At 42.1% G+C, this 144,179-nt stretch overlaps 3 protein-coding genes and 1 long non-coding RNA gene across 4 annotated transcripts in view; 1 reads left to right on the top strand and 3 right to left on the bottom strand.

Annotated features, from left to right (window-relative positions):
• Positions 1-26,857: 26,857 nt before the first annotated feature.
• LOC122644641 lies at positions 26,858-82,389 on the bottom strand. Its single transcript, XM_043838021.1, has 4 exons — positions 82,118-82,389; positions 29,926-30,105; positions 27,516-27,782; positions 26,858-27,482 (listed from the first exon to the last, which is right to left on the bottom strand). The coding sequence occupies exons 1-4, from the start codon at positions 82,367-82,369 to the stop codon at positions 27,105-27,107; spliced, it is 1,077 nt and encodes a 358-aa protein (XP_043693956.1). The 5' UTR covers positions 82,370-82,389; the 3' UTR covers positions 26,858-27,104.
• A 6,512-nt stretch (positions 82,390-88,901) lies between these two features.
• Positions 88,902-89,484, bottom strand: LOC122646144. Its single transcript, XM_043839636.1, has 2 exons — positions 89,182-89,484; positions 88,902-88,976 (listed from the first exon to the last, which is right to left on the bottom strand). Exons 1-2 carry the CDS (start codon positions 89,482-89,484, stop codon positions 88,902-88,904), a joined length of 378 nt encoding a protein of 125 aa, XP_043695571.1.
• A 12,156-nt stretch (positions 89,485-101,640) lies between these two features.
• On the bottom strand, positions 101,641-103,116 carry LOC122646142 (vegetative cell wall protein gp1-like). The gene has a single exon (XM_043839635.1). It carries the CDS (start codon positions 103,114-103,116, stop codon positions 101,722-101,724), a length of 1,395 nt encoding a protein of 464 aa, XP_043695570.1. The 3' UTR covers positions 101,641-101,721.
• Positions 103,117-135,711: 32,595 nt separating this feature from the next.
• The window catches only part of LOC122646582, a 21,493-nt gene continuing 13,025 nt past the window's right edge, over positions 135,712-144,179 (top strand). The window contains exon 1 of the long non-coding RNA XR_006330654.1: positions 135,712-135,722. This is a non-coding gene — a long non-coding RNA (uncharacterized LOC122646582). The remainder of the gene's footprint in view (positions 135,723-144,179) is intronic.

The following is a 144,179-nucleotide window of genomic DNA, read 5'->3' as shown; positions in this document are numbered from 1 at the left end:
TCGAAAGAAGAAGAAAGAATACTTCAGAGAAGTGTCGCAGGGAAAGGGGAAGAAGAAGACGATCAAGTTCCTTTGATGATGATGAATAGTTGATTCTGTTACCTGAATCCTTTCTTCTTCAGAGAAGTATCACAGGGAAAGGAGAAAAGAAGACGAAGAAGAATATCTAAAAAAAAAGGGAATCAGGTAACAGAATCGAGTAACAGAAGTGTCACCAGGAAAAAAAAATCGAAAGAAGAAAAAAATTAAACATCGCAGCAAGGATTCGAGGTGACTGTCCGTCACCGGAGCAAGGATTGTGGTCGTGATTCATCATCATCGAAGGAACTGGCGCTGGAGTCTCTGAGCAGGAGCCGGCATCGCTGGAGCAGGAGGTCGAGGGTTTTATTTTCTCCTCTGACTCTCTCTCGATTTTGTTTGGTCTAGGTGATTCTATGTAACGCAATGTACAAAATTTATGTACACAAACAAGCCTATGAAAATTTAAGAAATGGAATAAAATTCTACATAATTTTTATTTTATTTTGTTTCTAAATGATTCGGTGTATCGCAGTGTATGAAAATCATATACACAAAACCCATAGAAAATATAGGAAATAGAATAAAACACAAAAGAAAATAATAAATAACGCCTTGACAGTAGGCGACTGCTCGCCTTGACCCTTGAAAACTGCTGGGATGCCTAGGCGACACCTTGACAACTATGGTTGTAGCACTGTTCACTATTCAATTAGTGGGTAAAAGTAGATTTAACTTTTATTCATAAAGTGAGGGCTCAAAAGTGATACACGGCACATAATTTCTTGTAGCAGTTTTATGGGGATTAATTTGGTTTTACATTGTCTAACCTTGACAACTATGGTTGTAGCACTGTTCACCATTTAGTTAGTGGGTAAGTAAATTTAACTTTCATTCATAAAACTCAAGAGTGGAATATGGCACATAATTTCTTATAGCGGTTTTGTGGTGGATTAATTTGGTTTTACATTCTCTAACCAGCTAGTTTAATCAAGAAACCATACCATTGAAGCTTGTTGGCTCATACTTAATTTCAGTGAAAAGGCTAATAGCAGAATCTTCAATGAGGACTTTCAAGGAACAAAGACCAAGTATAATACTCCACAACAACCTCCCAAGTGTCAATCATGCTATTAATTTGAAGGCTGAACTTATTCCCATCTAATGTCTAGTATTTTAGTTTAGGTTTAAGGTAACTCATTTAACTATAACTGGTGTCCGCTTATGGAGCATCCCCCTTACCATCTGGCACTTTCAATGTTTGTGATAGGCTAGAATCTTCCATATTAACTCAATCCAAAATTTAAAGAGCTTGCAAAAAAAATCCCATGAACTTGGAAAAGGGAAAAAAATGTTTTCAGTGCATGCCTAATGGTTTTAAATTTTCAGCTATAACCAGATTAAAGAAGTTGCTGAAAAAATTCCCAGAAACTATTAGAAGGGACAAAAATGTTTCCTGCACATGCCTATTGATTTAGATCATGTTTACTTGCATTTTCTTGGATTTGGAACTTCCAAAGAACTGTCCCAGCTCTTTGCCTCCCTTTATTCATGAGATAATAAAAAATTTCTTTGGGTAGCAATTCATCCGTGCTCAACACAGCTAATTGCTTTGTTGTTTTGTTGCATTGTTTTGCATAACAAAACACTTTAACATGCAGAAATCCCAAGGTAGCTGCAGATGGAGATGGGGAGTGTGCAAACTCAGTGTTTCTCAGGAATCCAGCCACATGTCAAAGTCAGACACATGTCCAACATCGAAAGCAGATCTAGTGACAAGACTTCAGACAACATACAACCTAAAAGTGCAAAATTGTTGTGTTGCTCAATAGAAGGTACTCTATAAATGATATGGAGTTTTAATCAATGTGAAAGACGACATTAGCACATGTGGGATAAGCACTCAATGTGGAAACATTGCACTGTCATCGCAGAAGATGAAATTTATGGATAGAACTACACTAAAAATTATTATTCACAGTTAAACCACCCTTGTTATCTAAAGAATATTTTTGGCCTCATTTTCTCAAATAATTACAAAGTTCTGAAAATTCCTCGTCAGCAAGCATGCAAAACAAATTTTAGCTGAGTCTGTGGAAGCATACTTGAAGAAGATGATAATCCCCAAAAATTCCTAAAGATGAGCAGCCTCCAGGTTATCAACAATAGAACTGAAGAGTTTAAAAACCTCCTAAAATGTAGCCTGCTTCATTTTATAACCAAATCCAGTCTTATACGACAGCATATACAATATTTCAACCAATAAACGCACCAGGTTAACCACCAACTATAACAAGAATACACATGAAAGGTACATAAAGATAAAAGAGAAAAGGAATAGGATATAATTATGTTCCTCCCTCCTCGACAATACATTAGCAAACCAAACAATGCAAGATACCCACTTTAGAAACAGAAGATAGAATTAATCTAAGATCCAATCTCCAACAGAAACCAATCCCTATAGTACATCAATGAACCCAAAATATATCAGCCTCTAAAGGTAGAAACAATTGAACTGATACTCTAATGAAGCAGTGAACCAATAAGCTTCCCTAGTGTCAAGGATCAAGAACTCAGGTTTTGACCAGGTTTCGACCTGGCAGAAACTGAGTTTTGGTCGAAACCTGGTACTTTCTCCCATACATGGGGAAACCTTGGTTGGAGGGGTTTTTGGTCGAAAATACTAAGTTGGAGGGGTTTCTGTCGAAACCAAGTCGAGATATGCCTTTCTCGGTATAGATGAGGTATTATCTAGGCCTGGTTCAAGGTGGTTCAACCATGTTTCGACCGAAACATTGTCGAAACTGTCGAAACCACCGATACATGGTCGAAAGCCTGCACTTTTAAAAATCCACCTCCAACTCGTCTCGGAAACCTGCAAAACCGAGATATCTCGGTGGTTTCGATATGTTTCGACCGAGTTCTTGATCCATGCCTAGTGTACTGATGAAACTACATTAAGAAATGCCCATATGTTAATGGTTAGATTGACAGCAAGGAATAGCTGAATAAAAAGCAATGTGCAAACTTCTGCACTCACTAAACAACAGGAAGAATCTCAGAACACAAATCAGAATTGATCCTCATTTGCTAAAGCATCAACTGCACTTTTGTTCCCAAAGCTCAATAATAAAAGGAAGAATTCAAGTTTATCAATAATCTAAAGCTTAAAACACATATCAAGCATGGATCTACGATTTCTGCACTACCCTACTCTTAGAGCTCAAAACTCAGTAGCAACCGAAGAAGGAATTCAACGTTGAGCTCAATGCAACAGGATAAAGAATTCCACTTTAAGGCCATTAAAAACAGAAGAAAGGGCTCAACTTGCCAACTAAGAAAAGGAAAAAAAAAACTGAAGATGTACATCAATACAAACAACAAAGTCCACACTCAAGCACAACAGGGGCATAAATAGAAAATCAGGAACTTCCATGCCGCAAATTCTCAGATCACTGCACTTCCATGAGCAAATACAAGAATAACTAAAGAATCGACTAAACAATCCATTTCCACGGGAGAATCGATCATGACTCAAACATAAAAGCATATATAAACCCTACCTAATACAGGCATACAGCTGGATCAAATAAACATATTTCATATGAAACCAAAAACAACAAAAATAGTAGCAAAAACACAATTCAGAGAGAGGAGGCTACGCAAATCATTCAAAAGCTAATCCAAGATCTAACCTTTCTGCAACACAACGTCGGATGCTCGATCAGTCAGTCAGCAACTCATCCACAACAACTTTCACCAATGTCTCCGATTCAGTTGATGCAAGGCGGGATTCGATTCGCCTGTAGATAAAAAAGAAAACCACCAGGACAGACTTTAGTGAGTCCATAAAGGCGAAGCGTTCCCGACCTGCACCAAGCGAATTAGAGACAGTAGTAACAGAATCCAAACAAGCACTCCACGAACCGAATCGCTCTCTCCACAAAATCAAAATCCTATTAAGATATCGAAGATCTAAGCTTCGATTTGCTCAGATCGAAAGCGGGACTTCAACAGAAAGGGAGAGAGATGGCTCTGCTTGGGTGTTTGCGTTTCTCATAAGCCAAAACCCTATCTAATGCTCCACCTCCGTCCACACCTTTCGGGCTTTGGCTTCAGGTTTGAGAGAGAGAGAAAGAGAGAGAAATGAGAGAAAATCGTGAAAGTTACATAACATCAGCAGATACTCTCATCCTTCAGGCTCTGGCGCACCCGAGCAGCGAATATTTATTTATAGTGAGTTCATATGCACCAGATGCTGACACGTTGCTTACCCACTTTGCGACTGTGAATGTGATCCAAATTCCAAACTGGATTTGTAAAGCGGCGGTGTGTATTCAAAGTTATGGCTATTTTCGGGTGGGACTTTTTGCCTTTTTTTCCCCATGAGATTTCGGGTGGGAATTTGGGAGGTGCTCCACTTCGAAAAAAGTCGTCCGTACTCCGCAACCATTTCTATTGATTAGGAAAAAATATAAGTGTCACCATCTTTCGTGACCTTGGATTTAGGCCTCAATTGGATTCAATTGGATTAGGGAAAAAGATCACTACACCCCTGCCTTTCCATGAGGGTGGGGCAATCATTTCACACCTAACTGTGTTTGGGCATAGATACACACCACACCACACGACCGGGTGGTGTTTCTTTTCTTGTTGGATTATTAGACTTGGTTTTTTTTTTTTTTTTTTTTTTTTTTTGGTGAAGAAAATAATCTATTACTGATCGAACATAATTTTTACAAGATCATCTAAACATTCAGAAGATACGGCCTGAGTCCTCGCAAAACGAGAAAGTCTATCAGCAGGTTCAATATAATACCTAGGTTGTTTTAAAATTATTACAGACCCAAGGGATGTAATAAGGTGGGAAGTATCATAAAGCCAAGTTAAGATATGGTATGGCCAAGGATTGTCTGCAGGATTTGTAAGCCACTTTTTGATCTCCTTTGAATCAGTCCACACAGTTATCTGTTGACATTCCAGTGAAAATGCCTTTTGGAGCCCTGCTTGGATTCCTCGCAACTCTGCTTCTTGTGCGAACCCTACGAATCCATAATTCATAGAAGAAGCAAACAATTCTTGGTTATGAATAATAAGATAACCCCAACCACCTTGATGGACTATAACTCCCATCCGAAATAATGATACAATTCTCCTCTTTCCGGATCCCCAACTCCAAATAAAACGACAGTGAACAATGGGGGGACAAGGAGGTATTGACTTGTGTATCATATGGAATAGCAGGAACTTCGGGGTTGAAGGATTGTGAAAGATTCAAATCATTTATCCATCTATAAACATTATGCAAAACAAAATGGGGATTTGGCCTATGGAAAATTACTCGGTTCCTTAGGCCCCAAATAAAATATGTAGTAATGCAAGCAATGCTCAAGATGTAATGTGCTTGAGATTTGGATGGACCTCCACCAGTTAAAATAGTATGAAAAATGTCCAAAAAGGATTCCCCAGTGAGATATTCAGTTCGAATACCTAAAGGGGTTGCAGCCCAAATCCTCTTAGTGAAGTCACAGGAAAGGAAAAGGTGTCAGGGTGTTTCAGGTTGAGAACGACAAAAAGGACAAAGAGGACACCACCCACTGCATGACTATAGCCAAAACAATTTAGATTTAGTTGGGATACCATCGTGGAGCAGTCTCTGTAAAAAAATTTGAAATTTTGGTGGGATTTTCAGTTTCCAAATTACCTTCCAGAGTGGATCAATAGATATCGGGAGAGTGGGGTGTGTGGGTTAAAATGGATGCAATCTTCTTTGTACTAAGTTTCCTAGTCTTAGACATGGGAGAAAAGAGGTGATCATTGAAAGGATGAACAGATATAGGTAAAGAGAGGATTATGTTAACGATAGATTAAGGAAAAAGAGAATTGAGTAAAGGTAAATTCCATGATCTGTTAAGTAAAAGATCACTGACATTAGTAAACAGAGGGTTCCTCTCCACCACCTGATTGAGAGAAGTAAACAAGGAGGAAGGAAGCCATGGGTCATCCCAAATATTAATATAGGTACCATCACCAATTTGCCATCGGACCAAACCCCTAAGAGTAGGGAGTACAGTTCGGATACTGGTCCAAGTCCAGGAGCCAGATCCTAACCGTGCAATTGGGTTGAGAAGAGATGAATTTGGGAAATATTTTCCTTTTAGTACCTTGGCCCAAAGAGATTGGGGTTCAGTAAGTAATCGCCAGCCCAATTTTAAAATAAGTGCCCGATTATGGTCCCAATGGGTACGAACACCCAGTCCCCCCCCCCCGATTTTTATGCTGACAAATGGAGTTCCAAGATATTAGGGAGAGTCTATTACTTGGTGCTAATTTTCCCCCCCAAAAAGCTGAGCTGATTGAGTCTAACTTTGCACAAACAGTTTTTGGGAAGAGAAAACAAGACATATAGTAGGTAGGAATTGAATGAAGAACGGATTTTATGAGTGTAACCCTGCCTGCTTGGGAAAGAAAATTGGTTTTCCAATAAGCTAACTTATTTGTAACACGGTTTATAATAGGGGTTAAGCATCGGTGCTTGGACCTTGCATGGAATAAGGCTGTACCAAGGTATTTGGAGTCCTCCCCCATTACCTTCATATCCAAAGCCTTGCAAATCTCAGTTTGTAAACCTTTGGGTGTATTTTTACTAAAGAAAATACTACTCTGCGCCAAATTCAACTGTTGTCCAGAGAGGGATTCAAAAAGATTTAAGATGGCCTTGAGAGTATGCACATCTTCTAAGCTAGCACGACAGAACAAGAGGGTGTCATCTGCAAAGAAGAAATGGGTAATTTCGGGACCAACTCGAGAGATTTTGATGCCTCAAAAAAGGTTCATTTCCCTATATGTGTGTAACAGACGAGAAAGGCATTCCATGGTGATAAACCCAAGATTATACGAACCAATCAGAGGCTGCCACATGTCACGGTCCAAGAGGTGACCCGTTCCAAAACCAGAGAAGAACCAACTTGGACATAAACCACAAGGAAGATCATAGGCGCGACCCCCACGGGCGCAGCCTCACCCACAGGCACGGCCTCCTCTCCCTGGGCGCGACGTCCACCATGGGCGCGGCCTCCATTACGGGCACGACCTTCACCATGGGCGCGACCTCTCCACCATAGGCGCGGCCTCCCCACTGGCGCGGCCTCCATTAAGGGCGTGACCTCCACCATGGGCGCGACCTCCTCTCCACGGGCAAGACCTCATAGGCGTGACCTCCATAAACATGACCAACATGGATGTCGAGGCACCTAGCCAGTGATCCAGTCATCACTATAGACTTACGCCACCTCCTAGGCCGCTGCCTAGAAGTCACGTCACCCAGACGGACTCAAACACCCAAAGTGCTATCACCACAAGTAGGTGTCTATCTATCAAGGATCCCAACACCGCCAGGACACTCCCTCCCGTAGGGAGACGGCCAACCAAGGAAGAGCCCTGCTACTGAGGGTCTCTATCCACTACATGGATCACTCGCCATCAAACTGGGACTCTCTACACCGCCATGCTCAACTATAAAAAGGGAGGTACTCTATCCCATAAACGGATCTTGAATACTATTATTCATCTGTTTGCTCAGGAGATCTGACTTTGGCATCGGAGAGTCCTAGGCCGGAACCATACCGGTTCTCCTTTGTCATCCCCTGGTTCTTTTGCAGGTTACGGCACTCGAAAGGACCCTTGAACGATTTTCTGACGCAACAGATTGGCGCCGTCTGTGGGAACGACGCTAGCCATACTATCTACTAGCTTGTTTCCATAATTGTTCATCATGGCACCACGGGGTAAGAAGACTGCTCCCTCCACCAATAATGCCCCAAGGAACGGATCACCTCCTCCAGAGAGCTCTCGTCACAAAGCCAATGACCATGACCATGTCTCTCTGGAGAGGAAGATCCCAGACGACGATCAAGTTACGATTGTCGAACCCAACAACGAAGTGGTGGTGGAGGTAGTACCCGACCCTAATGCACCAGCGACTGTGGGTCAGATAAAAGACCTACAACGACAGATCCTCGACGACCAACAACTCTTTCGCGATTACTTGAGGCAGCGTGCAATATCACACCATCGTAGGATGGACCCTCGACAGGAACAGAGCCCTAGGAGATCGCCTCCCAGGGGTGATAGGTTAGGGAGGCACACCAGGCAGCGGGGGCAGCCTTCCCAGCTTCCCAGGCGAACAGCAGACCCTCCAGCGCCGTCGGACCGGGGGAGAACACCATCACACCGATCCGTGGTACCCAACCCAGAAGGGTCCATTCGGAGGTCGTTGTTTGATGGTCGACTAGGAGGAAGTTATGCACCAGAGCCGAGCCGGACCTACCGCGAAGAGAGCCCCTCGCGTTCACGACAGGATTCATCGCGACGTGACCCTTAACCCTCTCACCAACAGTAGAGACGGGAGGGGACTTCCAAGAGAGGACGCGACCGAGGTCGTGACAAATGACCAGTTAGATGTGAGGGACAAGCACGGGATGAAGAGCTTAAAAAAAGACTCTGAGAGTTGGATGAAAAGCTAGAAGGGTTGCAGAAGCAGACCAAGGGTGAGACACACTCGGTCCCTGGATAGCACCCATTCTCCGAGGAGATCATGTCAGCCTCACTCCCATTCAGGTTCAGGCTACCCACCTTTGAACTCTACAGTGGTACCACCGACCCTAATGATCATATCAATTATTTCAATGGGATGATGACCCTATATGGTGGATCAGACGTGGTATCCTATCGAGCCTTCCCTGCATCCCTCAAGGGTGCAATGACCTTATGGTTTTCCAGACTTCGACCACGATCGATTGGGTCATTTGCAGAGCTATGTGAACAGTTCGTGACCCACTTCCAGAACAGCGTTAAGCCAAAGAAGACCACGGTCAATTTACTGAATGTGATACAAAACCCTGGGGAGTGCCTCAGGGAGTATGTTAGTAGGTTCACCAAGGAGTCCTTAGAAGTCAGAGACCTAGACGACCAGACCCAGCATGCTGCCTTGGCTGGGGGCATCTGAGACATGGAGTTGATCAAGGACCTGGCATGTCATAAGACCAGGGCTATGAAGGAGCTCCTAGAGTGATGCAATGAGTTCGCCAACATGGCCGAGATAGTACAAGCTCGAAAGAAGGCAATCGAAGCCAAGCCATAGGACAACAAGAGGTCAGCACTAGATGACCGTAAAGATAATAAGAGGTCGAGGACCGAGCGTCGATAGGAGAAGGGCGATCGCCCATCAGGAAAAAGTGACCGTCGCCCAGAGAGGAGTGAGAGAGCAAGCAGTCCAGAGTTCACACCGCTGAACACCATCAGATCCCAAATCCTTATGCAGATCCAGGATCGTGACCTAATTCGATGGCCAGGACCAATGCTAGCAGGACCTGAGAAGCGTAATCCTAACAAATACTGTCTCTTCCACAAGGACTATGGGCATGACACAGAAGACTGTTACCAACTGAAGAGGGAGATAGAAGGCCTTGTGAGAGCAGGGAGTTTGAACAAATACGTGAAGGGGAGACATGATGGTCGTTCGGGCCAAGGAGACAGAGGTCGTGATTGAGAAAGAGAAGAACCAAGAAGGGAAGAAAGGATGGCAGACCGAGATAGAGAGAGAGAGAGACCGCACTGACGAAAGAAGAGATGTGCCAGAACCCAGCGGCACCAGGGAGCCCCCATCCTCACCATACTTGGAGGACCAGGGCAAGAGTCAACTAGGAAGGCCAAAGCTCATGCCAGGTTCATGGGAGTAGCAGAGAAGCCAAGCAAGATGGCAAAGACAGAGACGGTGATCTCCTTCTCAGATGAGGATTTGGAAGGTGTGAGCTTTCCACATGAGGATGCCCTGGTTGTACAAGTGGAGATAGCCAACCGACCTATACATAGGGTGCTGATAGATACAGGGGCATCCGTGGATGTGCTCTCACTAGAACCCTACCACAAGTTTGGATTCAGAGACGATTAACTTAAGCCAGAGCCCACCTACCTCCATGGATTCTCGGGCACCACAACCACCATCAGAGGCATTATAGAGCTACCCGTCACCTTTGGGGAGCACCCTCGACAGGTGACCATCATGGTAAACTTCATGGTCATCAGGTCCGTGGTATCATTCAATGGCCTCTTAGGGCAACCTTCCCTGATAGCCCTTAGAGGTGTCGTATCTCCACTCCACCTGAAGATGAAGTTCCCCACTGACAACAGAGTGGGGGAAGTTCGAGGCGATCAGAAGAAGGCCAGAGAATGCTATGCCACCTTCATGAAGAAGAACAATGGCAACACACGGGGGATGACACTATGCATGGAGAACCTGGTCAGTGACCAGAGAGATGAACTAACAGGGAAGAGAGGAAGGTCGGTGGAGGACCTTGTCCTATGGCCATTCAGCAAGGATGACCCTTCCAAGGTCGTGCAGGTTGGCTCATTGTTGAGCGATGAACAGAAAGAAGAACTGGGACACCTCCTCAAAGCCAACATAGATGTCTTCGCATAGTCGACCAACGACATGCTAGGCATACCCAGATCCATAGCAGAGCACAGGCTGCATGTAGACCCAACCAGGAAGCCCATCCAACAGAACGATGAAACTTCGCCCTCGACCGACAGACAGCTATCAAGGAAGAGGTAGAAAAATTGAGCCGAGCAGGGTTCATCAGGGAAGAGAAGTTCCCTACCTGGCTCGCGAACGTGGTTATGGTACCCAAACCTAATGGGAAGTGGAGAATGTGCGTCGACTATACTGACCTGAATAAAGCATGCCCAAAGGACGAGTACCCACTACCCAGGATTGATCTGCTAATCGACGCCACCGCTGGACATGAGATGCTGAGTTTCATGGATGCATACTCTGGTTACAACCAGATCCTCATGCATGAGGATGATGAGTCTTACACCGCATTCTGAACGGACAAGGAGAACTACTGCTACCGTGTCATGCCGTTCGGGCTGAAGAATGCAGGGGCCACCTACCAAAGGATGGTCAATAACATGTTCGAGGAACAGATCGGGCGTAGCATGGAGGTGTACGTAGACGACATGCTCATAAAAAGCGTCCAAGCCCATCAACACCTATTCGACCTGGAAGAGGCATTCGTGGTACTGAGAAGGAACCAATTGAGATTAAACCCTGCAAAGTGCACCTACGGAGTAACGTCAGGAAAGTTCCTGGGGTTCATGGTCTCAGTACACAGAATCGAAGCCAACCCATCCAAGAGATGGCACCACCTCGGGCGGTCAGGGAAGTACAGAGGCTGAATGGAAGGATCGCCGCCCTCTCAAGGTTCGTGTCACGGTCAGGAGACAAGTGTTAGCCGTTCTTCAAGACATTGAAAAACCTTCGAAGTCCAAAAGACTTTGCATGGACAGAAGACTGTCAAAAAGCATTCGAGGAGCTGAAGGAATACCTGCAGAATCCATCGCTGCTGGGGCGACCAAAACCCAATGAAGAGCTACAGATCTTCCTGGCTGCGAACCCAATCGCGGTGAGTACGGTACTGTTGAAGGAAGAGGGTAAGATACAAAGACCCATCTATTATGTCAGTCATGTACTGATTGACGTAGAAATCAGGTACACAAGGATCGAGAAGGTAGCCTACGCTCTAGTAATCACAGCTAGGAAGCTACGGTCATACTTCCAAGCCCATACTGTCATATTCCTCATCTACCTACCACTGAAGAAGGTACTACACAAACCAGACGTCTCTAGACGGTTGGTTGCCTGGGCAGTAGAGTTGAGTGAACACGACATTAGGTTCCAGCCTAGGACGGCCATCAAAGGCCAAGCCTTGGCAGACTTCGTTGCTGAATGCACTCTACCTGAGATCGAGCCAGATGCAGAGGGACCAGATGAGCATAACCGAGAATCATGGGAGATGTACGTGGATGGTTCGAGTAATGCCACAGGAAGCGAGGCTGGCTTCATACTCACCAGCCCCGAAGGATTTCGAATCTAGTATGCTCTCCGTTTCACCTTCCCAGCATCCAACAACGAAGCAGAGTACGAGGCACTACTGGCTGGACTCCGGGTGGCCAAAGCCATTCAAGTCATACACCTATCTATCCGGAGTGACTCTCAGCTAGTGGTAAATCAGGTGAATGGAGAGTATGAGGTGAAGGTCGAGCGAATGGCATCGTATCTAGCACGTGCTCGGGAATTGATCGGGGGTTCGTGAAATTTGAGATGGTTCGAGTTCCCAGGATCGAGAACACCACTGTCGACGCCCTGTCCAGGTTAGCCAACGTTGAGCTCCGCAACCTGGCTAGTGCCGTCTACGTCAAAATACTACATGAGCCAACATACCAGGAAAAGCAAGTCAATGTGATTGAAGAGGGACCTAGTTGGATGGATCCTATACTAAACTACCTACAGAATGACGTCTTACCAGAAAACAAGGTCGAAGTAAGGAGGATAAGGATGAGAGCTACAAAGTACACCGTCCTGGACGGAGTACTGTACAAGAGGGGGGCTACAACACCACTACTTCGGTGCCTAGGACCCAAGGGAGCCTAATATGCCCTAGCAGAGGTACATGAGGGGATCTGTGGAAGCCACATGGGAGGACGAAATCTAGTCTATAAAATCCTCCGACAGGGACTTTACTGCCCGAGAATGCAAGAAGAAGCAATACAGTATGTCAAGGCTTACGAGCAATGTCAATTATTCTCCCCAGTGCCCCATCTACCCGCCACCAGGCGGACGTCCATCCTCAACCCCATTCCCTTTGCCATATAGGGGGTGGACATCTTAGGCAACTTCACACCAGCATCCAGCAACCGCAAGTACTTGGTGGTAGCCATAGACTACTTCACCAAGTGGGTAGAAGCCAAGCCCTTGGCTAAGATCACAGAGAATGAAATGGAGAAGTTCGTTCGTGACGATGTCATCTACAGATTCTAAGTTCTAAGGATACTAATCTTGAACAATGGGAAGCAATTTAACAACCCCAAGTTCAGAGCCTTCTGCCAAAGTTACAACATGGACTATCGACCTGTGTCCGTAGCCTACCCACAGGCCAATGGTCAGGTGGAGGTGACAAACAGAACACTGCTAGATGGAGTCAAGAAAAGGCTAGAAGGAGCCAAAGGGAAGTGGGTCGAGGAAAGACTAAGTATCCTGTGGGCATACCGAACCACAGTGAGGACCCCCATAGAGGAAAGCCCATTCCGCCTAGCGTATGGCACAGAGACACTAACACCAGTAGAAGTCCTTGCCATGTCCCACAGAGTACTGCACTTTAATGAGAGAACCTACACCGATGGACTGCGAGCAAACCTAGACTTCCTGGATGAGGTACGTGAGAAAGCATTAATGAAGAATGTGGCCTACCAACAACGAACAACCAAGTACTACAACGCCAGGGTGCGAGAACGATTATTCCATCAGGGGGGCCTAGTCCTAAGAAGGGCAAATGCATCACAGCCAAAGAAGGAAGGGAAGCTATTAGGAAACTGGGAAGGACCTTACATAGTTTCCAAGCAGATACGTTCAGGCACATACCGCTTGAAAACTCTGGGGGGCAAGAAGGTAGACCGTACCTGGAACTCAGAACACTTAAAGAAATACTACCAGTAGAAGTAACAACATCAGCAGCACCGATAGCACTAGCAATAAAGTAGTAGCAGTAGTGGTAGTGGTAACAGTAGTGGTAGCAGTAGCAGTAGCAGTAGCAGTAGATGGCATTGTAGCTTTCAAGGATAATTTGAAAATTTTTATTTGAAGTAAATAGTTGATTTTGGGAATACTCGTCTCCTTCTACTACTCAATCGAATCACTGCTACCACACCAAGGCCTGTTGGCCACCAAGGTCCGTTGACCACCAAGGCACAATACCACCAAGACCCATTGGCCACTAAGGTCCGTTGACCACCAAGGCGCAATACCACTAAGGCCCGTTGGCCACCAAGGTCCATTGACCACCAAGGCGTAATGCCACCAAGGCCCGTTGGCCACCAAGGTCCGTTGACCACCAAGGCGTAATGCCACCAAGGCCTATTGGCCACTGAGGTCCGTAGACCACCAAGGCGTAATGCCACAAAGGCTCGTTGGCCACCAAGGTCCGTTTACCACCAAGGCATAGTGCCATCAAGGCCCGTTGGCCACTGAGGTCTGTAGACCACTAAGGCACAATGTCGCCAACGTTTGTAGACCACCAAGGCGTAATGCCACCAAGGTCCATGGATCGCCAGGGTCCGGGAACCATTAAAGCAACAGGTCAACAAGTTTAAACAACTACTGAAGACGGTAGACAAGAAGATAAGAAGTTAACTACTCACAACAAGAGAAGAAGGTCACAATAATCACATGGTTCAGAATTCACAAGTTCAACAGGGCATATACGTAAAAAGTCAAGAAACCTTCGCTGGGGGGTCACATCCTCCTCTGGTGGAGAAGCCATCTCTACCTCAGGAGGAGGTGCCACACCCTCCTCCATAGGAGCAATACCCTCATCAGGCTGAGCGACGCCCTCAATGGACACCACAGTGTTTCCCTCCGCCGGGACATCAGTGGTCACAGCAGCAATTGAGGTCAGCACCGCAACACCTGCAAATTGTGAGAAGTCATACCCAGGAGTCTCCTCGAGAACATAGGCGGCCAAGTCCTGGATCCCCGCATCGTATATCCCCTGCTTCTCCTTGTAGAACCAATCCACGAGCTCCGAAGACTGCTTGTACTCCGCTACAGCTTGCTTGCCAGACTTGGCTAACTCCACCTCATGACCCTGCCTCACCTCTCGAAGCTCCTCCTTCAGGGCACGGATCTGGGATGAACTCTCAGCCTCCATAGTCACGCTCTGGGAAGACATAGCCCTGAGCTCCTCAGCCATCCTCCTCACTTGAACGGCGGCCTCCTCTCGAGCAACTCGGTGCTCCTGAAGCTCCCTCTCCATACTGCTCAGCTTACGAGCCTGCTGGATCTCCTAGAATGCCTTCTGCTTAAGATGGAGTACCGCCTCAGTGGTGCGATGCTGAACTTGTGACCAACAAGAACAACAGAAGCCCATCGCATAAGGACACCGAAATAAAAAGGGAAGAGGTCTGACTCACAGAAGCCATGTCCTGATAAAGAGCGTACACCAGGACCAAGTCACTCATCCCCTGCAGGCCCAAACGCTCTGTTGGAAGCCTCCCCCGGTCCAACCACTCCTGGGGTACACCCATACTAGTTAAGATCGCACCCTCCTGAAGCTCCCAAGGAAGAACCAAAGTAGAAGGAGTCGACGAGCTGATAGTAGATGGAGGCAGCGGATCAGCAGAAATAGCAGCAGAAGGAGAAACCACCCCCTGCGCCACAGCAAAAGGGGGAGTAGAAGGCCTCGAGTCCCCTGCAGCAGACCTCGATCTCGGAAGGATAACTCGCGGACCACTCCTCGTGCTACTGGGTGGATCAGGACCCCCTTTCTGCTTGACACTGCAGTGGAAGGTCTAGAGGTCGCAGGAGCACTCCCACCAGAAGATGAACCGCCCTGAGCGGCTCTATGCCGCACATTGGCATGGAAGACGTTGATGTCCGGCTGAAGGTCCACTACATAGCAACATTCAACAATAGATAAAGTCAACAACCAATACACTAAGAGAAGAATACAAGCATAAAGATCAAGTGCAGGAGACAGTAGTCTTACCAGGACTCAGCTTCCAAAGAAATAGGAAGGCCTCAGAGTCCAGCTCCTGGATGTTGAATGGATCACGTCCCAGACACCGCCTGAGGGAATCGCCCTCAGAATCACTCAACTCAAGGCTGTGATTGACCCTCTTGAGGTCGATAACCTCCCAGGTAGTCCGTAGTGAGCATCGGGGGACCGTAGCAAAAAAGAAGCGATCCCTCCAATACTTCATTGAACTAGTGATCCCCTCAAGGAGCTCCAAAGTGGCATAGGGTCCCTTGAGGACACGACGAGAGAAGTGATAACATCCACCATCCCCCTTCTTTAACAGGTAAAAATATGAGAACAGGGGAACAGTAGCAGCACGCCCCATACGGGCGAAGTATACATAAAAGCCCAAAATAACCCTCCAGGAATTGGACAATACTTGCCCAGGGGTGAGGTGCCAGTGCTCTAACACTAACTCGACAAAATGAGGAATAGGAAAGCGAAGGCCCTGGGAGAAGAAAATGCGGTAGAGACAGATCTCATCCGCTCGGTGAGAGAAGGCATAATCATTGGGTCCGAGAACACGAAGCACAACATCCGAAGGAATATGGTACTCCTGACGAAGGGAGACCAGATCTAAAGAGGTCAGGATACTGGTAACATGACCCGACCTACTAGCAGGACCCGCGGCTATAGGCGCCGCTCCCGAAGACCTAAGACCTCTACCAAAGCTAGAGACGCTAGAAGGTCCTACTTCCCCATCACTAGCACTAGGGGAAGGCACTGAAGATGGAGTACCCATAGGGGAAGGTGACCCCGAGGAAGGCTCCTCTAAGGATCCAACCACGACCGTGGCAGGATCAGAGTCACTAGAAGACGACATGAACAACACTAGGGTAGATTACTTACTCAGAGAGTGATCTCCCCCAAAGGCAAGTGGCCGATGCAAGAAGGAAGAAGACAAGCTGCAACAGTTAGCCAACAAATCCATGAGAGAGCAAAAAAAAAAAAAAAAAAAAAAAAAATTTACCTCAAATGGATGGGCAGATGCGACCTCAAGCAGGCGTAGCCTCAAGCAGGTGTGGCCTCGAACGGATGCGGCTTCAAAATGACCCAGGCGTGCCCTCCAACATAATGTGACCCTGGGCGCGGCCTCTGATGCGGACACGGGCGCGACCTCTAGCGCTGGTATGGATGGGCACGGCCTTTGGTGTCGCAGGCGCGACCTTTAGCACGGGCACGGATGGGCGCGACCTCTTGTGTAGACACGGGTGTGGCCTCGGGCACGACCAAAACCCGAACCGGGTTGGGAAAGCTCAGACTCGGATGAGGCAAAACCTTGAACAAATGAATGCAACCACACGAGGAGCGTGACACCAAGCAAGGCACCAAGCAAGCACCAAGGCCAAGGACCAAATGAGAAAGAAGCCAACAAAAAGTCACCCTATTCTATGTTGCTTAAAGACAAACACATGATGGACACCAAAAAGACAAAGGTCAAATGAATGCAAGGAAGAGACAAGATTTCAAAACAAAAAAGTGGAAGGCAAAAAGCAAGAGAGAGAGGAGGAGAAAAAGTGAAAAGTGAAAAAGGAGAAGTGAAGAAGAGAGACATATACCTACAAAAAATAAAACAAAAAGAAGAAGGAAAAGTGTAGGAGGAGAGGTTTGAACCTACAACCTCTCCCACCTCACCAGAAGATTTATGGGCACGCCCCCCAAGAGAAGCATATTCGCGAAAAACCCCTCACTACATGAAAGCATTACTCTCTTGAACACTCTGTTCCAAGAGAGTGGGGGGCAAATGATAAACCCAAGATTATACGAACTAATCAGAGGCTGCCACGTGTCACGGTCCAAGAGGTGACCCATTCCAGAACCAGAGAAGAACCAACTCGGACATAAACCACAAGGAAGATCACAGGCACGACCCCCATGGGCGTGGCCTCACCCGCAGGCGCAACCTCCACCATGGGCGCGGCCTCCCCAAAGGTACGGCCTCCATTACCGGCCCGACCTCCACCATGGGTGCGACCTCCTCTCCACGGGCGCGACCTCCCCAGACATGGCCTACGAGGACGTCAAGGCACCTAGCCAGTGATCCAGTCATCACTATAGACTTATGCCACCTCCAAGACTCTAGGCCGTCGCCTAGAAGTCACGCCACCCAGACGGACTCAAACACCCAACGTGCTATCACCACAAGTAGGTGTCTATCTATCAAGGATCCCAACACCGCCATGACACTCCCTCAAGTAGGGAGACGACCAACCAAGGAAGAGCCCTGCTACCCGGGGTCTCTATCCACTACATGGATCACTCACCATCAAACTGAGACTCTCCACACCGCCATGCTCAACTATAAAAAGGGAGGTACTCTACCCCATAAATGGATCTTGAATACTATTATTCATCTGTTTGCTCAGGAGATCTCACTTTGGCATCGGAGAGTCCTAGGCCGAAACCACACTGGTTCTCCTTTGTCATCCCCTGGTTCTTTTATAGGTTACGACACTTGAAAGGACCCTTGAACGATTTTCTGAAGTAACACATGGTTAGAAGGAAAAGGTAGGGGCTTAGAGGGCACCCCTGTTTGAGGCCACAGGAAGGGCGAAAAAAATCAAAGGCACTACCTTGTAACTTAATAGAAAAGGAACAGTGTAGAAGAGCGGAGAGGAGCCTAGCCCATTGGGGATCAAAGCCAAGAAAACCAAAAAGAGATAAGAGAAAACTCCACTCGACTCTGTCGTAAGCTTTAGACATGTCGAGTTTTAGCACCAAGTACCCAGTTTTGCCTCTTCTTTTCTGTTTTAGAAAATGGAAAATTTCTTGAGCGATGATAATATTGTCAGTGATCTGTCGTCCCTTGATGAAAGCAGATTGGGTGGGTGAAATAAAGAGAGGGAGAAGGGTTTTTCAAGAGGGTAGCCAGAATTTTAGTGATAATCTTGTATGAAACAGTATAAAGGCTGATGGGTTTGAAATCATCGACCTTAAAGGACGAAGTCATTTTGGGAATCAGAGCAATTAAAGTATGGTTGACACCAACTGGAAGGGTAGCATTGGTGAAAAAATCTTGAACAAAAAGAAGGATATCAAATTTGATGATCTCCAACAAGAGTGAAAGAAACCAGCCGATAATCCATCAAAGCTAGGGGATTTGAAAGCCCCAATACTAAAGACTGCAGTCTTAACTTCATCCATATCAGGAATAGAAACAAGTGAAGGGGACGAAGTGGACAGGGCCAAGGGGTTGAAAAGACATTCCACAAACGAAGGGTCAAGGGGTTCCGATGAAGTCATAATAGAGTGGAAATGGGATGCAAAGAGATGAGCCATTTCAGGGGGGTTGGAAATTAAGTTCCCATCAGAATCTTTCAAGGCTACAACACGGTTTGATCTAAGATTTTGCGCAGCCATTGCATGGAAGAATTTAGTATTCCTATCACCAAAAGAAATGTATCTCTCTGGACTTTTGAAACCAAAAAATTTATGTTTATCATAAATATAACTATAAAGTATACCAAAGAGAGAATTCCACTTGGTGCGTGGAATAGCATGCGGTGTGTGGCCCCTACATCCAGACACAGAGCCGTGCAAAATGACCACCATGCCCCCATGGAAAGGTGAAAATTCTTGGGGACACTATGAGTCCTATGTCTAGGCATAGAGGCCGCACACCATATGTGCCCAGGTAGCGTTCTCTTCCCCCGAAAGATAATTATGTAACTTGGTGTATAATATCATTTTTTTTTCCTTATATGAAGAAGTTGTATATATCATTTCAACCAAAAAAAAAAAAAAGTTGTATATATCATTAATCAAGGTGGTAAAACCATTTTATTTTCTTTAATATTTTTCTTATTTTTGTTTAAAATAAGAAACACGTTTGGTGACACAAGACACTACACCTTTCAAATAATTTTTCCCCTAATGAAAACAAAGAAAAATAATAATTAAATGGAGAAAAATTCTCGATGGAGGGAGTATACCACCCATGCTCAGATACAAAGAGGGTGAAATGACCGCCCAACCCCCATGAAAGGCGGAATTCCTACCCCATGATGCCAACGTGCATGAGCTCATTGGCCCCACTATGAGGACAATGGGCCTTCGTGGAAACGTCAGGGAAAGCTTTATCTCCTTTCACTTGGAAATGAGTGAGGTGTCTAATTGATAAGCAATCGCCACCTAGATTAGGGTCTAGGACCCAAACTAAAAATAAACAAAACAATTTCATCTGAACTGATCTAACCCAAAGGTTAGGGTCTATATCTGATTGCAGTCTGGGGAAGGTGTTAGATATCCCGATCCATCCGGTAAAAATTAGGCTTCTACCCTAAGTTATTGTATTATGTATATGTCAAGTGATAAGGGAAAGAACACGTCAAACATTGCACACTCACAAAGAAAAGGAAAGGAAAGGGATGATGACATACTTTGATCCAACTTTGATTGCATGGTTAGTGTATTGGAATTTAAAACATACATGATGTAAACATGACATAAACAAAGGAAAAATCCTAAGCTAAACATGCTAGAGATATTCCATATACATGCTAAAAATTACAAATTCCTCATTCACAGTCACCTCATCACATATAACATTCAATCATGACAATTAGCATGGAACAAATATGGAAATCATGGCATACCTGCATATTGAGTGATTTAAGCATGGTAAACAAGGATACATCATTCCACAAAAAAGCAAAGAAATAGATGTAAAATTTGTGCATAAATATTACCTAAATACCCCTAAACTCTAGTCACTACTTGGAAGGAGAAAATCACGAAAAAATGGAGTGGGTGAGTCTAAAATCCAAAACAAGAAGAAAACTCGATAAAAAAAATGAAATATACATCTAAATGATCCTAAATAACCATGAATCAAGAATTAAAATAAGAGCCAAAAGACCAAATCAATGGAAATGACGGTTGCAGTAAACCAAAGGAAAGAACTAAAATCTACCCTAAGGAGAAAAAAAGAACATAGAACATTCACGGTGAAGGCTATGGAGAAAAACATGATAGAAAACTAAGAGGCTAAGAAATAAAATTACATAAAAGGTTTCACACAATGGAAATGACGGTTGCAGTAAACCAAAGGACAGAACTAAAATCTGCCCTACGAAGAAAAAAAGAAAATAGAACATTCACGGTGGAAGGCTATGGAGAAAAACATGATAGAAAACTAAGAGGCTAAGGAATAAAATTATGTAAAAGATTTCACACAAAACCCTACTGAAAATCCATGTAATTGTGCACAACATCGTTGGCCTACTAGGGACATCAGTGATGTGTGCTCAGTAGAAAAAGGATTAAAAATCACAGAATATTGGGATTGAATGAAACAAAAACTAAATGAAAGTAGATTTATCTATCTACAACTTTCGTGAAGGAAGAATAATGGTTGGAGTGGCCTAGACTCAGGTTTCGACGGGCTCAAACCGGACTTAATGCATCAGACTAGCAACTTAAGCTCCAAATGACACTTTAATTTGCAATAACACATATCACTTGTGTGTCTAATTTTCCAAATTCCCCTAAAACGTGCGAGGGATCACTTATTTATAGCCTTTGGGTTTCAAAACCGTGCAAGGCATGTGTTCTTAGTTTCCATTCTCAAGGGATCTTCTTTCTTTAAGAAGAGAGTTCTATCTTGGATTTGGATGGAAGGAGATTACTTCTACCCTCCAAATGAAGGTTTCTAGGGTCTTATTGGATGTCATTTAGGTCATAAAATGTGTCTAGGGGGAACTAAGGTCACAAGGCACGAAGCCAAATCAAATCCCGAGATGGGATTGACACAATCCTTGAAATGTCGCCACAATGACGTAAGATGCAAACTGAATGACATGGAGTGAAAGAAAATGACGTTGTTTGTTTGGTGATAAACAACACCATTTCATTCGCATGTGGCATCATTCCATATGCACATGGTGTCGTTTTCGGCCAGTATGACTCTTCTCCTAGGCTTCAATTCAAGTAACCCTCCTAATGGCTTAGGCTCTGTTTCCCAGTCGTCGACGTTCTCCCCCCCTAAACGAGTAAAGTCGTCCTTGTGATGGTTCCCTGGGATTGAATATTCTCATCGTCTATGTTGTTAATTGACTATGTATCATCATGTCGGGGCAACGATTGGGCCCTTTCTAACGCTCTATTGTACAAGAAGCTTGTAATAAAAAGTGCAGATGAGAGCCCCATCCTACCTACTAGCTAATAAGGTTGAAAGAAACAACGCATCGAGCAAGTAGCGGGACCCCAGTTCTACTTCACCAAGCCCATCCCACCAACTTAAATTGAGAGAAAACAACTGTAATAAAACATAAAAAGAAAAATTTGCCAAGAACACTACAGAGTAGTCATAAATAGGGACACAAATATAGGAATGAAATACCATGTTAGGCTATGAAGACTAACCTCTCCGTCAGTCTACCGTATCATACTCCTTCTAGCATGAATCAATGGATGAGTACGAGAAGAGTGATTCTGCTCTTTCTCTATCTTCATCTCAAATACCCATGTTTTGATGTTGTCAGATAACTTCTTAGGGATGGAAAGTTGGGAGAGAAGATCAAGAGAGAACTAATGAAAAGTCTCAAATTTAGCATCAAGTGCTCTCCATTTAGGTCCATAGAGTTCCTTTTACAATTCTTGTCATGCAACAAGGATGGAGATGACTCGTTTTGGTGATTCTTATAACTCTGGGCAAGGCTTTAGTTCTAGTATTCAATCTTTTCTTCATCGACAAACTACAACTAAAGGCTTGGCCAGAGTTATAAGAATCCCCAACCTCCCCCCCCCCCCAATCTTTGAAGCACTACCTCTAGAGTTATCCCTTGAAGTATAAACATATTGATGGATAACCACTCTTTTGGGCCTATATATTTTAATGCCAGGAAAATCACTTTAACGGGGTGGGTTCCCAAAAAAGAGAATCCTGAGGTAATGGCTAATTTTAGACCAATTAGCCTCTGTAATTTCTCTTATAAAATTTTGGCAAAAATTATTGCTTCGAGGTTGGCTTCGATTTTTCCTGGGTTGATATCAGAAGAGCATGGTACTTTTGTTAAAGGATGATGTATTCTCGAAAACATTGCTCTGGTGCAAGAGGTGGTGCAGGATCTAAATAGGAAAACCAGGGGTGAAAATGTCATATTAAAACTTGATATGGCTAAAGCGTACGACCGATTGTAGTGAGACTTTCTCTATGTGGTTTTGTCCAGATTCTGTTTTGCTCAACAATGGATATATTTAATCATGAAAACAATTGAAAATTGTTGGGTTTCTGTGGTTTTGGAGGGAAGTCCGTCTGGTTTCTTCAAGTCGACTAGGGGCGTGCGACAAGGGGACCCATTATAGTTGTCTTCATTTATTCTAGCGGAGGAAGTGCTTAGCAGGGGGTTAAAGGCATTGTTTGTTGAGGGCAGAGTGGCCTATTATCAGCTTCCTAGAGGATGCCCAGGTATTTCTCATAGTTTGTTTGCGGATGATACTATAATTTTCACTAAGGGGCTGAAAAACTCTCTGAAACAAATTTTGGGATTCATTGGAAGATATGAAGATTTTTCTGGGCAATTGGTTAATAGACAAAAAAGTTGCTATGTGGTGAGCAAGAAGAACATTGAGGCAAGGGCGTTGTTGGTGGGAAATATTACAGGCTTTGTGAGGGAAATGTTGCCCCTTACATATTTGGGGGCGTCTCCCTACACTGGAAAACTCAAGATTAGCTTCTTCAATGATTTATTGGCTAAAATCAAAAATAAGATGGCGGGTTGGAAGGGGAAGCTCCTCTCTGCTGTTGGCAAAGTAGTTCTATTGAAACATGTGCTATCTTCGATGCCAATCCATATTCTATCCTCTTTGGATTTTCCCAAATCGATCATGGTAAAATTTTACAGTATTTGTGCTGGTTTCCTGTGGGGGCATTCAGAATGGGGCAAGCGTCATCATTAGGTGAGATGGCAGAGGATCTACAAGCCTCTGGAGGAAGGTGGCCTTGGTATTAGGCTAATTGAGGAGGTCGGTCTCTCTTTGAGGTTGAAGGGGTTGTGAAGCATCATTTCTGAACAATTACTCCGGTCCTCCTTTTTTAGAGCCAAATTTTTGAAAAATGAACACATTGTTTTGGCAGGTTTGAGGGCTATAGGTTTGAAGTCATGGAGAAGGGCCTTGGAACTCAACGAGTTTTTGCTTAATAAGTCTAGGTGGCTGATTAGCATTGGCGATATTAATTTTTTGCTAGACAACTGGACTGGGAGAGGCCCCCTTGTTGACTTTGTTGACAGTGCTCTTCAAGTTGATCTATCCCTCCGGGTTAGAAATGCCCTCAACAATGAGGGTGAGTAGGACCAGGCGGTGTTAGACCAGATTGGCTTTCCTAAGGTTTGCAAAGTTATTGCTCAGGGTAATTTTTCCCTCTCTAATAGGCTGGATAGGTTGCTAGTGATGGATTTTTCTCTTTGAAATTAGTGCAGAATGAGGTTAGACAGCTCTCTCCTAGAGTGCCTTATGCGCAATGGATTTGGAATCAATCCTTACCACCCAAAATGGCATTATTCTCGTGGCAGCTCCTTAATGGGAAAATTTGGGAAAATTCCAACTGAAGACACTCTTATGGCCATTGGTATCCCTTTAGCTTTTAAATATGTTTGTTGTGGGTCTCCAAGAGGTGACTCGGCTACCCATTGTTTAATTTCTGGTGGAACGGCAACTAAGGTATGGTCTTTCTTCCCGTGTCTTTTTGATGTGGAATTAGTTCCAATAGGAAGTTAGGGGCAAAATTTTATTTTGGCAATCCCATGTAGCAAGTAAGGGGTTGTGTCAATATATTTCTGGTTTAATTTCTTCTATCATTATTTGGGAGCTTTGGCAGGAAAGAAATAATAGGCGACACGGGGAGAGTTGGCGTATGGCTGCCACGATAATTGAAAAGGTGAAAAATTGGTTCAAAGAAATTCCTTACTCTATAAAGTGCACGGTAGCACCTTCCCAGAGAGAGAAACTCATCCTTTCCTACTTTGGTTTGGCTCTTCCTGCTATTAAACACAACCCACCTAGGCCAATTTACTGGTGTTCGCCTTTTAACTCAGTTAAGCACAACGTGGATGGTGTTTGCAAAGGAAATCCAGGTTTGGGGGGTGGTGGCGGAATCATTAGATCTGGTGATGGTAGTGTCATGGCTGCCTTTTCAAAATTTTATGGTGATTGCATGAATGTACTGACTGAATTAAGAGCTCTTGCAGATGGTTTGAGATTGTGTGCGAGTTTAGTGCTGTCAAATTTTCATGTGAATTCGGACTCTTCAACTTCTGTATCTTTCATCACTCGAAAATCTTGCAATATCTGGTCTTACTGGTATTGGTTTCAGGAGGTGATTCGTCTTTGTGAGTCCCTGCGGCCGTTAGTCTCTTTCTCCTATCGAGAAAGTAACAGGGCGTCGGATTGGCTTGCTAACCATGTTTGTGCTTCTGCTTCAGACTCTATTTTCTGGGCTGATGAGGAACTTTCGGTGGCTCTGCGTCGTATTGTCCGAGAGAACATGGCGGGTCATCCGGTCCTTAGACATTAGATTGTTTCTGTTATTTGGTGTCGCTTTCATTGTAGGGGTTCCTGTTATTGGGTGCTCTTGTTTATTCTTGAGTGAGAGTTTTCTCCTGTTGGTTTGGGGTAAGGCGGGAATGTCCCCCCTTGTATTCTTTATTATTATTTCACTATCATTAATAAAAGTTTAAGGGCTTCCCTGGGTCCCAAATAATATTTTGGATAAAAAAAAATAAAAAATAAAAACGAATTATGTGGGCTACGATCAAGAGGCTTCAAAAAGGGAGAGGGGCAGCAAGCCTGATATAGGGGGTCCCAAAATTCACCTGCAAGCTTCCATTGAACCCCAGTTTCCTAAAGTGAACCATATAGGGAAATTGAGAATACAAAGGAAACTCTTTCGGATGAAGCAACTCCATGATGGGTTGAAGCTAAGAAAAAAATAAAGAAGAAAAGGAAGAAATCCCCTCCACCCAGGGCCTGCTCTAACTTGGGGCTCGGAGTTCAGAGGAAGCGGCATTATTTCGCCTTTGACGCTCCCTTGGGAGCCTCCATGTGATGCGTCTCTCAAGGCTAACAACCCCTCTGTTGCCTCTTTGGAAGAGCTCTTTAAAAATTTTCCCTCATGAAGCTAATGTGGGTCCAAGCAAAGAATTTTTATATGTTCATGTTATTTAATAGTGGCCTTTCTCTTCTGCCTATCTCACCAAGGTTGGTGCGGCTGTTTTTTAAAAAGCTGATGTTTCAAAGGGTTATAGTGTTTTTATAGCGAGACGGAGTCATTGCATTAGATTCTCCTCGTACTATCTTTGTTTAGTAAACTAGAAAACTTGATGTTTTGTTTTCCATAGTATCGCTCTTGACTTATATTGTTAGCTTTGTCTAATGCCTGTATTATGTGTTTTTTTCTTTCTTAATATGTATTTTTTTAATCATTCAAAAAAAAAATAAAATGGGGACCCAAACCAAAATTGTCTTCATTTAAAGAAAATTTCAATTGGGGAAAAATAACCCGAAAGATATTTGGGTTTTATTTGATGTTCTTTTTCTTCAAATGAATTCCATTCCTAAGAAATAGTTTGTCTATTGTGTTGGCAGTTGTGGTTAATAACCAAATAAAGACATAGCTGGGGAGAAAGAGCAGTAGAAGAGCAGAAGGGCATCATTTGCAGCACACACACAAAGAAAAGAGAGAGAGAGAGAGGCCCCAATGGTAATGGAAGAATGAGTTGCAACACCGGATGGATTGAACAGTTAAGATGAAGAGATGGGGATAAGAGGGCTATAGGAGGATCAATAAGGTGAGGGCATAGGGTAGGTAGCATGGGAGATTCTATCCTATCCCACTTGCTCAGAGAAATCTGCGCGTGGCAGAAAATTTGGAAACCAAATACTGTGGTAGATTAAGACCCCACGATCCCCTGCCACCCATCCATGTTCCCTGTAAATATGTAAGGAAGCCTCTTGAGTGAGTGGGTGGAAGGGTTCTCTGCAGAATTGCTTATGAACATTCAAAACATAGAACACCCACCGGGAATGTATAGGAGGGAGCAGTATAGACCTGCGAGGGGGAGAGAGTCCCACTTCAATGACTATCACTACTATTACCTGATAACTGCCATTAAACAGTCCATATAAACAGAAAATCCTGGTACCCACTCAAGGAAAAGAAGCAGTTTGTCAGAAGAGTTTGTTTGCTAAAATGAGCAACCTTTGTACCACCACCTATTCCAGCTTGAAATTGATAAGGATCAATCTCGCATAAGGTATCAGTTACATAAAACAAGGAAGAAACTCCACATTTAAAACAAAGTTGGCAAAGAGAGCTATTACATGGATGACCAAGAACTCCCACTGCACATGTCTAACATCATCTGTAATGTGGAACTTTTATAGCATCCAACATCTACAGTAAGAGTGCATGACAAATATGTTAAAAGGGGAAATTTTTCACAAAGCAAGCTAAGATGCAGAATGACCAAACCAACAAACTACACGATCCTTTAGGTTTACAGCAAGTGGAGCCAACATATGGGCAACTCTTGGCAAGGTTGGATAGGTTAGTGTGCCAAGAATGAACCAGTTGAAGCTCAAGAGAGCTACTGCATCAGATGCAGGCCTGTTATTTATTGTGGAGAAGAACTGCACAACACTTTTCAAAGAAATACCAACTACAGTGAAAAGCGCTACCACAAGAGGTATGCAGGGGTCTTCAGCCTCCCATATTATCATTCCAACCATAAGCGATAGGATTGCACTGAAGATACTCTGTGATAGCGCAACCCCCTTGCGCTGGTCAAATACCTCATCTACCATCAGAGATGTTGGGACAACCCTTGGGGAAAATGGGTTGACATCGCCAGTAGGTTTTGGTCCAATCTTGAGAAAATCAGGGGATTGGGTTTTGCCTGTGATCTCATCTTCCCATGCATCTCTATGCATCATCACATCTTGGAGGATCGCGCCACTTCCACCGGTTTTTAATGATTGGACCCCATACTTGGTTTCCAGTGGAACACCATTATCTTTTACATCCAGGACATCAAGGCAGCCAACTGGGACATCTCGAGATTTGAATTCCCAAAGGCCCTTCCCCTGTACCTCATTCCATCGAAGGTTATCATCCTTGAGATCCTGTAGCTGTAAGAGCAAAAAGAGTTGGGGAATTACAATACATGAGACTCTATAGGTGCATTTGATAATCAAAAAGAGATGATCCTAACAAGAAAAGGTCATTAAGTAATTCTAATTTTGAATGTTAGAGAGTTTCATACATATTTTTGAACATATAACGACTCTAGACAATCTTGAAATAACTGATAGCTATGCATGGAGTTCAAAACCTTGTTTAATTAAATATATGAAGTTAAATGATCAGTAGAAGAGAAGAAATCAACCTAGTGATGAATAGAGTGAGCTGCCTCCTAACTGTGGTCGTTTTCCTATCCTCAACCTCTTATAGTCAATGTTAACATCACCTAATAAGTAGACAACAGCTCCAAAACATCATCAAATATAAACTCCAACCACGTATCGATACATATTTTTGAATGACTTTGTTTTCACCATTTGAGAACAAATATACACTTTGACACCTAGATCGATAGCGCAGTTTATCCTTTGCTGAGAGCTAGCAGGAAATGAACTGATTGAATAGAAAGATGACAAATGATAATATTGAGTTTAGATAGTGTTAACCGAACCCGGGTCAGAAGCGCCCACCCATGGGGGCAGCCGCCCAGGAACCCCAACCCGCCTTGGATAGGTTGGCCACTTAAGGGTGGCCCTCCTATTTGTTTCTCTCCCCTCCTAGGATTCCTAATTAGAGTGTGAATCTGCAAAGAGGGAGAGGATTAATTATATATATACCTATCTATTCTCAGCCCTAGTCCTAGTTGTTGGAATTTAGTCTCTCTCTCTCTCAACATTGTTCTCCAAGTTACTATCGTATTTTCTGTGGGATTCCATCCGTTCCCAAGGATTTGCGGTGTGGAGTTCTCCGTGGAGAAGCCTTTCAAGATATCTAGAGATTGCAGAAGATCATCAACGTTCGTGAAGCTTGTAACCATTCCTGTTCGAGATCTTCTTTCGCTGTGTTCATCTCCGTTTCAGGTAACACCATTCCAGTGTTGATTTGTTTACAGATAGAAGAGTAAACTCCCACCATCCATGATTAGTAAGTACCTCCAGATTAAATCCTTTGATAGTTATGCTGTGGCTAGTTACTATAGCTGTGACATAAAATAGAATAAAATGCTCTCTATCTATAAAATTTTCATACTTGTTTGCTTCTTTATAGGTATTGATGAGATCTTTAGGCCATGTTTGTTTGATAGAGAGAAGTGGAAAAGGAAAAAAGGGGTGGGAAACTTGCACTTATTTACCACAAACTACCACAAATGTGACTATTTGGTTAGATGGAGTGGGAAACTTCCAGACAAGCTCATTAAATACATTTATTCTTGTCTGGTAAGGTGGCCCCCCTCTTTTTCCCACCCCATTCACTTTCAAAGGACTTTGGCTCTATTCATGGAAAAGTTGCTTTTGAGTCTATCTCTCTCCTCTTCCTATTTCCGTTCATCAAAATACACATTTCATTATTTCCTTGCCTTTCCTTTCCTTGTCAACCCAACCCACAACATGTGGGACCCACCCTCACAAGTTCCCCACCCCTTTTTATCCGTCAAACAAACGGGGCCTTATGAAAAAGTATTTCATAGTGTATGGCCACTCAGAATCAAGGGCCTTCAACTTCCACACCTAAGCCATCTCTGGCAATGAATCAACAATTTGAAGTGCTTTTCCTATGTATTCTTGATGAACCAGCATTTATTCATAGATGTAGGAGGATTGTTTTGGAATTAAGAAGCCCCTTTGACATCTTTTCATCTACAAAGAATTCTTGACATGAAAACATTGAATAGAAAAAAGAATAATTCTGCAGGTTCCCCTGTTCCACTCTAATATGGCCAAAGTTTCTCTATTATCTTTCCAATGGTTATTGTGATAACATGGTTACCATATTCTTACTACAATTAAATAATTGTAACATCATATCATGGTATTCCTTATAAAGATATACGTTGTTGCATGCATTGAGCTAGCAATGCATTCGACTTCAATTAAAATAGTAAAGACATCCTCCCTGCACTCTTGAGAAATTCAAAAGTTGGATGAATCATCAAATTGTTGCCCAAGAACCAAGGCAGCCAGCAAGGACAAAACCCAGCCCCTAAAAGGCTTTTATCTTTGTTTAAGGACAAAACAAGAAAAAAAAGATTACCTGATTTTCTAATAGTTCAATCTTGGCAATGGCTTTTTCATGGTCCTCTTCAAGTTCTGCTAATATTGTTTCCAAAATTCTAGAGTCTTTAAGGGCTAGTTGCAACAGCTCTTCAGCTTCCATCTTATCCCACACAAGATTCTCCAACTGAATTTGCAGCTCATGCAGATGGGCTTCTAGCTGCATATAGCCAGCAAGCAAATGATATATTAGGTAAATGCAACATCAAGAACATAGGGATAAACATTTCAAGTTGCTAAGATATATGAAGAATTATTTCCTGTATGGCCCACTTAGTGGGAGCTTCTTGTATAACCCTAATCTCTGACATGTAGCATACAATGGGGCTCAAATTTTATGGACACGTAGGACCCAGAATCCTAAGTATAAGCCCCAATGGAGTTTGCCTGGTGGTAAATTTTTGAAAATCCACTAAAAATTTGAACTTCTGAAAAATGGTTGGGAATAAATAGGAGGTTGAAAACAAAGCACAAATTCCTATAATTTCGGAGTGTATAAAATGGAATTGGATCTGAAACATGATCTGTGGCCAATCCAAAACATGCCCCATTGAACAGTGAGAGTTGCCGCATCACCCTTCCATGTATCACAACTAGGTCGACCATCAATGTTAAAGGAAGGCTTTTCTCAACAAGATGTACAAATAACCTTTTGCCTATTAAGGATTAACATCAGTTGAGTTCATGGCTGCCATATGGAAACAAATGCAAAAACTGAGAGTAAAAGAGCATAATGACTAGAAAATAAGTCCGAGGGAAACTATATAGGGTGTAGCAAACCAAGAAAATCAATTATGGTTAACTACATTCCTAAATCTTTCAGTTTATCAGAAAGTTTTTTCCTTTAGTTTCATGTCACAGAATCAAACGGTAATTTCCAAGTCATGTATGGGCACATAAACGTATTGACCTTAAATATATTAAACAGTTTTACAAAAAATTTGACTCTGAATTACGATGAATAGACATCGAAAACATGCGCCAATTAATCAATTATCCGACAGTCAGATTTGCCACATGACCCTTCCACGTGGCACAAGGTGGAACGTCAAATCTTCAAAGAAAGGCTTCCTCATGAATCATGCAAAGAACCTTCTGCTGATTAACAATCAGTTGGGCCCATTGTTGCCATTTGGAAAAAATGTAATAATGGGGAGAGTAAAAGAGTACAACTACTACAAAACAAGTTGAAGGGAAAGGCATAATGATGTAGTAAACCTAGAAGATCAATTATAGTCGATCCAATTCCCAAACTTTGCCAATTTATTTATCAGAAAGACTTGTCTATTTTGTTACATGTTAAGGAACCAAATGATAGTTTCCAAGTCATGTATGACCAAATGAAATTATTAGAAGCCTAAAAAATTCAAATACGTTCAATGCCATCATGAGAGGACAATTAATGATAATCAAGCAATTTAGTACGTAGATAGAGTGTATTTAACAGTAGATGCCGTTTAAGATCAGCTAAATGACTAAGCAAGTTGACTAAGGAGTCTGTAAAAAGAATGTGGACCACTATTTCAAAACCCAGTGTCCCAGACTAACCCAGAAGTTTCGAGCCTTCAGAACAACAGATCTAGGATGCACAACAATTAATAGATTTTCCCAAAATGAGTTAAAACCTAGAGAAGCCCATTTTAACTGCTTAGTTGTCTGCCTGAATCATCTGAGTCATGTAGTTCATCAACACAAGTTAGTGAAAACCAATTTAAAGAAGGAAAAAGGAAATATAAACCCTTGTTCCTTTTGAAGATGGAATAAAGGACAATCATGTCGGATAGAAAATTGCAAGGAAAAAAAGAGAATTAAGTCATTCAAAATGAAGGTGACTTTAGATGGATGAGAGCTGCATTAGAGTTTTTTATCTGCATAAGACAACCAATCAACCCTAAACAAACTGAAAATCCTAAAGAAAACTACATGGATTTTATTATTTTAGTTTTGACAAGCAAAGAATAAGGTCAAATAGAATTAGAAGATTCGTATGGGAGAAAAGAGAAGGATTGGATTGGCTCCACTTAGATAGAGCGGTTACAATTGTCACAGTTGCCCGTTTCCATCTTTGTTATCTTCACTATCAGAAAGCATATTGTCCATTATTGCCATCCAAATGATGAGGATTACAGACCTTCGGTTCAAGAAGGAAGGTGACAGCATAAGGTTATCCAGATAGATGTCCATCCAGAAAAGTAAAAGCATGTATGTCTATTCAGAGAAGCAAAAAATATGTATAGAATAGATAAGTAGGTATATGGTGTGTGCTGCAGCAATTTAAAAAATCCAAGTCAACTAGTCAAACAGGATTGACTGGACCGAACCATCTTTTTGGATCAAACTCCAGGCCAGATTTAAATCATAAATGTGGATTAGTAATAAATGATCTCTCTCTTTTTTTGTTTTTAATTGTTCAACACCAGTAGTCTTGTAGAAGCAAGGTTAGAAGGTTCCTTAAACATTTGATAAAGCAGCTACCAAGTTTGATGTAGGACATCCTAGGGATTCATATTTTTTAGGACTGAACTACAATGGATTGGTGGTGGGGAAGACATTATTGGTTGGGGCATAGAGATCGTGAAACACTAGTTTGAATGAAACAGGGAATTAAGAGGGGAAGAATTATAAAAGATAAACAAGGTTTCAGGGAAGTTGTAGGGTTAGAAGACAATTAAGACAGGATTCAATGAATAGGACAAAAATATGACAATGGAAGAAATCAGGTTGTAAAAAGTCCCCATGAACAGCAACTTCAAAGAAATAAAGGATCAGATTCAATTACTAATTAGGATTTGATCTTTGGTCTGGGAAATGACAGACCATAGACCTTATCTGTGGAACCCATTGTCACCTTTGCATCATATCCCAATAAAGAAGATACCAGAGACAGATACAAGAAGTAGTGCAATCTGAAAATCCAGATTAGGGATCTCAAATGCAAGCAGGCCCAATAATCAAATATTTGATCAGATCTAAGATAAAAGCAGCAATTGCATTGGTAAGGAAATAAATTAGATGGATGGAAGAGGAAAAAGAGATGAGATCGATCTTCATGAGAGTAAGAAAAGAGAACAAAGGAAAATAAGAGAAGAGAAGAAATCAAGCATGGTTATGTAGCTCTAGATTGGTAGGAGACCAACTATAAGCCAATAACCAGGATCTGTTATGAACTTGGTAATTCGGTTAGGTCAAAATAGATGAAAATTGTGAAATTAGGGTTAGGATTTAATGAAACCGGGGTTTGATGGTAGGGTTAGGTCAAGTTGATGTAGGGGAGTCTATCAATGAAGGTCTTGTTAAGTTTTAATGGTTGAAAGTGAGCTGGAATGGAATTGCAGTAATTTAAGATTTTAGGGCTTTTGGTTTTTTAAAGGGAATAATGGTGGAATCTAGGGTTTAGGATGGGAAATTAGGGCAGGGGTTTGGATCAAGTTCTCCTTAGGATGAGAGGGAAATTCGATCCAAATATGGTGGTATTTTGATGGTTGGTTTGGTCTGGGCAGAATTTGGGTCTTGGAAAAATTGAAAACAAAAGGGGGAATCCTAGGATTTGGGCTGTGAGAGGATTAGAAGAAGAATGGTTAGGGTTGGAATGAGTCAAACTCACTGTTGTTGCAGAGTTTCCTTGGCAGCAGTTTGTTGGATTGAGATACTGAATAAAAATCCAAACTTGAACTAGAACTTGAAAGTAGATCTTCAAAGATCCACCTGGGCTTCACACCACAAGGTGTCGATTGGATCAAACACCAATCCTACCAATGGACCACCCGGGCTTCCCATTGCAAGGTATCAATCGGATCAAATACCGATCCTACCAGCCTTGATCAAACACAAGACAAAAATCTTCAATGGAGAAGAAAAACAGCAAAAGCTTTTCATTAATCGTGTTCCATATTTGCCCCCCTTAAAACCTTATATAAAAGACTCAAAAATAGACTCCTACACTAAAAAGGAAAGGCCTAACCCAATTCTTAACCTATTGGGTAACTTAAACTGACTAGGAAACTGAAATAGACTCAAAACAGAGTCCTAATCCAGCCCCGCTAAACACTAAGAACCCGTTTGGTAACACTTCTGTTTCTTGTTTTTGGCGTTTTTCTGTGCTACTGGCACAGAAAAACGGAATTTACCGTTTGGATTCCACCGGTCTATTTTTATGTGCCAGTGAAACAAACCGGGTAAAAAAAACACAAAAAACACGATTTAACAAAACAAGGGTTACCTTGTTTTTTCACTTTTGAAACGCTTCAAATGAAACAAGGGAAAAAAAAGAAAAACTCGTGCCTGATATTTTCAAGCTCTCCTCTCCAAAAGCTCACTCCTTTCCTAAAGCTCACAGCCATCGTCTTCCCAACGAGACCCAGTGAAGCCATCAACAAGGCCGATCAAACCCCCATTGATGCTACTCCTGCTTCCTCTGCTTCTTCTTTACCATCGGCAAACTCAGGTGAAAGCCCTATGCCTACTTCTACTTCCTCATCTTCTTCCTCTTCTTCCTCTGCTTCTTCTTCTTCTATTTCCTTCTTTCAAAATGAAAACTCAGCCTCACAAATCTCTCTCTCTCTCTGCACATATGTGAGTGTGTAAGAATTTGGCAATTTCCCTCTGCATTCGGAGATAACCCTAGAAATTTAAAATTTCAAGGGTTACTCTGTCTACTTCATTCTTTGCTTTTCCTTCGATGTTCGTCTTTACCAAGGTGTCAATATTTGTAGGAATTTTTCGTTTTCATTTGTTTCTTTTTTAGGATTTTAGTTTAGAGTATACAGTGAAACTACTTAACTTAGGTCAATTTATTTCGGTGAAAGGAAAAGGAGGGCCAGATGGATTTGATGGTGGACGTGGTATTCAAGAGAACCTTTTCATGTGATTAGCAAAGACTTCCTCAGGTCAGCTTCTTGTTTCTAGCTTGATCTATGATTTTTTCAGCTCGAAGTTGGTTTTAATTTGCTTCTAGATCTGGGTTTTGGCTCATGTTTGAATTTTGGTTGCTCTCTTCTGCAATTATTTTTATAATTCTACTATCTGATCGAGTTGTATTATGTTTGTTCTTGATCTGTTTGATCGAGTTGTATTATGTTGCTTAATGGAAGAATTGGGAAAAAAATGGAAGAACAGGGGACTGTGTAGGGGCAGCAAGGGGTGGGTGAATGTGCGACTGTGTGTAGGGACAGCAAGGGGTGGGGGTGAGTGTGTGAGTTTGAACACAGAGAGGCTCAAATCCACTTTCTAGACTATTTAAGACCTTGCATTCTATTCAAATTGCTGAGAGTGAAAAGCAAAAAGGAATAAAATTTGGTCACTAGTAATGGATATTTGGTTGCTGGACAGATTTATGGGTTTTCTCTGCTTCTTTTACTGAATGCTTCCTTCTTTGTGATGCTCGCATGTAAATCCTCCCTTCTAAACTTCAGTTTGTACTTAATGGCCCATTCTTGGCAACTGCAGGCTGCCCCTGCCTCTGCCTGCAGCAACTCCATCTGTCAACTTGATACTCTTTAGATCTTCTCTGTAAAACCCCTTTAATGCTTCACCTACGAACACAAGCCTACAATAAAACTGAGGGTTGGAATTCTAGAACTAAAAACAGAATTGTCATCCCATCGAACTGCTTCTTGCGATATTTAACTCCCCAAGCTTCACAAAAACCTCTCTCCCAAAGCCCATCCTAGGCAATCTTTTGATCACAAAGCAGGAGTGTACTTACATCTGAATTTTGAACTTCGAAGTTGCTTAGTATATTTTTGATTAGTATAGAAATTTATTGCTGATTACTCTTTCAGACTTGAGAATTAAATTCCAATTTACAGAATAGAAAAAGAGGAAAAGGAAAGGCAACAGAAAATTCCCAAGGAAAGGTTGATAAAAAAATTAACCAAGAGAAGGTTGAAAATCCATAACCAAGAGAACTTCCACTGGCTTCACAGAGTTGCATATAGACAAAGTCAATGAATCAACCAATTTGTGAAGGACTCTGTCCAGCTGTGCAGCTTATGTAGAACTATTGGAAATAGAAGTGGAAGCATTTGGTCCAGAATTTTATGAAGGATTAAGGAGAGATTATATAATAGTGGTTAAATATCCTTGGTTGAATACCTCAGTAAGCTTAGAGAGATGACGAGTCTTGAACTACCCATACAAACACTCACACACTCACCCACACCCCTTGCTGCCCACACACTCAAACACCTGAGCACAACATGCAGAGATGTTCATTTATGATCGTAAAGAAAACCATGGTCTCCTTAAGATGTAGTTGTAGAAGTAAATTGAATGCAATGAATAACAAGAATTGGGTTACTTGTAAACTTCAAACTCTACTTGTTGGGTCTTTAGCTCAAATTGGTAGAGCATTTGGAACATGAGCATGTCTCAAGCACGTTCTAAGGGGAAGGTGGTTCGAATCCTCCAAGATCCTTTTTGGTTAGTCATACATGACATGATCATGATGGATGTTTTCATCTTAATTTTAAGCAAGTTTAGTCAAGTAATGGCATTTCTGTAATAATTCATTAATTTGGTAAAAGGTGTTTCAAAATAGGTTTTACCAAACGGAATTGTGTTGTTTTTTTGTTCTAAAAACGTTTCTGGAACATGTTTACCAAACACCATTTTGGAGCCCAGAAACATGTTTCCAGCACAGAAACAGAAAAAAATGAAAAAGGTAAAAAACAATTGTTCTGGAACAAAAGTATTACCAAACGGGCTCTAAACTAATAAAATCACTTAAATTGAACCATTGGCTAAACCAGTTCAATTTATGAACAAAAACATCAAAGTAAAACTGAGTAAGGAACTAAAACAACTAATCCCGTATGCAACCTAATTACCCATAGTTTAGGCCCATAAAAGTGGCCTATTACATTGAAAACCCATGGGATCAAACGTCCAACATGTATACAACCTGTTGGCAGAAACGCGGGTTAGAAAGAGAGAATAGAATAGCTTGTCTCATTGATAGGTAAGCCCCTCTATTTATAATTTATAATAGAAGGGAAATTACAAATAGACTAAACTAGGCGATGTGAGACTAAAACCCACATAGCTGACATAAACTAATAACATAATAAATAAACTAACCCCAAAAAGACCAGAATACCCCCACGGTATTCTGGATTACATATTTCAACACTCCCCCTCAAGCTGGATTGTACAAATAAGAGAAGAAGGAAAATCCAGCTTGAACTAAATAAAAAAAAGAACTCCATAATAATGCTAACACTCCCCCTCAAGGTACTAATGCCCAACTTGAACAAAATGGGAAAAAAACTAAGTTGCAGCAGAATCCAGTTTGACATATGAATGCAGCTCCCAAATAAACCTTCAAGAACTTGAAAAATTAGATTTTCAAAACTTGGACAGACATGATCAGCAAACCGGGACTGGAATGTTTTCCAAAAAGGCAGCTTTCAACGATCTTCAATAGCTATCCAGTGATGAACCTCAGATTGTCATAGTGACTTAGAATCTTGAAGTGAAATAACTAGAGCAGCAAGCAATGAAAACAAACTGAATCAGGCAGCGGAAAAAATACTGTATCAACCCAACTGAAAGTCCTCAGATAGGCAACAACCAAATATCTTCAATATTCTTCAATACTTCAGTCTCCCCCTTACGGCAAACTCAACCCAATAACGAAGGATACCCAATGGCTGCAATAGTGGAGAAAACTGATCTTCTATGTTTTGCACCAATGTTCCTGCAAGTTCTGCGTTCTGCAATGTCTGCAAGTGTATTGTACATAATCCCCCCCTCACGTGTAGTACACATGGACATAACAGAGATGATATAAGAGATAGGGCAAAAAACATAATATTCCAGAATTTTCCAAGAGGTGCTAAGGGTAATGGAAAAGGAAGAAATGGCAAATTAGAGAATACCATTATCGTCCAAAGTGGTTATGGGTATATGCCTAAGGTATGGGATATGAAGGGAATTAGAATTATTGAAAGGGAACGGTGTTGGTAAAAGGATGGCATGGCTGTAATTTGGTGGAAATCCACTTTTAAATACAATCCAAGCCAAAGGGCAAACTGGTAATAAACCAGAATTTTCAAGGGTCAATTGGGTAGTCAAATAGGAGAATGTATGAAAAAGTAATGGCAGTTCCGTAAATAACCAGAATTATGCAAGGGGCCCTTGGTAAATAAGAAAGTAATGGGTCATGTAGGGAATTAGATTTATTGGTTGGGGAATGGCAGAATTGCAATTAAATTGAATTTTATAATGGGATGGCAGAATTGTAATTATCCAGAACTCCCAAACAAAAGCAATGGGTTTGTATCGTACTAGTGGAAAGGGTAAACTAGGAAATATAAAAAAGGAAAAAAGGACAGGAGGGAATAAGGGAGAAAGAGAGGGGTATAAAGGGAAATAAGGGTTAAATAATCAGGAAAACATATTAGTGATAAGGAACTATCGTCCCTTACCTCTAGTCAACAGAGCCAAGGCAGAACAGGTCTTCAAACTTCTTAATAGAACTCACTCATCTGTGAGTATTTTGTTTTGAAATTTGGAAGGCAACAACCATACCCCAAGGCCTCTCAAAAGCACAAGTAACCAGTTGGAATGACGTAGAGCAGAGGAGGAACCGAAGGGACCTGAAACCAGATCTGGTGGTAAAACAGAACCAAGTCTGAACCAGACTTCGAAAATTTTCAAAAGGAGAAGTATCTGGAGCCAAGGTACAGGGACTAAAATCGCCAGTAGATGGGCTTCCTTCAACCCAGATTTCAGAGCCAATCGACCAAGATTAATAAATCAGCAAGGCTTTCGTTGATGCTGATCTCAGAATTTAGCAAGGAAGATGAATCGAGGGTTGTAGAAGAAGCAGAATAGCAGCAGATCGAGAAGAAGCAAAGGATCCCATGCAACCAGAAATCAATAACCATACAACCAGCGGTAACCTTCGACAGAGCTGAGAACCAACAATAAGGTTCCCAATCGAAACCAGCAGCAAATCGATACTGTCGTCAGCAAATAGATAGCAGCAAAAGCAAATTTATGGGTTCTTCAGAATCAAATCGAGAGCAACACCTTTAATCGACTCCAGGAAACGACAGCAACAATAGAACAATAGCTCTGAAAGAGAAATCAGAGATCTTCCTCACGACAAGAAAAGAGAAACCGAGCAAAAATAGGGCAAGTCCTGAACTCCAGCCCCTCGATCAACGACAAATCGAGAAAAAAATTGGTTGCACCTTCAGCGATAGGTTGGTTGTGGGAGGGCAGCAACTAAATCATTGGTTTAGGTTTTCCTCATTAGTGCTGCCCTCTTACAAGAAAAAAAGGCTAAAAACCAGAAGAAGGAGAAACCGAGAGTGAGAAAATAGGAAGAAGTCGATTGAAGAAAAAAAGGGATTTTCTTTCTTTCTAACCTAAGATCAGACCTGCTTTGATACCATGTTGGCAGAAACGCGGGTTAGAAAGAGAGAATAGAATAGCTTGTCTCATTGATAGGTAAGCCCCTCTATTTATAATAGAGGGGAAATTACAAATAGACTAAACTAGGCGATGTGGGACTAAAACCCACATAGCCGACATAAACTAATAACATAATAAATAAACTAACCCCAAAAGGACTAGAATACCCCCACGGTATTCTGGATTACATATTCCAACACAACCCAACCCTAGACTTATTCCCAAGCAAAGAAGCCCAGTTTGGTGATTAATCTGCATCACATGAGATACCAATCCCATATGCACTATGGACTGCTCAATAACACCATAACTCTTTACTTAAAATTAAAAAAAAAAAAACTCATATTCTTTACTCAACCCATCTTTAATTGATGTGGAGTATTACATATATAAAGACCTTCTAAAATTCCTATATGGATTCATAAAAGGTGAAGCAAACCCGGGGTTGAAACCCTAATGTTGGGGTTGCTACGGGCCCACCCAATCTCTAACAAATAACAAATATAGTGGCAATGCTGTAATTACTATGAATGAAGGCTACAAAAGAAAACAAGTGGAATGGGGAAGGCGTATTTTTGGAAGAATAAATAAATAAGACTAAAAAGGGAATAACAAAATAAAGGAGGTACTATTGGAAATAGAGTTTAGGGGGATTTATATCGTGGAGGACAGTAGAGTAATATAGGAGGGGGAAATTCTGGAAATAAAATCAAAAGGACAGAAGTGAATAACATAATAGAGGGAAAGCAGTATGGTAAAATAAACTCCAAGACCTATCTATCGTGAAAGGGGAGAGTTCTCTTCAACCTCCCGACAACTGAACCAGCGGTAAACCAGCCCCTCTTTCGAATGGAAAACTCACCTGAATGGAACTGTAAAGCTCTGAAATTTTACGCAAAGGTCTGAAACATCTCTGTCTCTTGAGAGCAACCAGTATCATGTCCAAAGATCATGTGGAAGAATCAGGAGATTTTCTGCAACTAGGTCCGGGCAGTACGGAAGAGGACAGATTTGAAAATATGGAAAATTCTGGAAATAAAATCAAAAGGACAGAAGTGAATAACATAATAGAGGGAAAGCTGTATGGTAAAATAAACTCCAAGACCTATCTATCGTGAAGGGGGAGAGTTCTCTTCAACCTCCCGACAACTGAACCAGCGGTAAACCAGCCCCTCTTTCGAATGGAAAACTCACCCGAATGGAACCGTAAAGATCTGAAATTTTAGGCAAAGATCTGAAACATCTATGTCTCTTGAGAGCAACCAGTATCATGTCCAAAGATCATGTGGAAGAATCAGGAGATTTTCTGCAACTAGGTCCGGGCAGTACGGAAGAGGACAGATTTGAAAATATGGATGAAACTAGGGATGTAAACAGATAGGATGCGGCTTGGATACAGATTGGAAGTGATCGGATCTGGATATTCCCTGGCCGAATACGGAATACTTCTAAACGGATTCGGATGGCGGATGTGGATCGAATTCGGATTTTCGACCATCCGTTTACATCTCTGCCTTGTGTAACTCGGACCTTCCTCCCCCTAGCTGATACAATTCACTCTCAATCCACATCTCTAAGATCATAATTCTCTTTTCCTCATATTCTAGAACCTGTTGAATCTTAAAAAATCCTCAAGATCATTATTTACTTAATTTTTTATTATTAAGTATTAGGATTTTTTTTTTCCGGATGGATTTTTATCGGAGGATTCGGATTTTTTTCCGGAAATCTCTAAACGAATATGGATGTCCCTAAACGGATACGGATGCGGATCGGATTTGGATTTTCGGTTATCCATTTACATCCCTAGATGAAACCCCCCCAACTATGACCAGATTTAGAACCCCAAAATACACAAGGTGGATCGTTTTTAACACCAGAATCATCTCCTAAAGTCTTGAACTCAATGAGAATCAAAGGAAATCTTTCTTAATGTTTGGGGCTCCAAGTACTGTTACAAACAGGGTTGGAGAAAAGAAAACAGAAAAGAAAAAAGGAGAAGAAGAAGAAAAATAGAAAGGGAACCAGATCGCAGAGGAGGCAGAGAGCACGCAAACACAAGCGATGCAGACACACCGGAATCAATTAGCTTCTCCCACGCATTACAAGCATATTTAAAAGAAAATAAATTAAATCTAATAAGGAAACTAAACAAACTAGGAAACTAACTTAACAAGGAAACTACTCAAATAAGTAAACTAGAAAACACAATCTCATCTCCTACATGACCTACTTGTAGAGAGACTTGAACTTAGGGTAAGGCTTGGATGATCTATTCACCCCAAGCACCTCTTTATTTATAAGAGTAATAAAAGAATAAAATTATGTACATGAGCAATGTGGGACTAAACCACATACAAAACAAATAAATAAACAAAGGGAAAAAGGTCTAGAATACCCCCCACGGTATTCTGGCCCATATATCTAACACTCCCCCTCAAGTTGGAGCATAGATATCATGCATGCCCAACTTGACTAAGATAGGATGAAACAGCTTGCTACTTAGTCCTTTAGTGAACACATCAGCAGGTTGATCAGTAGTCTTCACAAAGGGAACACAAATGAGGCCGGCTTCAAGCTTTTCTTTGATGAAATGTCGATCAACCTCGACATGCTTAGTACGATCATGCTGGACAGGGTTATGAGCAATGCTAATGGCAACTTTATTGTCACAATAAAGCATCATGAGAAGATGGACAGCAACACCAATATCCTGCAATAATCCTTTAAGCCATAGAAGTTCACAAATGCTTTGGGCCATTGCATGAAACTCGGCTTCAGCACTGGACCTTGCCACAACATTCTGCTTTTTTGCTACGCCACGTGACAAGGTTCCCACCCACAAAGGAGCAATAGCCAGAGATAGATTTCCTGTTAGTAGAACCAGCCCAATCGGCATCAGTATAGGCTTCAATCTTGAGGTGACCATTGGGAGATATGAGGATTCCCTTTCCTGGAGCAGACTTCAAATACCTCAAAATACGACGGACTGCATCCATATGAGAGGAATAGGGATCATGCATGAACTAGCTCACCATACTTACAGCAACTGCTATGTCAGGTCTTGTGTGGGAAAGGTAGATTAGTTTGCCCACCAACCGCTGATAACCACCCTTGTCAATAGGTTTACCCTCTTTCTCCTTAAGTTTTGTAGGAGCATCCATAGGAGTATCTGACGGATGACAACCTAGCAGCCCTGTCTCAGTCAACAGATCAAGGACATATTTTCTTTGAGACAGAAAGATGCCCTTTGAAGAGCCAGCAACTTCTATCCCTAGAAAATATTTTAGAGGGCCTAGATCTTTGACCTCAAACTCATGACCAAGGAGAAGCTTTAAATCCCTGATAGCAGCACCATCATTACCAGTTACCACGATATCATCCACATAGACTATGAGAAGAGTAACCTTGTCACCAACTCGTCTGATGAACAAAGTGTGATCAGCATTGCTCTGCTTATAACCTGCTGAAATCATAGCCTTATGAAATCTGCTAAACCAGGCCCTAGGTGACTGCTTCAGCCCATAGAGAGCACGTTTCAACTTACAGACCCTGCCCCTAGTTCTGTCATCAGAGAAGCCTGGTGGAATGTCCATATATACCTCCTCCTCAAGCTCCCCATGGAGGAAGGCATTCTTTATATCTAACTGCTGAAGATCCCACCTAAGATTTGCAGCACAAGATAATAACACCCTCATAGTGTTGAGTTTTGCCACTGGTGCAAAGGTCTCCTGATAGTCAACTCCATAAGTCTGAGTGAACCCCTTAGCAACCAGACGTGCCTTATACCGATCCACTGAACCATCAGCCTTCTGTTTGACCATGAAGACCCATTTACATCCCACTGGTTTTTTCCCTGGAGGAAGAGCCACAAGATCCCACGTATTATTTTTGTGTAGTGCCCTCATTTCTTCCATCATTACAGCCTTCCACTTTCCATCTGTATATGCTTCCTGCCAATTTTTAGGAATAAAGGCAGAAGAAAGAGAAGATACAAAAGCACGAAAAGAAGGAGAAAGAGAGCTATAAGAAACAAAGTGAGATATGGGATGTAAAGTGCAAGTCCTAGTACCTTTGCGATGAGCACTAGGTAGGTTGGAAGAAGAGGGGTTACCAGGAGATGAAGGATCCGGGTCTAGAGCCGGCAATTGGATGGGTACTGGTGCCAAAGTGGGTTGCAGCTGCCCTCTGTTGGATCTGCCCCTTGTATAGGTGATGATGTTGGAGTTGTCAATTCTCTTCTGAAATTCACCAATAGTTCTCTGGACTGGAGTCAGCTCCCCCTGGATAGGAATATTAACAACACTATTTTCTATGGTCTCCCCCTATAAAGGATTCCCATCAGGTGAGGGAGGAACAGCCAGAGGATGTTGGTCATCCATCCAAAGTAGGGTGGTAAAGAAGGCTGGACAGCAGCCTGAGGAACCTCTGGTAGAGGAATCTCAAAAGGCACATCTTCACTAGAACTCTCCCCCTGAAGAGGTGGCGAAGAATAGTAAGAAAGGGACTCATGGAAAATAACATCCATACTAACCATGGTACGGCGGGAAGAGGGATGGTAACACTTATAACCTTTCTGGGTCGGAGAATAACCCAAGAAAATACAACGGAGTCCCCGAGGTTCAAGTTTGCCAGGAGATCTAGGATCCCTAGCATAACATACACAACCAAACACCTTGGGAGGCACAATAAATGAGGAATTTCCCATTAAAACAGCAGAGGGGCTACTAGAGTTAAGAACCCTAGAAGGCAGCCTATTGATGAGATAGGCCGCAGTGAGAACCGCATCCCCCTAATATTGAGATGGGACATTCGACATTCCTCGCAAACATCAAAGCCCTGGCCATCTCTAACAAGTGGCGATTTTTCCTTTCTGCCACACCATTCTGGGCAAGGGTATCAACACAACTAGTTTGATGCAGGATGCCATGATCAGCCAAATATTTTTGAAATTGTGATTCTGTATACTCTGTTCTATTATCACTTCTCAATACTTTGAGAGTGGCCTGGAACTGTGTTTGGATCATTTTATGAAAATGCTGAAAACATGAAAAAACTTGATTTTTTGGGTGTAAAAGATACACCCAGGTATGCCTAGAATGACAATCAATGAAAGAGACAAACCAACGATGGCCAGAAATAGAGGGTTTATGACTAGGGCCCCAAACATTAGAATGCACCAAATTAAAACAAAAAGAACTCCTTTTATTGGAAATTGGATAATTTGAACGTGTCTGTTTGGCCAGAACACAAGCCTCACAAAAAAAGTCATCCTTAGTACGAAGGGTGACCAGACTAGGAAATAAATGAGCTAAAATTCCTAAAGGGGGGTGACCTAACCTAGAGTGCCATTGGTAGAGTTCAGAAGAGACCATGGAGTTCTGGTGTGGTGGAGAAGGCAATGGTGGTGGAGAGAAGCGACCGTCATCAAGCAGGTACAGCCCACCGTGCACTTTACCCAATCGTCTTCCCAGATTCTAGATCCTGAAACACACAATGAGAAGGAAAGAAAGTGACTTTGTAGTTAAGATCACGAGTAATACTACTGATGGAAAGAAGGTTAGTAGTAAAGTTAGGAATGTGCAAAACAGAAGACAAGGGAAGAGAGGAAGTGCAGTTGATGATTCCCTTTCCGGATATGGAAGAAAGAGAACCATCAGCCACCTAGACCTTGTCTTTCCCAGAAGTGGGAGAATATCTGTAAAACAAACAAGAGGAACCGGTCATATGATCCGTAGCTCTAGAATCTATGATCCAAGGATGGGAAGCTACAGAAGCACAATGACCTCCAAATGGAATACCTGATCAGGCAAAGTGTGAACCTGAAGGAGCAGAAGAATTGGCAGTAGCTGATGTAGTAGAGGCAGCAGCAGCGGAAGACCTTAGCATACGTAGGAGTGCCTGTAGATCATCTGGGATAGACCGATGTCGATGGCAGGGCTGCGATACTTGATCTCAATCGATGGGCCTTGGTCTTTGTCTTTGTTCTTGGTCTTGGCAGCCCGTTTAGCTTCAAAGTCAGCCGGTTTCCCATGAAGTTTCCAGCACTTCTCTTTGGTGTGATAGGGTTTGTGATAGTGCTCACAAACAACAGTCCCTATAGTAGAATCACCAAGAGAAGCAGTGCCACTAGGGGCAGGAGTGGCAGGGGCAGTAGCCTTGAGAGCTGATCTGTCAGTAATAGGAGGGTGCAACATGGCAGCCCTACAATTCTCCTCAGATGACACCAATGCATAAGATTGTTCGAGTGTGGGAAAAGGCTTATGGCCCAACACCTGAACACGGATCTGATCATACTCCACATTTAAGCCAGCCAAAAAATCATATACTCTGATCTTGTCCACGTGCTTCTTATAGGAAACAATATCAGCCACTGTAGTAGGGTGGAAGTCAGAGAAATGGTCCAACTGTTGCCACAGATTGCGGAGAGTAGTATAGTATTTCGAAACTGAAAGGTCTCCCTAAGTGGTGTGAAGGACCTTCTTCCGAAGTTCATATACTTGGGCATCATTGCCAAGTTGTCCATAGGTTTCCTTGCAAGCAGCCCAGATCTGGGAGGCAGTGTCCAGAAGAAGAAAGTTATGCTGTAAATCTGAAGTCATAGAGCCTATCAGATAAGACATGAGAACACCATTATTGGCAAGCCATTTTTCCTGAGCAGGTCCTTGTTCAGTGGGTATAACACAAGTGCCATTAATATGGCTGGTGAGACCACGGCCAGCAATGGCAAAGGAGGCAGATCTGGACCATAGGAGGTAATTCAAGCCATCAAGTTTAATAGGATTTGGTGGGAAGCTGTGGTAATCTGTCTTGCTGTGACCATCATTAAGTAGCTGATCTGAAGTAGCTGAAGAATTGATAGAATCACCCATAATGGCAGCAAATAAGCCCAATATTAACTTCAAATTAAGGGCTGAATCACCTCTTCAAAAATCAGAAACAGCAGCAAAGGAAGAGCCCTATATCAATTTTGTCAGGGTTTTGGAAAAAAACCCTGAATTGTAGAAATCGATAAAGAGAATAGAGGGGGACAAAAGCTGCAGATAAGTGGCTTCAACTAAAGCCGATAGACCCTTTATAATGGAGAAAATAACCTGCAAAAAATCAGGTCCAAAGAAGCAGCAGCAGCCCTAAGATCGAAAGGTGTCAGGGTTTTTGAAAAAACCCTGTAATGGTGGAGAATCGATCTCAGGGAGGTCTTCAAAAAAAACTGAACTGATGAAGCCCAAATTGCAGTCGAGTGGTGCCTTATAAGTGGAGAATCAGCCTTCAAAAAATCAGAAACAAAAGAGGGCACAAACTCCTAGATCGACAATTGTCAGTAATGCTGTGAGATAAGAACTTGAGCCAATAAGAAGGAAATCCTGCTGCAGGTTGTGGTCTTCAAAAGGAGGAGTTGATTCCTTGTAACTGAAGTAGAAGCAATCTCCAAAGAAACTGAAGTTCCAGATATCGCAGGCAGGAATTGGCTGGTTCCTATCGAGCAGAATTATAAAGCATAACTGAGGTAATGGGGGCAGCAGCTGGATCGCATGATCACCTCATCAGTGCTGCCCTATATGGGGATGGAGAACAAGGGAGAAGAGAGAAAGAGAGAGAGAGGAAGAAAAAAACTGAAATCGAAGGGGGGGAACAGTCCCTAGTTCGAAATCTGCTCTGATACCATGTAGAGAGACTTGAACTTAGGGTAAGGCTTGGATGATCTATTCACCCCAAGCACCTCTTTATTTATAAGAGTAATAAAAGAATAAAATTATGTACATGAGCAATGTGGGACTAAACCACATACAAAACAAATAAATAAACAAAGGGAAAAAGGTCCAGAATACCCCCCACGGTATTCTGGCCCATATATCTAACACTACTCAAATAAAAGATTATAATCCCAATAAAAATAAATAAAATCTTAACATAACCTACTACCGAAGACCCACATTTGGACCCGGTTCTCGGTCTGGGTTTCCAAGTTCAGCCGGTTCAACCACAAACCTGCATCAATTCCCCCAGTGTTAAAAAAAAACTCACCCTCGAGTTTTGTAAAACGGGAGAATCAACACCACTCGATCGGCATCCATCCTTGACTATATGAAACCATCAATCAGACCACATGATGCAGGTCCAGACCTACATGGCAAATTGAGCCAAAACCAAACTTCAAAACGGTTAAGACTAGACCACATCAGCAGGCAAGCAAACCACTCCAGTTCATGGGTTAATAGGCAGCTTGTTCAAGGCCGATCTCCCTTGTTCATGCCCATGAAGGCTGACTCAACATTCCTCTTTTAGAGGAGCTTGCACCAATTGCTAAAAGGATTACAATATCCTATTTTAGAGGAGATTAACCGATTGCTAAAGGATTACTGTTTCCTATTTTAGAGGAGGAGATTGCTATTATTTTGGAAAACTAATTTTGGAAAGAGGATAAATCGTTGAACAAGAAGTTGGAACTTGGAACCCAACTAGGGAAACGGCTTTACTTCTCCTATATTTTAGGAATGGAATACAATAGACCATGCTTGGACGAATTTCACAAGAAAACATTATTTAAACACTTATGCCTTGAAAAGAGAGAGAATTCTTGGACGATTTCTACAGCCCCCCTTTCTTAATTTGAGTTTTATTATTTTAATATTCTTAATTGTCAAGTGTCTAGCTTTAATTAGGATTTACTTCGATATTTAACTTTCTTTTAATGTAATTTGCAATTAATCTTAACCGTAGGATTTAATAGTCTTAGAGATTAGAATTAGGTTTATTTTGGTTCCTTATAAATGTAAGAGCTATGCACATTGAAAAAAGAAGAATTGATTCATAAAAGTTTACTCTGTTGAGTATTTTGAACCTTGAAGTGTTCTCCCCTGTAACCCTGGAAAGTTACGTTGCATCCTTGAAGAGTTGCAATTTTCCCGTGTCCTTGAAGAGTCACGTTAAACCCGTTGCGATGTCTTTCTTTTTGTGTTCGTGTGTTTGACTCTCCCGATCCGTATCTTCCAGTGAGGCTGCATTACCACAATCGAACAGTACGAAATTCACGATACGAAGATTGTTGTCGAAGTAACAACTTGGAAATAAAAAATCAATCAACCGGTCTATCCTCTTCCACAAGTTGATCTTCAACAATCAGCAAGGCCATCTCATCCCCATCATTGGTAGCTCATCTTCTGGATCTTCCACCCTTAGCTCAAGACTGAGATCAATTTCCCGAAGGAAGAGTCCATATGATCAAATGAGACCAGCAATTGAATCTTGAATTCCTTGCATTGTCGTTGAGTCTCTTCAAGATTCTCTTACATAAATTGAAGTTGTTGACGGACAGCCAACAAGAGGATTGGCTCCATCGATCAGGTTTGCTCTAGTACTAATTTGATGCGAACCCGGGGTCGAAACCCTAAGGTTGGGGTCATTATGGGCCACACAATCTCTAAATAACTCAAATAATAAAGGTAGTGGTAATTTTGTAATTACTAGGAGTCAACACCACAAAAGAAAAAAAGTAATTGGAATAACTTGTATAAATGGGAAAGGGCTATTTGGAAGAATAAATAAGACTTAAAAACAAGATCAAGGGAGGTATTATTGGAAATAGGGGGTTAGGGAGACATATTGTGGAGGACAAAAGAGTTATATAGGAGGGGGTAATTCTAGAAATAAAATCAATAGGACAGAAGTGAATAACGAAATAAAGGGAAGGTAGTAAAGGAGTATTGGATTTCGGATTCACGGTTTCAATTGGTCTACTCGCAGCTAGGGAGGAAATCATCATTAGTCAGTGGGCCAGCAGGTAAAATAAACTCAAATACATGTGTAAATTACTCCCCCCTCCCCTCGATTATGCTCTAATGACAAACTCCTCCCCTGGGTATTGAGTAATGACTCCCCCCTCCCCTGTATTAACAAGATTCTATCAACCGTACCCATTCTGTTAAAAATGGCTGTTAAGTGATGACATCACCTTAAAAATATTCATTTAAACCCCAAAATGTCCTTATTTTTGTGATATTCCAATAATACCCCTGACCATATCAAAACCCTAAAAACATCTCTAGAAGGTGGTGATTCCTGATCATATCCTTTTTTTCACTGTTTCTCGTTCTTCTTATCTTTTCTTCTCAGTACTCAGGTCAGATCATAATCTCTCTATCCTGCGCATAACTTCCTAATTTGTTCTTCGCAGTTATTGATCTATTGGTTGTGTTTCTTGTTCTATAACTTTAGATTTCAACTCTGTTTTCAAAATCAATCATCAAAACCCAATCTTTTCACTGTTTTCCAAGAATGCTTCTTCAAGTAGGAATTCTAAATTTCTCAATCTTAGAATCTAATTTTTTAATACGTTTTCAAATCTAGGTATCAGTTTGGAATCTTAATTTATCGTTGTTTTCAAAACCAGTGAGTTGAGTGTAACCTCAGAGAGTTGAGTGTTGCCTGGTTGAACAGCGTGTGGACTGTAGGACTGTTGGTATCTTCCCTAGCTTCCTCCTTTCCCTCCAGTAAGCCTTCTAATCTCCCTTTTCTCTTTCTGTTCCTTCTTCCTTTTCTTTCTTTTCCTCCTCCTTCCTTTACCTCGTATCATCTCTATTCTGTTCTGGCGCTAGTGCTGGTACAGCAAGAGAGGCATCGATCTCCCTACAGTTTCCTTCTTTTAATCTCAAGTTTTGGGACTTTATTATCTAGCAGTGGGCGATCCCTTTCTTCTGAAGCTCTGTTCGAGATCCTGCTGGACTGGGAAGTTTCATTCGAATTTCAGGTCTGGTTCTTCATTCTACCGCCAGATCTAGTTTCAGTCTCCTCCGGTTCCTTTGTTGTTGGTTGTTCCGACATTATACCTGTTCTATTTGGGAGGACTAGTAGTGGGGATCTCTCACCTGGAATTTCATATTCAACCTTGACCATATGACAGAGTTTGAACATCTGAATTCTTGCTGGACTTCGGTCTGGAATTATTCTGTTGCGTGGTGATATGCTCTGTGTGTCTGAGTTATCATTTCCTCACCATGGAGACCCTTTGCGTCAGCAGCAGGGAAAGGGCAAGGAGAGAGCATGAGTGGGGACGGTGAGAGCATAGTTGTCACGTCGTCATGGCGATCCAAGTCGGTGGAAGGGTGTCATGTCGATTTATCGACATGTCGCCCGCCATGGCGTTGCCATGGCAATCATATCGACCATGTTTTATTTTTTATTTTCTCTATTTTTAATGTCATTTAGTATGCTATAATATATACCCTATAACATAAAAAATTAACATGAAAGTGTACTACTAATCTACTATGGTTTAATTCATGAAAGTGTAATATCCATTAGTGTATATGAAATCATGGATTATCAAATAATTGATAGCAATAGTCTCGCTGATAATAAAGTTGAAAAATCATGAGAGTTGAGATATGATTCATATGAAAGTGACTATAAAAGTAACAAAACAAAAAAACAATTACAAGAACGTAATTTATATTGAGTGAATAAAGCTAGTAAACAACCCATCCAAATAAAAAAAAAAAATTTGCTGATGTGAATATTGATTGTGTATTAGTGTTTTCTGTTTGATGTTTTTTAAATTTTTTTTATGTTAAGGAAAAAGCATTAAAATAAAATAATTTGAAACAACCATGTCGCCCGGTATGGCCATATGTCGTGGTATGGCGTCCATGGCGGCACCATGGCGACGACATGGAGGCCATATCGGTCGATATTCTTACATCATCCATATCGGTGGTCAATATGCCCACTTCTTCAGCGATATGACACCATGGCGCCGCCATGGCGTCGATATGGCGACGCCATGACAACTATGGGTGAGAGGGGTTGCGTTGGCAGCAGGGTGGGGGCAGAGTTGCAGGAAAGGGGTTGTAAGAGGAGGAAGAAGAAGGAGGGGGTAATATAGTCTTTTCCTATCACTTAACAGTCCTTTTTAACGGAATGGGTACGGTTGATAGAATCTTGTTAATACAGGGGAGGGGGAAGTCATTACTCAATACCCAGGGGAGGGGTTTGTCATTAGAGCATAATCGAGGGGAGGGGGGAGTAATTTACTCAATACATATTTATCGTGAAAGGAGAGGGTTGTCTTCAACCCTCTTGATGCCACTCTTTCGAATGGAGAACTCACCCGAATGGAACCGTAATGCTCTCAAATTTTAGGCAAAGGTCGGCAACGCCTATGCCACTTGAGAACAATCAATATCAGGTCCAAAGATCAAGTGGAAGAATCAGGAGATTTTCTGCAACTAGGTCCTGGCAGTAGGAAAGAGGGCAGATTTGAAACTCTTGACGAAATCACCAACTGTGAACTGATTTAGACCCCCAAAATACATGCGCTGGATCATTTTTAATACCAGAATCACCTCTTAAAGTCTTGAACCCAATGAGAATGAAAGGAAATCATTCTCCATGTTTGGGGCTGCAATTACTGTTAGAAACAACGGTGGGGAAAAGAGAAGGGCAAATTACACCTGAGGTACCAAATGTTTGATAAAGTATGTTTGGGGTACCTCAGGTTATAAAACTGAGGTTTGGAGTACCTTGTGTGTTTAATCTTAACCCAAACTGACATATTTCCAAGTTTGCCCCTCAACCCTGCTCCCATCCTTGATCAATCTTCACCTACACTCACTGCCGCCTCCACTACCACCACCGCTGCCTCCGTCGTCACCACCACCTGCAACACCCTGTCCCTCTCCCGCTCTCACTCTCCCCTCCCCTACCCACTCCCTCCCCTGCAAACCTGCCCCACCATGCTCCCATGCCCCCAACTCACCCTTCCAGCTGCAACCCCCACCCACACCCTCATCCCCGTGTGACCACCCCCACCCCCTCCTCTTCCCTGTGCGTCCACCCTCACCTCTGCAGTCGTCCCCACCTTCCTGCCCCATCCCCGCCCACCTCTGCATCTCTCCCCGCCCTACCCTTTGCTGTTCCTTCACCCGTATGCACCAACCCTAAGCACCATCGCTCCCCTTTGTGCAAGCTAGCTGCACCGGCAGACAGCATGCCTGCAGCTACAGACCAGCATTGGCTCCGGCGCCCACATTGCCGCTGCTCGGAGGGATAAAAAAACTTAATTAAAAACCTACCTAATGAAGAAATAGTTTGAGAGGTGACAAAACTCTATACTTTTCATTACAAAACCAATAAAACGAATGGGGTGATGGGTCTTTTTGGGGAGAAGAAGCTGAAGAAAGGGTTTGTTGTTGAGGAAGTACTCCTTCTCCCATGTTAAGAATGTGTCTCGGCAGCAGACTAGGGTTAAGTATCTCAATTAGAATATTCCTTATTCTATTCGAGATACACTGCTGTCCTGGTTCTCTTATAATTAGTGTTTAGTCTAATTAGACTTATTCTATGATAGTTGAGTCCTAGTTTAATGTCCTATTGTAACTAGGTTTCTATTTATGAGTCTTAGTGTGTTTGTTGTTCCTCGTAGGATTAAGAATTCTATCTATACTATGTAATCTGAGTTGATATAAATAAAGGCATTATGGGGGAGGACTGCTAGTTCGATCCAACATAACTAGACAGTCCTCTTTTTCCTTCTTCATCTTCTCTCTTGGTTCTCTGGTTTCCTTACTTCAAGCTGTTACATGGTATCAGAGCACTGATATCAATTAGCTGAAGTCTTCACTGTTGGTTTGAGAGTCTTCCAAGGGTTTCAAGCTTTTCTGATCGTAGCCTTCATTCTGCAAATGATTGGTTGATTCTACCCTAGTTGATGATCAAATAACAATAAACTAGGCATATTGGTTATCGTATTGTATCTATATAGAGCAAATCATCCCAGTTTGATTCCACCACTCCTGCGGTTTAAGTTTCTAGTAATGTCTGAAGATAATACCTACTCTCTGCTCAGCCATTCAATATGGTTGCATATTTGAAGATCAATTACTCCATGTAAAAGGTACACTCGATCCATAGCTTGGATCTCTTTACTGTTTGGTTTTTCTCTTCTTCTATTGCTGGCGGAAACCTTACTTAAACCTATTTGTGGCTGCTTGCTGCTTCTGGATTACCTATTCGATTGGCATAAGGTTTTAGGGTGTTATCCCTGGGGGTTTTATCTCTTCTTCTGTGGTTGATTGTTGCTGCTTTATACCAGTACCTTGTTCGATCAATTTTAGGGTTTTATCCCTTATTTTGCTGCTGATTGTTGCTGCCTTATCTACCTCATTGGGTCTGTTACACCTGTTTGCTTTGAAGACTGGAATTACCCTACAATTAGGGTTTATCCTTCATTATTCTACATCTGCCGGCTTTGATTTTATTGGTTCTACATGTGCCGGCTTTGTCTTTATTGGTTTTTGTTGATTAGTTGTCTCTATGTCAGACCCTAAACCACCCATGGACAGTGTCCAAGTTCAGATTACATCTATTAAACTCTCCGAAGTTTCAAATATCTTTTATGGGCTCAAGCTGTACAGGCATACATTCATGCCAAAGGAAAGTTAAAATATATCACTGATGATCCTCCTACTACTGATCCTAAAGACCCTTTCACCATCATAGCCTACGATGAGTGGATGCGTGAGAACTTTATTATCACAATAGGGTTATGGAACAGCCTTGAACCTGCTATTGCTTCCAATGTGATGTTTCACAAACTTGCTAAGGATGTCTGAAATGATCTACGTGGAAGTTATTCTCAAGAATAGAATATCTCCCGAATGTATGATCTCTATGAGAATCTTTTCAATTTCAAGCAGGGAGATAAATCCTTGTGCGAATATTTTGCTAGTCGTAAAGGCATGGTTGAAGAACTCCAGATACATCGGCCCTTAACTACCAATCTGGATCAGTTGAAACAACAAAAAGCTGAGTACCATGTTGCAAAATTTCTAGCTGGACTACATCCTGACTATCAATTTGTGAAGAGTCAATTGGTCACAGAGGAGAGAAGGTTCCTTCTCTCAATGAAGTATTCTCTCGTATCAATCGTCTTACTAATCCATCCAAAATTGATACTACTCCCAAGGACAATTCAGCCTTTGTCGTCAATCATGGTCGAGGACGTGGTGGTGGCTAATCTAGAGGCCGTGGCTGTGGAACTGGTGGAAGAAGTACAGGCATCAACCCATGGACAAGTCATCTCACCAATGCTCTTATTGTGGTAAACCAAATCATACTATTGATACCTGTTAGGCTAAACATGGAAAGTCAGAGTGGGGAAATGAGTTGGCCAATACATTCATGACTGACACTTCTACTGAGAAATCTACTAGTGATGTGAATCACAATTCTACATCCACTTTCTCTCAAGATGATTATAACCAACTACCAAAACGTCTTCAACATCTAGAAGCTGCCTCTGCCTCCACCTCTACAGCTACCCTAGCATACACAAGTAACTTTGCTTTCCATAGTTCCTCTACCTCGTGGCTTATTGATTCTGGTGCTTCATGTCATATACTCATATGACTGATTAGTCAAGTTTATTTTCTTCCATGAATCAAGTTCAAAACTCTTCAAATGTTATAGTTGTTGATGGATCCTCCGCTCAGGTAACTGGTCATGGAACTGTTTCTCCAACATCCTCCATAACCTTTTCTCCTGTTCTTTATATCCCTATATTACCTTTAAGTTTTTTATCTGTCAGTCAACTTACTAAATCTCTTAATTATTCTATTACCTTCTATCCTTCTTACTGTGTCTTTTAGGACTTTTAGAGAAGGAAGATGATTGGTGGAGGGCTTGAGCGAGATGGACTGTATTACCTGAATGGCACTGGACCTTCTACTGCTGCTACATCTACTACCGTACCATCTCCCATGCAATGGCATTTACGCCTTGGTCATCTGTCTCTAACCAAACTCCAGTTAATGGTTCCTAGTTGCAGATCCGTTTCTCGTCTTGAGTACGAAGCCTGCGAACTGGGAAAACATCATTGTGACTCCTTCCCTACCCGTAGTGCACCTAGAAGTTCTTCATTATTTTCTTGAGTACATTCTGACAGTTGGGATCAATGAGACACAGGCCAGCTTTATTTATAATGAAGATTAGAAAATTCTAGAATGAGTACAAAACCAAAATACCCTTATTGACAATTCTACCCTTGTACCCATATTACAACACTCCCCCTCAAGTTGGTGCATAGATATCAATCATGCCCAATTTGCTAACAATAGAACTAAACAACTTAGAACTTAGGCCTTTGGTAAGAACATCCGCTAACTGATCATCAGAAGGAACGAACGTAATGCACATTTGACCACTGTCAAGTTTCTCCTTAATGAAATGATGGTCTATCTCCACATGCTTTGTTCGATCATGATGAACAGAGTTGTGAGCAATGTTGATTGCAGACTTACTGTCTGAGTACAAACGCATAGGCATATCAACCTCATTTCCAAGGTCTTGCAACAATCCTTGGAGCCAAAGAGCCTCACAAATACCTTGGGCCATAGCTCAAAACTCAGCCTCTGTATTGGAACGAGCTACAATTGTTTGCTTCTTGCTCCTCCAAGTGACAAGACTTCCTCCAACATAAGTACAATAGCCAGAAGTAGAACGCCTATCATCAGGTGACCTAACCTAATCTGCATCTGTATATGTTTCAACCCTCATGTGACCATAAGGAGAAACCGAAATCCCTTTCCCAGGAGAAGCTTTCAAATATCTCAAAATTCTGTAGACAGCTTCCAAATGTGTAAAGTAGGGGTCATGCATATACTGGTTTACTAGACTTACTGCAAAGGGATTATTAGAACGAGTGTGGGACAAGTAAATTAGACGTCCTACCAATCTCTAGTACTGCTCTCTATCTATAGGTTTCCCTTCTTTTGACCGAAGATGATAATTAAACTCTACAGGGGTGTCAGCTGGCTTACATCCCAACATACCTGTCTCAGATAATAAGTCCATGGTGTACTTTCTTTGGGATAAAGAGATTCCTTTGTTAGAATAGGCAACCTCAATACCCAAGAAGTACCTAAGCTTACCCAGATCTTTGATCTCAAACTCAATACCCAGAAACTTCTTCAAAGCATCAATCTCCTCCTGGCTACTCCCTGTGATGACAATGTCATCCACATATACTATCAACATCGTCACAAATTTAGTAGTCCTTTTAATAAAAAGTGTGTGACCTGCATTGCTTTGCTTGAACCCAATGGAGACCATAGCTTTATGAAACCTACCAAACCACGCCCTTGGAGATTGCTTCAACCCATAAAGAGCTCAATTGAGCTTACATACCTTTCCCTGAGTCTTCTGAGAATCAAAACCTGGTGGAATATCCATGTAGACTTCTTCAGCCAATTAACTCAAATAAGTGCCATCCCTGATTTACTGCATAAAACAGAAGAACTCTCACAGTGTTCATCTTAGCAACTGGAGCAAACGTCTCCTGATAATGAATCCTATACGTCTGGGTAAAGCCTCTAGCAACCGGCCTGGCTTTATATTTCTCAATACTTCCATCTGCCTTGTACTTGACAGCAAAGACCCATTTACACCCTACAACTCTCTTTCCCAGTGGAAGCTAATCCAACGTGTTATTTTTGCCAAGGGTTCTCATCTCTTCCTTCCATAGCTTCTTTCCAATCCGAATGTGCCACTGCCTCCTGCCAGGAGTTAGGAAGCGAAATAGAGGACAAAGAAGCAAGAAAGGTCTAGAAACTAGGAGACAATGAGTCATAAGAAACCAAATTAGAAATTGGGTAATGAGTACAACTACGTTTACCTTTCCTAACAGCAATAGGAAGGTCTAAAGTAGGATCATAAGGAGGAACAGATGGAAGCTTACCAGAAGGTTCAGAGTTAGTAGAACTTGGAACTGTTTTAGTCAATTCTGTAAGAGAGATGGTAGTAGGCCTGTTCTGGTCATGCTTTCTCTTCCTGGCCTATATCTAAAGTGACTTATCTCCCTGAACCGGTTTTTCCTTTCTGGGCTGAATGGTGGTTTCAATAGGCACGGGAGTCTCCCCCTGAACAGGAACCTCACTTTGGCTTTGCTCTTGTTCTTGACTAGTAACTCCATCCTCAAGAACATCTTCTTCTTCCCATAGTAGATCTATAGGAATTTGAAGGACCTCTTCCTGGTGAACAGACTCCCCTTGAAGAGGGACATAGTAGAAGGGAACATCTTCCTGAAAAATAACATCCATAGAAACAAAAACTTTTCAAGAAGGATGGTAACATTTAAATCCTTTTTGGGTAGCAGAGTATCCCAAAAAAATACACCTAAGACCCCGGGGATCTAATTTCCCATGGACATGGTGATTACGAATAAAAGCAACAAAGCCAAAAAATTTAGGAGGGACCGGAAAGGTAACAGTACCAAGAAGGGTTTCTATGGGACACTTATTATTGAGGACACGGGAAGGCATCCTATTAATAAGAAAGGCAGCAATGGTAACATCGCCCCAAAAACGAACAGGAACATTCACAGCAAACATGAGGGACCTAGCAACCTCAAGAAGGAGGCTGTTTTTTCTCTCTGCCACTCCATTTTGAGGTGGAATATCAACACAGGATATTTGATAGATAATCCCATGGGCAGAAAAATAGGACTGAAATGTCCCAACCGAGTACTCTATACCATTATCAGACCGAAGAATTCTGATTTTAGCATCAAACTGAGTGGAAACCATATGGTGAAAATGCTGAAATATAGAAAACAAATCACTCTTCTGTTGCATTAAATAAAACCAAGTTGTTCGACTAAAACAATCAATAAAAGTCACAAACCATCGATAACCAGAAGAAGATACCACACGGGCAGGGCCCCACACATCAGAATGAATTAAACTGAAAGGAACCTGTTAACAGGAATAAAACTAGAGTAAAGCTTGGAGGCTTAGATGATTAATGATCACCCTAAGCTCCTAATTTATATTAATGAGAATAGAGGACAGAATCATAAGTAATCAATGTGGGACTAAACCCACATAAGAATAAAACAGTAAAAAAGGTCCAGAATACCCCCCACGGTATTCTGACCCATATAATCCAGCACTCCCCCTCAAGTTGGAGCATATATATCGTGCATGCCCAACTTGACTAATATAGGAAGAAACACTTTGCCACTTAGTCCCTTGGTGAACACATCGGCTAACTGATTAGTAGACTTCACAAAGGGAACACAGATGAGTCCGGCTTCGAGCTTCTCCTTGATGAAATGTCAGTAAACCTCAACATGCTTAGTACGATCATGCTGGACAGGGTTATGAGCAATGCTAATGGCTGCTTTATTATCAAAATAAAGCATCATTGGAAGATGGACAACAACACCAATATCCTGCAACAATCCTCTAAGCCACAAAAGTTCACAGATTCCTTGTGCCATTACACGGAACTCTGCTTCAGCACTGGACCTTGCCACAACATTCTGCTTCTTGCTATGCCATGTGACAAGGTTTCCACCCACAAAAGAAAAATAGCCAGAAATTGACTTTCTATTAGTAGAGCCAGCCCAATCGGCATCAGTATAAGCTTCAACCTTCAGATGACCATTGGGAGAGAGAAGAATTCCTTTTCCGGGAGCAGACTTCAAATATCGCAAAATACGAAGGACTGCCTCCATGTGAGAGGAATAAGGATCATGCATAAACTGGCTCACCAAACTTACAGCAATGACTATGTCAGGTCGTGTGTGAGAGAGATAGATTAGTTTGCCCACTAATCGCTGATAACGGCCTTTGTCGACAGGTTCACCCTCTTTCACCCTAAGTCTTGTAGACGCTTCCATAGGAGTATCTGAAGGATGACAGCCTAGCAACTCAGTCTCAGACAATAGATCTAGGATATATTTCTGTTAGAATATATGTACTCCAGAATACCGTGGGGGTATTCTGGTCCTTTTGGGGTATTGTTATGCTATTAAGTGTACTTAGCTTATGTCGGCTATGTGGGTTTTAGTCCCATATCGCCTAGCTTAGACTATTTGTAATTTCCCCTCTATTATAAATAGAGGGGCTTACCTATCAATACAACAAGCCATTCCATTATTTTACACCCTCTCTCTGACCCACGGTTCAACCAACATGGTATCAGAGCTGGTCTGATCTAGGTTAGAGAGAAAAAAAAAAACCCTATTTCTCCCTTCTTCTCCTCCAATCGATCTCTCTCTTCTTCTCCCTTTTCTCAGTTTTCTCCTCCTACTGGTTTTCTTCTTCTTACCCATGTAAGGGGGCAGCACTAATGAGGAAAATAAAATATCCAATGATTTAGTTGCTGCCCTCCTTCATTCTATTCGAATTTTTCCATTAAAATTCTGCTGGATCCTTCTCTGCGATTTGGAGTTCCCCTTCTTTGAGATCAGATCTCTATGAAAACTGATCCTCTAATTTTGGAACACCCTATGCAGCCTTTTCCAGCCCTATTATGCCCTATTCCAAAACCTAACTTCCTTTTTTTCTTTCTCTCCATCTTTTATTAAGTTTTCCAACCACAATCCCCAAATCGATCTCACCTTGCCAGGTTTTTTTTTCAAAACCCTGACTCCAATCGATTTTGGGGCTTCCCTTGTCAGATGCAGCTAATTTTTCAGGGATAATTTCCTACTACTAACAGCCTTAATCGACCTCAGTTTGGCCACTATCTGATGGCTGGATTTGTACCTACAGCAAAACCTTCTCAACCTGCTATTTTTGGTTACCTGTTAAAACCCTGACTCAAATCGACATTAGGGTTATAGGTTTCAGTTTTTGCTGCCTTTTGGAGGGATGCTTACTCCACCTACAAGGATCACTCGACCTCAGTTTCAGCCTCTTTCCAAGAGTTTGAAGACCCCTAACCCCAATCGATCCTTCTTTTCAGGGTTTTGAAAAACCCTAACAAATATCGATTTTAGGGTTAGGGTTGATTGCTGCTATTGGAGTTTTTTGGAGGTGTTTCTACGATCAAGGACATTCTACTTCAACTATTCCTGGCTTGAAGAAGGTCTATTGCACATGATAGTAGCTACCCTATTTTTCTGCAATTTTTTGGTGTTTCTCCCTTGTGAAGATCAAGTCTCAATTACCAAGGAGATTAGTTATTCGAACTGGAGATTCATTCCAGCAGTGGTGGTCAGCATCTATTACCAGAAGACATCACCTTTGACAAGTCATCATCACTTTGTTGAAGCCCCCTTCCCTACAATCGATCTTCCTTTTTCAGGGTTTTTTACAAAACCCTGACTATAATCGATCTAAGGGTTAGGGTAGTCCACTATTGCTGATTTTTTTAGGAGAGTTTTATAAACATCAGAGGAGTATTCAACCCCTATTTCAGCATCATTCATCAGTTCTTTTTGGAAAAATTCAGGTTCATTCTTATGGCTCGGTTTCTCCAATTATCAACCTATGTTTCTTACTTGTTCCTAAATGGCTGGCTGCTTCAACTACCTATGGATCTGTCTGGTTATCTATCTTATATTTGCTGGTTATTTTGAGCTTTCATACCTACCTGGCTGGTGTTATTGATTGGCTTCTGTAAGCATGACTGGTTGACATGTTACTGCTGCCTTTATGTGGACTACTGCTGCCCTATTATTGTGACTGAGTTTCCTACTATTGGAGATCGAATTTCTTTCGTTATTGAAGACTCGAATCTACTACCCTGGAGATCAGTTTATTTGGGACTACAACAGTGCGTTCCACGGTTCTTGGTTGCAACTACGAACCTATTCAGTTATGTGAAGTTTTTCTGGTTCATATCTGGCTCACCGGAGCTTGAATCCTAGCATTATTACTAATTGAGATCTGATCCAAATTTTTGTTGGAGCTTCTACAATCCATTGCTGTCCGGATATCTCCGTTTGTTCTTTTAAGCATGTGGGAGTTTATTCATTGCGGGTTTTTGCACACTTGTTCCTCCTTATTTGAAGATTGATCAAGCCTTGACGAATGGAGCCTTTCCTTACTTCAAATCAAATCTGTATACTTGTCAGATTTGAATATTGGAGTTTGGAGTTTCTCCCCTGCAGGAGTTTTCATCAAAGTGTTTGTTTGATCGTTTGAAGATGGTTGGAGATTTATATGTTGCATTACTTACTCCGTACTTCATTATCCCACTGTTTTTTTTCTTCACCACCTCCCAAACCATACCTTTGGCATAATCTATAACCACCTTGGAAGTTAATGGTATTCTCTTCATTGCCATTTCTTATTTTTCCATTACCCTTGGCAACTCTTGGAAAATTCTGGAATATTATGTTTTGCCCTATCTCTTACATCATCTCTCTTATGTCCACGTGCACTACACGTGAGGGGGGGATTATATACAGTATACCTGCAACCATTGCAGAAAGCAGAACTTGCAGGAACACTTGGTGCACAACATAGAAGGTCAGAGGTTTCACCATTGCCAATGGGTATCTACTTGGTTATTGGGGTGAGTTTGCCGTAAGGGGGAGGTTGGTCTTAAAATTTTGCAGATGTTTGATTATTGCCTGCCTATATGAGGTTCTACAGTTGGGTTGTTTTTTTCCGCTGCTTGCTCTTTACTGCTGCCTGATACATCTGCTCGCTACCCTAGTCACTTATCTTCAAGATTATCAGTCCGAGATTCATCACTGGACAGCTGCTGAAGATTGGTGAAAGTTTACTAATCAAGTCTGCCCAAGTTTTGAAGATCTAATTTTACAAGTTCTTGAAGGTTTATTTTGGAGCTGCGTACATCTTTAAGCTGGATTCTGCTACAACTTATCTTTTCCCATTTTATTCAAGTTGGGCATTAGTACCTTGTATGCGCCAACTTGAGGGGGAGTGTTAGCATTGTTATGGAGTTCTTTTTTCTTTAGTCCAAGCTGGATCTTCTTTCTTTAATATTTGTATAATCCAGCTTGAGGGGGAGTGTTAGAATATATGTACTCCAGAATACCGTGGGGGTATTCTGGTCCTTTTGGGGTATTTTTATGTTATTAAGTGTACTTAGCTTATGTCGGCTGTGTGGGTTTTAGTCCCACATTGCCTAGCTTAGACTATTTGTAATTTTCCCTCTATTATAAATAGAGGGGCTTACCTATCAATACAACAAGCCATTCCATTATTTTATTCCCTCTCTCTGACCCACGGTTCAACCAACAATTTCCTTTGAGAAAGAAAGATGCCCTTTGAAGTTCGAGCAACTTCTATCCCTAGAAAATATTTTAGAGTCCCCAGATCCTTTACTTTAAACTCACAGCCAAGGAAGTGCTTTAATTTCTTGATAGCATCACCATCATTACCAATGACCAGAATATCATCCACATAGGCTATGAGAATAGTTACTTTGTCACCAACTCGTCTGATGAACAAAGTGTGATCAACATTGCTTTGCTTATATCCTGCTGAAATCATAGCCTTGTGAAACCTGCCAAACCAGGCTCTAGGTGACTGCTTCAAACCATAAAGAGCACGCTTCAATTTACAGACATTGCCCCTAGTCCTGTCATCAGAGAAACCTGATGGAACATCCATGTATACCTCTTCCTCAAGCTCCCCATGAAAGAAGGCATTCTTTACACCCAACTGCTGAAGATCCCACCCAAGATTTGCAGCACAAGATAATAACACCCTTACAGTGTTGAGTTTCACCACTGGTGCAAAGGTCTCCTGATAGTCAACTCCATAACTCTGGGAAATAGCAAGATCAATCGAACTAAGAAATGACATCACAAGGCACACATCAAGATCCCATTTATCTTGAGCCTTCCCTGCAGCTGTTGGACGAACAGAGGTACCCATCAGATGCCCTGTTAGACCAAGGGAACCAAGAGCAAGCGAAACAGACCTCGACCACATGAGGTAATTATTGCCATCAAGTTTAACAGAGTTGGTCTGGAAGGTAGGGAAATCCTTCTCACGGTGCACAGAGGAACCTCTTTGTGCAGAAGAAATGGCATAATTTTCTTCGTCAGACATGGCCGCAGAGAAAGGCAAAAAACAATCACAAGGCTTCGCTCAAAGAAGCAGCACATAAAAAAATCTCCAAGAGAAGTGGGAGATTTAACACATAGTAGAAGAAAAAAAGCCCTTGGTGGGATACACTCACCACCAAGGGAGGCCGAAAGAGAGAGGTAGGGATGGGGAACCCCTGCGGTTGTAGCTGTGGTGGCTGAAAAAAGGAAAGGGAGGCAGAAAAAAGTGGGAGGGAAAAACAAAAAAAAGGTGGAAGGAAGGTGGGGGGTAGTCTTGCGAGAAGGGGTGGTGGAGGCGGAAAAAGGTGGGAGGTGGAAGTCATGGTGGTGCTACGGTGTTGGTGCTGCGATTCTGTGAGAGGCAGCTGCTATTGGTCTCTCAAGCATGACATGAAACCCTAGGTCGATTTCTCTTGGCTCAGGATACCATGATGAAATCTTAGAAATTTGGGAGAATAGCTTGTGTCAATGAGACACAGGCCAGCTTTATTTATAATGAAGAATAGAAAATTCTAGAATGAGTACAAAACCAAAATGCCCCTATTGACAATTCTACCCTTGTACCCATATTACAACAGGGCCCTTGTCGATTTCGTAATAGATTAGGCCTTACTTATTTTGCTGGTTTTATGGATGACTACTCTCGTTTCAATTGGGTTTACTTGTTCAAAGATAGACTTCAATTTTTAATGTGTCCAAAAAAATTTATCAAGAAATAAAAACTCAGTTTAAAGTGTCCATTAAAATATTTCGTTTTGATAATGCACTTGAATACACTCAAACTGAGATATCTGATTTCTGCTACTCATAGTATAATTCATCAAATTAGTTGTTTGTACACTCCACAACAAAATGAGGCGGCCGAACACAAGAATAGGCACTTACTGGAGATATTCCGATCTATTATGCTCCACATGAATGTCCCCAAATGTTTTTTGTGTGTAGTCCTCACCATAGTTGTCAAGGCGTCGAGATGCCTTTCTCTTGCCTTGTTTTCTGGTGTGACCTTGCTATTTTTACCCCCTTGATCGTCTCGGTTCGCCTAGTCGCCTTGACAACTATGGTCCTTACTGCCTGTTACCTTATTAATCGTATGCCATCATCTGTTTTAAATAACAAAATTCCTTTTTCTATTCTATATCCTGATATTTCCTTTTTTGGTTCACCACCATGAGTCGTTGGTTGTGTTTGTTTCGTTCATATTCTTCACCCTACCATCGATAAATTATCTCCTTGATCTATTAAGTGTATTTTTCCTGGTTACTCTAGGACAGAGAAAGGGTATAAATGTTTCAATCCGATTTCTAATAAACAGTTTTATTACTGCTGATGTCACATTTTTTGAAAAATACTCCTTATTCTCTCCTTGCACAATGAAGATCTTCTAGGTTACTATACCGATACCATCTCAAAAACCAGTTCAGGTCTATTGTTGACGTCGGCAACCTGGCTTACCATCCTCCACTATTATTGTCCTAGATACACGTCCCTGATGCATTGTCGTCTGCTCCCAGTGTTCCAAAGATGCCATCGACTGATATAGGTGCCGCTCCTCCACCCACTCAATCTGATCTGATGCTAAAGTCTCCACTGACTTACCAGTCGCTGTCCATAAAGGTACTCGCTCTCGTACTCAAGCATCCCACAAATCTTTAATTGTTTATCCTATTGAGCAGTATGTCTTTATTTCTCATCTTCCTTCCCCCCTTCATACTTGCACCCGCTTTACCTACTAAATTTGTTCCCAAAACCCACCATGAGGCTTTTTCTCACCCTCGGTAGAAGGCAGCAACGGACACCGAAATGGATGCTTTATTATCTTGACAAACTTGGACTCTGGTCACATAACCTACTAGGAAGGATCTTGTCAAATGTTGTGTTTATACTATCAAATACAATCCAAATGGTTCTGTTGAGTGGCTTAAGGTAAGATTGGTTGCTAAAGGCTATACTCAAACTTATGGCATTGATTATTTTGAAACCTTCTCGCATGTTCCCCGCTTAAATTTTGTTTGTGTTCTCTCTCTCTATGGCTGTCAACTTAAATTGGCATTTGTATCAGATGGATATCAAAAATGCTTTTCTCTATGGTGACCTTCCAGAGGAGGTTTATATGGAACAACCTCCAGATTATGTTGCTCAGAGGGAGAATTCCACCAAAGTATGTGAGCTTTATAAGGCAATGGGTTGAAACAATCTCCAAGAGCATGGTTTGATAAGTTCAGCTCCATTGTAACTCGGTTTACGTTCTCCAGTGTTATTCTAATCATTTTGTCTTTGTTCGCCGCCATAATTCGAAAGAAGTTGCGATGGTTGTTTATGTGGATGATATTAATATATCTAGTAACGGTGCTTCTCATATTGCTCAAGTTATATCCTATTTTCATCAGCATTTTCAGATGAAAGACTTGGGTTCTCTCAAGTATTTTCTTGGTATTGAAGTTTCACGCAGCAAGAAAGGAGTTGGTCCATCACAAAGGAAATATGTACTCGATCTATTCTCTAAAACTAGAATGCTTGCTTCTAAACCGGCAGATACTCCCATGGATCCTCATCAAAAGTTTGGTTCCAGTGAGAGTGAAGATTTTAAAGATGTACATCGGTACAAAAGATTAGTTGGAAAACTTATTTATCTTACGGTCACTCGACCAGATATATCTTTTGTTGTTGGTGTTATTAGTCAGTTTATGCAATCACCAAAGCAAATTCACTGGGATGTTGCTTGCCGTGTGTTATGTTATCCAAAAGGAGCACCTGGTAAGGGACTTATTTATCGACCTAATCAAAGTGTTAATTTGATAGGGTTTTCTAATGCTGATTGGGCTGGTGCTAATGGTGATAGACGTTCTATTACTGGTTATTGTATAATTTTTGTGGGTAATTTAGTCACGTGGAAGAGCAAGAAACAGGCTACTATTGCCAGATCCAGTGCTGAGGCTGAGCATCCGGCAATGGCACATACTACAGCTGAATTACTGTGGTTGAAGTCATTGCTTTAGGAGTTGGGATTTCCAGTCACTCAACCTATGAAGATGTTTTGTGATAATCAAGTTGCTATGTATATTGCAAGCAATCCAGTGTTTCATGAAAGGACCAAGCACATTGAGAATTGTCACTTTGTGAAAGATGCAATTATGAAGAAGTTGGTGTCTACTCCATTTGTTTCGACTACTAATCAACTTGGTGATATGTTTACCAAACCGTTGTTTGAGCCTGCTTTTCAAAGATGTTCCAAGCAGGGTCTAGGTGATTTGTACGCTCCAGCTTGAGGGGCAGTGTTAAGAATGTCTCTCGGTAGCAGTCTAGGGTTAAGTATCTCAATTAGAATATTCCTTATTCTAATCGAGATACACTGCAGTCCTGGTTCCCTTATAATTAGTGTTAGTCTAATTAGACTTGGTCTATGATAGTTGAGTCCTACTTTAATGTCCTATTGTAACTAGGTGTCTATGTATGAGTCCTAGTGTGTTTGTTGTTCCTAGTAGGATTACGAATCCTAGCTATACTATGCAATCTGAATTGATATAAATAAAGGCATTCTGGGGGAGGACTGCTAGTTCGATCCAACATAACTAGACAGTCCTCTTTTCCCTTTCTTCTTCTTCTCTCTGCCTCCGGGACACTGAGACAATTGCTTGTCGACAAACATCTACATCTCTAATGCAACTTTTATACAAATGGTATTTAGCCATTTGAATACCCAAGGTAAAAAATTACAGCTATAAGAATATTCTCTTCTATGAAATCCTTCTATTTTTTTGGAATTTGAACTTCACAGGATGACTTTCTGGTTTTCTCAATGAAACTCGGTGGCTTAACTCTACGTTTTTCCCCCTGTAGATTGATCACCATTGACGACCTTCTCCAGTTGATTGAGTCTTATACTGAATTCTGATTTTTTTTTCTTTTTTTCCCCTGTATTTAGTAGACTTAAAAAGGTAATCCTGCAACTTGGGTGGACCTTTCTCATTAGTAGTGCTTCAGATCACTGACAATTCTTATGGTATAAGTTTGTCTGCTTATTATAAATCTCTTTTGTAATTTTCTCCCACTTCCAAATATTTCCCGTTGAACTGCATTTTGGGGTGCTTTTTTTGTGTCCCAGAGGCGGAGAGATTAGTAGGGACAGAAAAGGATGGGGTGGGGAGGATGCAAAGACGACTTTGTATCAGGGGTGCAGAGGGTGGGGCGGGGAGAGATACAGAGGTGGACGGGGATGGGGCAGGAAGGTGGGGCAATGGCAGAGGGTGGGTGTAGGCGTGCAGGGAAGAGGAAGGGGTGGGGGCGCAGGTTTGTAACAGGGGTAGGGGTGGCCACACAGGGATAAGAAGGATGTGGGGTAGGGTTTGCAGATGGAGGGCGTAAGTTGGGGGCAGGGGAGCATGGTGGGGCAAGGTTTTAGGAGAGGGGAGAGTGAGAGCGGGAGAAGGAGAGGGTGTTGCAGGTGGTGGTGGTGGAGGTGGAGGTGAAGATGGGTCAGCCATGGGAGTGGGGTTGAGGGGCAAACTCAGAAATATGTCAATTTAGGGAAGGACTAAATTCACAAGGTACCCAAAATGACAGTTTAAAACTGAGGTACCCTAGACGTACTTTTATGAAACATTAGGTACCTCAGTTGTAATTTACCAAAAGTCCAAAAGAAAACAGAAGAAAGGAGGGAGGAGAAGAAGAAGAATAACAAAAGAAGAGAAGGGGAACCAAATGCAGGAAAGAGAGAGGGGAGGGAGAAAGCACGCACGCTTTCACAAGCCTCAATTTTCTATTCTATATTCAACTAACTTCTCCAACATATTACACGGATATTTAAAAGAACTGAACTTACGTCTAATAAGGAAATTAACTCAAATGAGGAAACTGGAAAACACAATCTAATCTCCTACATGACCTACCCAAATAAAAGATTATTATCCCAATAAAAAAAAAGAATCATAAAATATTCTACCACTAAAGACCCAAATTTGGACCTCGTTCTCGATTTGGGTTCCCGGGTTCGAGCGGGTTCAACTACGAATCTGCATTAAAAGGACTCCTAATCAGCCCAACACACTCAATAAAATCAACAAAACACAGAACTCCTTATGGGCTTATAAATTAGACTCATTACAATGAAACCCAAAAACATAAAAGGTCAATTTCAGACCATTGGACTACCACCAGCACCTTATGGGCCTCCCAAGCTCATGCATAGGCCTCCATAAGGGATTAATGTTTAATGCAACTCCATCAATTCCCCATCGGTTTTAAAAACAAAAAAAAAAACCCTTGTCCTTAAGTTCTGTAAAATGGGAGGATCTTTGACGCATGATCAACAGCATCCTCCTTGATTTTATCCAATGGCACAAAATCAGCCACATGGAATTCATTGTTGAAGCTGCTAAATGATCAACCATTTTATACTCCTCCATATGTGGTTCTTCCATGACAACTGGAATAACATGGTTTTCCATTATCGATGGCAAGTCTTCTCACTCACCACCCATTGCTCAACGACTTGATCAATTTATTGATCCTATATAATAGGATGTGAGCAATTGGTTTTTAAATACTTTACATTGTTGCCGAGTTTCTTTGAAATTCACTTCAACCGTTCGTAAGTTCTCTTGCATGAATTGAAGTTGATGGCAGATAGGAAACAAGTACTTAGGATCCGTGGTACTAACATCCTAGTTTGGCTCTGATACCAAATAATGCAATCTAAAAATCCAGATTAGGGATCTCAGATGCCAGGAGGCCCAATAATCAAATCTGTGATCAGATCTAAGTGAAGTTGATCACAAGTCCATATGTATCCGCTTGAACAAGCCCCAAAACCAGCCCAGTAAAGTTGTGGATTCGACTGCTGTGAGAGGCAGCCTGGTCTGATGATGTGGCAAGTTTTTGTTGGTTCAATGGAGCATCACCTAAGGCAGCCCCAGCCTAGAGAGAAGCATGAAGAACAAGACAAAACAGACTTCAAAAAACAAAATTATTGTTCACGTGAAAAGTACCGAACTACTGTGGTATTGTTCACATGAACAGTGTCATGGGTCTATAAGCCTTGTATGGAGAAGGAAATCCAAGCAAATATTTGAGATTTTGTGGGCCCCACTGAAGATAGCAAGACAAGGCAGATTTTATTGCTGATTTAGTTAGTTACTATTTACTTAAATTTCTATTTTTGTTTACTTTCTAATTTTATTTCAGTTTACTTAGTTAAGTCTTACTTAGTCAAGCCTTAGATTACTTGGTGTACAAACCTCAATATTCTCTTGTAAGAGGCTTATAGTAGTTTCCTTTTTCGTTACTTTCTAATTTTAATCTTTCTATTTTGTGAAGCTTAGACCAGGCTATAAATAAGCCCCATCAATTTTACTTGAATCAGAATTGGAGAATAGTATTTGTGGCCAAGCTTGCCATCGGCTATGGGAGAAATTCCATATTTCAACAGTTGGGATAATTGTGGATGAGAGACCCAGGCTGAGAGAGCCATTTCCCCAACCCCCCCCCCCCCTTCTTCTATCTTCTCCTCTTTATCTTCTTCTCCTTTCTTCTTATCCCTTATGTTCTCCATTCATATGTAATAGAAAACAACAATTAAAAAAAGAGACTTTTAGTTATTTAATTTGTTCCTTAGCGTGTTGATCCTGGCTGCAATCGATCTCCCGCTGGTTTCCCTGGTTCGAGGTAGACTTTGCATTACTAAGATAAAGGAAGCAACAGTGTTATTGATGGGGAATGTATTACATGTATAAAAACTTCTAAAATTCCTAAATTAACTCATAAAAGGACTCTTAATTACTCTAACACACTCATAACGTAAATAAACTCAAAACAGAAATATATCTAGCTATTAAGTATTATAATCTATAACTCAAACACTCAACTACTAAATCCGTGTATTAACTTTATCCCCACTTTATGGGCTTATAAATTAGGCTCATTACAATGAAACCCCCAAAAAGAAATAAAAGGCCTAACCTATAATATAACTACCCATAAGTAAATTTCAGCCCATTAGACTGCTACCAACACCTTATGGGTCTCCCAAGTCCCAAGCTTGCGCATAGGCCTCCATACGGGATTAATGTCTAATACAACTGTGTAAGCAGCATTGAATATGAATGCTTGAATGATCAGAATCGATCACCCAGCCCCTTCATTTATATTAAACAGAATTACAACTCATTCCTAATGAAAGAAGGAATGCCCCCCTTGCCTATTCCTACTAGGAATTCCCATTCCAACTAGGAATCCCAAAATAGAGATCAACTAAGGGGGAGAAATACAGAAAGAATAAAAAACTAAAAGATAAAATAAAAGATAAAACCAATAAATTAAAGGACTAAATTACCCCTATCGGGTAAAGTAGCCTATCTCAACACTCCCCCTCAAGTTGGAGCAAAGATGTCGATCATGCCCAACTTGACTAGATTGGGATGAAACAATTTCCCAGACAATCCCATGGTGAAGATATCAGCAATTTGATCAGCAGATGTCACAAAGGGAATACAAATCAGCCCATCTTCTAACTTCTCCTTGATGAAATGTCTATCCACTTCAACATGCTTCGTATGATCATGCTGTACTAGGTTGTGTGCTATGCTGATCGCAGCCTTGTTGTCGCAGTACAGCATCATAGGAAGACGAATAGGAACACCAAGAACTTGTAGCAAACCTTTAAGCCAGAGTAACTCACAAATACCTTGTGCTATAGCCCGAAACTCGGCTTCGGCACTAGAACGAGCAACTACATTTTGTTTCTTGCTACGCCATGTGACAAGATTTCCACCTACAAAGGAGCAATACCCAGAAATAGACTTGCGATCCGCAGAACCAACCCAATCAGCATCAGTGTAAGCTTCTATCCGTAGGTGACCATGAGCAGACAAAAGAATTCTTTTTCCAGGAGCTGACTTCAAATAGTGCAAGATACGAAGAACAACCTCCATATGAGAAGAGTAGGGATCATGCATAAACTGACTCACATTACTCATGGCGACAGCAATGTCAGGACGAGTGTGTGAGAGATAAATAAGCTTCCTTACAAGTCTTTAGTACCGGCCTTTATCAACAGGCTCACCCTCTTTTTCCTTGAGCCGAACAGTAGGGTCCATAGGAGTATTTGAAGGATGGCAGCCTAACAACCCGGTTTCAGCCAATAAGTCTAGGACATATTTCCTTTGGGAGAGAAAAATGCCTTTAGAAGGTCTGGTCACTTCAATCCCAAGAAAGTATCGTAGTTTCCCTAGATCTTTAATCTCAAATTCTCGTCCAAGGAAGGTCTTCAACCGTCTGATCTCATCACCATCATTGCCAGTAACCACTATGTCATCAGCATAGACTATAAGAACAGTGAGTTTTTCACCAACCCTCTTTATAAAGAGTGTGTGATCAGCATTATTCTGCTTATAGCCCACAGAAATCATGGCCTTGTGGAACCGGCCAAACCATGCTCGTGGTGACTGCTTCAGCCCATATAGTGCACGCTTCAGCCTACACACTTTTCCTTGGTTTCTGTAACAAGAGAACCCTGGTGGAATGTCCATATACACCTCCTCATCCAATGCTCCATTTAGGAAGGCATTTTTTACATCTAGCTGCTGCAAATCCCATCCAAGGTTGACTGCACAAGATAATAACACATGAATAGTTTTTAACTTTGCAACAGGTGCAAAGGTTTCCTGGTAATCAATGTCGTATGTCTGAGTGAACCCCTTAGCCACGAGTCGTGCCTTATACCTATCCACAGTGCCATCCACCTTCTGTTTCACCACAAACACCCATTTACATCCAACGGTTTTCTTCCCAGGTGGAAGAACCACGAGCTACCATGTGTTATTTTTCTTCAAGGCCTCCATTTCTTCCATCATAGCTGCCTTCCACTTTCCATCTGATAGAGCTTCCTGCCAATTGTTAGGAATACGAACAGAAGAAAGAGAGGAAACAAAAGCACGAAAGGATGGGGAAACGGAGTCATAAGAAACAACATGAGATATGGGATGCTGAGTGCAAGTCCTGACACCTTTGCGAAGAATAATAGGTAATTCAGGAGAAGGAACATTACCAAGTGGAGAGGCAGGTTCTGGATCCGGGTTTGGCAATTGGATGGGTACTGGAGCAACAGTTGATTGAACCTGCTTATGTTTCCTTGCATAGGTCTTCACAGTACTGTCATCAATCCTCCTCTAAAATTCACTACTAGTCCTCTAAATAGGAGTCTGGACTGGGGTAGTTTGCTCCCCCTGAATAGAGATGGTCTCCCCTTGTATAGGGATCTCTCCCCCTGACTCAGGGGGAGTACTAGGAGCAGGCCGAACTGGTTCAGACTCGTTGTAAACAGACTGGAGTGGAGGTGGAGATTCTAAGGTCAGCACATCTTCACTAACACTCTCCCCCTGAAGCGGTGGGGACACATAATAGGAAACACTTTCATGAAACACGACATCCATATTGACCAAAGTCCGGCGGGATGGAGAGTAATAGCATTTGTACCATTTCTGTGTAGCAGAGTAACCTAAGAAAATGCAGCGGAGACTAGGTGGTTCAAGTTTACCAGGGGACCTTGTATCCCTGGAATAACAAACGCAGCCAAAGACTCTAGGGGGAATGATAAAGGAAGAAGAGCCAAGTAATAGCTCAACAGGGGGTCTGGAATTAAGAACCTGACTGGGCAGCCTATTAATCAAATAGGCTGCAGTAAGGACAGCATCCCCCCCCCCCAATAAAGGGAAGGGACATTTCGAGCAAACAGAAGAGCTCCAGCCACCTCCAAGAGGTGGCGGTTTTTCTTCTCAGCCACCCCATTTTGGGCTAGAGTATCAACACAGCTGGTCTGATGGAGGACTCCATGGGCAGCAAGGTATTTTTGGAACTGACCTTCCATATACTCTGTCCCATTGTCACTCCTCAAAATTTGAAGAGTGGCATTAAATTGGGTCTTAACCAGCTGGTGAAAATACTGAAAACATGAAAACACTTCATTTTTGGTGTGCATAAGGTAGACCCAAGTAAACCTAGAATAGCAGTCAATAAAGGTTACATACCACCGATGACCAGAAAGAGAAACTTTTCTACTAGGACCCCACACATCAGTATGAACAACATGAAATAAGGAAGAAGATCTTTTATTGGAAATGGGATAATTTGAACATGTCTGTTTAGCCAAGACACAAGGCTCACAAAAGAAATCTTCCTTATTACAATCTTTAACTAATGCTGGAAATAAAGTGGCTAAAGTACCTAAAGGGGGATGATCTAGTCTAGAGTGCCATTTGTGTAATTCAAAAGAGAAAGATGTCGGGTGACAGAGCCTAGCAGATAAAGCCTGGGTAGATGCAGGGTCTCCATCAAGCAGGTACAATTTGCCATGCACTTTACCCGATCCAATTGTCTTCCCCGAGTCTAGTTCCTGAAAAACCCAATGAGTGGGAAAAAAGGTCACTTTACAATTCAGAGATTTGGTGATACTGCTAATGGAAAGAAAATTAGTGGTAAACTTGGGAATATGCAACACAGATGATAGTGTAAGAGAAGGAGAACAACCAATGGATCCTTTCCCTGAGATGGAGGAGAGGGACCCGTCAGCAATTTTGACTTTATCTTTACCAGAGGCAAGAGAATATGTATTAAAGAGGCTGGAAGAACCTGTCATGTGATCAATAGCACCGGAGTCTATAATCCAAGGAGTGGAGACTACTGATGCACAATGACCAGCAAAGGAAATACCTGTACGGGCAAAGAAGGCACCTGAATTGGCAGCAGATGTAGTAGAGGAAACGGATGTGTTCAACAGACGCCGAAGAGCCTGGAGTTCTTCTTGGGATAAACCAATGTCAACTGTGGGAGTTGGAGCTACACTTTCAGTGTGATTGGCTTTGTTTTTAGGCTTAGCACGACCACGTTTGGCCTTAAAATCAGCAGGCTTCCCATGTAATTTCCAACAATGAGCCTTAGTGTGATATGGTTTGTGACAATGATCACACTTCACAGTGCTCTTTGGCGGATGCAGAGCAGAGCAAACACCGCCGAAGAAGTATCCGGGGTGGAGCCAGTAGTCTGTAAGGCTGATCTCTCAACTTTGGGAGTAATCATCATGGCAGCCCTTCGTGTCTCTTCACTATGAACATAAGAAAAGGTCTCCTCTAAAGTGGGGAAAGGAACCTAACCAAGAACTTGCACCCGAATAGGATCATAATCATCATTAAGGCCAGCCAAGAAATCATAGACCCGAAACTGATCAACATAAGAGTGATAGGCAGTAATGTCAACAGTAGTAGTAGGTTGAAACCGAGCATAGTGATCCAATTGTTGCCATAAACACTTGAGGGCAGCATAGTATTTAGTGACAGACATCTCCTTCTGAGTAGTATTTTGGAGTGTCTTCCTGATTTCATAAATCTGAGCACCACTACCTGAACGACCATAAGTTCCCTTGACAGCAGTCCATATCTGAGTAGCAGTGTCAAGGAGGAAATACTGACTGGAAAGGTCAGTGGTCCTAGAATTGAAAACAAATGACATCACCATAGCATCGTTGGCAGCCCATTTAGTACGGGCAGCACCTTCTTCAATAGGCTGTTTGGTGGTGCCAGTAAGATGGCCAGTGAGTCCCCTACCAGCCACGGTCAAAGATAGTGATCTGGCCCAAATTAAATAATTCGTACCATCAAGCTTAATGGCAGCAGCATAGGGAAGAAAGTCATTCCTAGTCTGACCATCCCCTCCAGAAGTAGTAGTAGTCATCTCTGAGTCACCCATAATTCAGCCAGGTAGAAATCGATCCACTAATTTGAAAAAACAGATCTTCAAAAAAACTGAATCGAGTGTGAAGGATGGGTTTTGAAGTTGCAGCAATTTCAACCGTCAGAATAGACTGAAAAATAGATCGAGTGCTCCTCTACGAGTGGGGAAGAAGTCCTCCAAAAATTAGCTCCTTCGGATGAGCTAATAAGAAACCCTAAATTTATCAAAATTTAGAAAAAAACCAGATTTGCAGAGAAATCGCAGGTTGGAATCTGAATTAAGTTTGATCCAAAGCTGCAGTCTTCAATCAGGGAAGGGTGTAGACCAATAATGGCAGGAACCAATCTCCAAAAGAAACAGAAATCAAACTGTAGTTGAAGAAGTAGCTTGATCTCCAAGGATGGAGGGAATCTGCCGGCAGATTTAGGTCACACCAGTTGTCTTCGATCTTCAGTGAGGTGTCATTGAGGGCAGCAGCTAAATCTTCATTGGATCACCTCAAAGTTGCTGCCCTGAATGAGATAGAGAGTCCGAGAGTGGTGGAGAAGAAGAGAACCAGTAGCCGAGAGAGTTGGAGAAGAAAAACCAGAAAAAAAAAATCGAGAGGGCTGCTCTTCAGATCAGAGGTGGCTTTGATACCATGTAAGCAGCACTGAATATGAATGCTTGAATGATCAGAATCGATCACCCAGCCCCTTTATTTATATTAAACAGAATTACAACTCATTCCTAATGAAAGTAGGAATGCCTCCCTTGCCTATTCCTACTAGGAATTCCCATTCCAACTAGGAATCCCAAAATAGAGATCGACTAAGGGGGAGAAATACAGAAAAAGAATAAAAAACTAAAAGATAAAATAAAAGATAAAACCAATAAACTAAAGGACTAAATTACCCCTATCGGGTAAAGTAGCCTATCTCAACAAACTGCATCAAGAAGAGACTACCCTCAGTTCCAATGACACAGTAGGGGGTTGGGTCCTCAATGAGACTCTTGTTGCAAGAAAAACAAGAATTCCTAATAATAGGAACTCCAAAATTAGTTACTTTAGAACTCCTAAAGATATATCCTTATGACAACACTTAAAATTTGATGCTCCCCTGGTAAGGCCTAATATTTGGAATTTATAATCCAGCTCATTATAAGAAAACACAACCCATGGCCCTAGAATATGAAACCAGCCACCATTCTCGAATTGCAATTGCTTCAGTTGATTTTGAGAATGTCAGGACAGGAACAATCTAAATTATTCCACAATTTCAAGGAATATAATAAAGCAAGAAGTTTATTTTGACATTGCCAGAGCAAGATATTCATAAGTTATTGACAATCTATCTTTTTATAAATGAAAAATATCATTGGAAAATGTAAAGAGAATTGGAAGACATTAACTATCAATGGACAAAGAGACTAAATATCTGTCATAAATCATTACCACATTACTTCATTTAACATCTGTGGTCGTAACTTGGAGGCCAGGCAGTCCAGGAAGTAGGGTGGAGCTGGGGGAGGTGAAGGGAGGGGCAAAGTTTTTGATACATTATGTTTATGGGCATGGAGAGGTAGGGGGCAAGGCACTTCATATACAGGATAGCCCCCTAAAATTTGAACATATCTGATGCAGAAGCCGAAACCATGATTTAATTGGCTGTTCTTTGATTTTCGTTGGAGCCTTTTTACTTTTCTTATGATAGGGTTAAAACAGTCTTTTTATATTTATTTTCTTAAGTTCTCCCTCCACGATTTTAGAGGGATAGGTGTTTTTTTTATTTTATTTGTTTAAGCTTATACTCCTATTTAGAGTATAAGTCTATTATGTTTTATGTTTGTGATTAGGATTCAGATTAGGAATTCCCACTCCTAATCTGACTAGGATTTGCTTTTAGATTGATTATTTGTAAGGCCTTTTGCCCCCCCCCTTTATTATAAGTAGATATTTCGTGGGAGGCTCCCCCACCTATTATGTTTTAAAATTTTCGTTTCTCTATACTGCTGCTATGACTGCCGGCTGTTGCTCTTTGAGAGTGTTCCTTGTGGGTAATATCAAGGATCCCCTTGTGAGTAATATCAAGGGCTAGGGCTGGAGGAATCCGGCGACTCCTTGCATCTCGCAGATCGGGAGGTCCATCTTCTCCTTCAATCAAGCTCTTCAAGGTTGCTGCCATTGAAGTTCTGCAATTCCAGTAAGTTTACAAATTTCTGCAACTGTATTCTTCCTTTCTTCTTCCTCCATCTAACCTAATCGATTTCCCCAAACCCTAGTTTCTCTAATTACATTCCAGCATTCATCCCTCATCCATGTTCATCACAAATTAGACCATAGCCTCCCCATTTCAGTTCCTCCACTCGACCCAACCAGCAGCCACAACTGTCCATTAAAAACCCTAATTCCCTCCCTCACCATTAAGACCTAAAACCCCAAAACCCTAGGATTCCCAGATCAACCACTTCTGCCCATCAATTCCCCTCCATATTCTGATCGAGTGTTCTTCCCCCTCATTGGAAAACTCGACCAGAAACCTGAGCCCATTCTCCCATTAAAACCCTAGATTCTTATCATCCATTAATTCGTTAAAACTCTAAATTCCAAAACCTTGACTTTCAGCCCTCCAATACTCATCAAACCTTGGCCGAATCCTCTCCTCTACCATTGGAAACCTCGACCTTAAGATCCTGCCCAAATTCCAGCCCTAAACCCTAAATCTCATATTCCCCTTCATTCCCAAAACCCGAAACCCTAAACCTAAATTTCTGAAATTCTAAAAACTTCTTCAAACCTAACTAAACTTAGTTTATTAGGACCCTTAAAACCTGCATATTAATACCCTATAAACACTACTACCATTAGTTAACCCTAACCCTAATTTCTGCCCTATTCAACCTAAGCTGTCCCAAACCAGCAGCCTTGTTAGGTGAACCATTCTCCTGGCTCCTAGTAGGACTTCTCCTACCTAGGACTACATCAAATTGGTATCACAGCTATGGAAGGACATGGCAGCCCTGCTGTGTATCCTACACAACCACCCCCACCCGATTCCCTTGCTGCAATCATGACTATGCTGCAGAAGAACTCCACAGACCAGCAAACTCTTGGTGATCGAATGACAGCCATGGAACAAAGACAAGCTGTGCCTATTGTAAACAACCCTCTATACGTAGAGGACGATAGACTCCAAGTCCGTTCGGAAGTTCATGGAACTCTGGGAAGGGATGAACATCACAGAGATCATCCCAGACGTCACAAGGACCACAGAGATCAGTCTAGACATGACCGAGACTACAGGGATCGACGTAGGTATGACAGAGATGACTACAGAGAAGACAGGGACAGAACTACTAAAGCACCTCGAAGACCTAACTTTGAGGAATATTTGAGGTCCTACTTCACTGGAGATGAAGCTACTAACCGGCGGTTCGATACACAGAAGGTCAAGCTAGAATTGAAAGAGTATGATGGGCATGGTGATCCACAAAAATTCTATGACTGGCTTGCTGCCCTAGATGATTACTTTGACTGGTATGATTTGCCTGAAGACCGAAAGATGAGACTGGCACGCACTAAACTAATTGGCTCTGCTCGAGAATGGTAGCGCAAGGCAGAGCGGGACATGGAACGTGAAGGTAAAACACCTACCAACTGGGAGGATATGAAGTATGATTTGAAAGAGAAGTACTTACCAAGACACTACACCGCTCAGATGCAAGATCAATTCAACTCCCTTCGTCAAGGGAACATGACTGTATCGAGTACATGCAAAAGTTTGACTCTCTCTCATCTCGCACTGACACAATAGAAAGTGCTACTCAGATGTTGTCCCGATTCCGGTTGGGATTGAGATATGATATTATTAGAGCTATTGGAGTTGTTGATGTTCTGGACATCAAGGACTGTTTTGAGAAGGCATTGAAGGCTGAAGAATTATTGGTTGGGAATAGAGGATTTGATTCTTCCACTGAGGGTACTGTCAAAACTTTTTCAGCATTCAAGTCTACTACCACTAGTCACAATCGAACTGGAAATTCTACTGCTGGTCCTACTCGATCAGGCTACTCTGCTGGTAGTTCTTCCCGTCCTCCACGTGCTGATCATAAAGGTAAAGCTCCCATGGACAGCAATGAACCCCACAAGTGTTTTCATTGCAATGAACTTGGGCACTATGCCAAAGATTGCCCACAAAAGTAGACCTGTTAATGTGGCTGCCAAGGCAGAGGAAACCTCTGAAGAGCATGATGAGCATGGCATATATGCACTACCCCCTGATAGTGATGAAGACTTAGACCGTCACCTTGAAGATCTAGATGGTGGTGCTCAAGGTGTCCATACAATTGCTCCAGTTCTCATGGATGATGCGGTTGATGGTGACAAGGTAATTGGGAATAGTTCACAGGGAGATAGTATCAAGCAAGTTGCTGTTCTTGAAGAGGTGGGGCTGAATGAGAAGGTTATAAATATTGAAGACCCTATGGAGGTTGAACACATTGATTTTGTGATGCCCCCTTGGTTCTTCGAAGAGAAGGCCCCACGACTTGAAGACCATATTCCCACTGTTATAACTTCAACAGAATTCTGCCAGGGAAGTGTTGAAGCTGCTGCCCACATGTTACTTCCTCCTCCTCATCACAAGGTTCGTGGACGAGTTTCTTCACACAAGCATGGTACGTGGGCTCCCATTCATGAAGTCAACAAGCTCAGCCCCAAGTTGCCAGAGTGTTGCACGGATTTCACCCATTCATCGGAGATGAATGTTTCTAAGTCGGGGAGAGTTGATGCAGAAGCCGAAACCATGATTTAATTGGCTGTTCTTTGATTTTCGTTGGAGCCTTTTTACTTTTCTTATGATAGGGTTGAAACAGTCTTTTTATATTTATTTTCTTAAGTTCTCCCTCCACGATTTTAGAGGGATAGGTGTTTTTTTTATTTTATTTGTTTAAGCTTATACTCCTATTTAGACTTTAAGTCTATTATGTTTTATGTTTGTGATTAGGATTCAGATTAGGAATTCCCACTCCTAATCTGACTAGGATTTGCTTTTAGATTGATTATTTGTAAGGCCTTTTGCCCCCCCCCCTTTTATTATAAATAGATATTTCATGGGAGGCTCCCCCACCTATTATGTTTTAAAATTTTCGTTTCTCTATGCTGCTGCTATGATTGCCGGCTGTTGCTCTTTGAGAGTGTTCCTTGTGGGTAATATCAAGGATCCCCTTGTGAGTAATATCAAGGGCTAGGGCTGGAGGAATCCGGCGACTCCTTGCATCTCGCAGATCGGGAGGTCCATCTTCTCCTTCAATCAAGCTCTTCAAGGTTGCTGCCATTGAAGTTCTGCAATTCCAGTAAGTTTACAAATTTCTGCAACTGTATTCTTCCTTTCTTCTTCCTCCATCTAACCTAATCGATTTCCCCAAACCCTAGTTTCTCTAATTACATTCCAGCATTCATCCCTCATCCATGTTCATCACAAATTAGACCATAGCCTCCCCATATCAGTTCCTCCACTCGACCCAACCAGCAGCCACAACTGTCCATTAAAAACCCTAATTCCCTCCCTCACCATTAAGACCTAAAACCCCAAAACCCTAGGATTCCCAGATCAACCACTTCTGCCCATCAATTCCCCTCCATATTCTGATCGAGTGTTCTTCCCCCTCATTGGAAAACTCGACCAGAAACCTGAGCCCATTCTCCCATTAAAACCCTAGATTCTTATCATCCATTAATTCGTTTAAAACTCTAAATTCCAGAACCTTGACTTTCAGCCCTCCAATACTCATCAAACCTTGGCCGAATCCTCTCCTCTACCATTGGAAACCTCAACCTTAAGATCCTGCCCAAATTCCAGCCCTAAACCCTAAATCTCATATTCCCCTTCATTCCCAAAACCCGAAACCCTAAACCTAAATTTCTGAAATTCTAAAAACTTCTTCAAACCTAACTAAACTTAGTTTATTAGGACCCTTAAAACCTGCATATTAATACCCTATAAACACTACTACCATTAGTTAACCCTAACCCTAATTTCTGCCCTATTCAACCTAAGCTGTCCCAAACCAGCAGCCTTGTTAGGTGAACCATTCTCCTGGCTCCTAGTAGGACTTCTCCTACCTAGGACTACATCAATATCACTCTCTACCAACCCGCTTGGAAATTACTCTTACAAAGAGAACATATATCTGTATGTTTGTTTTTCCTGCATAAAGACTAATTAGATTACAGTGTTGCCAGTAGGATCAGTGACCTGATTTGAAACACGTTGAAGGTTCATGTAGCCAATCCGAACCATTGGAGAGAGAGGGTACTTTGGATTGGCTGCATGCCAAATTTTATAGGCCATCTGTCATATGTCTCACTAAGTATTGGACTTCTCTTTCATTTTCAGCAATCAAATGTTACCAAAATATTGACTGATTTTTTTTAGTTTTTTATTTTGCTATGCCTCGGTTAGCACAATATGGGTAGAAAAAAAAAGGGCATACCCAGTGTACGAGGCTCCCGCCATTGCGGGGTTTGGGGAGGAACAGTGTGTATGCTGGCAACCCCGCTACACGGCGAGGTTGTTTCCCGACTTGAACCCGCGACCACTAAGTCTCAATGGAGCAACCATACAATATGGGTAACAATGGCCAACCAAATTTTGGTACCAAGAGAGAGTAATACGACAGATAACGCAACCTATTCACAGTGATTATTAGACCTGACACTTAACACCCAAAAGTCTCTGTCTTGGAGATGCACAGAAAAGCAAGAAAAGAAAAAAAAGTAAGAGGTCCCAGATTTCATTACAAACACTACCATCCATCATCTTGTATATGTTAAGAGTCAATACACTTCCATGCTTTAGGTGGTTAACCATAAGGATGGTTTAAGCAATCTTGCAAATGAAAAGTGCACTCCAAAAGGCTGAAATATAGCTATGCTTGTATATATAGGTTTTTTTTTTTAAATCGCGAGGGTGTTCCAGTTGAAGCCAAGGATGGTGGCTTTAGTCTCCTAGGCTTAAGAGACATTTCTAGGATCTGAAATTCGATTCATTTGGAGGTATTATATTTTTGAGTTGAGTAAAGATAGAATTAGTTCTGCCCTTGCTCAACACAGAAATATGGTTCCATTGCATTGAAATAACAACCATCTGGCAGTTCCAATATAGTGAACTTTAAAAAAGAAACCTGATAGTTATTTACATGAACCAAGAAGCATTGTAGAAAAATGAGCAGATGAACTAACCAGCCTTTCCCTTTGCAGTGCATTCAGAATTCGTAATGGAAGAGATACCAGTCCAACTGTCCAAATTATAACTTTACAGCATATACCCACTTGGAAGCTGATTATGGCCTTCACCAGAAGTATCCAAGTGTGGGCAGCTAGAAAAACTGCTCTCACGCCAAACAAACATATACTTTTGAACAACGAAAATGGCATTGTAACCAGGAGGAACATGCTTTTCCCTAATTCAAGAAATAGCCCCCTCTCCGCCATTATCTGCCAATATTCTCACTTCCAGTGCCTACGGAATTATTTATACTACCTCCATAAAGGTTGAAAACAAACCATTGAATCTCCCTATATGCTGCACACAGAACGATTGACAATACCACATCCAAGAAACTATATTAATACTAACAAAAGGAGTAATTATTGGAGATAATGATATAAATAAATATGCTATAAATATACTATATGTTACCCATCAAAATAAATGAATATACTGTATGTCAGAATTTGTGTGTAGTAAGTGGTGCACATAAATCATGTGATATTATCAGATTTGAGTGATCCAACACCATTAAGTTTAACCGTTTAGGTAAGTGAAGACAATCTTGAAATTAATAACTCTGAGCAGGGGTTCTTATTTCAAATGAAAACAATGGCAATTTGTTGCCCAAAAGGAGGCCTTTTCACTTTAATCCATCTTCTGTATAGGTGCAAACAAAGTTTAGTTTTCAACCAACTCCAGTATTTACAATACATCACATATTTTTTTCAATTGTTGTAGGTTCCGTAGCTGTCATGACGACTAGGCGAACCAAGACGTTGGAGGGGGGGCGCCTAGGCATGCAGTATAGGACTATGTAATATAGTAATGATAATTTTATAATGATGCATATATGCAACATAGAAGCCATATCAATGCAATAAGATATACTTATGCTAGTAATTACCTAATATAAGAAAACCAATATATAATAAAGCAAAGGATATAATATAAGCATGTTCACCAAAAGACATAACAATAAACATAAATCATGTAAACTCGTGAAGTGTCAACAAGGCGTGCTGCTGCCTGGACCCAAGAAAGAGCCTAGATGCCTAGGTGACGCCTTGACAACTATGATAGGCTTAAGTGTTTCAAGGAATGTGCCTTTCTTCCTAGAGTTTATGGATGCGCGGTGCCCAAAGTTTATGTAAAACAAAGTTGAATGAATTTCGCTTCCATAAAAATATTTTATTGAGTTTTCACATAAATAAACTTTCAGATTTAACGTAATATCTATTGAATCAGGTGTGCTTTCAGTGTGTGATTCAGGAGCCCTGCTATAATAACCCACAGCATCTTCAATTCATTTACCATTGTTTCATGGAGGAATTGCAACCTTTTAGAGAGCCAAAGGCCAAGGGTATCCCACATAGCCAAGAGGCTTCAAAACCGGAACTTGTAAATGATAAACACCAGGTCCACAGTCGAGTTTGGGTTTTAAGTTATTTCTATGTCATGGGGAGTACTAAAGTAACTTTGCTTTTTATGAAGAAAGAGTAAATCCTGGTTTTGTGGTCATTCTTATAAATCCTTGTCATAGTTCAAGTATTTAATGTTATTTCAACCTTTGTGCTTATAGTTCTGCCAATTTCATGCCTTCAGCGAAACAGAAATACTCTGCCAAGTTTCACCAACTAGTCAAAATTTCAAATGCTGCCCAGTACTTCAACCAATTCTTCTTGTGTTTCCATGCTGATTCATGTCCTATCAAGATAACTAAAAGTTTAGAAATCACATCAACCAATCACCTACTTTACAATGACTCCCATGAAATATGCACCAACAAACCGAATAATCTACAAAATAAGATTTATTTTTAACAAAAAGGCAAAAAGGGGGAAAAAAGTGAAAATTGAGCAACACGGTAAAATTGATCAATAGAAAACCCCACAAATTGATCATCACAGATCATAGTTACAAGCTAAATTCCAGCTGTCCTCTCTCCACACCTTGTACAATGACAGTGATAGTCTTCATCATAGACAAATTTAAAGCGGAAAATGCTCCAGATAACTTGGCAACTGGAAATAAGCCTACTGAAATCCCAAATATCCTAACCCATGATACAAGCATCTTCAGGATCCTATTTGCTCCCAGAAACATTAAATTCCGTCAAAAACCAACATTCACAGCAGAAAAAAGACCATGCAAATGATCATTACAAACTGCAATACCATGCACGACAGAACTAGGCATATGAAATAACTTGATTATAAGCAATCAAAACAGAACCCTTGTCATTTGTAGTCATGAGTAGTTATCTAACAGTCTATAAGCCTGAACCCCAAAAGCAAAATCTTCCCACACCAATAGCTAATTAAAAAGAATACGAGGAGCAAAAACCCAAAACTTCAAGAGGCTACAGAACCGATAACAAGAGATCAGGCAACCAAGATAGAGCTGGGTAGAGATACAATTACAGAACGAAATAAAAGGGACAATCTAAAATAAATGAAAGAGAAGTGACGAACACCTTTTTCTTCTTCTTCCTTTCGTCAATGGAGACGAATAGTGAGGGTCTGAGGGTGGCAGAGGCATAGATAAGGGAACAGGCTTATCAAGAGTCGGCGGCGGAAACCGAGAAAATGAAGGCGACACGTTGATAGCCATGAGCAGAGACACGTCGTAGAGTCGGAGGAAATAAGGAAGAGGGAGTCGTACAATATGGCTTGGTGGCGTTTTAACTCTTTCTCTTCACTGATATATATCCGAAACCCTATCCATTCTTTTATCACAAAATAGTGTGGAAATTCGTCGCCAGCGGTGCTTACAAATGAATATTGGCGCCAAGTGTGCAGACTGCAAGGAATCAAATTTTATGATTTTTTTTTTTTTTTTGGGGTAAAGGAACATCTTATTGAGAATAAGGCCGAGGCATCCAAGTTACAAAGGTCTTGAAGCCAAGAAGGCAAGGAGTGGAAATGGGCCATTCTCTCTTACATGGGATTGACAGCCCTCCAGGATAGGGAGTCACCCAGAGTGTTACTCTCCCTACATATGTGAGAAAAGGAGCATTCAACAAAATAAGAAGCCAGGTGACATATATCTTTAATAAACAGAGAGGCTTCCAGTGGCGCTTGGAGGTTATGATTCTTGATGTAGGAGATGAGAGCTGCATTATCTAATTCGACCTCCACTAAGTCAAAACCTTCTGAGATTGCATGGAGCATTGTTGATCGAACTGCTAAAGCCTCCCCTGTCAAGATATTGTTGAACCCATAAAGTTCAGAAACTGCTAGCTAGCAATCCCCCAGGTGGTTTCTAATTACAAAGCCCATTCCCCCAACTTGATCCTTAACCTTGGAGGCATTACAATTAATTTTAAACTTACCATGGGGGGGGGGGGGGGGGGCACACCATCGCACAGAGTGTCAATTAGGGGGGAATCTGTGCGAATTAGGGGAGAAGGTTCCACATAGGAAGCTGGGAACTGGGGTGGTGGAGTAGAGGACTTCAACCCAATGGCTTGTGTGTACTCACAGTGCGCAGCTTGGGCCGCAGCAGCAACTTCGATTGGGTTCCAGTTCCTTTGGTTGAAAATGAAGTCATTGCGGGCGATCTAGATGTACCACGCAATGAAGGAGATCAATCCCAAAACCCCTCTGTTTCCAGCTATAGAGCCTGTCTGAATTTCTTCCCAGGATCTAATCCATCTATGAATCTTAGGATTCTCTTCATTGGGGACAAAGTACGTTAAACTACTACTGAACCAAACCGCTAGAGCAAAGGGGCATTGAAGAAGGATGTGATCAATGGTTTCAGTTGTGGCTCTGCATTTGCTGCACGTTGGATCGATCCTAATCTGTCTTTGCCTTAATGATTCCCCGGTTGCCAAGCCTTGGTTGCAAGCTCTCCATAAGATTGTTGTTCGATGGCTATCACTGAGAGGGGGGGTGAATCAGTGATGTAAATTTTTCAATTTCTTCGCCACTTGGCACTGGTAATTACTGGGCGGATCTGAAAATAAACTACAAGGTCGTGTACACACCCCAGCCAGACTCAAAGGCTCTACCAAGTGTGTACACCCATTCTGCAGCCCACACACTCCAAATGCAACAATAAAGATATAATGCAAAAATCCACACGCACAACACAAGGTATACGTGGTTCGGCAAGTTGCCTACATCCACGGAGCAATGCCACTATGGGCTTCGTATTTGCTCAAATACTCAACTTCGCTGCACCTACAGCTGGGAGCACCCACACCCAAATTTTCTCAGCATAGAACTGAGAGGGCAATTAAGCCAGTACAAAAAGTACCCAATGCCTGAGAGCACCCACTCCCAGTATTTAGCACCCACTAAATACAAGACAAAAATCAATAGAGTTGGGTTTATATCAATACCCTACAAATAAACTCAGACTAGCTTAGGTTATCAACTTGTATCACCTAACACTAGTAAAAATAGAGAACACAGACAATCACAAAGAAAAATGGAAGATTGGAAGCCTTACAACCATTTGCCTGTACCGATCTCAGATGTGATGGAGCCCACTGGAACTACTAACTCTTCCCTTGCAATGAGAGACTTAGGTTTTCAAGTGCACACTGCCATAAGGGGATCACAGATTGCTCCTTTCTTCTTGTCTCTTCCTCTTCTTGTATTTCTTCAAGAACCAATCAAAAACCCCAATTTCTCCATAAATAGATCTTCAAAAACCATTGAGAACCAGCTTGATGGAACCCCACAATAGCCTTCTATTTCTTCAAAAATAAAAATGTAGAGAGAGAAATCAGATTCCATCTTCACCCATTTGGTTACTCTATTTTTCAAGCAAAAACCCCTCTTTCTTTTTTCCTTTTCTTCTCTTTTTCTTCCCTCTCCTTTCTCCTTTTTTTTCTTTACCACTCCACGGTTCTGTAGCTTCCTTTTTCACTTAGAGAAGAAGAAGAACCATTTCTCTCTTCTTTCTACAAAAGATCAAGTAAAAGACTAAACAGCCCTTTTTAGATGGGCCAATGGAATTTACATAAAAGGAATCTTCAATCAAGCATTGATTAAAATACTTCTCTTAAGGTAGAGAGAGATTGGCACAGTTTCCAAAGTGCTTTTTGAAGAACCAATCAAATGGTATTAAATGGAATCAAAGACTTTTTGAAAAGCTTTTAACTCATCCATTCACAACCTTCACGTGGGAGAGTAATGATTTCCTTTTTTTTTTTTTAAATCTCTTCAACTTTGATAATTTTAAAAAGAGCCCCTCTAACTTTACTTATTTATGTCATCATAGACATAAATTAAATTTATTTGCATGTAAACCCCTGAGACCAAAAAGTGATCTTAAGCTGCTGGCCGAGAGCAAAATTTGAAATCCAACTTTCCAGATTTGCTTCTAATTTGCGCATTCAAACGGAAAAAATCATAACTCCCTCATTTGACGTCGAATTGATGAACCGTTTGAACCATTGGAAAGAGGACTCGACGAACTAACTTTTTCTAGTTCAAACCTCTTTGAAATTCTGATGCAGGACCCACTGAAAAAATACCTGAAGGTAATACAGCCGCGGTGAGTTATGAAATAGGAACCCATAAGCCTCCAAACACTTTGTATCGCTGCTACCTATGCTTGTAATGCTCTGAACTGCAACCAACAACATTTTCTAAGCCACTGAACACTGTCATAGCCTCAAGACTGGCCACCTCATCATTGCTCTGTGCTTGATTGCCAACAATGACAACCCATATGCAACAAAGAAGTGCTTTATCTTTGGATGAGTTCTACAGTTCCATATACTTTTTCATACATCCGAATGGATTTCCTCTCCAGTGGAACAATGAGAAGTTGTAGCTCTAGACTCCAAAGACAGTTGGGCTTGATTACATAAGAGATGGTAAGCTGATTTAGTAGAGAACACTCCATTTCTTGGCAGTGCCCCAAACTTGGGTATCATTCTGAGGGAAGAGACTAAGCTGGATCTCTAAGACAGCTTTGGCATCAGATGGTTGGAGAACCTCATTAATAAGCACTCGATTCTAAGTTCTATTTTCCTCGTCAATCAGCTCAGCCACAGTTAAGAGTGTGCATCCATCCGGCTTGGGGTGTTTGATTTTAAAATCAGGAAGAGATGATACCCACTGATCTTCCCAGATATGGACATTCGCACTTGTTTCAATCTTCCAAATCAGACCATCTTCCAAGACCTTGCGCCCTTCAAGGATGCTACGTCAAGCCCATGATGGTTGGTGCCCAAGTTTGGCATATAGGAATTGAAGGTGCACCGAGGAAAGTAAGTGGCTTTCATAAAATGTCCCCAAAGAGAATCTGGTTAAGTCCATAGCCGCCATGTGACTTTTGATAATAGGGCTCGATTATGAAGAGTCGTGTCTCTAAGCCCTAAGCCTCCTCTTTCTTTTGACTTGCAAAGCCACTCCCAAGAAATCCAATTGATTTTGTTGCTTTGATCAAATTTTCCCCAATAGAAGTTAGAAGCCTCTTTTTCTATGTGATTATGGATGGTCTTAGGGAGTTTAAAATGAGACCTAGGGTAGTTGGATAGGGGAAGAGCCATTGACTTCAACATGACTTCATGATCCGCATGAGAGAGGAGATTGTGTTTCCAACTTTGTAACCGGCTAGCCGTTTTCTCTTTAACATTCTTAAAAACCTGAGTCTTTGAAAGCCCAAACTCTATTGGGAGTCCCAAGTATTTGGAAGGCCCCTCTCCATAATGAATGTTAGGAACGGTTGAGATCCACCTTTTAAATCTAGGAGGGGTGTTTGGGCTGAATGAGATGGAAGATTTTTATGAATTTATGGCTTGTCCACTGGCCTCACAATAGATATCAAGGCAATCCTTGAGGTTGCACACTTCATTAAGCTTAAGTTCTGAAAACAACAAGCAATCATCAACAAATAACAAATGAGAAAGTGGAGGAGCTCTATTATGAACCTTGATCCCTCTAACCAAAATCATCTCATCTGCATGGTGGATGATAGATGATAGGGCTTACGAGCACAAGATGAAGATGGCTGGAGAAAGGAGGTCCCCTTGTCGAATGTCTCGCAATGGGAAGACAGAGTCTCGGATTACCCCATTGACAAAGAGTTTGTAACTAGCCGATCTAATGCAGGCCATGACTAAAGAAATCCACTTGGTGTGAAAGCCCAATTTCAGCAACACTTCTTCAATGAAACTCCATTCGAGGCAATCATAAGCCTTCTCCATGTCCAGCTTCAAGGATATGAGCTTTTTGCTTCCCTTTTTCCGCTTCTTGATGTAGTGGAACATCTCATGGGCCATAAGAACATTGTCTGAAATCAATCTTGAGGGGACAAAGGCTGATTGGTTCGGAGATATAATATCAGTGAGGGCTCCATGAAGCCTATCAGCCATAATTTTAGTAATGACCTTGAAGGTAACGCCACATAGGCTAATCGGTAAAAAATGATTGACGGTCTCCGGGCTTGGGATCTTTGGGATTAAGCAAATCAGGGTATTGTTTAAATTACTGGGCATGTGACCTATTCTAAAAAAAGTTTGAAACAAAATCATAAAGATCAACACAAATAATTTCCCAATATTTTTGGTGAAAGGTCGGGGGAAGCTCATCCGGCTTTGAAGATTTTAGGGGCCCCATCGAGAACAAGGCTTTCCTAATCTCCTCCAAAGATGGGGTCGGGATAAGGCATCACTGAGCTTTTTGGAACAGATGGTTGGATCAAATTCAATACAAATTGCAAGGCTTCATGGTCAATATTTTCTGAAGAAAATAAAGCATTAAATTGGTCATGAAGGAGTTGATATACCTCTGACTCAGATTGAGTCCAGGCACTCGACGAAAGCCGAAGCTTTAAGATCTTGTTTGTTTGCCTTCTCTGAATTGTAGAGGCGTGGAAAAATCTGGTGTTGAGATCGCCTTCTTTCAACCATTGAATTGAATTTAGAGTTTGAGTTTTCCATTTGGTGAGAAAAATTTTCAGCCATTACTCAATAGATAGTACCTCCTAATTAACACTATCCGATTCCATCGGTCAATGAAACTTTCTATTATTATTTATGGATTTCCATCCTCTCAAGTGTGGTGCACTACCCGATGCACATTTAAAGTGCATCTGATGGTGGCCATTGCACCTGAGAGGATAAAAACCCTAGAACATGTTCTTGGCCATCGTTGGATGCATTTTAAAGGTGTACTGGGCATTGCATTGCACTTGAGAGGATAAAAATTTATTATTTGCAACGTAATTTGAAAACTCTCAACACTATCACCTAAATTGTCAACTAATAACAACTCTTTTTTTCTTCAGAAATAACCTTGACAAGTTATAGGGTCAGTGTTCTCTCTGAGGGAGCGTGGCCCCTGCGTGCACAAGGCCAATAAGAGCACACATTGTCATCTTGGAGTGTAGAATTTTCATCGTTCAGGGGGCGGGGCGGTCATTTCGTCCCCTTTGTGTCTTTGTCTGAGTGTGGGTGGTATGCATTTCCTACCATGTGGCAAACCAATGTGGCAAATTTAATGGGCTGGTAGGCACCATTAGCCTTATCTGAGTGTCAAGTTTTGGTCTAATTGGAATTGACTAATGGCTAGTGACAAAATAGAGCTTTAAAAAACAAATCCAAAATTTTTCAAAGGGTGGATGCTACTACAAGGAAAACTGAAAAATACATTAAACATATATGAAATGGTATATAATTGAATCTAAGTATGAGTTCGACATGATCTATCCAAAAATTATTATATAAAAAATAATAGGGAAAATATCACGTACCTCCCCTGAGGTATGACTTATGTACACTTTCACCCGTGAGGTTTGGGAAATTCCACGTACCTCCCTTGCTTTTCAAACTAAGTAACAAAAACACCCACCTCGTTAATTGTAGACGTTAAACGTTAGAATTTTGATTTAAATGGCCAAATTACCCTCGTCTTCTTCCCCAAATCGTTTCCGCAAAACATAAAACCTTAAACCCATTTTAGCGTTTCAAAACCCCACTGCCGCCTTTAGCGGCGTCCAAACCACAGGACCGACGGCCTGCATGTTACTGGCGAAGGATTGCCGTGCTCCGGCGACTGCGATGCTGACATCAGATCCCCGTGAAAGTGCGCGTAGAGCACTAAGAGAACAGCTTGGAAGCCTGCAAGAGATGGGGTTGGATCGTCAGACGCTGCAGATACGATGCAAGAGAGATAGACTCCTGTGACGAGAGGACTCAATCATTGCTCTGCAAATATCACATAATGGACTATATATGAAAAAATAACGCCAATCAGGGTTCATAAAAACCCTAATTCGTTCTAATTCGAAGCTTGCTTGTCGATAAATTAGTCAATCATAGAATACAGTACAGACAAGAGTCAAGAATAGATTAATGGATACAAAGTATACAAACAGAGACGAGAAGAGAAAAGAAAAGAAATCTTTCTCTCTTCTACAGTGGCGTCTTAAGATCCGAAAAGGGTAAAGAGTGACGAGGGGGACTGTGGGAGCATGGTTTCAGTAGGTATGGAGTAGAATCGATGGAATTGAGAATCATTCGAATCAGGATGTTCGAGTTCTGTTCAAGATGTACAAAGCCAAAATCGAATACAAGCCTCTTTTTCAAACCAGCCAAATTGAAAACCAAAATCCATTCGATTTTTATTTGATTTACACTAACCTCATTACAGAACTCCTCCACCAATTCTTTATCCTTCTTCTGCATCTTCCAATCCAACCTCTCCGAGAAAGCAAACATCGTCTCCTTCTGCTCCTAATTGAATTTGGTCTTGAACCGTTTCTGCCCGTCTGGGTTCGTTGTGGTTGCCATCGTCATTGTTGTTGCTGCAACTATTTGATGAAGAAGCCTCACTCTCCTTGGCCTGAGATGCCGGTAACTGTACACGTTACCGAATTAATGGTGGCCGGAGACCTGCGGTAGGGTTTTTCACGATTCCTGTTTTGGCCGCTGCTACAAAGTGGGCAGCAAGTTGCAAAATTTTTTTTTTTTAAAAGCAGTGAAAGGAGGGTCGCGGCACAAAGGTTGGAACCACTGCCACGATTCTTTGCCTCAGTCGGATCCTTCGCCGGATTCCTTAATTGCCGGAATCAGCTCCTGCTTTCACGTTTAGGATTGAAGGGTTTGGAACCCTAAACGATTTGGGGAAGAAGATGAGGGCAATTTGGTCACTTAAATAAAAATTCTAACATTTAACATCTACAATTAACGGAGTGGGTGTTTTTGTTACTTAGTTTGGAAAGCAGGGGAGGTACGTGGAATTTCCCAAACCTCACGGATGAAAGTGTACATAAGTCATACCTCAGGGGAGGTACGTGATATTTTCCCAAAATAATAATACAATGATTCTAGCCACTACCATGAGGCAGCGGCCATGGCGGGCAAAAGTGAAACACCAACAAAATCGGTTTTTTTTTTTTGTGTTTGTGTGTTGTTGAATGACATAAGGCAGCAGTCATGGTGGATAAAGCAACATTAAAACCCAAAACCCCATGAGTAAATCATAACCGCATGAAGGACCATGACAACCTCGTCCCTTCTTCTTGTTTTTGTCGGCTGCACCTGCTGGTTGCAGGCTTACCATCATAGATCAGCCCATGGCTGCAGGCATGCGGCCCGCAGGATCGTGCTTGCCACTAGGCGATCTCTGGTACACCGAGGTTACTCTATGGTTTGACCTACAAAGATGAATGATTAACAATAAAAGGGGGTTGTTGAAAGAGTTGCAACGACGGTTTTGTAGGGAAGAAGTATAAGAGAAACAAAAAGATGGGTTTCAGTTAGGTTATGGGTTAATGGGTTGGATTTTATTTATATTTTAGTTTAATATGTTCATGGGCTTAATCCAATTAAGTGACAGAACTAAACAAAAAACTAAGTCCATAATGAAACTCTGCCAATGTTTGTTGCAGGTCCCAAGCCAGATAATGGATGAGGGTTGATGCATCAAGTCGGCAGCTAGCAAAAAAAAAAAAAACATAACTAAACCCTTTTACATGGATTCCACAACCTTATACTATAAATGTTATGCTAGGGTGTTCCCTGATAAGGGTAAAAAATCAAAGGAGTTAGACGACTTTAAACTTGGTATACAACGATAAAAGTAATAGAAGTGGAGTGAGTATAGTAGTAAATAAAGAATTAAAGAATGATGTGGTGGATGTTAAAATATTCGAACATAGGATTATATCCATCAAGCTTGTGTTGGAGAAAGAGGTTGCCAATATAATTAGCGCCTATGCACCTCATGTAGGATTGGATGAAAGTAATAAGTTACAATTTTGGGAACACATGGATGGATTAGTTCAAGGTTTTAGTAAAGGAGAAAAGATTATTATATGAGGTTACCTGAATGAACATGTTGGTAAAGATCGTTGAGGCAATGAAGGTGTACATGGAGGATATGTTTTTGGAGAGAGAAACGTGAAAGGGATCTCAATGTTGGATTTTGTTGTGGCTTATGATTTATCCATTGTAAACACTTACTTTGAAAACAGATATGATCATTTAGTTACCTTCAAAACTGGACATAATAGTAGTCAAATAGATTTCTTCCTAACAAGAAAGTCTGATAGACATGTAAGCATTGTAAGGTTATACCAGGGGAGACCTTAACCACCCAACATAGATTAATGGCCATAGATATGTGCCTCACTACACAGAATCGTAAGAAAGTTGAGCCTATTTTCCCTAGGATAAGGTGGTGGAGTGTAGACATCTCATTTTGTCATTTCCCCCTGGAGGCTTCTCGTGACGATGATGAGCATCCTCCATGGTGTAGAGCTGATGTATCTATAGTTGTAGCGCAAATGTGCAATTCTTGACTTTATCCACAGATCGTTCACCCATAACACCCCTGAGAGGGAAAACCTCGCAAACCTTTACTGAAGCAAAAAATAGAGCCCCAAGACACTCCAAACTACCCCTAGAAGGGCTAGCCCCGACCCAGTCCACTTTGGAGCCAGTCTGGCTCAGCACAGAACCAGCCTAGACAACCCTAAAAGCCCTATACACTCAAACCTGGAACCGACATTCGAAGGCCCTAAGTCGACATTGACCTTACCTTCCACTAACATTGACCATTCCCTCTTCAATGTCGAACAGAGTTGTTTGAATGTCTATTCCCCTTCGACACTCAAAATCATTCCAACCAACATCCAAAAATACCCCCACCGAAGTCAATAGTTATTCATTGACAACAACTTGATGTCGACGTACCCCCTCCTTGATATCAACTTGATCCCACTTCAATGTTTATTCTGTGCAAATCTGAGACACACAAACTTGTCATATCTAACTCTGATTTCACTTCCTTTCCTAAACAAGTTCGTATTTGGCAACTTGGATGCGCATTTTGGCTCTCTTAGGCCCCGAGAAACCCTAACTTTGGCAACAAACCACTTGCCCACACCACATTGGCCGTAGCTTTAACCAAACACCCACCGTCGATTCAAAGACACCTATTTTGACGCTTCACTAGTGATCTAGATCAAACTTATGGTCCAAACAGGAATTTGGGAGTGCACACATCCCTCTACAACTATAATTACAACCGCTCTCACATTGAGGAGGGTCCTTAGATTTTTAGTTCTTAGTTCATAGCTTAAAAACACCTACACTTGGTGATTTTTGAGTACTATGACAAAGTGTTGTCCAAAGGAGAAGAAGAGCAACCCATACCAATGGCAACACCACCTCCAAACACCTCTCCCTTGAGTCACAAAGGGAAGCCTCCACCCTTCTTCAGTTCGAGCTTCTTTAGTTAGGTAAGATTTTCCCTCTTTACTTTGTTTAACCGATTTTATCACCTTCTTCTTCTCTTTTGTTTTGCATCTAAGCAAAGGGGTGTGTGATCTCATCTTTCTAGATGGTGATCACACACATCCTTGTTATTGTTTTCTCTTACTTCCTTATTTATCTTTCCACACATGATCCTCACCCCCTTAATGTTAGGATTCACATGCATTTCCCTCTTTTCGCTTCTTGTCTATCATGTTCATATGATTTGATATATTTTTATTCCATGTCTCGCCCTTACTACGCAGTGTTCACTATGTCCATGCTTTCATTCATCCATGATTCCCAATCTATATGTTCATTCATGCTTATTAAGTTCACATCTCTTCACATCACTACGTCTTATTTTTGCATGTTTGCTTGTAGACTAGGCTTTTCTTCCTCGTCCATATATCTATCACTTTTGTGTTCTTACGTTACATTTTACCATCTTGTTCATGCATATTAGTTTCACTTCGTTTATCACGATTCTCCATGTTCATCACTCACATCACATGTTTGTCATATGCTTAGTCTTACCTTACCTTATTGTTATTATTTTTCTTTACTTTCCTATATATTAACCTTTACCATGTAGCCAAACTTCCAGTTATGCTCCCTTACCCATCCTTGTACTTTAGATTTTACATTTCTTATGCATTGCCTTCACACCCAAAAGCATGCTACACTCCTACCTAGCCAATTAATAGGAAGACCGGCTTGACCAGTCGGACTGGGGTGCCTAGTACCTTTCTCGGACCATAAATATGACCCTTACCCAGACCATTGGACCGATCTGTCCTCAAAGATCCTTACAAGAGAGTCATTTTTACATTATGGGTCCTAGACCCTCCTCTAGGTGGTGGCTCTTACATTCAATTCACATCTCTATTTCTTCCCCAAAGAGGGATGGGGTGGAGGACACATGGCGATTTACCCCGGCCATGGTTGTTTGTCCCTCACATGGAGTTGGAAAGGAGATACTTTGAAATCATTTTGATGAAGTGGTTAAACAAGGAAAGAGAGACTTTCATGGAGACACTAATATGATATGGAATGAGATAACTACTTGTATTAAAAAGGTTGCATCTTGTCGTCTATTGCCTCCTGAGTCTGCTCCTCCATCGAGGTTTTCCACAGGAATGCTTGGTATGACGGGAGCGCGAGAGACTGATCCTGCATTTTTGAGGGTCAAGATGAGAGGAAGTGGTGGCTCTAGTCTTAACCATGGTTTTGAGCTAAAGACCAATTACTTTGCAGTCGTTCCCACAGATGGTGTCAATTGTTGCCGCCAAAAACTGACTAGGGTAACGTGGACAAGCGTTTTTGCGAGATTAAGAAGTAAAGAGCATAAGAAACCACTGGTGGGGACTCTTTGATGCTTAAGTCAGTTTCTAGGACAACAACACGAATTTGCAAAGTAGCGGTGCAAGGAATTAAAAGTGTATTTGATCCCATCCTTGGAGGTTCGCCAATATATTTATAGGATGATACTAGAGTTCTTGTTGAGAGGTGGTGTTTCGGATCCTACGATGGTAGGTTTTCTCTGTAAGGTAGGTAAATCCTGAGTCTACCATGCAAGGAAATCATCTTGAAGAGTCCTGGAGGGGAAGTCTGACTATGGTGAAGCTTTCCCAAGCCATTTAGGAGGAGGATCTTGATGTAAAAATGGAAAGTAGTGGATTCCACAAACTAAGGAGGATATTTGACAGTTGTCTCCAGGCCACGTGGCGACTACTCATAGGGTCAATATTTATCCATATCAACATCAATAGAGCAGTTTCTACATTCTTAAAAATTGAAGTCGAGAGCTTACACAACCTTGACTTCACTGCCCACTTATGGGCAATAGATACCTCATCCCTTGTTTTCTTTTAAAAATGTACAACTTCAAAACATTCCATAAGCTTCGAAACATCCTACAATAAATTAATATCTCCCAATGCCACCCTTTCATATTTGCTTGCTTGAGCCATTCTACAACCTCTTGACAATTTGTCCAAACTATTGCATGCATCCACCCCTACTCTTTTGCTCTTTGTAGCTCTTGGTACATTGTTCGAAGTCCTGATTCCTACAAACTCCCTATTGATGTGTCTATCTCTCTCAATTCTCTATGTTCCGAGTCTTAAAATCATGAATCCTACTTTATCTTAAGCCAATGAGAAAATTCATAATAAGACAAAAATTCATTGTATTTAAACTAAAATGTGTGAAGATAGTATTTTCTACTCTCCTTATATAGAAAAGAAAAATATAATAAGACAAAAAAAATGATAACTTTTTTTGGTTCAAATGAGACTATTTATTACCACGTGTGGGGCTCATGGAGGATGGGTCAGAAGCCTCAACCAACCATGGAGTGGATAATGGCCAATCTATCATACACGGGATAGACAGGGCCTTCCTGGCTAGAGTGTCTGCTAGAACATTAGCAACTCTAGAAACATAGGAGAAATTACAAGAGTTGGAATAAGGGACTAGGGAACAAATGTCTTCGATGATACTATGGGCTTGGATAGGGCGCGGGCTAGAAGGATTGACGATAAGCTGGATCTCCCTCACATTGTCCGATTCCACCTGCAAATCCTCGACACTGAGGCTGATAGCATCTAGGAGGCCAGATCTAATAGCTATATCTTCCCTCTTACCAATATATCATCGAGGGAGCAAACCACTGATCTTGCGCTTGAGATAACTCCTTCATGGTTTCTGATAACCAGGCCCAGCCCACTCTTCTCCTGATCTGTAGACAGAAGGGCTGAAACAGGGCTGGGTTGGGCCGGGCTTTTTAAAATCCTAACCCAGACCCAGGGTCTAAAAACCTCAACCTAGGCCCAACCCTGCCGGGCTCAGAACAACCCAGACCCGCCCTGATTGGCTCTGATTGGGCCAAGCCGGGCTACTTTGGCCCTAATTGACCCTGTTCCTAACCCTATCCTATTTTGCTATTTTTTCTTCATAAAAATTCAAATTATAATATAACCCAGACAAACTTATAAGGGTGCTGAAGAAGAAAAAGGGTGCAAAACAGGTAAAATAAAAAGGAAAGAAATAATTAATGGAATATAATGAATTGTTTATCATCTGGATTATATTATTTAGGTGCCCAGCCAACAACGTTATACTGGAAGGGGGAAACAAAAGAAATCAAGATTATTCAGGCACTAGAAGTGCACACATGATATGAGCCCACCGCCAATCTGTTGTGGGTTTCAAGGCTCCTATTTTAATGGGACAAAAACAACAATAGTAATCTGCATTTAAAAGAATAATTTACATGAATGAGAGAAGAAAAAATGAAGTTGAAAGAGGGGTCAGTAATGAAGTATAATGGATACTTACCAAAAAAAAAAAAAAAAAATGAAGTATAATGGATGAGGAGTATGAACGTGTTGCACTCTCCTACTCTTTACCTCTAAAAAACCTAAATGATAGGGGAAATACCGAAATAGGAAAATGGGAGGAAACCTAAAGCAGTAAAAAAAGTGTAAAACCTTAATAAAATCAGGGCTAAAATCAGGGTCGGGCTGGGTCGAGCCGGGCTCAGCCTGAGGCCTGGCCCAACCCATCCCTGACCCAGGCCTGAAAAAATGAACCCTAACGTGTCCTCAGGGTTGAAAACTTTGGCCTAGGTCCTGTTCGGGCTCAGGGCGGACTCGGGCCTACAGGGCTAAATTCACACCCCTAACTGACAGGGATGCATCACAATTCAACTTCTTAAAGAGACGGAACGGGGATGGGGGCGGGGGTGGGGGGACCTTTATCTCTTGAGGTTTGTTGATCAGTACGATTATGTGGTTGCTCTCATAGGGGGGCTGAAATGACCATTCCACCCCTTAACAGAACACACTGCCCCAAGTTGGGTCCACCCCCCTTTTATTAGAGGCACTAGGAAACTGTACCGGACAGAGGAACTTTCGGTGATAGAAATTCAGGGCAAGAACGACCAAACTGAAGGAATTACTGTGGACTTGGCATTGACGGAATGAATAATGAGAAGTTTACGTGTTCTCTTTTTAAAATATTTCTAGCCATCCAAACACAGCCTAAATTCTATATGTAAACCGTTAAATACGAGAACAGAGGTCTCTAGAAACCTCCTCCTCCCCATCACTAGCAGTCGGGGAAGACAACAAGGGAGAAGTGTCAGCAGGGGAAGACGACCCCGAAGAGGACTCCCCAGAAGACCCAACCACAACAGTGGTCGGATCAGAGTCGCTAGACGACGACATGAATAGGCAATGAAGCAGGCTAGCTAGTTATTCAAAACGACGGTCTCCCAAAGCCAAGCAACCAACGCAAGAAGAGGGAGGCCAACCTGCAACCATTAACGTGCAGACCTATCCGGAATGGTACCATAAAAAAAAACAAAAAAAAGAGAAGAAGAAGAAGAAAGAGAACACACCAGGTGCGGATCGAGGCCGGGCGCTGATCGAGGCCCAGGCGCAAGTCGAAGCCGAACGCAGATCGAGGCACGGGCTCGATCGAAGCTCGGGTGCCTATCGAGGGCACGGTCGAGCACAGGCGTTGATTTAGCACGGGCGTGGATTTAGCCTAGGCATGGATCGAGGCCGCAGTCGAGCACAGGCGCAGATCGAGTACAAGTGTGGATTGAGCCCAGGCGTGGATCGAGCAGGCGCGGACCAAGCATGGGTACTGATTGAGCCCAGGCGCGGATCGAGGACGCGATCAAGCACGGGCGCGGATCGAAGCCCGGACGCGGATCGAGCAGGCGCGGACCAAGCACGAGCGCAGATTGAGCCCAGGTGCGAATCGAGCACGGGCGCGATCGAGCACCGGTGTGAATCGAGCACTGGCACGATCGAGCACCGATGTGAATCGAGCACGGGCGCGATTGAGCACGGGCATGAGTCGAGCACGGACACGGTCGAGCACAAGCGCGTCAAGCAAGGGTTGAGGCACGAGTGATAAATGCGTAGCACAAAGGGCAAGACTTTGAGTACGATGCTAAGCAAGCCACCAAAGCAAGGCTAATGGCCAAGTGAAATCAAGCAAACAAGTAAAAGGCACTACTATTCATTATGACCTAGGAACAAACACATGGGGGCACAATAAATAGTAACCAAGCTCAAAACCCAAGCAAAAGGGGAAGATGCAAAAAATCAAGAGGTGAAAAAGCAAGAGAGAGAGGAAGAGAAATGAGAAGGAAGACAAAGACAAGAGCATATATCTACAAAAAAGAAAAAGAGAAGAGATAAAGGACAATAAGATGGGAGAGGAGAGGCTTGAACCCACAACCTCTCCCTCACCAAATAATTTGCAGGCACACCCTCCGAGAAGAGATTATTTGTCGTAAACCCCTTAATTGGTACAAAAATGCAAAGGATACTCTCTTGAGCACTCCGTTACAAGAGTGGGGGGCAAATGATAAACCCAAAATCACCCTAACCAATCAGGGATTGCCACGTGTCCTAACCCAAGAAGGAGAGCCAACTCAGGACCAGAACAAAACAGGCAAACCAAGGAGAGAGTCGACCCAAATCGGACACGGGCGGGGGCCACACACCCCGGGCCCGGACCGCTTGACCCCGGGCACTGATCTACGCTGGGCGCGGACTACCCTGGGCGCGGACCGAACCACGGGAGCGGACTGCCTTAGCCCGGATAGAACCCAGGGCACGGACTTCCCTGGGCACGAATAGAACCCGGGAGCAGACTACCTGGGCGCAGACTGGAGACTCTGGGTGCGGATCTCCTCGGGCGCAGTCTCCCTCGGACACGGCGACAACCACCACCATCAACAGGACAGGTCACATCACAAAGGACTCTAGGCCACCGCCTATCAGTCACGTAATCTGAACGAACCCATACACTGGGAACCTGATCTACTACGTAGATAGGTTTAACCACCAAGGAAACCCAGTCTATCATGACACTACACGGAAAGATAACTATCAAGTCTATCGGGACACTACGTCTCACGGGAAGACAACCAATCAAGGATGAACCCTGCTACTCAAGGACTCTATTAACTACGAAGACTACTCATCGTCAACCAGGACTCTCCACACCGCCATGCTCTACTATAAAAGGAAAGGTACTCAGCCCCATCGAGGGACATCTTAACTCATCTTGAATACTATTATTCATCTGTTTGCTCTAGAGATCTGACTTTGACATCGGAGAGTCCTAGGCCGGAACCACACTGGTTATACTTTGTTTTCTGTAATTTTCACTATGTTTTTAGGGAGATCAACATGTTAGCTGATTCCCTAACTAGGAAGCCACAACAGTATGACCTAATTCCACTCCATGAATGGTAAAGTCTTGTATCTTGTCAACGAGTTTGACACGTTCTTCTAAATAAATTGGCTTCTACCAAAAAAAAAATCTAAATTGAACCCAAAATAAATATAATGATTGGATAAATGTAAAATTTTAAAAGAAAACGAAAGTAGTTTGCCAAATACTATGCACAGAATACGTGTTCCATGAGGGTAATCAATATTAACATTACCAATGTCATTCATGGCCATGCGCGAACACATGACTTTTTTTTTTGGTAATGGCGCGAAACACATGACTTTAACTATATAAATAAATTATAAGAGTACAATAAAATAAAAAAATAAAAAACTAAACTATAAAGGTAGCACATATAATTTGGTTATATGAATGCTCCATTTTATTGGACGTGAAAATGGAAAAAACAAAAAGGAGAAAAAATATTTTCAAGGGTATAGATCCCTTTTAAATACTGATACTCTCCTCTTTTTCGTATTCATTGTAGGCAGGACTAGTTACTAACTGTGAAGTTTTTAAGAAAACGGACAGACTTGGGCATCATCGTATCACGCTTTGCTCTTGCTCTGAAACTTTTGGTTTTTTTAATCAAGTTTTGTGGTCGCCATTGATGCTGTCTTTGGAGTGGATGGGACGGCCAGGTAGGTGCTTCGGCTTTTCCGGAAGAACGAGGTGAACCCCAGGATCATGGTGACTGAAGGAAGTGTTGAATAGAATGGAGTTGTTAACCCCTTGTACGTTACTGTTAACAAAAGCACGCGAAGGCGTCGCTGTTACTTTCTTGTCCTCCATGACGGATTTGTTGTCCTCATCGCTGCTACTGCTGCTGCTGTTACTGTTGCTACCCACTTTTTTGCCATGGATTCCAGTTCTCTCCGCTGTGTCGGGTTTCTTCTTGTTGGAGCCGACGATTTCCATGTAGGCGCCCTTGTTCTCACCAGCTAAGGTGATCACCGTCATCCCCACTTTCTCCTTATCCTTGATGGCTACGTCTCTGCTTCCTCCTCCAAACTTCCCATTCTTCAAGCTGTCAATGGTTTTGGTAGCACCAGGCGTCTGCATCATCTTAGGCTTCTCCTTTTCCTCTTGGAGGACCACACTCTTCTTCTCAGCAACTACGGGTGGTTCGGTTTCAGGCTCTAGCTGGGATGGTGGCAGTGACAAGGGAGATGGAGGAGGTGCAGAGACTTGTGGGGGTGAGGTCTGTGAAGAACGCTTGAGGATCTTGGGAGATTGCCGCGGTGGACTAATGTTTGTGGTCACCTGAGATGGAGGAGGGACTTTGGGTGCGTGAGGAGGAGATGGCAGGGAAGAACCTTTGGCCGCAGGAGAAGATGCTACAGCTTTTGCAGGTGTTGGAGAAGGTAGTAGCAAAGAATAGGACGACTTGGATGCCGCTGGAGATGGTGGTAGCGAAGAAGAGGGTGCCGGAACCTTTGGGGGAGATGGTGGGGGCGAAGAGGCTGCGCGAGGTGGAGGTGAAGTTTGGGGCTTAGGTGAAGGAGGGGGAGGGACTTGTGCAGGTGGTGGAGCAGGTGAGCGTGGCTGAGGTGGTTGAGAAAGAGGTAACAAAGAATAGGACGTCTCGGGTGCCACCGGGGATGGTGGTAGCGAAGATGAAGAAGAGGGTGCCCGAAGCTTTGGGGGAGATGGCAAGGATGGCGGTGCTGGGGACGAAACGGCCGCTGCACGCAGTGGGGACGAAGTTTGGGGCTTGGGTGAAGGAGGGGGAGGGACTTGTGTGGGTGCTGGAACAGGTGAGCGTGGCTGAGGTGGTTGAGGCTGGGGCTGGGGCTGAGGAGGAGGAGGAGAAGGGAGTGTTGGTGGTGGAGGAGGCCTGATTGGCGTTGTAGGTGCAAGGACAAGAGGAGGCCTTGGCTGGGGAACGGCGAGAGGTTGTGGTTGAGGAGGTGGGGGTGGCGGTGGCTCTCTCCGGATTTGAGAGACCAAGCGGAACCATGGACGAGTCGGCTGGTTCTCCATAGTTGCTTCAAATTGGTTAATCGATGTGGTGAGACGAAGAGACACAAGTAGTTACACTAAAGCGAACACATGAACCTACACATTGAGAATTGCACCTGGACGGTAAGCTCTTATATAGGGAATGTGAAAGTTGAAAGAATGCATGTGAATCAGCCACCCGACAAACTAGAGAGAGAGAGAAGTATCTGATTCGGGGAGGGGGGGACAGGTTGCACCTAAGAACCTTAAAAGTAAGATTGGTATCATATGAGCTATAGTGGTTTGGGTTGGAGATGTCCGTCCGTCTCTCTGCTGGTCAACAGTTTCGAATCTTGGCCCTCTCCCCTGCATCCCTCCCAGGGGAATTACTCGCCAACTACGTTTTCTATTCGCCGTGTGGGATCAAATTTTGCTGCTACCCTGTTGGCACCCTGTTGGCAGAATCTTAAAAGGTATTTTGAAAAATACAAATATCTAGGACGGTATACGAAAACTCAAAGGGTAAGTGCATTATTGTATTTTTTTTTGCTGCCAGCAGGGTAGATAGCCTATTAAGGATGTAGCCTTTGTTAAGGATCATAACCAAAATCAATTAAGTGACCTGCAATGGACTGGATATTTTCCCTAACCATAAGAATTAGGGGTGTCAAAAATGAGATCAGATCGAATTGACATTGATTAATCAAATTAATCATTGGTTAAGTATTAGTTTTGATTTTAGAAATTGAAAATGACTGAACCAACCCTTTTGCATCAAAAATTTTTAAAAAAAAATGCTGCAAATATAAACAGTCCATAAAACCGAAAACTTAAATGAGTTTTCTTCCATGTCACTATGCCTAATGAAGTGTAATGCTTCACTATTTACCACATGGCAGTACATGGATTAGTTCATGTGATAGTTGACCTGGCAAGCATCTCAATGATACAATTTCAGCTTAAAATGAATAGAAGAAGTAACTAAAATTACAAAAGATATCATTTTGTATTTGATATCCATCTCCATCTGATGGCATTTTCATAATTTTACTAAAACTTTGAATCATAATTTTCAACAACTTTCCTTACTTACTTTGGACTAAAATTTGTCCATTGAGATGTATGTGGGTTCTTTTATCTCATTGACTAACCCGTGTACTGTCAAGAGGCAAATAGTGAAGCTTTATATTTTACTAGGCATAGCGATGTCTAGAAGGATCCAAATTTATTATATTTTTTGGGAAAGGTATAGGAACACCACTCGCATGTGGTAAGCAAGCAAGTGGCACCAAGGGGGATGCGAGACGAGGCATCATACAGGAGGGGCAAGGAGTCATTTCAAAGGGGGGAAGAGAGAGAGAGAGAGAGAGAGAGAGAGATAGCAAGCGCTAGCTTATGGTATACCCGCGACATCCTTTTCCCTTTTTTTTTTAACATATTTTTCTTTTTATATACGAAAAACAAAACAGAGAGAGAGAGAGAGAGAGAGAGAGACAACAAACGCTAGCTTATGGTAGACTGGCGACATCCTTTTCCTTCTTTTTTTTTTACATATTTTTCTTTTTATATATGAAAAACAAAATAAACATTAATAACAAAGGACCGTTTAAAAAAATCAATAAAAAATAAAAAATTATTGATTTTGATTCAACTTCTGTAGATTGAAGACCTTATCAGTTCAATTTCAATTGATCTAATACAAGGGTGTTAAAGTTCATCCTGAATTGATCAAATCACTCGAAATCAACTAGATCAGCCCGGACATATAGAAACCAAAACCAGATCTAACTCAAGAAAAAATCAAGATCAAATCATCAAATCGATGATAACCCCATTAAAAACTAAAAAAAAAACAAATGTTGCGACAAGATCTGAACTGAGCTCTCCTATGGACTGACCTGCACAATAGAACAGGGTTGAGCTATGGAGTGTCGGTCTAAACCAGCGGATTCACTTTGATACTAAAGTTAGACTTCTTGCAACAAATAATTCCCAAAGCAAAGAAAGTAGAAAAAATGAATCCGACCCCCATTAGCTATGCTATGGATGGTAATTTATAGATTTGAGGTGATAGATCGGCGTAGGACTTTAAATGATGATAGATCATTCTGTGTGATTCCTATTTGGGTATGTGACGTCCTCCGGGATGGATACTGTTGTGTCAAGAACTGTGTCGGAGTGACCTATTCCTGCAATACTGAATTAGCAAGAGAGGGTCGGGCTGCGCCGGTGTCTCCACTCCGATGCTTAAGTCAGAACTCTTAGCAATAGATAATGATAATTGAAATCAGATGATCGTGGAAGGAATTTACCATGTTATTTATAGGCGGTGGTGAGTATAATCGTGCCCTAATAGGAAAGTAGAGTCCTAGGCGTGGAGTGAGTGATTTTAGGAGTGATCTTAGGGATAGTGTTAATCCCTTGATCCCCCTTGTGCCTTATAGGCGCCATATGGGCGATAATCTCAGGTCACAGTGATTCGTAGCGTGTTCCTTTTAGTGGAGTGTGGTGTTCGGGTCATCCTGATAAGGTCGCTCCCTTCCTCCTACCGGGTGGTCCAGGTTCTTGGTCAGGTCACCCTCATAGGAGGGTTTGACTGGAGACCCTTTGTTACTACGACGAGGTCTGGCCCTGCGCGTGTGCTCTTTGAGGTCTGGTGTGCACCCAAGCCTCGCTCTTTATGGATCAGGTCAGCTCGCGCTTACCCTACGCAACCTTAGCTCGTCCCCAAACACATGTCAGTTTCTTATTGGTTGACATTTCTTGACATATCACGAGCCCCCCACTCCTCTGGGTATTCTTGCTCAGAGGAGCCGAATCGATTTTCGGCTTTAATGCCTACCTTCTTGCTTGGGGATGTGACGGTTGGCAGTTGAGAGTGGACTTGACGTTCCATCTGTTGATCGATGCGTGGCAGGAGTTATAATGGCGCCTCGAGCAGGGCTATCGTCGCTCAAGCTTGATGGCGCTTGATGCTCCATAGGCTACCTGACACGTAGCTCTGGGTATTATGATGTCTAGGGCTGGGCTATGATCTTTTGAGCTTTGTTGCATCTGGTTTTCCACTCGCTAGCTGACGTGTGGTAGGGGCTTTTATGACGCCTCGAGTATGCTCACCGTTGCTCGTTCCTGTCCCTCTAATGGTTTCTTGCTTTTGACCGTTGGATCTTAGCGATTGTTCTTCTTCTTCCCTTGGTTATAAATTTGGAATCCCTGTTCCTCTTTCTTCTCTATTGCTGCCTTGAGTTTTCTGGTTTTCATCTTCCTCTTGCTGCTTTGTTCTTCTCCTTGCCTATGCTTCGTTGATGTCTTCTGCAAGTTCAGTTCATTCTGCTCGTGCCGCTCTCCTCGTTCGATCGTCCTTTACTTCCCAGCGCACAAGCTTTGTTCCCTATTTCTTTGTTCCTACTATTCTCAGTAAGTTTTCGGTACCTATGTCTTCATCTTCTTCCAGGTCGGAGCCCAGTAGGGACTCCGGTGATGTTCCTGGGATGAGCAGGGGCTCTGACCCTGAGGTGAGTTCCGAGAGGACTCACGATGACCAATCTGTCCTTTTTGGGTCTAAGCGTTTTGCTGCCTAGTACGGCCATTTGGCCAGTTCTTCTTCTATTCCTCTAAGTGGGAGTATTCCAACCCCTGCCCAAGCTTTAGAGGAGCGGGTTGATGATAGTGGTGAGGCCCTAGATGAGGAGGAGGGGGCGACTCTGATACTGAGGCCCCTGAAGAGGGTGTTAGGGGGGTAGACTCTTATGAGAGTGTCCTGACCGAGCAGTCTTTGACCGTTCTAAGGAACCGGTTCGGGTTCCCCAAAGAAGTACGTGCCTGGGCCCCAAAACCAGAGGAGAGGGCGAATATCTTGCGCCAAGGCACAATGTATCTGTATGAGGTCGCTTTCACCTATGGCCTCCATCTGCCTGTTCGGTCTTTCGTGGTGAACACCCTTCGTCACTACGCCCTCTCTCCGGGCCAGTTGGTGGCGAATTCATGGAGGCAGATCTTTGGCTTCTACGTCTTTTTGGCTCAGCTCGGCTATGAGCCGACCTCGGCCCTTTTCGCCCACTTTTTTATGTTAAAGAGGGTGTCGTGTGAGTGGGTCTATTTGGCACTATGCGGTCAGAAGGAGTTGTTGAAGGTCGTGCAGTTTATAAACCACATGCCCCAATCTGCCAAGAAGTGAAAGGACCTCTATTTCTTCACGTGGATACCTGGGGACCCGTTCAAAGCAGAATGGGAGAACATTCGGCCGAGGACCATGAACCTCGTCCCTGAGCTGAGCCAGTACGATCGAGAGTCTCTCAGCTTGTGCTTGAATGATGTGGCCTTCGACGTGCGTGAGCTGAGGAACGAGGATCTGCTGGTCCGCTATGGCATGAGCTCAGCCCAAAGTGAGCATCTTTGGTCCTCAGTGTTGATTCTTCCTTCATTTTTTTTTTTTGTGTCTGATTGCTCTTTGTTTCTCTGACAGTGGACTTCAAGGTGGATCGCAAGTCGCTCCGGAGGTTGGTCGCTAAACGAGGCAGGAAGGCACGGGCTGACTAGACCACGTCAAGTGGTACAACTCCCCTTCCCCCACCCCCCCCCCCCAAGGACAAGAAGAAGGTCCTCCCCCAACCCAAGGACCAAGGTCTCCCTGAGGGTCAATCCCAGTCCCTGACCCCAGCAAGAGGAAGGAGACCGAGAAGGGGAAGGGTAAGGAGAAGGAAGACGAGGAGGAGGTCCTGGTGATTGAACATGAGAAACGGCTGAAGAGGCCGCCCCCGACGATGGGCAAAAGCTCAGAGGAGGCATACCTTACCAATCGGGCCCAGGAGGTGGTGAAGGGGAAGAGATCCCGCGTGATGCCTCACTGGGAGATCTTCGAGGCAGAGTCCGCCCTCGAGGACCCAGACATCACACGCGAGTGGGTAACCCAGAGCGTGCTCCCGGAGGACTGTAAGTCTGTGTAGTCTATGCGTGACGAGGACCTCATCTCCTCGTTCGCTCTAGATGTGGCGATCGTAAGTATTTCGCGACCTTCTGACTTGCATTTTCCATTTTGTTGCCTCTCTAGTGTCTAAAATTGCTTTCTGTTTTATAGCTGGTGGCCAAGGCCAGTGAAGTCCTCTACCAATTGGAGTGCTACCACAATCTCTATCATCGGGAGAGGCGGGCTCGCCCGGAGGGGGATGCGCACAGGCTAAATCTGATGAAGGATAACTCCGACCTGGAGGTCAAGGTCAAGGATTATGAGGGAACACTCAAGACCTTGACCGACAGGAAGGACGTTATAGAGGGTGAGGCCAGGCGAATCAAGGCCCTAGAGGAGGAGCTGGCCCAGGAGAAGGCCAGGGAAGCCCAGATCAGGGATGACGCCGTGGAGGAGTTCAAAAAATTAGTTGAACTGTATGAGCTTCTAGCATTGAAGACCAAGGAGGCCTACGACTTTGGCGTGGGTGACATGGTCGGCTACATCCTTGGCGAGAGCTCGGGCTTTAATTTTGAAAAGTTTAAGTACTATGTCGCTCCTCCACCCAAGTCTCCTGATGAGCTCTCTCCTCCAGCCAAGTCTCCTGATGAGCTCGCTCCTCCAGCCAAGTCTCCTGATGAGCTCGCTCCTCCAGATCCCCCAGCTGACCCATGATGTATTTTTTCTTTTTTTGATGTACTGCCTTTTTTCTTCCTTTTCTTCTCTCTCTCTTTTTTTTTTTTTTTTTATGTAAATATTTGGACTCCATTAATGAAAAATCCTTTGCTCCGAGGTTTGGTGTCGCAAGTACTATTTCCTTTTGACTTTGGCAAATTTGTGGGTCGTTCTTTCTTTGGTCATGCGGGGGTCGGGCTGCACTTATAAGAATTTTCTTTCCAACCATAGAGGTCAGGTAGTTTGCTGGGGGTCTTCGTACCAACCTTTGAGGTCGCTCTTTAGTGTCGACTACTAGAGTTGGTCTTTGGTGCCAACTACTGGAGTTGGTCTTTCGTGCCGACTATTAGGGTTGGTCTTTCGTGCCGACCATAGGGTCGATCTTTTGTGCCAACCATTAGAGTTGGTCTTTGGTGCCAGCTATTGGAGTTGGTCTTTCGTGCCGACCACAGAGGTCGATCTTTTGTGCCAACCACTAGAGTAGGTCTTTGGTGCCAACTATTGGAGTTGGTCTTTCGTGCCGACCACAGAGGTCGGTCTTTTATGCCAACCACTGGGGTTGGTCTTTCGTGCCGACCGCAGAGGCCGACCTCTGGGGTCGATCTTTAGCGTAAATTTGAACTTTGAATGGAGTTTTAACTCGAACCATGATCTCTCATTGAATGAAGTCGTTCTCACAATAACTTTATTGAAAAAATTTTCTCAAATTCTCTGAGTTCCAAGGTCGGGGTATTTTGTTATCCCCTGGGGTCTTCAAGCGATATGTGCCTGCCCTTATTTACTTGGAGACAACATATGGACCTTCCCAATTTGCATCCAGCTTTCCTTGACTTTGAGGTTGTGAAGCGCTGGTTTTCCTTAACACCAAGTCTCCAGCTCTGAACACCCTTTCTTTTACCATTGAGTTGTAGAAGCGAGCCGTCCTTTGTTGGTAAGCTATGTTTCTCATCAAGGCGTCTTCCCTCACCTCATCCAAAAAATCTAGGTTCGCTCTCAACCCATCCTAATATGTTCTCTCATTGAAGTTGAGGTTTCTCAACGACTCTGCTAGTATCTCGATCGGCGCTACGGCCTCTATTCCATATGTTAACTGAAATGGGCTCTCCCCCCATTGGCGTTCAAACAGTAGTTCGATACGACCATAAGACACTCAGCAGTTCGTCCACCCATTTTGGTTTTGCTTCAATCAACCTTCTTTTTATTCCTGCCAACAGTGTCCGATTTGTGACCTCTACCTAACCATTTTCCTATGGGTACGATACCGATACCGTCCTTAGGTCTATGTGGTAGCATGTGCAGAATCCTTGAATTTTGGGTTGTTGAACTGAAGCCCATTGTCCGTTACCAATATCTTAGGCAATCCGAACCGATAGATTACTTTGTCTCTGGAGAATTTCTCCATTTATTGTTGTGTGATCTTTGCGAGAGGTTCTGCTTCTACCCATTTGGTGAAGTAATCTATCGTGACAATTAGGTATTTTCTTCCTCCAGAGGCCGGGGTGAAGTTGCCTAGTATGTCCATTCCCCATATGGCGAATGGGATGGGGCTGAGTACTGAGGTCAGCTTGGTGGCCGATTGATGAGGTATGGGCACAAACTTCTGGCATTGTTCGCACGTCTTCATGTACTGGATCGCGTCCTTCTGCATATTTGGCCAATAGAAGCCCAATCGGAGTACCTTGTAGGCTAGATTGTGACCTCCCATGTGACGGCCACATATTCCTCTGTGTACTTTCGCTAGAGTGTACTGGGCCCGACTAGGTGTTAAACATTTGAGCAACAAGGATGACACCGACCTCTTATATAATTCCCCTTCGATCAAGGTATATCTCGCCACTTGTCCTCGTATCTTTTGCGCTTTGACCTTATCTTCGAATAAGCTGTCGTCCCTCAGGTAGGCGACGATTGGACCCATCCAGCTCGGTTCTATCTCAATCGGTGTGACCTCTTTCGCTTGATGGGATGCCTCAAGCAAGTTTTCAATATATACCGACCCGTCCAATTGTGCTAACTCCTCATTCGAGAGGCATAAGAGCACGTCAGTTATGGCATTCTCATCCCTCGGTACTCTATGCATCTTGAATGTCTCGAACGCACTTACCAACTCCTTTGCTTTGGCTAGGTAGGCCGCCATCCGATCGTCTTTCGCCTCGTAATCACTGCTCATCTAGTTCACGACCAGCTAAGAGTCATTTTTTACCACCAGTCCCCTGACCTAGATGGTCTTGGCTATTTTTAGCCCTGCTATCAGTGCTTCGTCCTTGTTCTCGTTATTGGATGCTAGAAATCCAAAACGCAGCGTGAACTGTATTTTAAAGCCTTCTGGGCTCGTTAGTATAAAGCCTGCTCCGCTGCCCCTAGGTTACTTGAGCCATCCATGAACATAGTCCACGACGGTTTAGACTTGACTTCTTCATCAGCTCGTTCTATAGGGTCATGCTTGGTCTCTCCCTACGCGCACTCGACCATGAAATCAGCTAGGGCCTAGCCCTTTATGGCTGTCCGGGGCTTGTACTCGATCTGGTACTCGCTCAGTTCTACTTCCTAGGGTATAAGTCTCCTTGATACGTCCAGTTTGTGCAATACCTTTTTCAAGGGCTGGTCTGTCATTACTGAGATGGGGTAGGCTTGGAAGTAGGGCCTTAGCTTTCTTGCTGCTTTGACCAATGTGAACGCGAGCTTCTCGATCTTTGGGTAGTGGCTTTTTGCTTCCAGTAGGACATGGCTAACATAGTAGACTAATTTTTGTGACCCGTTCTCTTCCTTTACCAAGGTCATGCTCACCGCTATGGGCGACGTTGCTAGGTAAATCATCAGCTCCCCTTTTGGGTTAGGACGTGCCAACAAAGGTGGGTTAGCCAAGTATTCCTTCAAATCTTCAAACGCCCTCTGACAATCATCAGTCCAGGTGAAGTCTTTAACCTCCCTCAGGTTTTTTAGAGTCTTGAAGAAGGGTAAACACTTATCTGAAGATCGCGACACGAATCTGGCTAAGGCCGCTATTCTTCCATTTAGCCTTTGCACTTCACGGACTGTTCTTAGTGGGCTCATCTCCTGTATAGCTCGTATCTTGGCGGGGTTGGCCTCGATCCCCCATTGGGATACCATGTACCCAAGGAATATACCTGAACTTACTCCAAAGGTGCATTTTGAGGGGTTCAGCTTCATTTAGTGGGCATGCAGCACTTGAAATACTTCCTCGAGGTCGACTAGGTGGTCCTTGGCCCATACACTCTTCACAAGTATGTCGTCCACATATACCTCCATATTTCAGCTAATCTGGGCTTTGAACATTCGATTGACCATCCTCTGATAGGTTGCCCCTACATTCTTTAAGCCAAAGGGCATAATCCGATAGCAAAAATTCTCCTGGTCTAATCGGAATGTTGTGTACTTCTCGTCCCCTTCTTTCATCAAGATTTGATTATATCCTGAGTACGCATCCATGAAACTCAGCCTTTCATGTCCTGCCATCGCATCTATTAGGAGGTCTATCCTGGGGAGAGGATACTCATCTTTGGGGCAAGTTTTGTTGAGGTCGGTGTAATCTACACACATCCTTCATTTTCCATTCGGCTTCGGTACCAGCACCACATTGGCTATCCAGGTAGGGAACTGCTCTTCTCAGATGAAGCCTGATGCTCTCAGCTTCCTTATTTCTTCTTTCATCATAGCCTGTCACTCTGGGGTGAAGCTCCTTCTTTTTTGTTGGATCGACTTTCTATCTGGGTCCACGTGCAGGGTGTGCTCTGCTATATGGCATGGAATGCCTGGCATGTCGACAATCGTCCAGGCGAATACGTAGGTATTCTCTCAAAGGAAAGACCCAAACTCGCTCGCTTCTTCCTCTTTTAACAAGGCCCTGATTTTGACAGTCTTTGTGGGGTCCTTATCATCGATTGGAATCTCGACGAGTTCCTCGACCAGTTCACCCCGCTGATAGCGCTAGTCCCCTTCACGGTTGTCGCTAACTTCAATCGTGAAGGTTGTTCCCCTACAGTAGCCTTTTATCTACTTTAAGAAGGCAGCATGGCATTCTCGCACCTTCCTTTGCTTGGTCCAGCATTCTCTTATGCCACTTGGGGTAGAGAATTTGACCTTTAGATGTTTGGTGGAGACCATGGCCCCCAACTCGTTCAAGCTAGGCCTCCCCAGTATGACATTGTAAGCAGTTACAACCCAAACTACCACAAAGTTGACCTTCATGATTTTTTGACATAGCGTTGTCCCCATCATCATTAGTAGTTCTACCGACCCCTCGATCGGGGTGGGTGCTCCTGAGAACCTGTACAAGGGTGCGATCTCGGGCTTCAACATACCTGGCTTGAACCCGAACTGTAGATAGGCGTCGTATGATAGCATGTCTACAGAAGCTCTGGTGTCCACCAATATCCTGTGCACCGGTCTGTTGGCTATAACTGCCTGAACCACTACAACATCGTCATGTGGCCAGCTTAACCGTTCGAGATCCTCGTCTGAGAAAGTGATTGTTGGCTCGGTTCGCACTCTTTTTTCAGGTACTTCTGCTACTACCACGAACTATGCTTTGGACTTTGTCTTCCTAGACGATTCCTAACTTGGGCCTCTCAGAATGGTGAGGATAGCTGGGGTGTTGGAAGTATTGGCCATGGTGCCCATTCCTCGGTTGTCACTCCGGTCATCTCATCGATCGATGATCTCGCTCATCTCATCGATCGATGATCTCGCTCATCCCTTCCTTGGGGTCAATCGTCCCTCTTAGGGTCGGCCTCTGCGTCATCTTAGCCCAAAGGATTATCTTTTCTATCCTCCTTGACATATCGCTGGAGGCACCCCTTTAGGATCACATCCTCAATCTCTCTCTTCAATTGTTGGCAGTCTTCAATGTCATGACCAACATCCCGATGGAACTTGTAATATTTCTTCTTGTTTCTTTCTTCGGGTTTTGAGAACATCGGTTTGGACCATTGCAACAGGCCCCGATCGTAGACCTCCATCAGGATCTTAGTTCTGGTAGTATTCAAGGGCGTGTAGTACGGGCTCTGGTCTCGATCTGAGTACCGATCCGACCTTGGCTTCTTGGTATCTTTCTTTTCTTCCTTTTCACTCGTCCCCTTCTTCTCTGCCACTTTGGGGTCGACTGTTCTTTGCGCCTTCATGATGTCAAACATGTTGGCATATTGATAGCACTGGTCAAGCAGCTGTGCCATGGTAGAGACCGGCTCGAGGGCGAGTAACTTCACTAGACATGGTTGGTTACCCTATTGTGCAGGGCATTAAAAGACATGCCATCATCTAGGTCTTTGATCTCTAGGGCTTCTCCATTAAAGCGAGTGATATAGTCTCGAATGGACTCATCAGGTCGCTGTCCCACTACCAACAAGTTCGCAGCTATCTTTTTTTGTTTGACGCTGCTTTGGCACTGACTCACGAAGGCTCTGGCCAGCTCTGTGAAACTTCTTATGGAGTTGGGCTTTAGCTTGGCAAACCAGAGCACTGTTGGTCCCTTCAGGGAGGTCGGGAAAGAGCGACATGACACAATGTCAGATCCATCGTATACCATCATCATCGCATTAAAGTAGCTGATATGGTCATTAGGGTCGGTCTTCCCATCATAAGCTTCAAAGGAAGGGAGTTTGAAACCCCAGGGAAGCTTGGCCCTCATGATCTCGGTCATGAATGGATGTTGGCCAGGCCTGAAATTTTCTTCTAGGGCTCCTCCCTTTTTCAAGGCCTCCAACTTGCTATTGATCTCCCTGAGCTTACAATCAAGCTCGCTTTCCACGACCTAGTTTGCTATTGGCTCGACCCGTCCATTACGCCCATTTACCTCTTGCAGGTTCTCTTGTCTGACTGACCTTTGGAGACTGGCGTGTGGGGTGCACAAGTTTGAGTTCTTAGTTCGGGTTTGCTCCGTCCTGCCATGGGTCTCCCGGGGTGTTGAGACTGATGGCTCTAACACGTGAGAGGGGACGACCCGAGTAGGCAGGTCTCTGGTGCGAACAATCCCTGGAGGGGGAATGTTCCTTCGAGAGGGATGGGAGGACCCAACTTGGCTTCTAGTTCCATGCACTTCTCCCTTCCTTGGGGTTCTTTCTTCTCCTCGTATAGTCGTCGGGAGGACCGATGGCAGGGGCAATGCACGTGCCACACCTAGTGCAGCGTTGACCGCCCTCACTGCCTGCAGTTCCCGGACAATGTCCCTGAAGAAGGGGTTCTACTGGAGTACTTGCTGTTGGAGGTCATGGATCTGGCCCACTGTGGCCGGCTCATCTGGGTTCATGTTTATCGGGATAAACCCCTCCGGCAGTGGAGGTGGGGGTGGAAGAGATCCCACACCCTGGGTGGTCTGAATGCCCTCTAGGACTACGCTTGGACCAGCTGCCATCGTGAGTGACGGTCGGGGCCTTGCCGTCCCCGTCGCTGTCACTGTCGATGGCTGGGACCCAGTTGCTGCCATTGCTGCAGCCTGTGGCCAAGATCCAATCACTACTAATGCTACCTGGCGTGCAGTTTGCTTCCTTGCCTGTCCTCCGCCGCGAGTACTCTTTGTTGTCCGACGGGCTACTGGATTCTCTACAGGCTGGGGAACCTCAGGATTGGTGGAAACAACATTCTGTTCACCGGCCATCGATTTCGATTGGCTTGTAGAGCTTTGGAAGGCTTGCAATCGTCATTCCCACAGACGGCGCCAATCTGTTGTATCAAGAACTGTGCCAGAGTGACCTGTTCCTATAATACCGAATTAGCAAGAGAGGGTCGGGCTACGCCGGTGTCTCCACTCCAATGCTTAAGTTAGAACTCTTAGCAACAGATAATGATAATTGAAATTAGATGATCGTGGAACGAATTTACCTTGTTATTTATATGTGATGGTGGGCAGAATCGTGCCCTAATAGGAAAGTAGAGTCCTAGGCTCGGAGTGAGAGATTTTAGGAGTGATCTTAGGGATAGTGTTGATCCCTTGATCCCCTTACGCCTTATTAGGTGCCATATGGGCGATAATCTCGGGCCACAGTGATTCGTAGCATGTTCCTTTTAGTGGAGTGTGGTGTTCGGGTCATCCTGACAAGGTCACTTCCTTCCTCCTACCGGGTGGTCCAGGTTCTTGGTCAGGTCACCCTCATAGGAGGGGGTTTGACTGGCGACCCTTTGTTACTACGACAAGGTCTGGCCCTGCACGTGTGGACTTTGAGGTCTGGTGTGCACCCAGGCCTCGCTCTTTATGGACCAGGTCCGCTCGTGCTTGCCCTACGCAACCTCAGCTCATCCACAGTAAACATGTCAGTTTCTTATTGGTTGACATTTCTTGACATATTAGATACTTATTTACCAAGGGGTCATGCGGAAAGCATGACCTTAACCAGATAGGTTAATTGTTGGTTAACTTATTTGCTATTGAGGTGCCGATCGAATGACTTGGCTACGGAAGCTGCGTATTTGGTAACAGCGAGGTCCATTTGGCATGACATGTGGAATAAGATGAGCTGAAGTCCGACCTTATGGGCCGACCTAAGTGGAGTTATTGTTCTGGACTAGCTCTCGGGCTGACCCGACCTTCATCATCTTACAGTTCGATAATAATTTGGTTCATCAACAAGATTTTTCCTAATAATTTTCTTATATATATACATGTAAACCCAAAATCAGATTGGACCAAATCTAATAGTAGTCTGATTACTAACAAATAACAAATAGCTGATAAAAAAACCAGACTAAACTCAAAACTAACCGAAACAGGAAAACTTTCTTAACAATTTGGTTTGGGGTTGACCTAACAACCAATTATATACGGTGAAAAAAAGAAATACTCAAAAATTTCCTTGTATTATCTTAATTACAGTCTGCACCCTTGAGTTCATAACAATTATACTTTCCTATTTTAAGTGATTAAATTACTCAGACCTCCCTAGCATTTTATCATATTTCTAATCACCTTGCCTATATTTTCTTTTTTCTTTTTTGGTAAAAATTCAATTTATTGATCAACAGGACAAGAGGAGCTCAAGCCATCCTGATTACAAAGATCAAGAAGCCAAGGATTCGAAATAGGCCACATTTTCTTACTTGTCAGAGATAAGGCCTTCCTTGCTAAAGAATGAGCAATAAAGTTTGCATCTCTAGAGATACAGGAAAACTAACATTCTGGAAACCTCGATGCCAAAGAGAAGATGTCCTCCACAATTCCTACAATCTCCAAGGGAGGGGGATCAAGAAAACCATGAAGCATGGAGATTATGTTTAAATAGTCAAACTTGACCGAAATCTGACCATGGCCCGCGTCCAAAGCTAGTTGTAGTCCATTTCTAATGGCAATTGCCTCTCCCATGAGCGCACTAGAGAAAGCAAATGGCTTGGATAGGGCTGAAGATGGGCTCCCATGGTCGTCACAAATAATAACTCTGATACCTCCAGAACTTGTGTTAAGAGGCAATGCAGCATCACAATTCACTTTCCATCGGCCAGTAGAGGGAGGGCTCCATCGTTGAGGTGGATCAGTGCTTTAACTGTCAAATGAGGAATCAAATTGGATCTCTTTGAATTTGAGAAAGGCTACTTGAGCTCTAGTAAACACTTCCATAGGAGTGCTTTCCCTTCAACTAAACACCTTGTCATTCCTGGCAAGCCAGAAATGCTAGCACATAAAAAAGAAGAGACTCAACACCTCAGCTGCAACCTTCTTTCTTGGGAAGTTGTACTGGTTCCAAATTTGTAGAAGATGGGATAAGCTAGGAGTGGTATTGGCAGGGATGATGAAAGATAAGTCACTACCAAACCAAGCAGCTTAAGGGTAGCCCAGTAGAATGTGATCTCTTGTCTCCACCAAGTGTCCACACCATTTGCAACCGAGATCAAATGGCAAGTTGCGCTTAAGAAGTTTTTCTCCAGTAACCACACCTTGGGCGCAAACCTTCCAACTAAAAGTTTTAATTTTTTTGGGGGACTTTGCAATTGCCAAATATGCTTCCAAATCGATGAATGGATATCCTCCCAGCTATGCCGTATAGAAGAAGTGGCTGAAAGAGTGGCCCGATAGTCTCTTTGGTTTGCAAGCAGGTGGTAGGCAGTCTTGATGGAGAACAGGCCATCGAGCTCCTCCCCACCCCAGAGGATCCTCCCTACGAATTAAGCTCAGATTGATCTTTAGGACTGCTTCTCTATCTGCTCTCGAGAAGTATTGATTAAGGAGGTCCAAACACCAAGTTCGATTAGTATCATCAATAGGGTCAGCTATTTTCTCAATTCCGCAGAGAACCAGTTTAGTGCCTTGGAGCTTAAAAGTTGGAAGTGAAGGAACCTAGCAATCATTCCAAACATCAACATTAAGCCCCCCCCCCCCCAATCTGCCAGAACAAGCCACTTTTTAAGACCTTTCTCCCTTCAATTACACTATGCCAAGCCCAAGATGGCTTATTGCCAATCTTTGCATCAAGAAACTCCAAATTTGGATAATAGATTGCCTTCATGAAATGGGCCAGAGTGAGTCATTGTTCTCCCATAACCGCCATGCAACCTTTGAGAGAAGGGCTATATTTTGAAGGTGGGATCCCAAAACCCTAGCCCCCCTTTTCCCTTGGAGCGGCTTAACCGAGTTCAAGATATCCAATGCATTCTCTTCTCCTCTCCTTGTTGTCCCCAATAGAAATTTGCAATGGCCTTCCTGATGGTCTCATGGTGTGAGGTTGGAAGTAAAAAATGGGATGCCGCATAGCTAGACATAGAACATGCCACTGACTTAATGGGAACCTCCTTGCTGGCTAGAGATAATAATTGATTTTTCTATACTTGGATTCTTCTACAAGTCTTGGAGCTTATGTCTTTGAAAATCTCATCTTTTGAAACACCAAACTCAGAGGGTAGCCTAGATATTTGGTAGGACCATCTCCATAGGGAACTTTCAACACTTAGAAAAACCAACGCTTGAATCTTGCAGGAGTGTTGAGATTGAAGGTAATTGAGGACTTTTTCATATTTATTTCCTGGCCACTAGCTTTGCAATAGATCTCCAGACAAGCCTTCAATTAGGTTATGTCCTATAGCTTAACTTCAAAAAATAGGAGGTAGTCATCTACAAACTGTAAGTGGGAAATTGGAGGGGCCCAATTCCGTACTTTGATGCCCCTGATTAAGTGATTTCTTTCCGCCTCTCCAATCACCGAACTGAGGATCTGGGAACATAAAATAAAGAGGAAATGAGATAGAGGACCTCCTTGGCGGATACCCCTGGATGGGGAAAAGGATCATTTCTCCGTTCCATTAATAAGCAAGATATACGAAACAGAAGAAATGCACTCCATAACATAATCCACCCATTGAGTACAAAACCCTAAACAACTCAGGGTTGCTCGAATAAAAAGCCACTCCAACCTATCAAATGTTTTTCGCATATCAAGCTTGAGGCCCAAGAATCTCTTTTTTCCTTTTTTTCTGATGCATAATATAATGGAAAAGCTCATGAATAATAAAAATATTATCAGAAATAAGGCGATCAGGAACGAAGGCAGACCTGTATTTTCAACAATGACAGAAAAAGTGACTGACAGTTAAAGGAAAAGGGGAGTATAATTGTTGTAAACTCAGGGATGTTGACTATGATTAAGGCATAGTATAGGAGAGGGTTGACTAATTTATTCAAATGAAAACAAAAAACCAACGCAAACTGGGTCGAACACCCCTAATTAGAAATTGAAATATTGAACATAAATGTGATACCTTAATCCAATGACTGACAATTACTTATGGCTTACACACTATTGAATTAAAAGATTTTCTTGATGCAGCAATGATATGCTAGTGTACTGATTTGGATTTAAAAATCGATGTGATTTTTTTTTTGGGGGATAAACAAAAGCGATGTGATTGTGCTCAGTTAAGTAACAAGCCTGTATTATCTAGTTCATGTCTACGCAATCCATTTTTTTTAAGAAAGAAGCCCTCTCTTTTATCCTGATTCCAATTGCAGAGACGGGGCAGAGTTATCTTGTAATGGTTTTTTTCAGTTTCCTATTCGATAACAAAGTCTTATGGATGACTTTCTCAATTTCCACAGGTTTTGGATTCGGATTCGGATTCGATAATAAGAAACGTAGTTGGTGAGTAATTCCTCTCCCCTGATAATCCGGAGGTGGGTCATCTCTCTCTCTTTAATCTCTATGTGATCCTGTGATGCATGTTTCACCGTGAAGAAGCAGCAGCAGCAGAAAGATTCACTGGGGGCTTCAAGTAGACTTTGCTTGCACAGCCGCGATGCTGTCTTCTTTTTCTGGCTTTTGCTTTCTCTTGCTTTCTCTTGCTTCAACAGCCTCGCGAATGAATACCCCACATTCACCGAAAAAGAAGCAAATTAAAGAAACAGAAAAAAAAACAAAAAAAACAAAGCTAAAGAAAATGGAGGTTCTACATTTCCAGCTCGGATCAAGGATGCTTTGTTATTACGATAAGTCACGCATCTTCTCTTCCTATTGCTCTAGTACAACTGATATTTTTTTTCCTTGAAGGGAAAGGGGTGTGGGGGCCTATTTTTCTCCCCAGTTCCTAGGCAAAATAGAATTAAACAATGAGATACATCTCTACTTATAGATTCTAGATGGATCGACACTAGCTTTTTTTTTTTTTTTTTTGTTCTTTTGGGTAAAGAATGTACCTTAGCTTTTTTTTTTTGTTTTTTCGATAAAGAGATCGACCCTAGCTGGCATCATCCAACTTTCGCCATTGAGTACAGTGGAACCATGCAGATGCGAACTGAACTGACCCAAGAAGAGTCAAAAGTAAGATGGTTTGGGTGTCTTTTTTTTTTTCTTTTTAACCAATTAGTACTAGGGTACGGCAATTCAGGATGATGGATTGAAGCCTGGCTTCCCTTCAAATTTGTATTCTTTGTACAATGATGCCCAATATATATTCATTTTAGGTTCCACACACTAAACATCACTCTACAATACTGTTCTAATGATCTGAATTCTGCATATGCATAACCTTATCTCTCTAAGATTGTTAATGTAAAATTGCCTGCTTGTATTCGGTTCTCCTCCAGGCGTGGCGGGAGCTGGAGGATCTAGCCCAGGAAAAACAAGGGGGGAGATTTGGTCATTTCAGGGGGGGTCCGTTTGTGAAATGACCCAAACACCCACCAAATCCCCCCTTGTTTTTGCTGGGCTGGATCTACCAGCTCTCGCCATGGCTGGAGGAGAACTGAATACAAGCAGACAATTTTACATTAACATTCTTAGAGAGATAAGGTTATACATATGCAAAATTCAAATCATTAGAACTATAATGCAGAGTGATTTTTAGTGTGTGGGACCTAAAATGAATACATACTGGGCATCATTGTACAAAGAATACAAATTTGAAGGGAAGCCAGGCTTCAATCCATCACTTGAATAAGTTGCCGTGTGGTGTAGTACTTTGTTTGTTCTTTAATTTCATCAAATTTTGTTCGTCTTTCAACAGAACTACTCTACTATTTGCTGATCCTTGCGATCACCTTCATAAATGCATTGAAAGAAATTTATTGTCCCAATTAATCATTATGAACATGATAACTTGTTATTCAAGGTAGAATTTGTAAGACTAATCTGATATACAGTGATAGATAAATACATGTAATAGCACAACAAACGCAAAGAGACACGAACTAGAAAGAAGATTTCCTAACAACACATACATGAATAGGCACAAGTAGGCTGAGTTGAGTTGTATCTGACAGATACTCTCCTTAAGGTTTTAGATGTCCCACTACTACAACCGGGTTGACCTTGCATCTAGCCCTCCAAGATGAAACAACTCACTAAACGTATAGGTTGCAGAACCTAATACAAGTATAAAAGGATTCCAAGGTCTATACTTTCACTCTATTTTATAAGAAACTACAGTAGGAAAAACAGTCTCTGGAATGCACAATTACAGAGACAAAAAACGTTTCTGTTGTATGTAAAATGGTAGGCAAGACATGCTACATATAGGGTTCAAATACCCTTTCACGAAGAGGTATACCCATACGTATACTGGTACCCTATATGTACAGGAGCTACTCTTCCATGGGAGGTGTGCTTGTAATGCCCCAAACCAACGTAAGGGTAAGGGTCGTCACACAAATCCACAAGATCGAAATGGTTTTAGATAGATAAACCAAAGCTGAATCATTAATCATAATCTCCAAATAAATCATCAACAATACCATCATATAACACAGTGGAAGGCTTAAACAATTAAAATTAGCATTCAGTTAATATGAATTCGAATATTCAAAAATAAGGTGTTGGTGGCACCACAACTAAAAGCAAAAATAAATCCCTATTACATCCATCCATCCATCCAAATCTTAAAATAAATCATGTATCTAAGGTCAAATCTAAATCTAAAATCATTACAACTGTTCCAAATAAAGAAAGTAAATGATTCCATAAATGTTCTAATCATCCCCAATCTGAGCATCATCTCCTCCAATAACTCTAGTACACTCATCACTTGAGCATGTCTCCTGACTCTCGTCCTCTTTATGGTTAAATAAAGGGGTAAGCTTAGGAAAAGCTTAGTGAATAAGGAAAAACAAAACATAAAATATCGGTAAACAAATGCATATCCAGAAATATAATAGAATCTCAAAACATAATTTGTATAAATATGAAAATGTTACAAATTCTAATAAAACATGCCATGAGTTCAAATGTTGATCACACGAGTTCGAATTAATTTTCTCAGTAGGTCCATAAAGTGGCACTGCTAACAATCAAAAGATCGCCAATATAATCAAAGGGATGGGACTTGGGCTCTTGGCTCACAGAACTGGTAACGGGCTCCTATGGAGGGGAAACCATGTTCCTTAAACATCACGCTCTTGCCTCACCCCCCGATCCACATACCCAAACACAGTGGAATTGTGAGCTTCAAGCTCTTGGCTCACAGAACCGGACAATATTCTTAAACGTCACGCTCTTGCCTCATTCATGTGCTCAACAATCAACCCCAATACATAACCCCCTGTTGGAAGGGTTGCAATCCAACGGTATTATATTCAAATCGTATATATCATAAAATATCAAGTCTCATCATGCTTTTAATAAAGTCACAACCATGCATTCTTTTCATAGAAATCAAGTTATGTTTCAAAACATGTAAAGTACCTCAAAATAGACTTCAAAACAATTATGCACAAATAGTCATGTTGTTTCAAATCATGAAATTTCATAAAACAGTAAATAAAAAAAAAAGATTTGTATATGAAAATAATACATAGGTTCTATGGGGTCTCACTCACAATAGCAAGTTTACGTCAATTCTCACTGCACTTCGAATCACACTTCATAAGAAATGTAGCTCGTTGAATGATGGTTACAATGCAATTTGTTTCACCTCTTTTCAATGTCAGAAGAAGAAGTTATGGGGTTTTTTATGTCATTGCACGAAAATGGAGCGAATCTGGAGAAGGACGTTTTCTCCATACTTAGCCAAACTTTTTTGCTTAAATTTAACAACCATTATGTAAACATTCGTTTCCCTTTAATTTGATAAAGTTATAGAATCTCCACGAGCATCAAATCAACATCTAGTGCAAGATTCCTCTTGGACGTCGCGGATTGATGCAAGATTCTTTTTAATAAAAAAAAGGAAGAGAGAAAGGAAATAAGGGATTTGGTAGTGGAGTGTGATATCAGCATGACATCACCTCCTATTTCTAATGAAGATGGCATTGTGAATTTTTCTTACATGTTTCCTCGTTACACAAGGTTTTGTCATAAAGATTCTAGTTATTTACGATCCTGCCGCTGGTTACCAGTTTTGAAGCATCCAACTTTGAAAGGTCGTATCTTGGCCATTTGAAGTCCAAATGCGACGAATTTTTTTTTGAAATTGGGTATTTTTTTTAGAGGAAGCCATTGGAAGTAGTTGCATCATTGTCTGAGCACAAAAAGTCTATGATATCACTATTTTATGCTCGATGATTCCGTATAAAAGATGGTTTGAGCAGTGGAGCGTACACAGACACGATTTCTATGCGTCAGAGGCTTCATGATTGCTGGATTTCTTTGCAAAAGGTAATCCTCGATTATGAATTGCCATTGTGAGTTTCTAGGTTGCATGTTTAGCTAAAAAATACCTAATTTGATTATAAGCCAATATTGGCCATTATATTAGGGGATTTGGTTCTATTATTTGCAATTAATTATTGTATCTCTGTCAAGTGGGGGCTTGTACAAAGATTGGAGTAGTTGTCCTCATTTGTGTGATTCCACAAATTGAAGCAGGGATTGGGAGTTCATGGGTGGTTGTAGCCATCAAAATTTGAGTAGTGTATTGAGGGAATACGAAACCCTATACGGGATTCCTCCGTGGACGTGGCACTTTGGCCGAACCACGTATATCTGGTGTTCTGTCTTGAACTTATTTTCAACATATATTTGAAGTGTGTGTTGTGCAGAGTGGAGGGACACTGTCTGGTAGACCTAGCCACGTTGTGGTGTGTGGTGGACGTGTCTGTGTGTGATTGATAATTACGGGACTGCCTCGGCCAATCTTGAATTGTAATTGAGAAAACATCACCAGTGCGGTATTTGTTAGAGATTGGAAGAAAGTTTTTGGTGACCCTAATTCACCCCACCCTCTTAGTGTCAACCTGAGTTTTTCAATTGGCATCAAAGCTAGGTTACCCTAGAGAGAACACTTAATAGTTTCGGGTTCGATCTAAGATTGGTTGACAATGGCATCCGGTGAAGGAAGAAACATGCATTGGAAAATTCTAATTTTTGATGGGTCAAATTATAATTTTTGGAAGATTAGAATAGAGGTTTATCTGAAGTCTTTAGGTTATGGAGTCTGGCTAGCAGTGAACATGCCTCCTACTACAGACATCATAGAGGCAGCAAAGATGAAGAAGTGTGAAGACGATGCTAAGACAGTAAATGCACTTCTAGGCTCCCTTGTGAACAACGAATTTGCTAGAGTGGTCGGTTGCACAACATCAAAGGAGATTTGGGACAAACTTAAAAATATCCATGAGGGAGATGAAAATATTAGAGAGGCAAAGTTGCAACACCATAAGAACTTGTTTGAAGGGTTAAAGATGTCTGAGGCAGAGACAGTTGAACTGTTCATGAGCAAGGTAAACGAAATCATCAACTCCATTAGAGGGTTGGATGAAGAATTAAAGGATGCAGTAGTAGTGAAGAAAATATTGAGATCTTTACCTAAATTATACAACCCGAAGGTGTCTGCCATAGAAGAGTCAAAAAAATTGAATACCTTAAGCATGGATGAGTTGTATGGAATTTTAACGGCTTATGAGATGAGAATGGTTAAGTACAAACCAACAGAGAAGGAAGCTGCATTTAAAGCCATGAAAAAACTAAAAATCGAGGAAGATAGTGAAGATGAGGATTCTAATGATGATTTAATAGCCTACTTAGCTAGGAAACTCAAGAGAGGTGGAGACAAATACAAGGGAAAACCTCCCTTGAAATGTTTTGACTGTGGTGGAATTGAACACTTTGCTTCAAAGTGTCCCAAGAAAGGCAAGGTTATAGATTCTGATGATGAGAATACTCAAGAAAGCAAGTACAAGAAAGGGAAAAAGAAGTTCATCCTTAGAAAAGGGAATTTCAAGAAGAAAAGTCTCATCTCAAAGAAGTGCAAGTCTTCTTCTGACGAGTAATCAGAAGATGATGATGAGTCATTTGAGACTTTATTTATGACACTTGAAGACAAGGTACAACACAAGACTACTGAAGAGTCTGAAGAAGAGGAAGAACAAGAAGCTGAGTATGACCTACAAGCATAGTTGTATTCTGCTTTAACTAATCTTAAGGGTGCCACAAAAGAAGATAAAAACCCTACAGTCTCAGCTTGTGGAGAAGGAAGAGCAAGTTAGTCAATTAAACTTTATTATTAAAGAGATGACCAAGATCACTGGTGAGCTAACTATCAGTCTATCATCGAAAGCAGATAAGTGCACTATCCTTGAAGAGAAGTTGAAGATATTGAAGATTGAATTGGAAGAGTTACAGAAGATGAATTTAAAATATGAAATTACACCATCTCCTCCAGTTAATATTTTGAAATCCAAGGGCAAGGAAGTTGTGTCTCAACCAACTGAAGTGGACATTTCATCATCTAGCAAGTCAAATGAAAATGTGTTAGATGAGATCCTTAGCCTTCAAAGATCTTTACATTTGAAGACTGGCTTAGGATATAATAAAAGAGAACTTTTAGAGCAGTGAAGACCAAAGGCATAGGAACTGCAGGAAACCCGGTGAGATTTGTTAAGGAGAAATAAAGGGGCTCACAGGTTAAAAAGGTTACTAAGAAGACACTTGACAAAGATGGGTTTACTTCAGTCAGTTATCAGAAGGCAAGAGGTTCTTGGCAGAGATATAGCTTCAGAGGGTACTGCTATGGATGCAATAGTTATGGGCACAGAGCAATAGATTGTAAAAGACAGTCCAAGCCTACAGGGTTAATAAGTAGGAATAGGTTTGTCCCTTGGCAGAACAGAGGGTAGAGTGTTACAGATGTCACAGGATGGGACACATTGCCAAGAATTGCAAAACTATACTTTCCTCAGAGAGGTAATCTAGAAGAAACTTGAAGAAGAACACTCCAAAGAAGCAAGGTCAAAAACAGAAAGAGGATGTTGAAGAGAAAATAAGGAAACACATCACAGTGGCAGAGAAGGGAGCCTAGGTTGAGAAAAAGAAGAAAGGGGACAGTAACAATTCTCTTATTGTTCAAACAGCTTTCCAGGCATACAGTAAACCATCTTCGTGGATTCTTGATAGTGGATCCTCCACTCATATGACAGGTGATAAAGATAAATTTCTGAATCTGGAACATGTTGGAAAAGGCTCGGTTAGATTTGGAAATAATGATGGCGCTAGAGTTGAAGGAAAAGGCATAATCAGATTATACAAAGGATACTTTCAATAATGCCTTGTATATTAGTGAACTGAAACACAACATCTTGAGTGTTAGTCAAAATTGTGATAGTGGCAATGAAGTTCTATTCACCAATCATGGGTGTGTGATCAAGAAGACAAAGACTGGAAAGATTGTGGCACAAGGATCAAAGACAACTCGTAATCTATATGCACTTTTTAAAGGTCTTGAAGAGAGGTGCATGATAAGCAAGAAAGAGATACTTCCTGACAACAACATTGAAGCACTCAAAGACAAACCTGAAGTTGTTAATCCATAGGCACAGTAGGTGGTACAGGTGCAAGGGAAGTGATCATGTCATTATGTGATAAAAAGTAAACCCTAATTAGAACTAATAGAACAGTGGTAAGTAGGGATCGAATCCACAGGAAACTGGAAGGCTAAAAATGCTAAGGATGAAATATAGTCATTTTGGGTTTTGATTAAACTAAACAAAAAGTAATAATTTAATTAACTATAAGGGATACTAAAAATCAATTTGAGAGATGAAAGAGAGAGACTGTCTTCAAGTTTCGAATCCACATTGACTCAATAGTTAATTTATGGAATACACTTACGGTTCATTACAGCTACAAGCCTAATGACACCACAAAATGATAAATTACAATTCGACCTAGTTATAACCTATCTTGTCGTTCACTATCGTCTTTTGTTTTTGGCTTAGCATGCTTAGTTCGGTCAGTTATAGAAAATCATCGGTTTCAATTACAATCACAGGAATACCATTGCTTGAATAGAGAAGATGAATCACAGAAACAAATTCCATAAACTAGATTTAGCAATAAAATCTATTCAATGAAATAAAATTATAAGTCGATCTTAACATCAAGCAATCAAATGTATCATCCATAAATTTAATTAACAAAATTCAATGCTTTATCTACACCTAAAGACGGAAGATACTTAGCCACTCATGGGGCTAACTAACAGGGGGCAGCAATGGTGATCTTTCATGGAACACAATGAGCGCAAAGAGGTTGGTGAAGTGTGCGATGCGGCGAATGAAAGATGAGTGGCTGAATCGATGGTTGAAGAGGCTGCAATGGTGATCACTCTCTCCTTCCCTTGCCAAACCCAAGATCCAAAAAAAATAAAGAAAAGGAGAAGCCCCTGGTACGAGAGAGATCTACTCTTTTTATCAAAATTGTAGAGGGGTTGGAGAGAGAGAATGAAAGAATGGGAGAGAGATAGAATCATGAGAGATGACAGACGTGAGATATAGAAAGTTGGGAGAGAGAAGGAGAGTGAAAAGGATATGAGAGAGACAGAATTAGGGAAGGAGAGAGAGAGTTCATTTTTTAATTTAAATCTAAAAGCAACCTAAATTCTAATTTGGTCAAAATCCTCTTTTTGAAAATATCTCTTCATTCTGGCCCTGGATGGACGCAATCTGAGAATTAAAGTTGCTCCACTTAATGTTCCGGAAGATATGAGCCCAATATCGGATATCTTTTGAAAATTTCCCAATTTTCTAAAATTATGATTATACACTTGTGCTTGATTTTCCTTTGTTGCCCAATTTCTTGGTCATATCTTTAACTTGAGGTGAAATCTCTTCAATGCCCTTGGGTCTTCAATAAAACTTCTTCCCATCTCGCCCTTGATCACATGTGAGTCAATCCATGGGTATACCGATGCCTAGATTGCATCAAATCCTTCCATTCAACATCTTTTATGTACATGACCCTGTAACACCCTACAATCACAATTACATAGTAAAATGTAATTAATTAAACCAAAGATATTAAATTGGAACCAACAATTAATAGAAATTCAATGCATAATTACAATCCGATCACACTCCCCAACTTGTACTTTTGCTCATCCTCGAGTGAAAGAAAACAACTACTCTGCTTATCACTCCTTCAGCTTAATTTAACCACTCAGAAGCAAGTAAAATCATCATCAATGAATCAATAGCAAGGACCCTTAAGCATGTCAATAAAATCCAACAGAAATCTAAACAAAGAACAAGAAACTCTTCCAAGTTAGCCAACTCCTACTCACGCATTCAAAATCACTCATCTTAAGCTATGTCATAATGTCTAAGTGTTACACAAGCCCACTATTCATTATCATGCTTTTTTTTTTCTTTTTTTCACTCTTTTTTTTTTTTTTTTAACTTCTTCAATCCGTGCAATGTCCTGACCCCTTAAGCTTTCTAGATGGATCATGTAACGAGCTTTGGATCAATTACTTTCAAGCCAAAGGGCTTTAAGGAATTAGGTGTAAAAACACCCCTTGGACTTACTTACTTAACCCAAATAGGCTACAAGTCAAGACTGGATTAAAGAGTCAAACTTTTTTTTTTTTACTTTCCAACCATTTTATGCGAAGCTCAATGTTTGTGACAAAGAGACCCAGTTACTGAGTAGGAAGTTTTATTTTTATTTTTTTATAGACATTCCAACTGTTTGACGTGAAACTCAATGTTTGTGACAAAGAGGCTCGGTTACTAAGGAGGAAGTCTTAAATGCATGATTCTGAAAAATTTTCAACCACAAAGGCTTGCATAGTTACACATGAATCATCATAAACATTCACTAAAGATGAAAATTCATATCTCAAGCAAAAATTTAACCAACAATGGAAGAGAAATAACGTTCTGAGTTTAAATAACTGGTAAAAACATCAACAAACTCTAGAATCACCTGCTATAACTCCTGATAACGACATTGAATGCTCTAGATTGGAACAAAATTTCAGCATGAATTCGCAATAAAGATCAGAGTTCAAAGTTGTGCCCTCCCCAGCTTAAATGACATTGTCCCCAATGGCATGCAAAAGAATATGACAATATAAAACAATGGGAAACAAATAAAAACAAAGGGAAGGAGCAATACAACCTTGTGAAGTGGAGCGCTATGAACATCAACCCGCACCTGCCATGGCTATCTACTGTCTACCTGAAAAACTATGAAAAACAAAAACTGAAGCAAAATGGGGGGTTGTCTCCCACAAGCGCTAAGTTTACTGTCTTCAGCCAAACAAAGAGTAGGAGCTCAAGAAAACTCATAAATCGGGTCAATCAAGTCAATAGACTCAATGACCTGCCCCTTTGTAATATCGTCCACATAGGGTTTCAGACACTGCCCATTAACTGTAAAAGTGTGCCCTGGTTGCGGATCTTGAATGGTAATAGCACCATGGGGTGACACTTGAGTGACAACTAAGAGACCATCCCATCGAGAACGCAGCTTACCAGGAAAGAAGCACAGTTTAGAGTTGAAAAGCCACACTTTCTGATTGGATGCAAAAGACTTGTGGAGAATGTGTTTATCATGAAATGCTTTGGTCCTAGCCGTGTAAATTTGTGTGCTCTCATATGCTTCATTGCGCAACTCATCTAACTCCAAGATTTGGAGAGGACGATTCTCACTTGCTTCATCGCACATGTTACGATTCAATCTCCTTTGCACATCCCGAAAAGGTTTAGCCCCATCATCATAGTAGATACGATGCATACAAATCGATGGGCTAATACCCTTCAAATCAGCCATGGACCACCCGATGGCAACCTTATGTTCTTTGAGAACATCCAACAGTTTGCTTTCTTGATCATATGTCAAGCTAGAGGCAATTATGATAGGTAATGTCTCATTTGATCCCAAGAAAGCATACTTCAATGAATCAGGCAATGGTTTTGTAGACACTAATTTTTGTCACCACCTTTGGTGAGGATGACAACGAGACACGGACAATGGGCAATGCACCTTCCCCCTTTTTGGACCCCAAATTACCTAACCCGTAAGGCCAAAAACCTTTTGGAACCCCAAAATGGCCCATTTAGGCCCAAAAAATGAAATGAGAGGAAGTACACTGTCCACGGTGCCATGGACAGTGTCCCACGGCACTGTGGAGGGGTCCCATGGCTATGATGTACTTTTCCATGGCGTTGGGACCACTTTCGACATCAGCCTGATGACGTCGTCCATAGCGCCATGGGAAAGTCCTCCACGGCGCCGTGGAGGTCTTATCTGGCCAAAGGTGGGGGGCACCCCCCTATAAATAGGAGGGTCCTCCTCCCCTCTAAGACAATCCTCTCGGGTAGGGAGACCCTCCAGGGCTTGTTTTTTCCCCTTTTCACTCTCTTTTCCCCTGTTTTTCTCTTGTGAGTATGCGAGTGAGTGAAGTCTTTGGGTGTGGGTAGATCCTTCGATTACCCGTCCAATAATAGAGCGATCCCGCTCTTAGAGTTTGTTATCCCATCAGTACATGGATAACAAGCGAAACCCTTCGGTACAGATGTTATTTTGTCCATTTGTTTACTGCCAAGCTACTTAAAAGAACCGTTATTCTGCCCAAAAGGAATCGACATCGGTCCATTCGTCCGTCTCTCCTGAGCCAAGGGAACACATCTATAAAGGTAAAATTACTGCATTTTTTATTGATTCGATGTAGTCCTTCATCGTCTTATCATTTACTGTATATTTTGTAGATATAATGTAGTTCATAATGTCATAATGAAGCATACATAATGTCCCCCCCCCTAATAAAAAAGAGAGAATATTTGTCATTTTTAGCATCTATTACAGAGAGACCGATTTTGGCCGGGCGAGGTGGGTGCCTAACACCTTCCCATACTCATAACCTGACCCCTTACCCGAACCTCTGGTCGGACCATATGGAATCACGTAGCCCGGTTCTGTTCACAATAGATAGGGCTACACTTAACGGGTCCTAGGCCCTAACCCTAGGTGGCGACTTCACATCATTTTTGTATATTTTAATGTGTGACCCCAATCCCTTGACACCATTCTTGAACATTGACAATATTATCCATACTAATCATATGTCGCCAAAGAGGCTGTGGGGGTCCACGGCGAGGACCACGGTACTTACAGTGGCGACTTCACTGGGGACAGTGGATTAACATCCACTCAAGGTCAAGCTTTCTAAATAGATGCTACCAATAAATGCAAAATATTCTCTCCGAATTTTGTATATAAACAAAACAAAAAAAAGAAAATATATATATGTGTTTGGCTAACCCGTGTGTGTACTAACCACATCATGCATAGTGCTCAAAGTGAAATCAAACGACAAGGGTACTCCCTGTCATGCCTTTACCCTCAGGGAGGTGGGGCACGCCATACTAAGTGATCTGAGATCGAATGATAGCCGCTTCCTATACCACTTTCTCGCATGTACGCACTGCATGGGAACCCTTCTCACCCCCTTAGTTAGTCGTTGGACCCCATGAGTAGTCATGGGTAATTCATGGCGAGGCTACAGCCTTTGATATTTACTGTACGAGTTTAGAATCACCAACGAGGGTATTCACTCGTGTGCTGTGGGGTGCTTTAGTCACTCAAAAAAGGCACTAGCCTGATTACTCTGAGATTGTGTGACCTAATCTCCAGGTATATTAAAAGAACCACGTACTCGCAATTCGCGACCACGAGCGATAGGTATATCGGTTCTGTCAAGGGTGACCCTTTTCTGTCTTATCAGCCTACCCATTGCATGCATCATGTAGGAAAATAGACCATATATAATTAGGGACATAAACTAACCCTTGGTAGCTAAGAAAGATCGAGTTTAAGGTCCCTTAAAGGTTAATCTTGCCTCAACGCGAGACGTCACCCAAAGTGAGGAATTCCATAGTCCCACGACAGTCCCTCGAAGAAAAATGGGAGCCCGCCCCCATATGATGGAACCTTACATGTCCCTCGAAATAAGGGCATCTCGCGTTGAATCCAAATGTAATCGTCAGGAACCTGATAACTAGGTTCTTTTCTTTGTTGGTTTATTCTTGTTTCTAAGAAATGCTTTGGCGACGATGGCATTTGAAGTATGGTCTGAGAGAACTTCTACAATGTCGGAAGCTCCGATGACAACTTCGATTACTTGAGCCAAAAACAAAAAATGATAAAAATAAAATACAAAAAAAAAATGATAAAAATAAAATACAAAAAAAAAAATGATAAAAATAAAATACAACAAAATGATAAAAATAAAATACAAAAACAAAAAAAAATGATAAAAATAGAATACAAAAAAAAAATACAAAAAAAATAAATAAATAAATAAAATTTACATACTCAAGTAAATTCCTTGTGGCCTGAAATAACTCTGTGTGACTTATGTAAAGCACAATTCACATCAAAAGACTTCCTGTTACCTGCGTGAGCCCATTATGACAATAGGCTGACCCGAATTGGCTCGATCTAATCCAGAGGTATTCAAAACTTCCCCTTCTCCACTCAACATCGTGAGGCAGAGTTCGGTCAGGCTTTTCCCAGATAAAGTCACCATGGATTCGTTAGGCAGTGATCCACCCGAAGTACAGTTGGGTCGACAAATGGACCAATTACAGGCTGAGATGGCAGAGATGAAGCAACTTATGGTGCAAATCTTGCAAACAGTACAAGATACGTCCCAAGGAGGCACAACACCTACTCTTGGGGAGCCGGAGTGTGCTCAACCAATGACCCCCAAGGTAACCCTAATAGTGTCTAGGTTACCCACCAGGATTGTGATGGAAGAAGAAGATGTTGTAATCAATGCACCTCGAGAGTATCCCGAGACTAAAAGGGAGCGTATGATGAGGGAGAAAGTTGAAAAGCTTGAAATTGCTGTCAATGACACAGTTCGCGAGGAGCCTGAAGATGACTTGGTGTTCTTCCCTAAAGGAAAGATACCCGAAGACTTCAAATGAAAACTCGACAAGTTTGATGGGACAGGAGACCCGAAGGCCCACCTCAAAATCTTTGCTACAGTGGCTAAATCTTGGGACCTCACAGAAAATCAAATGGGGCAGGCTTTTCTCTACTCACTTATTGGACCTGCTTTACGATGGTTGACACAATTGGATCAGGCACAGACTCAGACTTGGTCAACGATGGTGAAAGCCTTTACAAAGCAGTACTCATACAACACTGAAGTGGATGTCACACGGAGAGAGTTGGAGACACTAAGGCAAGGCCCTACTAAAGGGTTCTACAATTTCATTATGAGGTTTAGAGACGAGGCCGTAAAGATGTGGAATCGCCCAACAGAAGCAGAACAGGTGGAGATGATCCTGGAGAATCTGTACGGAGAATATCATGATTACCTTTACTACCAACACCTCAAGACTTTTGAAGAGCTAATGGCCATAGGGAAGCGTATTGAAGACAAATTGTTCAGAAAGGCAAATGGCCAGTATAGCCACACATTGCAATATCATAGCCAAAATTCGGAGGCGAATATGGCAAATTCAACACAATGTGAATTCACTGATTTGGGTGTGGCTAGGTCTCTTGCATATGCTGAATTGAAGAAACTGGGACTTTTGGGCACGGTTTCTCCACGATCGGTCAGGAATCCTCCACCATTTTGGTATGACCCAGATCAATACTGTGACTATCACACCCAAGAGGGGCACCCCACTGATGAATGCATTGCGCTTGGGCATGCTATCTAAGTCCTACTGAAAGCAGGAAAGTTCAAGCCAGGTGTAAAACAATAGTCTGTTAATCAGACAATCAATGCCCTCGAAGAAGATTTAGAAGGGTTTGATCCCACCTCTTTGATAGGTCAAAAGTTTCCATCAACGATGTTCGCTCAGGATGTTCATGAATCCTCTCTTCCTTCAACAACCGATATGACCAAGCTGAATGGGTTTGAAGGCCATGAAGAGATCAAGGAAAAAGAGGTTTTGGCAGGATTGCAATCTCGGATTGACCTTTTACCTTTCCATCTCCAAGAACAGATCATGCATTAGGTCTTACAATCAAGGAGTGAAGATTGCATGGATTTGTTTCATGAAATTACTCTCCTCAACTGTGGGAATGACGACCTCCGAGGACTTCTTGTCCATCCAGATTATCCTTTCTTTAATATCTTCGGGATAAGAGACCTCTACCAGTTGTCTACTGAAGCCATTTGTTTCCTTTGTACCTTTGCGAAAGGTACGTGGTAGCATTCAGCTTTCGTGTTCCAGAATTGTTGACCTATATGAGCCAGGACGAATTGCATCCAGAATTTGTTAATTCTCGATCAAACACAATAAAATTCCTTCTTTGATTTCAGACACAGACTCAATGGCTCGAGCAATTATTCAGTTGTGCAAAATGGAATGTCCTATATACCCTCCATAACCCTTATTGGATACAGGAGTCGCGAGAAGAACCAAATACGAATCTGATCATGCATCGACTTCACTGCACCTTTCATTTTGGTACAGCATTCAATTTGGTAGATTTCTTTAATAGAGGATACAGAAAGGATGATTGGGAGAAGATAAGGAATCATTTGTGTGAGATTAACGGAGTTCCTAAGGAGCAGATTCCTCCAGGATTATGGGAAAATCCTTTTGATGCTACCACCAGTTTTAAAAGAGAATACTTCTTTTACATTGCCAGCCTGCAAAGTGAAAGAATCGCCGAAGAAAGTTTTCCCGTATTTCTTTGATGGAACAGGGTCAGACACTGATTGAGGGCATCACTATCGCCCGAAGGCGTTAAACTACGGTGATTAACTTGATGAGTACCAGTTTCGTTGGCCGACTTAAAATGGATTCAATACCCAGCTCTGGTTAGAAAGGCATTTTTAATGGTACGAACTGCATAGTCCTGTGACAAAGCAGTGACAGTGCTTCACTCTTGTGTAGACAGGATTGCACTGAAGACATCATTGGGTCAGCATCCTTTAGGTCTTTAGGTCTTTTCATTCAATCGAATTTCCTTCTATAAACTCGTCCACTGTGTTTTTCATAGTTATCAATGAATATGTTTCTTTCCCATTTGTCCAATCCCTTTCTTTTTTCAATTCATCCAAGTAGCAGTTTGTGATGATTTCATGACTGTTGGTATAAAAAAAAAAAAGAAACTGCCACCCATTTTTCCAATGTCAAAGTCTTGATGGTCAAAGATCTGGAGCTTTCCATACATCTAATCCCCTTCCAGCGAATTGGAAGCCTGGATGAAGATTTCATCTCATAAAGCCTGTTAAGCGAGGCCCCCTTTGACCGCTAGTCATCTCAAATAAACCCTGAGATAGCAAAATCCGCTAGTCCCCCAGTTATGCCTTAGCCTTTCCCTTTTAAAAAAAAAAAAAAACCTCACTTTGGCCTACCTACACCTCAATATCCATATATCCTCTTGCTCATCAAAATGTCCCATTGGCTTCGAGGGTCTAACCGAAAGAGGTCTTTTAGTGAAGTAAGATGTCACAAGGGCAATACGTTTCCGAAGGATTTAAGAAAAAAAAAAAAGAGTAGCTCCGTCTCCACAATAAAAATTGGGCCAATCTTAAAAAGAAAAAAAATAAGAGTTAAAAAAAAAAAAGCAAAAAAAAAATTGATGACAGCAAAAAGCAAAAAAAATGAGAGTTAAAAAAAAAAAGAGCAAAAAAAAAAATGGCAACCAAAAGAAAAAAAGGAGAGAGCAAAAAAAAAAAAAAAAAAAAGAGAAGAGATGATGCATTGGCTCAAGATAGAGCAGGTAATTGGGAGCACTTGAACCATAAGGCAAAAATAGCCACTTTTCCTTGGGAGACAATATTGTCAAAATTATCAAGGTTGAAATTACCAAAATCTTCGATTGAGACACGAGAAGGATTGCCAAACTTCTCAAAAGAAGAAGTTCCCCAACAAGTTCAGTTACCAGACTCTTGGTAGAATTTTAGGAGCGGAAGTGTTGAGTCATGGTTGGACCCTAGGGGTACATTTGAGCCTCTACCATCCTTTGGAACCCAATCCTAAGCCCCATTACAACCTAGTAAAGCCCTCCCGGGCCAAATGATGATGGGACTCTCGTCCACAGCTTCGAGCTCACCCGGCTATAATGGAACTTAATTATCAAGGCTTTGATGTTAAGGCATCTTTGTCCTGAACTACGTTGGACCCGATCCCCATTTAGGGTACGTAGGCAACTTGATGAAGTAATAATCAAGTTCGGTCCTCCCACATGTACAGTTTCCCATTCGTCCATGTACAACTTTTCATTTTTACTCACTTGCATCATATCTATCATATTCTACTTTCCCCTTTCCCACTAGTATCCCTCTCTCTTTGATACAATCCGATGATGTGAAGAAAAAGAAGCACGTCTACCAAGATCATGAAGAGTTATGGTTTATGAAGAGATGATTAGGGGATTAAATGCCAGCAGCATTGTACTCACCCTCTCAACTAGTAAAATGACCAGAAAAATCAACTTGTCACTGGGGCAATCTCTATCCAAGATAAGAAGGACAAAGGAGCATAAGGAAAAAGGATTTGTTTCCTTGGGGCAATCCACCAAGCAAGAGCATGTGAAATTAAAGGGTTATATTAAATAAATTTTGAGAATAAAACAACATGCAATTAAAAGGGATGTCAAGTTCTAAACACACATTCATAGTTGTCACTAGACAATCTCATTAACTCATTCATATCCTGCACTATGTGGAATTGGATTTTGCTTTTGGTGGATGGAAAGAGGAATCCGGATCACCTTTGTATACAGGTTCATGTATGGGGAGGTAACGATATTTGTTTCTTTTGCTTTCAAAAATGCCCATCCATGCGCTCTTAATGGTAGCAAGTGGGATAGAACTGAGATAAATTTCATCATCAAACTAAACATGAAGCATACACATATGGGTAGGTGATGAGGTCTAGGAAAATATAGGGTAAGTTTAAGAGTTAGGAATTGGTATCCAATGTCAGGGTACAATGTATATGAATGAGACTTCCATAAAAAAAAATTTGATGAAAATGAGACTTCCATAATTAGGAAATAAACAACTTTCCCTAAAATTTGATGGGTTGAGGTTAACCCTTTATTTAATATGTATGGTGTTTGTGGGAGAGTGTTGCTTTGATGGAATATGGGTGTGCACGGCGCCTCCTAGTGTGTTAGGTGTGTGTCAAATGTGTGTGAGGTTTGATAGTGTGAGTGTTTTCCAACTCTAAGTCCTCGTGGTTGTAGGTATCATGGCGGCCGAATTTCCCTCCCTCTCTCTTTCTTGGAGAAAGGGGGTTTGGAAAAAGATTGGGGATATTTTTCGAATTGGTGCCTATTAGAGACAGACGATGGATTTCATTACTTTGGTGTGAGGGTAGGGATCATGCTTCATTTATCAAAATAAATAGAGTCACCACTTAAGATTTAGGCCTAGGACCTAATGGGTATAGCCCTATCCTGTAGAAAGGGCCACAAAATTCCATATGGTCTGGTTAGAGAATGGGTAGGGGGTCAGGTTACGAGAGTGGGAAGGTGTCTGCATATAGGTAACAAAGCCTTTGATATAGCTGATATTCTGTCCAAAAAACTAATTTTTCGATTCCTATATGGGTTGAACAAGAGGGCTGATGATCCGACCATTCGTCTCCACCTGAACCGAGGGACGATTAAGATTCCACAGTTCATTGCATCTTCCATCCAAAGGTCTAATCCTTATATTTCTCATAATGTAGTCCTTTAAGTCTCACTGTTGTTGTATATATAGTATTTAAATGTTCTTACATAAATAATTTTGAATATAAAGTATGTCATATAATGCACTTTTAGTATTTTTTTAGTTTCTCATGATAATATGATATCTGTGATTCCCTTTGCATGCAAAAAATAAAATAAAATAAAATAATAAAAAATAATAATAATAAAAGATAATAAAAAATTACTTGCATAAGATTGTTCTTTTTGTTGCATTTTGGATCATAATGCAAACTACCTGAGTTTTAACGGTAGACTTCTTCGCTATTGTCATCGTGGATCTGTGTGCATAAGATTGTATTTTCCTTTAAGCATTCCAGTACTCTGATCATGATAGCACTCATGTACTATCCTATTTTCATCATCATAGTGCCCATGCACTACCTGGTATCTAATGGTATACATGGATTGCTTTTCCATTTTCATTATGGCTACACATGCATAGGATTGCATTTTCCTGACCAATGTCTTGATCATATACCATCTGAATTCTTATTTTCGTTGCACTCGCGTGCAACCTACTCAGCCGATCATGGCAGAATTCATATACAGTCTGGATTGGACCCTCGTACTTCCTGCACTCACGTGCAATTGGACTATTTGATCACTGTTGAATTCATGTACAACTCGATCTCCAATGATTTGGCCCTATGTACAGTATGACCAAGTCCTTATCACTTTTGCACTCATGAGCATTTGGTTTTTCGGATCACTATTGATTTGATCTTTCGGTCATACCAGATTCAACCATACATTTTTATGAATCCTGCACTCTCGTGCAATTTTGATCTTACTTACACTCGTGTACAACTTGATCAGTCATTAATTCTTTTGATCCCACTATACTCGCGTATAGTTTGACGACTTTGCAGATATTCTAATCCTCACCACATTCGTGTGAAGTTTGATCACCCCCATGAATCTTTCGGTCTTCGATTGGCCTATCATCTAGTTCTCCTTGTACTCGTGTACAAGTTAATCACTGACTCTTCTGATCCTCACTACACTCGTGTGAAGTTTGATCACCCCGTGAATCTCCGATCTCTGTTGTACTCGTGTACAGATTGACCCATCATCTTGATCCTCTTTGTACTCGCGTACAAGGTAACCATCAAATTTCCTGATCCCGTGAATCTTTCGGTCTCCAATTGGCCTGTCATCTAGTTCTCCTTGTACTCATGTACAAGTTAATCACTGACTCTTCTGATCCTCACCATACTCGTGTGAAGTTTGATCACCCCGTGAATCTCCGGTCTCTATTGTACTCATGTACACATTCACCAATCATCCTAATCCTCTTTGTACCCGTGTACAAGATAATCATTGAATTTTCTAATCCTCACTATGCTCGTGTGTAGTTCGATCATCCCATGAATCTTTCGGTCTTCAATTGGCCTATCATCATGATCCTCCTTGTACTCGTGTACAAGAACTTTCCGATCCTCACTATACTCGCGTGTAGTTCGATCATCTCATGAATCTTCAGTCTCTATTGTACTCGTGTGCAAATTGACCCATCATTTAATCTTCTTTGTACTCATGTACAAGATTGATCCATTATCTGACCCTCCTTGTACTCATGTACAAATTAATCATTGAACTTTCTGATCCTCTCTATACTCGCGTATAGTTCGATCATCCCATGAATCTTTCGATCTCCCTTGTACTCGAGTACAGATTGACCCATCATTTGATCCTCATTGTATTCGTGTACAAGATTGATCCATTATCTGATCCTCCTTGTACTCATGTATAAATTAATCATTGAACTTTCTGATCCTCTCTATACTCGCGTGTAGTTCGATCACCTAATGAATGTTTTGGTGTCCATTGTACTTATATACAGATTGACCCATCATTTGATCCTCATTGTATTCGTGCATGAGATTGATCCATTATCTAATCCTCCTTGTACTCATGTACAAGTTAATCATTGAACCTTCTAATCCTCTCTATACTCGCGTGTAGTGAGATCATCCTATGAATCTTTCGGTCTCCATTGCACTCGTGTACAAATTGACCCATCATTTGATCCTCATTGTACTCGCGTACAAGATTGATCCATTAAATAATCCTCCTTGTACTCTTGTACAAGTTAATCATTGAACTTTCTAATCCTCACTATGCTCATACATAGTTTGATACATCATGTACTGATTAGTCCTCTGAATCTTTTGATCTCTACTGAACTCACATACAGATTGGTCAATCCCCACTGTACTCGTGTACAAATTGATCCTTTTGATCTAAACCCATGAACAATTTATCATCCAAATCATTGTTTTATCCGATCGCTACTAGACTCAGGTACGGTCTGATCACCGTGATCTCTTGATCACCATGAAATTTTGTCATCTAACCATTATTGAAACCTATGTAAAAAATAAAAATAAAAAAAAGAGAAATTTTTTTTTAAAAAAAAGACCCGTGAAAATTGGAAGAACCGTAAAAGTCAAGGGGACAAACCCCAAGACACCTGAAAATCTAGAAAAACCCAAAAAATTGAAGGGACAAACCCCAAAACATCTAAAAATATGGAAAAACCCTAAGTGTCGAGGAAAAGTCCTCATACATTAACTCCAATCATCTATCATATTAACTCTTGTTCAAAATGTTAGCGCCAAGCTCAGTCGAGTCCTCTTGCTCCTAATCAAGCTCAGTCGAGTCCTCTTGCTCCTAATCAATCTCAGTCGAGTTCTCTTGCTCCTAACCAAGCTCAGTTGAGTCCTCTTAGTCCTAATCAAGCTCAGTCGAGTCCTCTTGCTCCTAACCAAGCTCAGTCGAGTCCTCTTGCTCCTAATCAAGCTTAGTCGAGTCCTCTTGCTCCTAACCAAGTTCAGTCGAGTCCTCTTGCTCCTAACCAAGCTCAATCGAGTCCTCTTGCTCCCAATCAAGATCAATCAATTGAGTCCTCTTGATTTTAAGATCAATTGAATTCTCTCAAATCAAGATCAATTAATCAAGTCCTCTTGCTTTCAAGATCAATCAATTGAGTCCTCTTGCTTTCAAGATCAATTGAATTCTCTCAAATCAAGATTGAATGGTCCAATTCTTAGAATCGATCAAGTCATCTTAGAGTCCTCTTGCTCCCAATCCAGATCAGTCAAGTCCCCTTGCTCTTAAGATCAGTCAAGTCCTCTTGCTCTTAAGATCAATCAAGTCCTCTTGCTCTCAAGATAAATTAAGATCAATCAAGACCAATTGAATCCTCTTGCTCATAATCCAGATCAGTCGAGTCCTCTGACTCTCAGATAAGATTTTTTATGAATTCTCTTGCTTACCTTCAAGACCCCTCTCAGTGGGAAATAGACGGATATAGACCCGTTTTGGTCATTACGAATCTTCATGAGATTTTAGTGTTTTCAAGTTTTCTTTTGATTTTTATCAAAAGATTTCATCGTGATTAATCGCCTGTTTTCAGCAACTCTGCCACCTTTGAGCAAAGCGTCAGTAGTATATGCTCTTGGTGACAAAATTAGCAGGTCTTTTATCTTTACCCTTCGGCTGTTGGCATAGCCCTCGGCCAAAGAGGGGCAAACTGTAGACACCAATTTTTGTCACCACCTTTGGCAAGGATGACAACGAGACATGGACGATGGGTGACGCACCTTCCCCTTTTCTGGACCCCAAATTACCTAACCCATAAGCCTAAAAACCTTTTGGAACCCCTAAATGGCCCATTTAGGCCCAAAAAATGAAATGAGAGGAAGTACACTATCCACGGCGCCGTGGACAGTGTCCCACGGCACTGTGGAGGAGTCCCACGGCTATGATGTACTTTTCCATGATGTCGGGACCACTTTCGACGTTAGCCTGATGATGTCGCCCACAGCGCCGTGGAGGTCTTATCTGGCCAAAGGTGGGGGGGCACCCCCCTATAAATAGGAGGGTCCCCCTCCCCTCTAAGGCAATCCTCTCTGGTAGGGAGACCCTCCAGGGCTTGTTTTTCCCCCTTTTCACTCTCTTTTCCCTTGTTTTTCTCTTATGAGTGTATGAGTGAGTAAAGTCTTTGGGTGTGGGTAGATCCTTCGATTACCCGTCCGATAATAGAGCGATCCCGCTCTTAGAGTTTGTTATCCCATCAATGCACGGATAACAAGCGAAACCCTTCATTATAGACGTTATTCTGTTCATTTGTTTACTGTCAAGCTACTTAAAAGAGTCGTTATTCTGCCCAAAAGGAATCGACGTCGGTCCATTCATCCATCTCTCCTGAGCCAAGGGAACACATCCACACAGGTAAAATTACTGCATTTTTTATTGATTCGATGTAGTCCTTCATCGTCTTATCATTTTACTATATATTTTGTAGCTATAATGTAGTTCATAATGTCATAATGTAGCATACATAATGTTCCCCCCCCCCCCGGTAATAAAAAAGAGAGAATATTTATCATTTTGTAGCATCGATTATAGAGAGACTGGTTTCGGCCGGGCGAGGTGGGTGCCTAACACCTTCCCATACTCGTAACCTGACCCCTTACCCCAACCTCTGGTCGGACCATATGGAGTCACGTAGCCCAATTCTGTTCACAACAAATAGGGCTACACTTAACGGGTCCTAGGCTCTAACCCTAGCTGGCGACTTCACATCATTTTTGTATATTTTAATGTGTGACCCCAATCCCTTGACACCATTCTTGAACATTGACAATATTATCCATACTAATCATATGTCGCCAAAGAGGTTGCGGAAACCTCATCCACGGCGAGGACCACGGTACTTACAGGTTTCAATTCCAACATCGGTGGGGACTCAACAAAACTCAATGGTGGCTTCTCAGCCAGGGGAGGAAATGACTCATACTTGACAGTCCACGAAGGACGGTTTGGAGGAGTAGGGGCATCTAATAACGCATTGACCTCAGTAGTTTATGCATCAATATCAAAATCATCACCTCTAGAGAAGGTCAGACACTACTGCAATGGGTCATCTGCTAATATCACCGGTGTACACTCTACTACTACCTCATCTATAACATCAATGAAGAAGTACTCTTCCTCATGTTGAGGCCCTAAAGAAGCATTGAACATGTTCAATCGGAGCTTCTTATTACCAAAGGAAATATCCATTGCACCTGATCTACAGTTGATGCAAGCATTGGCAGTAGCCAAGAATGGACGTCCTAAGATAATATTGTTTCCCATTAGTTTGTGTTTCCATGTCAAGGACTAGGAAATCCATAGGAAAATAGAGCTCATCTACTTTAACCAATACATCCTCAATGAAACCTCTAGGCACTTTAATGGAATGATCAACAAGTTGGAGAAGGCTTCAATTCTCTACTAAAATGATCATAAACTGAGCTAGGTAAAATATTAACACTTGCCCCAAGATCAAGAAGTGCTCACTCAATGGCAAGGTTTCCAATGGTGCAAGATATAAGAGGGGCTCCGGGATCTTTAAGCTTAGGGGGAAGTCGATTGGCAAGTACTGCACTCACTTGCTCAATAAGATGGATAGTCTTGGGAATGTGGGTCTTCAGCTTACACTTTTGAGTGCATAAGTCCTTCAAGAACTTAGCATAAGCTGGAACTTGCTTGATGTCATCTAGAAGGGGGAGGTTGATCTAGACTTGTTTGAACAATTCCATCATCTCTTCCATTCTTGTACCCTTCTTGCCAAATGCAAAAGAAGATGGGGATTCTAAACAAGAGGGAAAAGGGGCTCTAGGCATGTAAACATCAAGGTTGTTACCCTCCCCAACTTGTTCAATCTCATGGTCCCTGGAAGCTTGGGAAGCTTTAGGATTGGGTTCTGGACTCACCTCTTGCTCAGAATTCTCTGCAGGAGAACTTTGTTCAGGGGTTCCCAATAGTCGGCCACTCCTTAAAGTCATGATTGCCTTAGCTTGGTCATGGAAAACTCGGTTACTAGGCTGACTGTTAGGATTTCCTACCACTTGACTTGGTAGTTGACCTTCTTCTCTCCTTCATATGGCATTAGTTAACTGACCCAACTGAGTTTCTAACTTAGTGAGAGATTAAGTATGGGAGTGTAAGAGTTGAGTGTTCTGATCCAACCCATTCAAGGCACGGATCACCTTTTCCTCTAATAATGAACTCATAGGTGGTGGAGGAGGTGGTTGTTGCACATCTCTATAGGCAGTCTGCTGATTGGAAAAATTTTGCCTATATGGTGGATTTTGAAAACTATTGGGTTGCTTCCA

The sequence above is a fragment of the Telopea speciosissima genome, chromosome 11 (genome assembly GCF_018873765.1).
Source record: "Telopea speciosissima isolate NSW1024214 ecotype Mountain lineage chromosome 11, Tspe_v1, whole genome shotgun sequence".
Lineage (NCBI taxonomy): Eukaryota > Viridiplantae > Streptophyta > Magnoliopsida > Proteales > Proteaceae > Telopea > Telopea speciosissima.
The sequence above is the reverse complement of the archived record's forward strand: the minus strand, read 5'-3'. Positions and strand labels throughout refer to the sequence as shown.

Bases quoted from the DNA above. Each gene is read 5' to 3' on its own strand.
- LOC122646142 (XM_043839635.1), bottom strand. From the start codon at position 103,116: ATGGAGAACCAGCCGACTCGTCCATGGTTCCGCTTGGTCTCTCAAATC.
- LOC122646144 (XM_043839636.1), bottom strand. From the start codon at position 89,484: ATGGCTGATAGGCTTCATGGAGCCCTCACTGATATTATATCTCCGAAC. The intron at 88,977-89,181 runs GTAATCCGAGAC...TGTTGTTTTCAG, and splicing joins ACAAACTCTTTGTCAATGGG to AACTTAAGCTTAATGAAGTG.
- LOC122644641 (XM_043838021.1), bottom strand. From the start codon at position 82,369: ATGGCGGAGAGGGGGCTATTTCTTGAATTAGGGAAAAGCATGTTCCTC. The intron at 27,783-29,925 runs GTAATCTTTTTT...TTGCTCTTACAG, and splicing joins TTGAACTATTAGAAAATCAG to CTACAGGATCTCAAGGATGA. The intron at 27,483-27,515 runs CCAAAACCTACT...AACCCATTTTCC, and splicing joins CTGATTTTCTCAAGATTGGA to CCAAGGGTTGTCCCAACATC.